The sequence below is a fragment of the Thermobia domestica genome, chromosome 9 (genome assembly GCF_964235325.1).
Source record: "Thermobia domestica chromosome 9, izTheDome1.hap1.1, whole genome shotgun sequence".
Taxonomy (NCBI): Eukaryota; Metazoa; Arthropoda; class Insecta; order Zygentoma; family Lepismatidae; genus Thermobia; species Thermobia domestica.
In genome coordinates, this window is record NC_137462.1 from 170475327 (window position 1) to 170596465 (window position 121139).

At 34.5% G+C, this 121139-nt stretch overlaps 3 protein-coding genes across 3 annotated transcripts; 2 read left to right on the top strand and 1 right to left on the bottom strand.

Moving 5' to 3' along the window:
- The first annotated feature begins 6125 nt into the window (after positions 1-6125).
- On the top strand, positions 6126-7571 carry LOC145661084 (uncharacterized). The gene has a single exon (XM_081726526.1). The coding sequence runs from the start codon at positions 6126-6128 to the stop codon at positions 7569-7571; it is 1446 nt and encodes a 481-aa protein (XP_081582652.1).
- Positions 7572-23605: 16034 nt separating this feature from the next.
- On the top strand, positions 23606-61176 carry LOC145661085 (sodium channel protein Nach-like). The gene is made up of 8 exons (XM_081726527.1): positions 23606-23778; positions 30396-30536; positions 34732-34810; positions 37473-37770; positions 48691-48759; positions 52343-52454; positions 56642-56736; positions 60574-61176. The coding sequence occupies exons 1-8, from the start codon at positions 23663-23665 to the stop codon at positions 60693-60695; spliced, it is 1032 nt and encodes a 343-aa protein (XP_081582653.1). The 5' UTR covers positions 23606-23662; the 3' UTR covers positions 60696-61176.
- A 13898-nt stretch (positions 61177-75074) lies between these two features.
- LOC145695202 (transmembrane protein 50A-like) lies at positions 75075-98980 on the bottom strand. Its single transcript, XM_081772187.1, has 4 exons — positions 98723-98980; positions 91884-91996; positions 86434-86594; positions 75075-80584 (listed from the first exon to the last, which is right to left on the bottom strand). Exons 1-4 carry the CDS (start codon positions 98819-98821, stop codon positions 80481-80483), a joined length of 477 nt encoding a protein of 158 aa, XP_081628313.1. The 5' UTR covers positions 98822-98980; the 3' UTR covers positions 75075-80480.
- Positions 98981-121139: the final 22159 nt, after the last annotated feature.

A 121139-nucleotide genomic window follows, 5' to 3' on the forward strand; every position in this document is an offset into this window, starting at 1 on the left:
GATGATCCACATATAATGTTTACATACTGTATTACATTTGGGTAATAACTCAAAAACCTATATATTTTAGAAACCAGTATTTTTCTGATATTTATATTTACTTTTCAGGATCCTATAAGGAATGTGTTTTGGAAGATATTAAATGTGTGACGGAAGCAAGTACGAATACATTTTTATTATACATTTTATTGATTACCAATCTGATTTTAGGTTTTGAAATCAGTGTTTCGAAGTCATAGTTGTTCCACAAATAAATAATTTAAAATATCCCATTTGGTTGAAAAAAATCTTATTTCGAAATGTAATTTCAAATACACTAATTGCTTTTCTACTGACAAAAAAAGTGTCTTTCGTTGAACTTATAACTAGAAAACGTTATGTATGGACGAGTTAAATAATTATTTTGTTTAGCATGATACAGAACATAGGCTTAATTACATCAGGTAATAACTTATTACTAGGTCCACATGTATATGAATGTGTCTTGTAGTATACTGTGGTTATTCTACAGTACATCTTCATTCTGGAATTCTTTTATGAGTAATTCTTACACTGTGGTGTTAAATGTGTATAAACACGTAAAACCTAATAAATATTATGTAATTAATTAAGTTTAGGAGTCCTGCAACGTATTACTTTGAATAGACAAGAACATTGTTTTGTTTTTTTTCAGTCAAGTTTCTAAATTCACAAAAAACGGAGTGTACATGCTATTCTACATGTGATGATGTTCTATATGTGGACAGAAATATTATTCATGAGGGGAAATTCGGCGGAGGGTAAGTATAATTTTCTTTTAAATGTGTGTAATTACGCGTATAATATTCATCCTATTTTTAATACTGATGAACAAAACGTAGTTACGTTTTGCTTCTTACTTTTTATTTTTGCTAATTTAATAAATGTGTCATCATCTTAAAAAAATAAAAAAGCATTTTTTTAATTTTAAAAATAAAAAGCATTTTTTAAAATTTTGATCACTTTGACAAAAAGACGAAGAAGTGAGTAATTTTAGTGTATAATGATCATAAAAGTACAGTACATGAAAGTAGTATTATTTCATTTATTTTACTTACAGCTCGTATACTTGTACTTTCACACTATACTATTTTTGCCGCAAATTTTACATCTTGTGTGTAGTGATTTAGCAAAAGCGTGCAATGTTTCATGTAGCTGCCAGACATATTCTATGTTTACTGCATACTCTACATTTTAGAACCAAAAGTTTAGAAATAAATGCGAATTATGTACGCATAAATGTAGCGCTTTTAGTATTGACAGTGAGAGCGAAAATGAAGTTCGAGTTAAAATTAGCAACTTAGAAAATTAATTTTCATCCTTAGCTAGGCTGGTAATGTTGGAAAAGGAATAAGATATTCGAGACGAATTAGACATATACTAAATCATTTGTCATTCAGCCGCTCTGCTCGATCGGTAAGGTAAGGATATGAACTTAAGTTTGCCGCATGAGATAATACTGGCCAATAAGGATCACCATCTCGAAATGTGAAGTTTTCTACTTGTGCGGAATAATTGGGAAAGTTTCTTGCATCGGATTGTCACTTTTGATGCTAAACACATACTTGAAAGTATATTCCTTACGACTAGTATGAACAGTCAGAACCAATGTTTCTTCCTGGATACTTCCGGTAGGCAGAGCTATCCAATAGTCTGTCATTTGCTCTCTCTCCCCGAAACGGAGCTATTAATAAATCATCACATTCGGCACCTTCCCAGATTGAATGTTACAGAAATGCACATGATTTCCTCCTAGGAGCAGCACTTCGAAATCGCCAGAAAATGCATTTCTTTACTTTAATGAAGAATTTATATGGCGAGTTTAATCTCTTGGGAGATACATAACCCTTAAGAAAAAAAACTTATATCTCTATTTATCTCCCTTAGAATACGCGTTTTATAAACCTCATTTTTACTTTTTGCCTCAGTGACAATAGGAATGTTGTGTCCACATTACACGTTTCTAGCACTAGTAGTATTGCCTGGGCAATGATAGGCAAGTCACTTCTACTCTTTATATAATACTATAGATAAAAAAGCTTATTTATCATGCATTCATAGCTTATCGCTTACTTCTAAAGATCTTTTATATTCAACGAGGAATTTGGAAGATATTCTTAATTAATTATCTATTACTTCTTCCTTTCCGTTCCTTTCAGTTCTGTTGTTCATATAACTGGGAGTACATTATTGTTTTCTTAAAAAAAGAACAACACAATATTGTCTCGTAATATAAATTATCATACGTCCTCACGATACCATAACAAACCAACCAACAAGTATATAACGAAATATTAAAATATACGCTAACTGTAAAGAGCATAATATGCGATATAATAATACCATATTGAACTCTCATGGAGAGCAATACAAAATTGAGTATACATTCAAAAATATTTTTACGACGTTTCATAATAAATGTGATGAAGGGGTGAAAGTAAAGTAAGACACTTATACAAGTTAGTAAATGCACAACTAAGGAAAGTAAAAATAAAAATAATGAAGAAAGAGTACAGAAGTGACTCTTAAATGAATATTGATTTATTTATTTATTTATTTATTTATTTATTTATTTATTTATTTATTTATTTATTTATTTATTTATTTATTCACTAAGTTTCATACAGCACAAGGCCAATTGACTGAAACTGATCAACATAAAAAAGATAACATCATTGAAAGAAAAAAACAAACAAAAAAGAGAATAATAAAATAACTAATAAATAAATACCAAAAAAGAAAGTTCACCTCTCAATATACAATATTCTCTTCACTTGAGTTCTGAAGTTTCGTTCAGAAGTAAAAATGTTAAGATCTGTTGAAACAGTATTGTAATCGTACGCTAGTCTGTAAAACAAGGAGCGCTTGACAATTGATAATCTAGGTGTCTCGTAAGCTAACAAATTAAGAGAGCGAGTTAGCAGCGGAGAAGCCCGAAAGTTAATCCGCGATAGTAAGAACTCAAGAGTCAATTTTACCATCAATAATTTTATGTCGATAAAGCAAATTAGCAGCGCGGCGTCGTTTGTCAGGGGTACAGTTTCATTAAAGACATTAATTCCTGTCTCGAGTGATCACGTAACTCAGGAATTCTAAATCTAACTATGGCAAGAAAGAAGTTTAGGACCGAGTCAATGCGAAATATTAGTAGGTACAGCCATATTTCATACAGGTAAACAATATTCAACGATCGGGGAGATGAAAGCCTTATAAAACATCGTAAGGGCAGGGAGACCTTGTATTTCAGGAAATCTAAAAAGTAGACCAAGTAGTTTCATAGCTCTGGATGAAGTTGATATGATGTGATTCGCAAAGGAGAGTTTTTCATCAAAGATAACACCTAGATCTTTTTAAGGCGAAACACGTTTCATGGGTACGTTGCTGACATTATATATGTAGCGAAGTACACTCTTTTTTTTAAGAGATAGAAAGGATAGAAGATTTGTTGGGGTTTAAAGACAGATTCCAGGTAGAGCACCAGTTACTTAAGGTATCTATGCTTGCAGTGAAGATACATCGCTTACAGAATTAATGACTTTAAAGAGTTTACAGTCATTAGCGAAGAGCAAAATATTTGTTGAAGAGCATGAAAAGATGCTAGGTAAGTCATCCATGTACAGTAAAAACAAGAGTGGACCCAACACACTTCCCTAAGGCACTCCGGATAAGACAGAAGTATACTGAGACAGGGATCCAGAAAGAGTAACGTTCTGTTCTCTTCCTTGAGAGATAACAATCTATGAATGAGAGGATCTTGCCATGAATAAGAGCTAATAAGAGCTTGTAAAGAAGTAACTTGGTGTTTATGATATCAAAGGCTTTAGATATATCAAAGTACACTACATCAAGTGATTGCTTGGGCCGCCTGAGTGACTAACACTGATAGATTAGTAAGACATGAACGTCCAGGTAGGAAACCACGCTGAGAGCTGCTTAAAAAAGGTTTGACAAAGTTAAATAATCTGTCTTTTACTATTTTTTCGCAAAGAATAGACACAGAAGAGAGAAGAGAAATTGGTCTATAGGATGAAACTTGTTTTCTATCTCTGCACTTGAAGATGGGAATAACATTGGCAGCCTTCCACAAACTGGGAAAGGTACCTTCTGAAAAACCCCTGTTGAACAATAACGACAGAGGGTGGGCGAGTGAGTGTGCTGTATTACAAAGGAAAATTGTGTTGGTATTATCAGGACCAGAAGAACGGCGAGAAGATAGTAAGGAAATAATTGATTTCACTTCATCAGGGGAGGTAGTAATTGTAGTCAACGAGTGTGAACACTCAGGTTGGATCTTAGGAAAGAGGAGGGAGTCCCAAGATTAGAAAAGCTCTTACAAAAATGCTCGTTGAAGGCAATAGCTCTGTAATTCCCCTCAAAACTATTTGAGTTGTAGTTTACTTCTTGCGGGATATGGGGTTGATGCCTCTGGAAATTTATGAGCGTCCAGAAACTGTTCGGCTCAGAAGTGAATTGATAAATAGGTTTTCCACATATTTCTTATACTTCATACGGAGGAGATATTTCGAATGCCGTCTAATATCACAAAAAGACCTATACGTTTGTTTGCTCGGAAACTTCTTCCACAACAACCAAGCACACTGTTTATTTCGAAGAACCAACTGAGCTTCTGTATCAATCTACGGAGGGAACTGACTCGATCGGAGCACTTGCTGAACTGAGTCCTGGATTTAACTGAATGTCACCACTTAGAAGAACTAAGATCAGAAGATGGATAAAGGGATGTATGGACTTCTTAGCTGTATTAAGAGAATATCTCACCAAATGTATAGTATAAAGTATTGTACAAGGTGGTGTAGGAACATTGAAAGTACAAGGGATTCATGTGAAACAACAAAAAAGAATGAAAAAATATTCAACGAGATACAAAAGGAATGGAGAAGTATTAACACAAATACTATGAGTAAGAAATAACATTAGGCATAATTCAAAATTAAGAAATGAAGCTGCTTTTGTTGCTTTTTTAGTTTTAATGACCTTTTTATGGCTAAAATTATGCTTTGATAAAATATTTTCCTTGATACGGAAAGAGTTATTCAGGTCTGTTATAAATGCGAGTCTAGATATACTCGTACAGCCTTAATTCGCAAAGAAACATCAAATATTAAGAGAATGTTTTAACAATACTAAATATTTTGAAACGAATATGACTCTTCAATTGATTTTAACCCTGAATGTAAATTCTCCAGCAGATATACATTACCCTTGTCTACTTGTTTTTCTCCAAGTAAATACGGAACGGTTTATGCATTTGTTGAACATTGACAGATTTTCTTTTACGTTTGCCGAAAATTATATCCAAATTGATTCACCAATTGAGGACCGTTTTAACAAAACTCAACAAGCGCCATTTACAAAACTTTGCAGGAGTTTTTTTTTTTTTTTTTTAAGTTGTACTCAACATCGTTGAAACAAAAGATTTAAGAACTTTAATATTGGTCATCCATGTAGATACGGATTGATGAAGGAATAATAGAAGATCACCAATAACAGAAGCTCACCCTTCAATAAGTCTTTATTGAGGAAAAAGGATTACAAATTACATTTTTTTACAGAGCTCAACATGTCCACTTTTTCATGCATGTTTCTTCTTTATTTTATTAAGCTAGAAGTTATAAATATACATTCTAAGCATTTAAATTCAATGAGCTCTTAAGTATATTACATTTTGTAAAGTCCATTCTAAACAAGAAGCAAATTGACAGCTCAAAAACACGTGCAAGTTTGTTTTGAAGAAAGGAGTCTACGTCACACAGTTATTGCGGTCACTCAGCGAGGGTCGAATCATAAACGCCCTTTTACCAACAGTGGGTGGAGGGTTTCCTTGGCAACAGACCTTAACATTCCAATGTTGCCGTAGTAAACACGTGTTTTCAGAAAGAAAGAAGATATTTTTAGTGTTTCGTTTCCTTGTGTGTGGGAGTGATTTCTAGATTATTCTTGTGCATTCGAATTTTATCTTTGTGTACAATTCTGTAAATATATTTGTATATGTGAGATATTTTGTTGTATATATCGTGTGGTGTTTTGTGTTTGTGTATATATATTTATATTTGTGTAAATAACGAATATATAGGCTATTTTAAATAATGTCCAGTGAAATGGAGGACATTCTTCCTGCAAAACGGCCGAGAACACATTCTTCTGAAAGAAAGAACGTCTTAGGGAAAGGTATTCCTATTAAAGGACAATCAAGGGAAATTATTTGCTCGGTTCGGGACTATTTCGAACAGGAAAGGGACAATGGAGGACCGATTATCCCTGTAAATAAGGTGCTTGATAGGACTGCCGCTGCTGTAAAAGTAAATAAATGTACCATCGTGAAAATTGGCAAGGAGAAGTTCGAAAATGAAGAAAATCAATCCGGGTCTTCAAAATTAGAAACTCCAGGCAAGAAGAGAAAAGTAAGTAAACGTGTGATGAATTTGGATACTTTCCAAAAAGACGCTATACGGCGACATATTTATTCTTATTATCAAAAGAAGGAGCACCCCACTCTCCTGAAATTACACGCGTCACTCCAAGAAGCCGAACTTTTTCAAGGAAGCAAAACATCCTTGTATAGTATTATTAAAAAGTTGGGGTTTTCGTATAAGAAAATAAATGGAAGGAGACTTTTAATGGAGAAGCCGGACGTTTCTGCGTGGCGATGTAGATTTCTTCGGGAAATATTAAAACATAATTTTGATAATATAGTGTGGCTTGATGAAACCTGGGTGAACGTGAACCACAGCGTTAGTAAAGGATGGACCGACGACACGCTTCAGGGCACAATGGGATTGCCGTTAGGTAGAGGGGGAAGGATTATACTTCTTCATGCCGGTACGTCTTCTGGGTTCCTCCCAAACTGTTCCCTTCTCTTCACATCGAAGAAAACAGGAGATTATCATGAGGAAATGAACCAAACGAAATTTCTTCAGTGGTTTCAGGAATCTCTTCTCCCCGAACTGCTCACGCCATCCATTATTGTTATGGATAACGCAAAATACCATTCAGTTATTGCTGACAAAGCTCCTACTATGGCCATTAGAAAAGAGGACATAGTTCGTTGGTTAATTCAACGCAACGTGGAGGTTCGAGATGATTTGAGAAAAGCAGAATTAATGCAACTCGTGCAAAGATACAAACCCCAATTCCCCACATTCGTCATTGACAAAATCGCTACTCAACATGGACATAAAGTAGTGAGACTTCCCCCTTACCATTGTCACTTCAATGTTATAGAACTTATTTGGGCACAAATTAAAGGGTACATTGACCGTAAAAATAAAAGTTTCACCATGTCGTATGTTGTAAAATTAACAGAAGAAGCCATAGCCTCAATTACGCCAGAAAACTGGAGAGATGCAGTTAACCATACGTATAAAGCTATTCAAGATGCATGGAAAAATGAAGGTGTGCTTGAAGAAAGTGTAGAACAATTAATAATAAGTGTTGGTGGTTCCAGTGATTCATCTGGTGAAGAGGAGCTTAGTAGCAGTGACATCAGTAGTAATGATGATGATGACTTGAGTGGAGTCTATCCACTGGAATAAATTACATTTCAGGTATGTCTGATTCTAAATTATGCTTGCATTTACCTTTCTAGGCCTATACTGAAATAAAATGAAAATAGTAGTTCTTACAGAAAATGTGTTCCGGGGGTAGGACACGTGTAGTATTCTGGGGGGCACTGCTGGTACTATTTTATTTATTATTATATGATAAGACGTATTATTTTGATCTCGTCCGGGGCACTCTCAGAGCTCCGGGGGGGGGGCAGTGCCACCCCAAAAACATGTCTGGAAGAAACCCTGAATGACAAAAGCAAACTTTTTTTTTTTTGGACAGCACAATATATATAATATGTTCCAGTGACAAAAAATTGAAAAAGCAAAATCGTCGCGGGAACCAAAAATTGTTTACTGATCTCATTGCAGAAATACTTGTTTCTTACGTTTAGTCAGTATAGTACCGTAGAACGGGGTGAAACAGATCACTAGCACACACCTACATTGAAAGAGTGCTGTCACCTATCGTTTCAAATTGAGTGTAGGAAATATATAATGAAAAGAAGGGTGATTAGACACGAGATCTGTGAGCATAGAAAGTTAGAGTATGATGCATGCAGATTGTGTGTATAGTGTAAATTTGCTTAATGGTAAAAACGTAATTATTGCAGAATCCTGTTTCCGTTATATTGGTGTGACTACAGTACGCAGTTATAGCTTTTAGCATCTGCTAGAGAAACAACATAGAAAACTAAAAAACTAAAGATCATTTATTTGTAAATATTTGTTGACAAATTTCTAACAAATGCATATTTCTACCAGCCCCAAATTTCAGATGAATCCGGACATTCAGAAGTGTTTTGTAAGTTCTTTTTATCCTCATGATTTGTTTATATTTTTCATTTATTTTTTCCTCATAAGCATTTAAAAGATGTTCTACTGTTAAAAAGAAACACATTTAAAAAGAATACTTTCTTTACAATCACAAGCAAGATTTCATTTCTCTCTCTCCCTCTCTGTCACATAAACACACACACACACAGCCCTCCCCCTTCCCAACATGCAGAAACTGGGACGACAAACATATCTTTTCATCCATCCAAACAAATCAATATTTAGAGATTTCCTTTTTCGTTGACTCATAAGACAGTTCTAGCCCGAGAACTAATCGGGATGTGCACGAAGTGGCAACAGCGTACCACGTGCTTCTCCAAACGTCAATTTGCTTCTAGTTTAGAATGGACTATAGATAATATCAGAATAAGAAGTTAACAATGTATTAGCAACTGGAAAAGTTGCTTTTAACACATGAATAGCTCTGCGTCTTTTAGGCAAGCTCATTCTCATGTATCATAGCAAGAAATTATCCTGTTCAACTTTTGTCTCAGTCACATACAGACTATCTCTAAAATGAATAAGACCATTGAAACATAAACATCCTGCTTTGCATGTTGTTTCAATATGATTAAAGTCTACATTCAGCTCTTCATTTGAGGGTGCAATGCACTTCCTACTCTTTTGACATTGACGAGTCCTGTTTTGTCTTCCACTTTTCGCCTCCTTCACTGTTTCAGAATCTTCTGAAACTTCCAACACCTTAATAATGGCGTTCCAACAAGAGCGTTGTACAACAGCTACTAATCTTATAATAAAACAGTGGCTGAACATGAAAGAGAATTACACAGGACAATGTCCATTGTTGTCCAACAATGCTTAGCAAGATGTGTGATTGCCCGACAATAAACACATGCGAGTGTAAAGGCTATTAAATTTCACTTTTAAAAAAATATGTTAGTTTCAACCATGCTGTATAAAAGATGGATTAGTTGAATTTTGTAGAATCTTGAAAAATGGAGATGTCGAGTTTTGTGAAAATTTGCTATATTCAGGTGCCTTTTACAACAGTAAATATTGTTTTGTCGTATTTTCTGTTAGCCATTGTGTGAGGCTCATATTAAAGTACGAGAATCCGTTAAAAAATGCATTTTGAAAAAAAAAATGGCATTTGTTGAGTTTTGCTAAAAGGGTCTTCAATTCATCAGTAATGACAAAGTAATACATTACTCAATGTAATCAGTGTAAATGTATATACAACGTTTAATGATTTTTGAATTGACATTGTTATTGAATTATATATTTTATAGTGATATGTATATATAGTGATATGTATATATATACATATCACTATAGAATATATAATTCAATAACAATGTCAATTCAAAAATCATTAAACGTTGTATATACATTTACACTGATTACATTGAATAATGTATTACTTTGTCATTACTGATGAATTGAAGACCCTTTTAGCAAAACTCAACAAATGCCATTTTTTTTCAAAATGCATTTTTTAACGGATTCTCGTACTTTAATATGAGCCTCACACAATGGCTAACAGAAAATACGACAAAACAATATTTACTGTTGTAAAAGGCACATGAATATAGCAAATTTTTACAAAACTCGACATCTCCATTTTTCAAGATTCTACAAAACTCAACTAATCCATCTTTTATACAGCATGGTTTGCTTACGGATGATTCATACACAGATTAAACAAAGTGTTATTATTATAATAGGGAATCGGTTTAATTGGCAAAACTATTTAATATTTATGTACCAGTATTAATTATTAAATTAAGAAAATATAAAATATTGAATATCTGTCGTATTTACACAATCAATTCAAGACGTCACTGGAAACTATAAATCAATATATTACTTCACATATTGATTTTAGTTTGTACGTTTTGATGATAAATATTAAAGTTAACAAGATATATATTTAAAACATGTCATTATTACAACGTATGTCTATTTTTAAATATAATTTATCATAAACCTTTGTATTTCTCTAGTTCATTGTCACTGATAGGATTCACAGCAAGTAGTTATTATCAGTTAATAATTCAACGCAGTGTTTCATTTGGACGGCTAGAACTAGTAGGTAAGTAGTTAATACTGTATGTACTGTTACCAGCATCTCATATCGCTACAGTACTATCATTTTCATATTATAAGATGATGTATTATGATGTAACATTAAATATTCACATTGAATAGATCTCTATTTTGCTCATGCTTCTTAAATAATACATACGAGGGTTGCTATATATATTTCTGGCCTAGGCAACACTAAGTGTTGCCAGGTGCAATCTGACATTTCCATTGGAAAGTTTGACATTTTGTAGCATAAATGTACTCAGAACTTTTTGACTTACGACAATTTTTTTTTCTTTTACAGGTACTTGAAGAAATCAACTTGGCAAAAAAATGGAATTAACTCGTGAACATTTTCGTGCGATCATTTTTCACAACTTTCGACGTGGATTATCACGACAAGAGTGCATCGATGAACTTAAATCTTTGTATGGCGACGAAGCACCATCCTATAGCACTGTGAAAAACTGGTACAACGAATTCAATCGTGGCCGACGCTCGCTCAAAGACGAATTCCGTGAAGGTCGTCCAAAAACAGCCGTTGTGCCAGAAAACATCGATGCCGTACGTGAACTGATAATGCAAGACCGTCATGTGACTTACCGTGAGATAGAGGCATGCCTAGGCATTTCTTCCACCAGCATACATTCGATATTGCATGAACACCTGGCCGTAAAAAAGGTTTGTTCTCGTTGGATCCCGCACAATTTGACAATCGCTCAAAAGAAAGCTCGTGTGGATTGGTGTAAAGAAATGCTGAAAAAATACGATCGCGGTGCTTCAAAAGACGTTTATAAGATCGTCACAGGTGACGAATCATGGATCTATGCGTATGAGCCCGAAACAAAACAGCAATCGACCGTGTGGGTCTTCCAAGACGAGCCAAATCCAACGAAAGTTGTTCGTGGAAGAAGCACTTCGAAGCAAATGGTCGCCTGTTTCTTCGGCATAACTGGTCATGTGGCGACTGTTCCGCTTGAGCAACGTAGGACGGTCAATTCTGAGTGGTACACCACCATTTGTTTGCCTGAAGTCTTCGGAGAAATTCGAAAAATGAACAAGAGAAGACGAATCATTGTGCACCATGACAATGCGAGCTCTCACACATCGGCTCAAACCAGCGCATTTTTGACCGGCCAAAACGTCGAAGTGATGGGTCATCCGCCGTACAGCCCTGACTTGGCACCCAATGACTTCTTTTTATTCCCACACATCAAGAAAAAAATGCGTGGTCAACGATTTTCGTCGCCAGAAAATGCTGTTGAAGCATTCAAAAACCATGTTTTGGAGGTGTCTCAATCGGAGTGGAAAAAGTGCTTCGAAAATTGGTTTGAGCGCATGCAAAAGTGTATAAATCTTGATGGAGAATATTTTGAAAAACAATAAAACCATTTTCGTTGATAAATATTCGTATTTTCATTATTAGGCCAGAAATATATATAGCAGCCCTCGTAACGCCTTAGAACGAAAAACTTTATTATGGACTACAATATGTCGTAGTGCTTGTTAAAATATCGAACACACATGGGAATATAAGTAAACTATATTATATTTTTGGCCTTTGATTAGTACTAGTCCGCACAAGGTTACTATCGTTACTCGCAACACCGGCAAAGTTGTAAGTAAAATCTGTAAAGCTATATTTTTCTGTAATTACTAGTATATACGATGAGACGCGTACTTATTAACAATCAAGGCAAATTCTTACAAGTTAGAACATCTAAAAGTACAAAATTTGCTAACGATTTCGGGGTCCATCTCTTATCTTCCTCGGCACATGTAAAGAAAATGTGCTGATTTGCTGTCTTAATTTGAAAACAAAATAAATAAATACATATAGTATGAATAAATATGCATGCTTATGGAGACACGAGGAAAAAAAAAACATAAAACGCAACTCCTCATATGAGATAATGAAATACGTATTGTAACAGTGTTGCATCAACAAAAGGACTGTGGCGTAATATTGATTAAGGTGATCCGTTCTGAAGAAAACATAATAGCTCGTATGAAGGAGGTCGATATTTTTCTACTAACTGTAAGTTATCATTTTATGTTAGATAGGACGGACAACCAGTAACTCCATACGTCGTATGTTTTATGTAGCAACAAGCTTTCTTTAGATGCGCTGAGGAAGAAGTGAGAAGTGGCTCGAAATAGTTCGCAGATTTTATACATTTGAATATTATAACATGTGATAATTTTAATTTTTATTTATTTATATATATATACAGCTCAACGTGAGATTCGATTGGGTCTCCAACGCCAAAGGCGCGTATGTGTAAATAAGTAGGAGAATTGAGGTAATCACATAACACAAAACTAAATAAAACAATTTCTATTATGGTAGTTGCATATATAGCGTTTTTTTTTTTTTTTTTTTTTTTTAAGTACAGGACTTATTACTTGCCGAACTCACACACTTATTGGTAATATCGTTTTTCAAACAGAAGAAAAATTAGAACCCAAAGAATTGATAACATATACTAATACAATATACGATTTCGGTTTGATAATTTGAACCTGGTCATTCACTCAACTATACAGTCATAAGCAGCCTCAGTATATATATCGAGACTGTAGCAAACACTGAGTTAGCTAAGTTCTGCAAATAAACTAACTAATTAAGTAACTCTATATCGTATGAAATCCGGAGGCTCAATGCGGCCTTCACTAAGCTCTCCATTGACTTCTGCACTTAGCCGACTGGATCCAGTTTCTACTTTAAATTCCTATTTACGCAGGATCTATCTTAATATTGTCCTCCCAGCTACACCTAGGTCATTCTAATGGTCTTTTGCGCATTGCTTTTTCAATTAAAAGTTTAAATGCGTTATTATTTTTTTCCATTTTGGCTCTATAACCTGTCCACCTGAACATCCTAAAGTTAATGACCCTAATAATGTTAGATAAACGGTATAAGTTATGGAATTTATCGTTCTGAAGTTTCTGTCCCATTCCCCATGCCCGTCCCTCTCCGGTCCGTACATTCACCTCAGAATTTTATTCTCAGGTATTTTCTGTTTGCATTCTTCTTTCAAATCAAGCAACCACGTTTTGCAACCATACAGAACAACAGGCATAATTATTGTTTTCTATATTTTAAGTAATCAATATTGCAAGTAACCTAGAATCAATATTATATTTTTTACTTTTAAAAAAATAAACTACGCTCTGAATATCAGTTTATATAGTGAACTAGCTAAAATGGTTATTTTTTTCGTGAAAAGAATAGGTTTACGGAAAATATTTGATAATATATTTGAACCCCGTTTCCCATAATTAGCATGTGTATTTCAATCAAAAAGAAATTGTGCAGTATGGGAATGGATTCAGGTAAGAACACTAAATTTGGGGATTTAAGCCAAACTCATCCAAGGATTTTGAACAACAAATATGTAGAACTGAGACATTGAAAACCAGGTCCTGGGTTGCTTTGGAAATAACATTCAACTCATTTTCAGAAAACAGATTGCGATGTAAGGAGGGTAAGAAAAGGTGGGAGAAAGGGCTTAAAGTGAGGAAAGGTAGCATCTACACAATACTTTAATATGTCGATGGCGACGATCCTCCGTTGATGGATCTCTGTGTAGTGATGTCGGTCACCTAGAGAAATGAGGTCTATGGTCTGCCGGAAATCTCACGACGGTGATGAATTGTTGGAGGCCAAAATAATCAGATAATAAATCTTGACGCTATACAGAATAAAATACATTCTTTCGAACGATGAACACATTATTGTCTCCTAAGATATGTTACTTGCAACGTCAAACGCGCTGCCTCTTGAAATTCTCACATGAAAAAATAATGAAATACAGAGACTTCTTTACATGTCGAAGAAATGAGACGTAATCCTTTATGTTTATACCTGTCTTTGACTTTTGTTCAGTCCACAGCGATCAATGAACTCCCAGCTTATTAATTTGATGATGTGCTAATGGAATCGTACTGTATGTAGATACGTCTTGACAGGTGATAATGGGAATACAGAAAGTGGGGTAAACAACCTGTTTTATTCTCATTATAAAATCCAAAAAGAAAAAAGTCACAAGAAGAGGGTATGTCGGGTTTGTCACTTCACCTAAAGCAATATACACATAATTTAAAACAAGTTAATAGAATAGGTTCAGGAAAAACAAACAACCAAATAAACAAAAACCGAGAGACTAAAACACCATTTTTTATTCATAAATATAGACCGGCTTTAAATCTAGATTCTGGCAACATTAATAAAATCTGGCTATCTACCTTTGACGTGTATTTTGGTTCTAACAACAGTGGTGTAACATAGATACCATCGTTCCTTCAAACCCAACTCTTACTTTCTTCCACTGAGCTCTGGCCGTTCTTTTTAGTATCCACTTTTCACGTTACGTTATCCCATACTATATTTGTTTTATCCGTTTTTATCCTTGTTACCTTGCCACTAAAGATGGAACTAGCTTGTTACTCCGATACGCCTGGAGTTTTTCCACGGGAGGATATATTGGAAAACAATCATTTTTTTGTTAACAGAAAGAAAAAGGTTGAATTAATGTAGCAAAGAAACTTTTCTATGTCTGGAAGTGAAAAGAAATATTCATTGTTCTAAACGAAATGAAAACTTTAGAGCAAACTGATTCTAATCGAATTATTGATATCTCAATGTGTATCACTTCAAACTGATAATGTTCATAATTTTCAAGTAAGTTTCACCAAGTATGTAACATGTATAAATGAGATTATTGTTAATGTTATTATTGCTTATTAATACACAATTTAGTCTTCTATGCATGTCCATCACGTGCTATTAAGAAAGTTATAAAAATCCAGCTCCATACAAGTGCTAATTATATTCAAAAAGTCATATTAAAAGGTGCAGCCATTATTAACTAACTAACTAACTCTCTATGGCCTATGGAACCCGGAGGTTCAATGTTGCGTTCACAAAAGCTCTCCACTGACTTCTATCCTTAGCTAACTGCATCCAGTTTCTACTTTGTATTCCAATCTCTGCGACATTCATCTTAATATTGTCCTCCCATCTGCGCCTAGGTCTTCCTAATGGTCGTTTTCCGATTGGTCTTCCAATCAAGACTTTGAAAGCGTTTCTACTTTCTTCCATTCTAGCTACATGACCCGCCCACCTAAGCCTCCTAGACTTGACGACCCTAACAATGTTGGGTAAACCATATAAATTATGTAGTTCCTCGTTATGAAGTTTCCGCCATTCCCCATTCCCGTTCCTCTTGGGTCCGAATATTCGTCTCAGGATCTTGTTCTCAAATACTTTCAGTCTATGTTCTTCCCTCAGAGTAAGTGACCATGTTTCGCAGCCATACAGAACAACAGGCATAACTATCGTTTTGTATATTTTAAGCTTCAAATTCCTCGACAGAATTCGCGACGACAAGAGATTTTGAACCCAATAGTAACACGAATTCCCTGCTTTTAGTCGACATTTAATTTCTCCGTGAATATGATTTTCCTCTGTTAATATTGATCCTAGATATTTGAAAGTATCCACTTTATCAAAAGTATTATTTAGTATTTTAACGCATCCATAATTTGCTGTATTCCGGTCCCGACGCACTTCCATGTATTTAGTTTTCTCTGCATTTACTTCTAAACCCATGTCTTTGCAAGCGTTTAATAAGATCTCTACATTTCCTTCTATTGTTCTCCTATCATCTCCTATTAAATTTAAATCATCAGCATATGCCATAACCTGGTGAATACCGTTCAACTGTAAGCCCTGGTTGCTATCTTTGATTTTCCTTATAGCGTATTCCAAAACGAAGTTAAATAATAATGGCGACAACGCATCTCCTTGTTTCAGGCCATTTTCAACGTGAAAGCTCGTGGGCAAAAATTTTCCTACCCGGACTTTACTTTGGGATTCATTTAAACATATCTTAATCTAATTAGCTTTCTTGGTATTCCAAGTTCTGTAAGAACGTTGTATAATGTTTCTCTCCTAACCGAGTCCTACGCCTTTCTAAAATCAATAAATAGTTGATGTATGGGGTATTGTATTCCCACTTTTTTTCAAGTATTTTGCGAATGGTAAATATTTGGTCGATAGTTGATCGATTTCGTCTAAATCCGCACTGATAATCTCCAATAATCTCATCTGCGTATGGGGTCAGTCTTGCTAATAGAATATTTGAAAGGATTTTATAGGATGTTGACAGAAGAGAGATGCCTCGATAATTATTACAGTCAGTTTTCTATTTTTTCTTGTGAATTGGAATAATGATTGATTCTTTCCACTCTTGTGGCAATTCTTCCTTGTTCCAGATAAGGAGAATGAGTTTGTGTATCTTGTTCCACAATTTTTCGCCTCCAGCTAAAATTAACTCAGCCGGAATTTCATCTACACCCGGAGATTTGGGTTTCTTTAATTTCTTTATAGCGGTTTCTACTTGTATTCGGTTGGGTTCTGGAATATACGGTTCGGCGGTGTGTATCTCCTTTTCTCCACACACACTAGTTTTTGGTTGCGTGTTAAGCAAATCGTCAAAGAAAGATTTCCATCTATTTAAGATGCTATCCGTGTCAGTGAGAACTGTACCGTCAGCTTTCTTTAATATATAAGCACGAGGTTGATAGTCTTTCTTAAATTCGTTGATTCCCTTATACATGTCCCGGATGTTTTTATTTTTACTATTATCTTCAAGTTCCTTAATTTTAGCTTTTAGAAAATCGCGATTCTTTGTTCTAAAAATTTTGGAAGTTTCCCACCTGATATCTGTGAAATTTTGTGTAGTTATTTCATTCGGAGGGGCTTCCACTCTTTGACATTTTATCAAAGCACAATTATAGAAATCCAGATGAATCCAACTGCTAACTATAATCAAACATCCATTTTAAACGGCTCAACAGTTCAAAATCGGAAATCAAAATGTCTCAGAAATTTCCCCGTTTAGAAACGGAATTTTCAAAATCACTGAGGCATATTTCGATTATTTTTAATGAGAAGTTTATATACCAAACTGGTCCCAAACTTGGGTAGCTAAATAAAGAATCTACTTTTGGTAAAAATCATGAACCCCCTCCTCCGTCTTCGAAGACACATTTTAATCAAAGTCACATGACATATTCCAGCGATGTTGGTAGTGTTACAAAATTCATTTGAAACAATTCAAAGGTGCTGGCCATGAACAACAGATACCAACAGGAACCCTTTTATTTGTTCGTAAATAAGGGATATCAAATATAGAAATGATACACAAATTTAGATTACTCACAGCTGATGTGGTAATTGTCTGTAATAAACCAGAATTACATGAGTTATAAATTTAAATTTAGGCTAATATTGAATTACTGTTCCCAGTATGCGAAATAATATGTGATGATGAAGATTTTGCTTCAAAGGAAAATCAAAAATGTAACTAGCGGAGGTGTTCATATAGGATGCAAATTGTACTGCATATGTTTAATTATATTCTTAAGTACATGTCATCCCCTCTTAAAAATCCCGTAATTTCCATACCGACTGCTCTAAAGTAAAAATACCGTTATAAGAGCAGGCAGCATTATTATTAAATACTGAGAAGTTATCGCTGATAGAGAAAATATGAATTTCAAGATCAATTAGCAACTGCTCTGTGTGGTGATTCAACAGATCATTTATGCCAGGTACTTTTTTTTTTTAAAGGAATATTTTCTCTGCTGTACTGCGTTACAAATCTCTTCTTAAATTGCTGAAAGTATTTTCTCTGTTAAATAAGGTATAAACATGAGAATTCCTGTTCGTTATTAAAAGGTTATTAAAACGTTAGAGTAAAAATAACATGGTTTGTGTCCTTGTCTGAAAATGCCCGTAAAAGAGAGGTTTCCTTCCTGAAATAACACGTATATATTTTCTAGGACAAAAGGTCTGCCTTGATTATAGAGATGTCCGTTAAGGGAGGCTTTACTCACTCTATTACGTAACGTTTTGTCATTACCTGAATCAGCCACCTTTGCCTACGCAATAGTTTAGTAATTTTAAATATTAAGTATTTATGATATTGTTATGTTATTATACTAAATATACTTAGCTTTTTAACGTTGTTAATGTTATTAATGTGAAAAATATGTTTAAAAATAATTCTGTACGTTAATGATATAAGATGTTATGAATGAGTTATAATAAACATTATTTAATAATTGCGTTTATTAATTCTTTCAGCTTCGTTTGGAGGTACAATGAACTTATTCACTGGGGGAAGTTTCTTATCATTGGTTGAAATTTTATATTTTGTCATGACAGATACAGTCCTTTCTTTGAACTGTAAAATGTACCTTAAGAAAAGTGGAAATCTTCTTACTCGAATGGGCCGAGTAATTGCGCACCTTCTTTGCACAATTATAAGCTTAATTCTCAAGAAACAGAGAATGACCAAAACGAAATTACCGGTAGTTTTTTCCAGGCCAATCCGTAAGAAAATAACTAAGAAATATTCAAACAAACGAACAGACAGGTAGGGTACATGATTTTTATTTAGTGAATTTGTAAAATTCTTAAGTTAGGCTATTCAAACTAATGGTAAAGGTGCTGTATATATTTTTAATTATTGTTCAACTTCTATCTCTATAATCATCATCATAATAGGTATTCTGCTATTATTAACAGGCCACTTGCTGTAACAGAGAAGCTTTAGTGCTTCACGGTCTTCTGCTAGTCACTTCATCTTCATGTATGATATTCTATTTAGATATCATCCATCAATTAATCTCCTTCGCCCTCTCCCTCTCTTTCCTGCCACTATACCCTCTTGCACTTCTTCATGATACAGTCGGACCTCAAAAAAATAACTTCTTTCAAATAGTTCTCAAAAATCCATTTATGTTGCAATCTATTTGTCCTACTACTACTATTATTACCTAGGTATTATTATAAAGTTCTATCCTTTAAATTTCAACTCGTGAAATTTTTGCTAAAGTGTTAGCTTTCCTTTTTTTCTTACTAAACTTATTTGCTCTACAAATTTTAAGGAAAAGAATTATTATCCCATCTTAAAACTGATAAATGTATATGTATGTTATATCTGAAATCACACATATCATGGTTACGGAATACAAGAGTTTACTTATATATTCCACTTACTTTTCACGGAGATGTTTATAACTCAATAAATAACGCTTATGGTCTTCTGTCCATTTTAGTTTGCTTTAACTGACGTTTTAAACGCACTGACTTTAACGCCAGATATTAAGCCATCCCAGATTTGGATTAATTCTGAAACCTGTTATACAAAATGCCTAAAATTCCACAAGAAGCACAATTCAGGCAGAATTTCGGAGGAAAAGCAAAAGTTAGCAATCATACCATTTATTCATAATACCTCGAATAAAGTTAGTCGTTTACTGAGAAAATATGGAATAAAAACAATCGAGAGCTCCTTCGTGGCTAAGCGGTTAGCGTATGCGCCTTTGGCGTGGGAGGTCCGGGTTCGATTCCCGGCGGGAGCTCATGTGGTTCGGATTCCACGTTAATCAGTAGGTCCACGTCTCATATAGCCTCGCTGCTGAACGGGACGTTAAACTCAAAATCAACTCAACTCAAAAACAATCGACATACCACCTTTATAAAGATAACACAAAAGCTGTGCTCAGTAAAAAAATCAAGAAAGATTAGACACCCCGGATATTTACTCATCCCATGCAAATATGGACTACTATACAGTAGACAAACGGAATGTACAATTAAGACTAAATATGGGGGAGCACATAAGATATATACGATTAAATCAACCAAAATTGTTTGTCTGTCTGTCTATCTATCATCTATCTATCTATCTATCTATCTATCTATCTATCTATCTATCTATCTATCTATCTATCTATCTATCTATCTATCTATCTATCTATCTATCTATATCTATATATATATCTATATCTATCTATCTATCTATCTATCTATCTATCTATCTATCTATCTATCTATATATATATATATATATATATATATATATATATATATATATATATATATATATATATATATAGTTACAACACTACAAATAATTACAAGTACCATTATAATTATGCGTCTAGCCCAGAAACATATCAGCGGAATTTAGAGTCCATCGAAGTAATTTTCTAAATAATACAATATACAATGCACGTAATTCAAGCTAAAACACGTATGAAACGAACAGTCCGTTACGCTCATTTTGCTTATGCTATATTATGATGAAGACATGTGTGTTCATTCAACTCCCTACATGTAACGTTTAACATGTTCGATAATACATGTACTATCCTTTTATTTGAATAATTCAGAATTTCTTGCTTTGTTCTCATTTTCGAAAAAATGCAGTTGCCATGACTTTTACAGTAACCCTCGTATATATACCACAATAATTGTATAATTGCGTTAGTACAACCCTGAAAATAAACGCAATCAGTGCGTTTGAAACGCCAAAAATGTTTAAATAAAATAAACATGGATGGAATATCAAACGCCTTATTTATTGAATTAGAAGGGTTTATTTGCTTTCTGCAATTTACTGCTGTAGGAAAACGTAAGCTAAAACACGTTTTATGATTGAGTCTAAAAGAATTAGCAGATGTAACTATGTAACATAACGATTTAGGGTTTCCATTATGGCTTTGAATAGATAGGTTGCTCTATATGACAATGGAAGTTTCGTAGGATTTCTACGTATTCCCATTGTATGAATAGTACCTTTAATATGTATGTTCTGGTCGACTTTCTTCAAACTTTAATCTAGCTTTGTTGGCAGTACTTTTCATTAGAAATAGTTGCTCATCTGTTTCTTGACGTTTGATTGATTGGTTCTTTTGTAGTTTAGCATCTCTGTCAGCTCCGAAGGTATATGAGATATAAACCTGCAGCTTAATGTGAAATTTCAACCACATGGCTCCGCACTGGGAATCGAACCCGGATCTTCTACCCTGGAGCCGTGCACGCTATCCATATGGTTACGAGAAATCTTTTTAACATTTGATACGAGCTCCCTGGTAGTAAGCAGTTAACATATACACCTTTGGCGTGAGAGATCCGGTTTCGATTCCTGGCGGGAACTCAAGAAGTTCGGATCTCACGTTAAGCTATAGGTTTATGTCTTATAAAGCCTCACTGATGAAAGGGACGCTAAATTCAAAATAAAATAAAATCATTTTTAACATTTGATGACGATAAGTGTATTACTGTTTCCTATTTCTTCCATACAAAAGTTTAGAGGATATATACTTATTTGTTATGAAGCTTTTAGTAACTGATAGAGAAAATTTTACACTTCTTTTGTAGGTGTGTGAAGTTTTTTTATGAACCTAATGGCGACTCACTTCTCCCTAAAATTATTGGAAAATATGTTATTGATTATTCTTTACTCGAAAATTGTTAGTTATATGATTCGATTAATTATAGTAGCAATTATTTGTTGTTGGATTAAATTCAACGAGATTAATTAATCCTTCCGCGCTTGAGTATCGAACTCTCTTATCTCACATGTTCCTATTTGTTGCAAGCTGGTAACCATCCTTATTGTGAAGATAATATTGTCAGATGAATATTTTGAACCTCAGATCTTCGTCATGTGGTTAACAGCTAGCAAATTTAATACTACCTAACAATACTTGGCAGGTCTTGAGAGAGAACCCTGTCTTTAGTGGGATATTCTTGTATTAATTCGTGAATTTGAGATATTTAACGTTTACTGAGATTTATTTCTAGATTTTTACTTGTTATTTTTCACTATAATTGTTATTTTTTTAGTTTTTGTCTTGTTATATTTTCTATTTTGATATTTTATTATTTTAACTTTTTCACGATCTCTGATCTCTTTCTGTATAGCCTTTTTCACATTAGTGTGAAAAGTTATTTTCGATTTGCATTTTTTTGCAACTCATATTGATTTATGCATTTTTTTACAAGTCTTATATTGATTTCCTTTTTAAATTTTATGAGGCATTATCATAACGTGCTCATTACACCCCAATTAATCAACTGGTTTAAATTGTGTGAATAATTATTTTATTTCAATATTGACAAAGGAACTATTTCCAAGCATATATTGTCTAAACTTTTCAATATTGAGTTATTTGAGTTTTACAACAAGAATGCATGTAATTATCTGATTCTACGAATGTTTAGAGAATGAAGGTTCTTTTACAATGACCAATTCAATCAATATTTTGCGAACCGTCAAACCTTTAAGTGCTGAAATTTCTCTTCTGTTCAAACAGTGAATCCGAAATTATGCATGTTTCGACACAGAAGAATCATACAAAGAAGAAAATATCGTCTAACATTTTAGTACGCACCATCAGGATATATTGTGAAAACGCCACAATTCATGGATTGAAATATATATCCAGCAGCAAGACTACTACGGTCTCCAAGTAGGTAGAAATTCGTATTTAATTCATCGTTTACTTTTGATGGTAAATAATATTAATAGTTTTATTTGTAGTCATATTAGGTAACAAAACGTTCTGCCTAAAATCGGAAGTTTGAAGTGCGGTTATGACGAAGAGTTCGATTTGAATAGATCAGAAGAACAATGAGGGAGTAGATATTTGTAAACAGTGATGTAGCAAAGAATAATTATAAAGAAATTAGAGAACTAGATAAACTTATTAGGGTATGGTTTGAAGAAGGAATTGTGGTGGCAAACATGATTAAAGATATAACATAAGGAAACCACAAAGGTAATAAAAGATTTGCATTTGACACATAGTATTAGACTAAGAATTAAGAATGTTTCTAAATTTGAAATAACTAACCTTTATATTCTGCTGGTTATAATAATATAGAACAAGGAAATGTAAAATGTAGAAAGTAGAAAATTTCTTGCAAATGTAATTCGATTCTTAAGAGCCAGTATAAGCCTTATCTGTCTGCGATTCGAATTGAGATAGTGTCTTGGTTGTCTTGCAAAAGTACATCACCTGCAAAATTTTCATATGGTTCACGGTAAAATTTCCGTTATATGTTTTGCTGTACGAAAGCGAAATACAACATTCAACATATAAGTTCTCATGAAATGAGGAACCTCTAATGTTTTTCTTAACTCTTGATAGTTCTTATATTTATGATTGATTTTATCATTAAGTACATTCTCTACAGTATTGAGTAGTTGACCTAAACAAATTTAGAGCTGACTGTTTCATCTAAAGCTTCCCTTGTTCAATTTTTATATATTTTCAGATTGTTTTGGCTGGTTTTGGTTATTTTCCATCTCGGTTTGGCTATTGCATCAATGTGGTGGTTATATTCCGCATATATAAAAGCATCTCTGAATTACAAAACCGAATGGAATTACCAAGATTGGAACTTAACCGCGCCGTCTATCCATATTTGTGATTGGGAGTATACGTAAGTGTTTTACAATTATTCGCAGCAATATTGTGTTTTGAAAGGAAATATCAAGTAGCACTATCACATGTACATAACGTGCATGATTTTGATTTGCATTTTGCATGTTTGATTCTCAATTAATTTTGAAACCGGAGGTGGTAGTAGATTTCTGCTACCTCCAATCTTAGTACAGAAATTAGAGTGGATATGGAATATATTCTTGAAACTTAGTGTATTGCAGAAAACCGCCTCTCGCTATCTATTACCGTTTTTAGTCTATAGTGATCAACATTAAAACCTGAAATGATTAATTTCTATCACTTCTGACTTGAATATCACATTTATCAACGAACTCGATTCGTAGCTTTTTACCCTTCTACATATCCTTGCCAGAATTGGTGGAGATTCATCAAATAGTTCTTCAGATTTTTGTATCCCGGACGGAAGGACACACTGACAGATTAATTATATAAATGAGTTTTAGTAAACCAAACTCCTTAAAAATACATGAATAGTTTTCTATTGTAATCGTGTGTGGGGTTTTTCTCGTGGCTCTCCCGTTTCCATCCACTTTATTCATTCCACCATTACATTCATTTCTCATTATCACCGACTCCTTTAGTCCAGTCGGTAAAAACGTGAGACGTAAAACTGAAAATTTCATTTCATTTTTTCTCTCTGTATTGTAATATGTCTGAGATATACATTAAAGTACTAAGTTTATTGTTATTTATTTATTTATTTATTTGATGTGAGAACCGTTTAAATAGGCAGAATTTCCGAGTACAAAATAGAGAAAATAATTATGCACTGACTTTTTAAAACAGATGTAATATTACAGAGAAAATACGTAAATGATGGTTTTACCTTACAATGGAATTACAAACTTTAATAGACTTGTAATAATATTAGTACATATTGCATTCGTACATCCAGCTTTGTGGTTTATTCTATTCGGATTCCCTTTAACATCTATAAGAATATTATACTGAATGAAACCTATTATGTAATGAAACGTAATTATGTGTGGCTATACCATTATACAAATGCGGCAGAGTAGCCAGAACCCTTGTTTAGCGATGGGGATCTGACAAGAATTTCTAACAATAATGTGATCCTTTTGGAATCTAAACATTAATGTACATTAATGTAATTAATTCCTTCTGAAAGGTGTTAAGATCATAAGTTTTCGGTCTTCGGTGCTGCCCATTCGTCACTACAAGTCAGAGTTGAAACTCAATGCATCGAAATAATAAAATATTAGTGCGGGGATTTAGTTGCTTGAGCTCAAAGTTTCCCAATCTTTCATGGCTGGTGATACACTTTATAGAACACTCACGACTCACAAAATAAGTGTCACGTATTGTGCGTGTGTGTGAATTATAGGCCGGTAATGTGATATATGCCACCCGGTTAACAAATTTATTGTATAAATTTTAAATTTCGCGACACATCCAATGATGCTGCGTGATACATTGATGTATGGTGATACTTTACGATTCAAGAGTCTTGTTCTAGCTTAAAGATTAATTTGCAATATTTCCATAAGTACCTTCACTTCAGTGCATGCAGAGATTGAGGCTTAATCTCGTGTTCTTATATGCATACCTACTATTTGAAGTAAGCTGTTATTACAACAAATTTGGAAGTAAGATGAATTCATTCAGGTACAATTCCTTACAGAGCAAGCGCTAAGGTTTATTTTATCGTTTGTTAATATTTTCTACTTACATATCAACTAGACATCTTTATATTTCATGGAGCATAAAGTATTAATTGTATTGCAGTGATAAGTTCGAACAGTCAAATTATTTTACAGAAATGTGATAACACATAGAGGATTAGATACATGTATCAGTTAGCTTTGCTTTCTGACAACTTAAGTTTCGGAAATTATTCTTTCGGAAAATTTCTAATGAGATTTTTTCCCCATACGTTAGTTATTTAGCTGTAAGAAATGTAATAACGACGGAACGAATATATTTTATCAAATAGCTGAAATACCCACAATGCACATTTGTTCCTATTTTTTTTCTTTTATGTAAGGCATAATATTTTACTACCCCATATTGTATAAAAGTAAATTGAAAAATTAAACTTTTATCACTGTCTATTTTCATATCGGGCCTCAACACGTTTTTAAATCGTCGCCACGAAACATGGACAATTCAGTAATGTGGGAATTTATAAAATCAAAATCTCACATTAGAATCATTAAGATTATGATTACTTTAAATAGAGGGTATTCCAGGAGAAAACCGACAAATTTGCATATATATTCCTCAATCACAAGAAGAGAAAAGTTTATTTTGAACTTTGCAAAAAAGTACCTAATTTCGGGGATGAAGGTAGTTTTAGGCAATTTAGTGATAATGATATCAGATTGGCTACACTGCGACCATCAACAAACAAACTCAGTCGACGTGTTCCTTACATCGAAACAGAAGAATAGTTTTATTTTGCACTTTGCTATGATAAATACACACATTTCTTTTAAATGTGTGTTTCTTCTTCAAAATTGTCGGGGAACGTCATGAATAGAAAATATTTGAGAACGAAAACCACGACGGGGAAACTCGACGATGAGGAAAAGCCATGGAACAGTAACATATATTGAATGCTTTTTTCATGTATCTAATTGCAAATTTAAATGCTAATGCGTTAAGTATGTTTGTTAGGATAAGAATATATACAATGAATTGTATTATATTACTAGGTAGAAATAATACTGATTAGATGTGCTTCATCTATCAAAATTATGTTTGATCAATAATACTTTAACTACAGTTTCAATGTTCTGCAAAGTAAAATACTTCACTGCCTTAAATAAAAGTAAAATTTGACCAAGGAAATCATTTCTAAAAATTAATAGTGCTGTAATTTTGGCAACGTATCATTGTCTCCATCAGACAAATTATGAAATAAAATCTAAATGCCACAGCTTATATATTTCAGTAAATGAGAGGAGGTCCTTTTGTAGGTGCCAATGAGATCCTTCCTTTCATTTTAAACAACTTTGAATTGCATACAGATCTTGACTTTTAATAATGAAATATTATTTTTAAAAAATTTAAACTTTTAATTGGAACCTACTCCACGTACATATTAACACACCTGTCTTATCTTTTCATTCTTTTCTGCTCTATCCAAAATCTTTTTCTACAAATCATGGATGTTCAGTGGACTATTCCAATTCATCAGTTTCTCTCTGTCTTCTCTTCGTATTCATTCCACCTCTTTCCAATTTGTTATAATGTCTTTTATTTCCCTTTCCAATCCTTCCACACCTTCCCAGTTCATTTCGTATCTTGTTTCTCTCATATGCTTATATATTGCGTTATTATCTCTAATTAATCTAACGTTGTCCCTGTGTTGTTTAATCCTTTCTTCTAACTTCTTCCCTGTTTCCGCTATGTAACTCCTTGCACCCAATTCTATATACAGTGAAACCTCTCTAAAGCGGACAGTCGTGGGGAATCAAAAATTGTCCGCTATAGAGAGGTGTCCGTCTTAGAGAGGTTTCGATATTTTCTTACGTAAATTAGTAAACAAGGTGATATGTAATTACAAACTATTGAAGGTAATTTATCGAATCGTTCTATGACTGTGGGCATGTCGACATCTGCGGATTCTCCACAAATCGCTTTGAAAGAAATTTTGTGTCTAATTCGAAATTTCTCTAACCACTCGTTCGAGACCTTGAAATCTGAAACATCCATTTCTGTTGCTACATCCAAATCCTTAGCTTTTAGCATCGACCCTAACACAGGAATTTTTTTCATTCCGCACTCTACAAAACCACTCACTTGCACACCAACTTTGTTCAAAGCACTGAGACACTATTTTCATTGTCATTTTCACATTAAAACTTTATTAACTTGTCTTGGTTTTATATTATCTCAGGTGCTTGTGTTTTACCAATACAAAAATTTTCAGTTATCCTTCGCACACCTCAGTATTCTTCGAAAATTCAATCAATTCGATTTTAACATTAGCGCTTCTCGTGGCATTTCGAAAGCTCACAACAACTTACACCTTATTGCTTATTCGATGCAGAATGACTTAAAAAGATTTCCTTCTGCAAATAGAAGCACTAAGACAATATGCGAATACGCGGACAAAAAATACCAGACATGTCTTCTGCTTGATTCCAGCGGAACAGTAGAATGACGTGTCATCCCAAATGGCAGGCAACTGTCAATCACTTTTGATCCTAAAACAGGTTGGGTGGGAGTGGAATGTAAGCAAAGAATATGAGGGTGTTGTTAAACAAAGACGCTTCATCTGAGTTTCTGAACAGCCAGTTGACGAGGAAAAATGCTATTACAATGCCTCCTTGGTGATACATGTATGCATTACTGAAAATGTACTTTTCAACTTGTTTCTAGAGAAAGTGTCCGTAATATGGAGGTAAATAATACCTATAAAAGACAGAAAAGACTGTCCGTGTCCGTACAAGAGAGTGTCCGCCTTAGAGAGGTTTGTCAACATGGTTTTTCCTATTACAGTGTTTGGGGATTACAAAATGTGTCCGTTATGAGAGGTGTCCGCTTTACAGAGGTGTCCGTTAGTAGAGGTTTCACTGTACTATCTTTTCCTCACTTTGTTAAATCTCCATTTCTCTTCTTCTTTTCCTTTTCAATAAATCCAATATTCTCCTACTTCCTTTGCTATATGTTGTTACTCGGGGCCGCGGTGGCTCAGTGGTAGAGCGTTCACCTCTGGTGCTTGGGGTCCCGGGTTCGATCCCAGCCCCCGCCAAGTGAACTTTGTGGTGGACAAACATCGTGTGCGTGGGTTTTCTCGGGGTTCTCCCGTTTCCTCCCACTTTCTTCATTCCACCATTTCATTCATTACTCATCATCACCGTCTCCTTTAGCCTAACCGGCATAACCGTGGGACGTAAAACTCAAAGATTTCATTTTTTATATGTTGTTACTCCTCGTTTCTTGAATAGCTTCTTCAGTACTTCTATTTTTTCTTCTGAGATATGTAAGCTGTAGCACATGTTATTTCATAATGTGTTTGATGAAGAGAATGACACCTTGCTGAAATTGTATCACTACTATTTATTAAAAGTGATTGGTTTTAGTTAGATTTTAGTTTTAATTAAGGCAAAGAAGTTCCAAAGCTAGAATGAACGGCATTTATAAAATACCTCTGCAGTATATTTTCCCTGTAATTGTTCAAAACTAAAAGAATGCCCAAAACGAATATATATATATATATATATATATATATATATATATATATATATATAACCCTGGGCATCTGTAAATTTTTCTATATTTTTAACACTGAATTCACGATATATGTAATAAGTAAGGCCCGGATTTTTATGTAGTACAAAGTACCGAAATATGTACATAAATATGTAACAAAAATCAATGAAATATGTAAGAAATATGAAAATATGAAATATAAAAATATGAAAATATGAAAATATGTAAAAATATTTTTCGTGTTTATTTTGTATCTGTGCTATGTTCTTAGCTAATAAATATACTGTAACATATTATGTAATAAAAGCTTAACAAGTGTAAATAACTTCCTACAAATATATACAAATTTTCAGGAGAAACAAGTGAAAATATGTATTAAGGAAGTAAAAAATCACATTATTGAACATATAAACATAAAAAAATATTTATTTAAACAAAAGGCATTTACTTTTGGGACGAACAATGAACCACTAAATAATTTTACGCAATGGAAAAACTTTGTCACTAACTTGTCACTGATACGTTCAAATTTTCACTAAGAACAAATAAAATTGTCTCGTGGAGGAATAAAAATCACATTATTGAATATCAAAAGAGAAAAAAATATTTAAGAGAAACAACGCTTACCTTTGGATCTTTCAAATTTATAACTGCGCGTTTGAAAACCACTAACTTTCGATAGATACGTTCAAGCTTTAACAAGGAACAAATAGACTTTGTAAACACATTATTAGAAATAGCACCACCCGTAGAGATTGCACATACAAAAAAAGGTGAGAAAGCTGGCCAACTGTGCGTTTTAGTTTGTTTTGTCGGCACACTTCGAGTGGCGTCTGCTTGCAAAGGCGATAAGCACAAAAATCCTTATATTGTTTTATTTCTTTATATATATATATATATATATATATAAACAAATCTTTCTTTTTTTTTTCAGGATTGGAAGCGATAACTGACGACGTTTCTTTGCATATTGTAGAGTGTACGATTTGTTTTAACGCAGCTTTCCCGCAATGCAAATCGGTTGAACAAAGTGAGAGAAAAAAATACAGATAATTAAATAAAGTACTTTTCGAGTTATTGTTCCATATATAGGCCTATCTTTATTTGCGTATTATTTAAAGAAAATTAGCGAAAAGGAGCAAGGAAACTGAATTTATGTAAAAATATGTGCAGTAAACAGAAAATATGTTACAGACTTCAAAATATGTAAAAATATATAATGTGATTTTGGTTTATATGGCTCCTTACTTAGTAATTTGCGAACATTTCATATTTTCACCAGCGTACATACAAAGGAAAAAATATGTAAAAACATAAAAATCCGGGCCTTAGTAATAAGCTGCTTTTTATTTTCTATCTTATTGTTTTAGTAGCTACCTTTGTCATGCTAATTTAGTGCTTTTTCTTTTAAAGATTCATTCTTACTGGACATTCATGCAGTGGTCTACTAAAAGATTGTGAATTAAATGGAAAAGCGTTTGATTGCGAAGAATACGCCACTTTCTACTATGCTGGACTTAAATTTTGCTGCGCATTCAATTTTGTACAAAACACGTAAGTAACATAGAAATTATATAACGAACGTGATTTCTATATATAAAGAAGAAGTACGAAGTAAGTGAATGACTGACTGATCAACGCCAAGGCCAAACTGCTTAAGCTAGAAACTAAAAATTTGAACAGTATATTGATTAACTGATTCATACTAGCTTTGCTATGTTAAATAACTTGAATTAGAAATAGAATTCACTGAACAAAGCAACGTTTATTTAAAATAATAAATGTGTAAGAGTTTCGTCAAATAACTTAACATATTGGCTTCATCAGACACTGCTGAAGTCTCTGATAAGGCCAACATATTCAGTTAGTTGGCGAAACTGTTACACATTTATTATTTTAAATAAAAGTTGCTTTGTTCAGTAAATTATGTTTCTAGTTCAAGAATATTGACGTTGAATTAATATCACTATGTTAATTATACTAGTAGCACACAAGTTTCTAGACTAGACAGAAAGACCAATAGTACTACTGATGGACTATGTGAATAAGTCAAACATTGCCATCGTAACAAAAGGTTGGCAACTTTGTGTTATCACCAAGAGGTTCAAGAAGACTAATATGCTCTTCACCTGAATATAACGTCACCTGTACATCCTGACCTTCAAGATAAAAAGTTGGTTTTGTTTGTTTGCTGATTATATCATTGGAATTACTATACTGATGATTTGCATTAAAGTTTTTCTCTCCAAAATTCAAATTTCCATGATTTACTATCGTAACTAACATTAATTCCTACACATTCATAAAAGCATACTCTTTGTTTAATGAGAATCACATTTCTTTTTAGTGAAAGTTATCTTTGAACATGACTTAAAGTTAGGGTGAATTTGTATCTTGTCCCTAACTGTTAACATCAGCAAGACATGAGAGGTACAAGTATACTCCAACAAAAACAATTGGTTTCATTTGGAAGCTTGAAATAAGGTGTAAGTAATGTGTCAAGAATATCGGATTTTTTTTTCTAGAAAAATTATGGTAAATCTCTTTCACAAGATATGGGGAAATCATATTCTCTCTGACTGATTTATACTCCAAAAATAGGAGCAAATTTCTAAAATTTCTCACTAAACATGCACATAATAATAGCATGAATTTTTACAAGACTCAAGCATTTTCATAAACAAGAAAGCCTAAATCCTCATTCTCGTTTTTTAGTTGGTTTCAACTTTAAGCAGTGGGAATATCTGACAAGTCTCAGAATATACGTACAGTATGTAGTATATATTAGGAAGATCCTTATATTTTAAGTCTCACCTAAATGGTTACGTATCAGACCAAATCAGTCATGAGAAAAATAAGCTCAATTTTTAATAATATTAATTGATGCGCCAAGTGATCTCAAGTTTTGAATGCATTTATAACATACTATATGAGGTAAAGGTAGCTTCTAAGTTTGGAAGGACAATTGTAAGTTAATACACACATATATTATGAAGACAATGCATATTAAATGATTACAGATAACTTGGAAATAACATGAACTATGTGTATGTAATGAAAAGCTACCCAAAAAACAATATGTCACATGACCCATTCCTGTTAAAAATTTCGGACCTGAATTCAAGATAGCGAATATTGAGGTGGCTGCCATGATGGTTATTTCCAGTAATGAATCTACCTCCATTGTCTTTGTACAAGATGTAGTGTCACCCCCTTTAGCCGTTCTAAACTTACAAAGTACCTTTGCCCCTTTGCCTCATATTGTACTTTATAAATGCATTCAAAACTTCAGCATTTAATACATGTATTACTGAATTGAGCAAATTTTTGTAATGGAATAATTTGGTAAGATATGAAATAATTTTAAGACTCAGAAAAACTCGGAAACCGAAAAATAAGGACCATATACAACTATATATATATATATATCAGGGATGCAAACAAGCAACAAAATTTTGTTCGCCCGAGAAGAAAAGCTACTAGCCCACATCCCATAATAGAAATCATTTACTTACTTTCGGTATGATATTAAATACTTACCCGCACCGATGAACCACTAGCCCCGGGCGAGTGGGGAGTGGTTATTTGCATATACTGTATATGCCGTACTACACCAAAATCGATTTCTTATGAAGGATATTACACAGAACATAATTTTCAAATTCTCGAGTAAATTTCCGTTTATCCTTAGCTGTTTTAAACACAAATCGCTGAGGATTATGGGAAAATCTCTAAAATAACACACATTACATAGTATCAAAGTCGAAATCATTGTATCAACTTCTACGAAAGTCATCGTGAAACATATTTTTAAATCGGGATGGATAATTCACTCATCACTATAGACTAATTTATTCCTGAAGCAGTTGGGATCGTACAAAAGAATAAATGAAAATATACATCATATACGAGTAGCATTAAAATCTAATAAATCTTACGAAAGTTAGCACGAAACGTTTATGAAACTAAAATCGAGAGTAAATAGAATCTTTTTTTAAAAAATACTGATTTTAACTTATTCTAATGTTGGAGAAACCTCAAAGAAAATTTTGACATATTGAAATGTAATAACTGTTATACAAAAATGTTTATAAAGCTACAATGAAGTTGTAAATTCTCTATTTCATACAAAACTTACAGTTTTTAACCCTAAGCAGTATAGATGATTGAAAAGACTCAAAGAAAATATCCATCTATGCAGCATTAAAATCGAAAATATTTGACAAAGGTTATCGGAGAAAATATTGTTATCATATCAGGTCGTCTGAAAAATGGAACAGGTGGTAATCTGATGACGGTAGTCCAATGAGTATGGTGGATGGCAGAGATCTCCCAGCGAAGTTGTGGTATGCCTGTTGCCTTGGCACAGTTTCGCATTGCAAAACACACTTTTGCAATTAACCAACACTGACTACTTCTGCTACAATACATGTTAAAACTGCTGCGAGTACAAGTCTACAGTAGTGTGTCCTGGTCATAGGAAATCGTAATGCGCACTTGGCGACTAGTCCACCAGACACAGAGTATGTTCTTGTGTGTGGATGCAGAGATGGCCTTAAGGTGTGAAGCATAGGGCCACGTAGTGACATTCAAGTCTGGTATGGTTGGGAATGTCACACTGAACCCACGTTTCGATTAAATACGAATGTTGTGGTGCCGAGACAAACAGGCTGTCACTCTTTGCTCCTTGTTGGTTGGTGACAATGTGTGAGTACTCAATGTTTCAACTTGTATAGCTTCTCTATGCAATGTGAGTAAAGTCTGCAACTTAGAAGCATTCAGCAAGTTCATCACACGTTTGACTCTATACTCCTCTATTGCTCCCTTCGTCATCCAATACTTGTGGTCGCCTACTGTGGGGTTAATCATAATTGCGAAGATTTCCCGACCTGAATTTCTGCAAAAGAGATGTCAGGCTATGCGGTCGTTCTGGGCATCATTCCAAAATGCGTGGCATATTCGACGACTTGATGCAGCTGCTGATAGGTCCACCTTAATGTTATACAACAAACAACTTCGAAATAGGTGCTTCAATACCTCAGTTTCTCTTCAACACTGAACTATGATTGCTGTCTGCGTGCAATGTGCCTATATTCGCGTAGATCAATATTCACACTATTCCCATCGATCTTTTAGAAAGTAAATATCCTTGTTTTTCTTTGTGAGCATACCATCAAATGAGATGTCAAACACAGTAAGTGCTTTTCTAGTTAGTTTGTAGAAGACGATCAACTCTATGAACCAATTTATGACCACCTATGTGATGTGGAAAACAATGATATATCGTTGAAAATGTTTTCGTTTTATATTCCGAGATTCTTTCCCAATAATTTATTGTAATTATTAGGTACAATTATTTAATGAAGAAATGAATCAACTATATAGGTCTACTTCTAATATTGAAACCACAAAGCTTTAACAAAATCAACGGATACATTTTGTAAACTTGAACATCACATGCTATGACGTAAAAGAGAGCCGAAAGCATAGTATTCAACATTCCAAACGAATAATTTAAAAATAATTCGTAACCATTATGAAGCAATTACTCAAACGTTTAGAGGAAACGGAAGCTTCCGCTTACTTATCCTGGAGTGCACATAAAAGGAAGGGTTCTGTTCTGTAATAACATGCATTTTTGTATGACAAAAAGAAAAGAAACTGTGTGCATTATATAGGTATTCGTTATTGAATGTGCCCACTATATTTACATTGAAATTTTGTATAACAGACAAATTTATAATTTCAGAATGAAGAAGAAGCTAATTTCTACAATAATACCAGGTCAATCTATGAAATTGAGATTACGTTTTGCAGGAAAGCCTATTGTAAGTAAACAATTTGATACTACTTCATCTTGTAGTAGTAGTAGTAGTAATAATAATAATAATAATAATAATAATAATAATAATAATAATAATAATAATAATAATAATAATAATAATAATAAGGCTCATAGATTTGAAAGGTAGATTATTGTTTTAGACTGCACAAAGATACGAAGCTCCTTTCTTTTCGAAATAAATATTGTTTTGACTCTTAGTCCAGGAAGAGTTCCATTTTTCGAAAGTTAACAGTAGAGGTGAAACCCTGCCTCAAAAATTTGTATAATTGAAAACTTGTTCTTTCTATAATCCGAACTAAAGTTTTAATTTATGTGTGAATTATGGTTTTCTAGTAATATTGAGTATTTATACACCATAGCTACTTTATGTTATTAATACGCAACGAGTATCAGATAACGAGTAATACGCAATGTATTGTAGCATGATCCGTGTATTCAATACCCCAGATGTGGTTGATTGACTGTTATAGTTAATGGGACGTCAGCAGCAAGGCAATTTTTTTCTCGTTAAGATAACACCAATGGTTGACGTATGCTGCAAATTAAAATGCCAAAATAAAACATCTAAAAAAGTAGTTCTCATATAATTTCTAAAAATTAAACAGAGAAAAGGTGTGGAAATAAAACAAAAATGCTAAACGAATAAATAATAAATGTGAAATACATATATAATTAGAAATAACTAATGAAAAAATAGCAGTGATAGAAAAATATTACATGAAAAATCTAAAAGCAGAAAAACATCTGAGAACATATAACTTGGTTACCTATTGTAAGAATATATATTTACTGTAACAAAACGTACTATCTCATTGTATAGAGTGTGTTTGTTCTTAACGGTCTTCACTGCAGTGAAATTAAACTACCGCTAATTTTAGAATTTTCTGTAATATCTTCAAAACAAATAAAACTATTCTAAAAGCAGAAACGTATGAACTAGATAATACGATTTTACATGTGATATCTTTACCACAATTTATCTATCTGCTTTTGGTATTCCGCTATTTACAGAACCTGCAAAAACTGCTAAATCTATCTACAGTTGCAAATCGAAATCAGATAGATGAGTTGTGATAATGGTATCACATGCTATGCAAAATAGTATTGTCTAGTTCACTACGTTTCTGTTTTTCGAATAGTTTTATTTGTTTTGAAGATATTACAGAAAAACTCTAAACTTAGCGGTAGTTTAATTTCGCTGTAGTGAAGACGCTTAACAACTAACATTGCAAGTCCCAATTTTGTGCAACTAAGTGTTAAAGTGTCTCTAAGTAACGAAATTAAATTACTGTTAATCTCACCGTTTTTCTTGAATACAATATTTCCGAAATAATTAATCGGAAAGTTAAAACTATGACTCCTTCACAACGTTATGTTACATCAACACTCTAAACATGAGATATAACTCAAAGGAAGACCTTCCCGTTGCAGTCATTCATAAGGCTGGTATTTATAAGCTGGCATATAAATGGCTGCAGAGCAAAAACATGTAGATGATTGGTGATAGACATTTCATTGGATGGCCTAAGGAGGTCACTTTTCACTTCTACATAAAAAAAAATATTAAAGAAAACCTGGAAACTTAGCGGTAATTGAATTTAGTCGAAGATAAGCGCCTTAAGCAGGTTATACCAGTATCTGATACTAAATATCTGACACTTATGCTCGGTCTTTCGAACATTTTATCCTTACTAATATATGAAAGAACGTGTATTTGTTATCAAATTTTCGTCTACAAAACAATCATGTAAAGACACCAAATTTTGTATACAGACAGGTCTTCACCAAATCTAAACGAGTATGAAGCCATTTTTATTTTTTGACTAGAGGAGAATGTAAGTGGACGTCACATGTTCTGAAGGTTCGTAGACAACCCAAACTACTCTATTGTTTTGCAAGTTGCATAGGGTTTAGTCCGTAAGGAGAACGAGCATTTCCCCTAGTTATAAAAGAAGTGTGCAAGAATATAATGTTTCATCTTGATTATATCTTGAAGGTTCAGGGTGTATAACAACACAGACAATATACTTTTTCATTATCAGAAAAGACATTTGTACAACACAGATGTCCATTTCTTTTTTCCAGAACATATCAATAATCGTCTCCCTGTTACTACTGAAAAGAAGCACAGAAGAAATATAGACTCAGTCGAGGATAATTCAACAACTGTTGTAAAATGTTTTTTTTTTTGTTTTTGTTTTTTTTGAAGAAAAAAGTCACAAGTTCTCTTTTCCCAGAAGCCGATTTATATGTTTTGGTAATCCAAGCAGGCCTTTAGTCAAAGGTGGCCAGTAGGTGAGCCCCGACTGCGACCATTTTCAATCCCCTTGAAACTTTTAGTTGTTCTTCGGTGGATTCAACTTAGCCCCCCCCCCCCCCCCTAAATCTCGTTTTCCCTGTCGTAGTGTTCTAGCTACTTGCCTGGTTCAGAGACAAAATGTAAGAATATGAAGTAACATCGTCAGTAGTGATAACAACTTTTTTTTTACATGTTTTGCTTTTTACATTAAAAGGATTCTTTAGCAAATGATAAATGACTTTTTTCAGTAGCAATTAATGAGTGGTCTTCTTAAACCATACAGGTGGTTATTTAAACTTTTTGGGATTAATTGTTGATTGATTTACGTATTTCGAATAATTCACAGTTCTCCTTTCTTTCGCCGTATGAAGTCTACTCAGAAGTGGGAAGTTTCATATCTGGTGAAGGAGTTGTCGGAAGAAAGGCGTTTATTGGTAACATAACGGGAAAAGTGGAGGAATTAACCTGTGAGGAGAACGTAAGAAACACGCCAGTAGATAGTCGGCGTTGTTTATTCCCTGATGAAAATAAAGGCCTTGTAACATTTCCATATCAAAGTTGGGGATCTTGTCAGGCTGATTGCTTTTATAAGTTTATGATGCGAACATGTAAATGTATGTTGAAGCCAATTGGACTCTCTGTAGGTAAGTGCTTACTTGTATGATTACACCATTCATTCAAAACATTCACGTAAATGTATATATTTAAATCATTGTTGTTCGTATTGGTTGCTGTATACTTTTCCTTTTCAACAGAATAAAGTAAGCCTGTAATTGATCTACATAAACATAATAAATCTATAGTTTCTCGTGTCATCATCGGGACTTTATAATTCCTTCTTCCTGCCAAATAGAATAGAGAGGATTTCGTATATGGATGGTAATGCCTCACCATCTTCTATTTATTTTTTTTTATCTTTGTAGATTTAATGTTGGAAATCTAACCTATCATGTATTAAAGTTTTAACAGTGACATGTGATTACATTAATGGTTGAGAAATTTCTAACAAAAGGATGGAAAAGGAAAATAGTATTTAATATTCTGTGGAAATGAGACACGATATAATTCTGACGGTTGACATGTCACAAGAAAGGGCACATAGCTATTTTTTTCATTATGAATTATACTGAGAACCACAGGCTGTCAGGTAACTCCGCGACAACATTTGGCTGGAAATTGATGCTGTGGTTCTTCATGTGTACGTGCTTACCGTCTGCAACTTGAAGAGGCATGTACAGATATGCCACTAGTGATGGCCACGTTCAACATTTGCTGCAATAGCACTATACTTTTTATATGCTACGATATGTCTGTAGCGACTTTCATTACATCGTGGCCGATAGTTTGATTTTAAAGCTTATAACTTATATTTAATTTACGTTATAATAAGAAAAATATAACCTTTTATATAAAGAAAGGTTATGACTTATATCTTTCCTCTGAAACAAATACTAAATTGGGTGAGACAGTTTAGGATTGTTTACAAGTATATCTAAACATAGCTTAAGGAAATCACAAGATTCTTCTGTCTCACCCAATTTAGTATTTGTTTCAGAGGAAAGATATAAGTCATAACCTTTCTTTATATAAAAGGTTATATTTTTCTTATTATAACGTAAATTAAATATAAGTTATAAGCTTTAAAATCAAACTATCGGCCACGATGTAATGAAAGTCGCTACAGACATATCGTAGCATATGAAAAGTATAGTGCTATTGCAGCAAATGTTGAACGTGGCCATCACTAGTGGCATATCTGTACATGCCTCTTCAAGTTACAGACGGTAAGCACGTACACATGAAGAACCACAGCATCAATTTCCAGCCAAATGTTGTCGCGGAGTTACCTGACAGTCTGTGGTTCTCAGTATAATTCATAATGTAACATAACTGGTTATGATATAGAACAGTGGCGTCCAATTGTAATGAGCCTGAGGGCCATAACCGTCTTTACTAGTAAGGTGGAGGGCCGCAGATAATAATAATAATAATAATAATAATAATAATAATAATAATAATAATAATAATAATAATAATAATAATAATAATAATAATAATAATAAAATAATAATAATAATAATAATAATAATAATTATTATTATTATTATTATTATTATTATTATTATTATTGTTAATTATTATTATTATTATTATTATTATTATTATTATTATTATTATTATTATTATTATTATTATTATTATTATTATTATTATTATACTACGAAAGAAAAGAATAAAAATGTATTTGAAATATTACATAGGCCTATCTATTCAGTGTGACAAATTAGGGTGACTAGCAGCGTTTACAAGGACTGGGATATCTACATCCATTTTTGTAGCGAGTCGAAGGAGATGTAAAGAAGAATAATCTACAAGACAGCTTCTGAAGCGATTCTTCACAATCTTGATGCTGGAAAATGCACTTTCACAGAAACAAATGCTACCAAACATTGACATTGTTTTCCGACCAAACTTACAAAAGTAAGAGAAACGTGTTGCCATGGATGCCTGCGCCTTTTTGTTGTACAGAAGCGCTAAATGAATGCCTTATTTTTGAAAGCAGAGTGGAAACATTAAAAGAATGAATATACGAAAATAGTATCAGTAATAACAATTGTAAATCGCGAGAACTCTGTGGGCCACAGAAAATGGTTTGGCGGGCCGCCATTTGGACAGCACTGATATAGAATATTAATCTATGACGGTAGTATAACAAAGTGTAATAATGCACTTCGCTGAACCGAATTCGAACCCGAGATATGTTCGAAGATTCTCTACTAGTGACTAAAGTCAGAAAGAAAATATGTTATTAGCAAATGTTTGAGATTATTTGGATTCGAATTTAGACGTTGAAGAGGTAACCCAGATATTATACTTCTAGCATTTCTAGTTCTAATTAAAACCACAGAAATTATTCTATATAAAAATATGTGCGTAGCTAAAGAAGGGAAGAGGGCCTGAAACGACATAGGAGCAATAGACGTTTCCTTCCAGGTGAATATTGTTACTGTATCTTGGTGATGATGCAGATCATTGTCGTCTCCATTCCTTAGATCAGTAGTTTCCATTAAAAAAAAAAAAAAAAAAGAGAGACACTTTACTGTACGCAAACGACATCGCAATATATTTGATTGATTTCTTATTAAAGCAATATATAAATATATGGTTAATGTTTGTTTTTGTTTTTCCATAGTATCTTACTCAAGATAGTTAAAACTCCTTAACCCTACTTCGGTGCGACACTGACAATAGTGTAAGTCTACGTTTCTATAAAGTATTGACTCTATGTAGTACTGGGTGTTACTGGTGCCGTTGTTGGCGTTGATTGGTACAGCCTGCCTCATAATTGATTGTAACTAATTGGTTCATTAAATTCTAAAATTTCGCGACACACACTATATGGGACTGCGTGACACATCGGTTGGGAACCACTCATTGCCTTAGAAGGTATTGACGTTGATTATCCCTATCCATTGTCTGATTGACCCCTATATGTTATCTCCTGGGCAGTTTTGACACTTCTACCATACTCGTATGGCCTTACTATTCTGGACGATACCTCCATATATGGATAAGTATTTGTTACTTCGTAACTTTCTTCCTGATTGATATGACGCTTCATGTGACGTCAGACTGTCGTTCTTTGACATATTGATTGCTTCCTTAATGATGCACAAGATGGCTCTATAATGACTTTTTCTCCTGGTTGAAGGAACCTTAGGAAGCTCTGAATCTTCGAGTTCCGCGTGTTGGTGAAATTTTCCTCAGGTTGACATAAAAAAATGAATGGTTGACAGAGGAAATAAACAAACTTTCCAGTTATTGTCCTCATGCACTAGTATGTATTTACTTGTGTTCAACTTAGTTGGGTAGTAATGACTTGCAGTGAACAAAGGAAAGACGCTATTAAAAAAAAAAAAAACTGGGATTCTGGTAGCAGACAGAAACGTCCACGAAAGGAGGCTGAGAAAGTGAGGGATGTTATTAAGCAGAAAATATTAATCATGTGGGGTCAAGATAGAATTTTAGGTATATCCCACTTACTTTAGTAGGAAGTAAACCAAGAGAGCCGTTTAAATGCTTTGATGTGAAAGTTTAGGCTACAGGATTATTTTAAAAAATAAAAGTTTTTGTGTCAAAGGTTGTTAGCTGTATTATCCTAGTTTGTAAGGTAGAAATACTCAGAAAGATTCATTAACAAACAAGGAAAACAAACAAAAGCAAAAAGAAAAAGTCAGTCCAATAGAATTAGGGACAGAATTATGTCTGAAAATAGAAGCAAGAAGTTCTCGAAAGAAATATTTGAAAAGTGGCTCGACGAAACAACTCCAGTAAACAGTGCTGAAAAGGATTTCATAATAGAAGAGAATATATTAATTTAGAAGATATAAACACAAGCGTAATGCATCTAATCAATTACGATTTGACATTTCCAAGAGGTTTTCATGCATAAATCGTCACCAAACACCCTGGAAATGTTTCAAAATTTATCCTGACTCTGCAGACAAGCAAAGAAAAAATAAGGAAAGAAATGGTTCCTGCACTTACGATGGTGCTATGGGGTGAAAAAAACTACAAGAAGCAGTGATTGAAGTGAGCCGGTATGAGCCGATTATGCATCCGAAAGTTCGAAAATCGGCCGGTATGGCATACCGGTAAAAATAACTTATTTGTCAACAGAAAAAGAAAAAAGATTTTACACATAGAAATAAGTGCAACGTTAGCATTGACTCAACAAATATGTTTGTACTATCAAAGATTTCGTTGCTGCTGTTTCGAATGTAAATATCAGTTCCATATCACCCTATTCAATGGCAGAATTTGTGCTCTTGATTTTTTCAACATTTGTGTGAGCAATTCTATCCCTCTCTCTCTCTCTCTCTCAAAAAAAAAAAAAAAAAAAATCTAAATACCGTACCATCCACACCTTAAAATGTTTAACTTGGATCCGGCGTTGACAGGACTTTTTTATTATATTCCAAATTATTCTTTTCGTATTGTCTTGACTTCTGCGTTTACAATTATAAGAAACTTAGTGTTGACTAGGAGACGAGACGAGACCTGGAGAAGTTTTTGAAAATGGAAATTAGATTGGAAAGAATCATTAAATACTAGTGGAATACAATACAATACAATGGAATTCAACGGAAAACAATATTCATTGAATACTAGGCTGATGATAGTGGGGAGTAAAACATCGACATATTAGTCCTCACTCTCTCTCTCTTTCTATAGATTTTCCTGTCAAAAATGGTGCAAAAATGACAGGAATAGAGATGCTCTTTAGGATTCTGTCAAAATTACTGCTCTAAGAGCTTATATTTGTTCTATACCGTCATCTCATCTAATGTTACTTTAAGCACTGACAAGAAGTAATTAAAGTCTTAAATAATTATACAAGGAACAAATATAAATATGGGCATCACCTATCAAAGGCTCTATAACTTGTGGTTAAAATAAGAGGCGGTACCTAAAAAATTGAAAGCAACTTAACCTAGTCATCATCAACAAGAATGATAAGATAAATGATGACCCTAAAGCGTATAGGTCAGTATGACTTTTTAAATACAATTTGCAAACTCTTCGAAAGAGTAATTTTACATAGATTAAACAAACATAGAAAATTTAAACTAATAGATTACAGCATGGTTTTCGGAAGAGAAGAAGTACAGAGACTGCAATAAGAAGGCTATTGGAGCTTATTAAAAACGAGAGTACAGAAAAATACCAGACAGCAATATACTTAGATATAAGCGGGACCATTTACAACTTATGATGGCCATATTTATTCAAACAATTTAATGAAATGGGTACCAAATTCCTTGTGTGAATTAACGATATATTACTGCTTCGATAGAAATAACATAACAAAGCACCAAATAAAAATATATTTACATATGGGCGTCTCTGGCATGTTAAAATTTGGGGGGGGGGGGGGGGCAAGAATGCTAGTAAACCCCAACTAAAGTTACGTCAAAATTATGAGTAAACTGGAGTCTACTTTACTAATGGCATCCGCTCTTTCTACCTTTAGCTACACAATTCATCATAATTTTCCTCAATCACTGATAGACTACTTCCCGGAAAAAAATAAGGCTATATATAATATGGTTCTTAGGTACTTTCTTCACCTTGACATTCCTACAGGTGAATTCCTGCTCAGTGTTCTTAAACGCATTTGCAACATTGTAGTTTTATAGTCCTCATATATTTCGATTTTTTAGCTAACAAAATCTTAACTCTCTGTAAGAAGTCTTACGATAACACTTGATTTGATTGGGAATTTCGAATTTTTGATTTTCATTCTTCTTCTGTATTCTTAATAAACTCAAAAGGTATATTATCTACCTTTTTGTTCTTCATTTCGCTGTATGTTTTTGAACTTGCCCAATGAACCATCCTCATTTACTTCGTTTTCCGTTTTGATGTCTAAAATGTAGAGTTGTAACGTTAATTCTTCCGTTACATTCCCTGGTTCCAAATATATTGAATATTTATAAAGTACACTAGATTACAATGAATCACACAACACAGTTATGCACTTTTGGATATATATATTTTTATCGTATTTGTCACATTAAAATAATATACATTCAATTCTAACAATATGGTTCTTCATTCTATCTTTTTCTAGTTACCTTAACAACAAGATAAACAAGTTGTCATAGCAACGAAAACAAGAAATATATCGATATAATTCAAAATATTTTAAATGATTTCTTTATATATTTTCTTCTTCTTCTTTTAACCACTTGTGCTCTTTTAAATAGCACTTTTGCCCGTAAATACAAACAATACTTAGAAGTACATACAAAATATACATTATCGTTGTATAATTAGTTTATTCTTGCTGTCATACGACTCCTCAATGTATTCTTTCTATCTTTCTCAAACTCAATTCGCTCATTAAACACTCATTTCTATCGTTAAGTTTCTATATTGTCATAGTATAGTTGTCCCTTGCCCGCCCTTCTACAGTATTCACATGAAATTTACTCTCATATATAATATTTAAATTTCTCTACCTTTTTAAATTCCTCTTGTCACCTTCGCTTCTATTGTGTGTTTCCCTTCTTAATTCGCAGATAAACTTTTTTTATATCCTTTCTTTCTCTTCTCCAGTCTCCCTTCGTTATGGAAATCAATTGTTGGTGGTTAAGCAATGAAAAAATAGTGTGCCTGCAGCCGAGACTACTTTAAATAACCAAGAAGCGTAACTTAAAAAAAAAAAAAAAAAAAAAAATCCTTCTTTGAAAGTGACACACGTCAGGCGGACATTCTAATCACATTAACCTAATGTTTAAGAACAGACATAACTTTAATTTGTTCTGCCTATGTGTTTACTTCTTCCATATAGATCTAAATACTTTCAGCATTGATCAATTTATTTCGTACTCGAAATATTTGGGGGAACGCGTCCCCCTGTCCCCCCGCCAGGGACGCCCGTGTATTTACATATAGTACAAAGATATGTCCAGAAGGATCCATATCTGGACCAACAATGTGGAATATTGTAATAGATCCATACTTGAAATCTTTCGACCAACTAGAAGAAGAGAACAAGTTGTGGGATACGCTGATGACATAGCAATAGTGTTGTCAGCATCGTCGAGAAAGAAATAGAAAGAAAAGGAACTTAATATTACTTAAGCTACAAAAATAGTTCTCAACAAATAAGTTAATTCTTTCGGAAACAAAAACGAAATATACAATCTTTGGTTAGAAAATTCAAAGAGGTCCCATCCTAAAGATATCCTATAAGAAGATAGGAAGAAAAATATTTCAGTTTAACATCCCATGATTATGGCCTTTAAGCTAAGGGAGACGGATGATTAACACAAGAGAATGATGATGGAATTAAGGAGGAAACAGGAGTACTCCGAGAAAACCCACGGACACGATATTGTTAACCACAAACTTACAAAAGCGCTCTACCACTAAGCTGCCGTGCTCCCAAGATAGAAAGGGACAAGGAGTTCAAGTACCTGAAATGTGGATAGATGAGAAAATATACTTCATAAAATACATGGAGGTGATCACGGATAAAAGTAAAGTAAAGTAAAGTAAAGTAAAAAATAATAATAATAATAATAATAATAATAATAATAATAATAATAATAATAATAATAATAATAATAATAATAATAATAATAATAATAATAATAATAATAATAAAGTGACTCTAAACTATTAACCATTGCAAGAAGGAACCATCAAATGCCCAATAAGACACTGCATACTTACAACAAACCGTAATCATATCAGTACTCAGCTATTATGCCAGCGTCTGGTAGCACATAGACCTTTTATGAACATATAATCAACACAAATAAAAATCGAGCACTTAAAGGTGTACTTATAAGGAACTTGGATGCAATTAAAATAATCTCAACGTAATATCTAGAAATACTGGCTCAAGAAGAGCCAATATATCTCCAGATACTAAGACAGGCTTTTAAAACGTGGTCAGAAAACAAAGAAATCGCTTTCAGAAATCCTGGAACAAATTTAAAAGAACGAGAAAGAGCTAGATACAATTATTGAAATGAAATGGCGAGAGGATTGGGAAATCACAACCAAAGGACAGAAGTTAAGAGAATAGGTACCAACTATAGAAATAAATGAAGAGTTGCCAAGTCTAGGTAAGAAGACAATGGAAATATTTTCTGGATATGGTCTCTTCAAGACACACTTAAACAGACTGAAAATAGAAGAAAATGAGACATGTAGCTGCGAACTAGCTCAGACATTTGAGCATGAACATGAACACGTGAGTACTTCATAACAAGGGAAGGCATAACCAGTGGCGAAGCGTATTATGAGGCTCTGAGGCCGGGCCTACCATGTTTTCTACCATTTCCTTTACCTTTGATTTCTTATAAAATAATGTCAATACTTCAGTATTTCGTTTTTTTCAGTAAAATATAGTAGGTTGGAACCACTTGGAGACCTTTGGTCTGAGCCTCACCAGCTCGCTAGAAAGGTTTACGGGCTATGCTGCTCAGGGAGCGAAGCTATTATCGCTGGTGTTTGCACGCATTCTTAGGAAGGAGCGGAGGCTCGCCTCTGGAAGTTTAATTTTAGCGTTGAAGGCATCTTTCAATACTAGTATGTTATTAAATTATTTCTTTAACATAGAATAAGAAGTTCCTGTGTAGAATTATGTATTTCTATTAGCGATAACTTGTTTAATTTAGGTATATACTCTCAGGAGTTATTCAGAATAGCTGCTCGTTTATTTCCTACATGGAGCCTATTCCATAATAGCTTGTAAAATATTAGTTTGATACATTATATATATATATATATATATATATATATATATATATATATATATATATTTACCAAACGCTACAGTAGAGATAAAATAATAATATTTGTAATTTTAATTAAGTTTTCCATTTCATAGAATCAGTGGGGTATTTACGATTTTGTTTCCAGGGATTTTGCTTGTTTCGGAAGGGCTTTGCTAACTTTATTCCTGGAAATGTGAAAATTCTGCAATGTATAAAAAACAATAAAAAAATGCGATAAAATTTCGGTTAGTGCTTAAACCCTAAAGCCACTCTCTTAAATATGACATTGCATAAAATACAATATTAAATATCTTGTGTTTATACAAATGAAAGTCTTCTGAGCATTAACATTTCTAGTGAAGTCATTATCACGTGATGCATTAATTAAATCTGTATAGTGCTTACTTAGGGAGATGAAAATAACAAACGCTTATACAAGAAATTTGACAGCTAACTGTAAGAATGTACTTTCTTTCGCTCTCCCTCCATTTTCAAATATGCAGGAAATGAAAACAGCAGGTGAGGAGGAAATTCCCTTCATCCCCTCCTGCAAATCCCAGACAGAAGAAAATATGAACTGCACTTCAAAATATTTGTAGTGGAGCTAAATGGGAATATTAGTTTATCGGGCCTACCCTACTTGTAGGGTTACGCTTCGCCACTGGGCATAACAAATATCAGAGATGAGCTTAAAATGACACGTGACATCAGACAGGAGAAAACTTTCAAAGTTCCAACAATTAACAAATCACATAGTGAGAACGATGTGGAATAGAAGAAAAGAAGAGAAGAGTAATACAACAAAACATAATTTAGACAAAATGACAAAAATACACAGAATTCTGTTAATAAACAAGAACATTTCCTAATATAATTCGGAATAGAAATTTCAACCCACTTTATGTGTGTTTGTTAATAGTTTTAAACTCGGTGTTAGTGTCGTGTTATTACTGTTTTGTTAATTGTGATCATTCAGTGCTACTACAATATATAGGAAATCAGTCGAGACGTTCAAGAAATATAACATTTAAAAACTAAAAATATAACTAAATATGGATAAGGGTGCACTTTGTGCAGAACATTCATAGGAACCGATACAATAAATAACAATACGAGCAATTACACTTTATTAATTTTAACAAAATGGGTCCAAACTTCCCTAATCCTAAGCTAACCTAACCCTACCCTACTTATTCCTACCTTGCATCATATCAACAACATGACAAAATCACTTGTTCTGCATAAAGTGCACTCTTGTCCAAAATATGTTTGCACTATATCTTTTATCCATACTTTCAATATTAGCCTTCTATTTAGATTTTCTCAGATGGTGATAGAGGAAGCAGCTTGAAAAGCACAAGAATGGAAAATTTTAAATAGATGATTTGTGTGAAAGAAAATCAATCTATCTTATGTATTAGTTGTTTCTGTTGTTTTACAATTTTTCTTCCGTTGTAATAAAACAAATAAATAAACAATAAAAAACATATTATCAAAAAAGTGTATGGTTAAAAATATTAAAATATGCTATAAAAGCTGCTTCATCTCCACCTGCTGAGGAATATACAGCCGAATACAGAGAGAGAGAGAGAGAGAGAGAGAGAGAGTAATGCATTAAAACTAAAAATGAGATAAGAAGAGCATAGGCAAAGTTTCGACTGTCCTATAATAAGTTCAAAAGTAATTTACCAAGGCAAGATAATGTGGAGGTATTATATAAAAAGGGACTCCTCTTTCCACTGATAACTCGAAAAAGATAGGGCCAATAATACCAACATTTTCATAAAGTACACATCATTCCAATATTTTCATCATTAAAAAGTATTTTGTGCACAGTGTGAGGATTCTCTGTAACCCAGGGCCGGAGAAGCACGCGTAATCAAGGATTCCCATATGTATATTGACAAACTTCTGGAACTAATAACGATAGTTGACTCTTTTAACCTTACAAGGGAAACTAAACATTACGAAGGTGCAATAGAATAATTAGAAAGGACCTTGAGAATTAGGATTAATGATACAACTTATATCTAGAACGGAATAGTCATTCTGTTAAGGAGATATTTACTTCCACTAATCAAATAATTACACCCTACAGGAATCATCTGATTTCCAATAGTAGCTGAGGCCAGATTTTCTTTAGGTATTATGGAACAAGAAAAGAGCTTAAATTACATTATTTTTTTTATTGTATGTCGTTCTCTTGTCAAACTTTTTTTTTTTTTAAGTTTCATAAATAATTCTAATCAACATACGTATTATTTACAGATCTAAGTAAACGTTGCAATGTCTGCTTCAACAAAGAAAGTATGCTAGAGGAACAGCTATTCTATAAGTGTAAGTCAGTTACTAAATTTGGGTGTATGTATGAGTGTGAATCAGTGTGAATCAGTGTGTATTGTATACCTCGGTGGAAGTATAAAGTACTATTTCCATAAATGATTTTGACAGCAAGTTTTTGTTAAGGAATCGAGGTTGTAGCAAAAGATCACAATTTTGTTTAGGGTAGTATTACTGACTAAGTGATGATTAGGTGTAGCAAATATTGTCCTTTGTATTTAACATTCAACGGAAGTCACAAAAGTAATAGGGGACTTGTTACCATATCAAAAATATTTTAGTGGTGAATATATTTTACTATTTACTGATTTGATTTGATGAAGATCAGCTACTAAATACTAATTCCGTAACTATCTTTCCGTGTCCTAAAGAGTAACGACTTAACAACTAATAATGTATTCTGCATCACTTTACCTTGGTGAGTCCTAAGAAATAAATTTTATTAAAGATATTAATTATTTATTTTATTTGGTAGCCTGAAAGTCTGTGGTACACTTGAATATCTTGATGCCCTTACGTAATAGACAGGAAAGTTTCCAGCACATAATAAATTATTACAGGGACAACGGAATCTTGTTCCTCTTGCCTGATTCATCAGGAGTATAGTGCATGTCCTATATGTAAAGCATACAACTGTTACTTCAAGTTGTAACATGTTATTTCACTAAAATTATTATAATAATCATTAAAATGTTTTGTAAATGCTATTTTCATAACGTGTAACTTGTATTCTAAACTTTTAATTTTGCGATGTACACAATTATTAAAAAATATTTTTGTCAGTTCTTTTCTAATAATTACAAGACGAGTATTTCCTCAAAAGTAAATGAAGAAAACACTGTAGATTATTATGAGGTGCTCTATCATACGTGCCATGTTCTTCAATTTTATGTCTGGTCTTATCAACCCATTTTGCTCGAACCTCTCCACGAACTTAGTGACTATCATCCACGTCTTTTGTACTTGCGATCCCGAGTTCGATTCCTGGTGCTAAAGAATTGAAATTTTATGACGGTAGTTCGGATTCCACATTAAACTGTACATCTATATTTCATGTACCCCTGGTTCTGACAAGGAATGCTAAACTTTAACAAACAAACGAACAGTTTTTGCTGAATTTTGTTGTTCCTAATTTTTTCTACACTGAGTAAATTACCTAAGTAAATTATAGTGGATATAACAATAATAATAATAATAATAATAATTTATTTATTATGAATGATTGCGACCACAGCCAAAGCCATAATGGTCATATATACAATTATATACAATAGATAATTACAAGAAAAATACAACAAAACAAAGAAATTAAAATACATGAAATCATGACAATCAAATAGAGAAAAAAGAAAAAAAATTAACACGAGTTGAGTTCAAACTAAATTACAGAATAAAATTACAAACATATCCTCAATTCAGTAAAGAATCAATTAAGTAGGATATATTACTAAGAATTTACATATATTGATCATAAAAATAAACAAATTAAAAAAAAATAGTAATAAAACACGTGAACAAATATAAACTATATGGGTAAAAGAAAGAAATGAAAATTCAATAGACAATATACAAACAAAGGTTGAATTTTGTATTTTAATTAAATATAACAATCCAAAAACTGTTTTCTAAGCACTGAAAAATTCGACTCAAAGAAATCAATTTTGAGTGACTTTTTGTTTATGTTGTCAACACAAATAAATAATGGCGAACCAACTAAATTACTATTACACAGTATAGGACGGTAAAGCCTAGATTTATACAAGGGAACTTTAATATACAAGTATTCAATTAAGTTCAGTTTCGCATGTATTATATCATGAATAAATTTAATTTGCCTTAAATTACGTCGAACTTCAAGAGCAAGTACATCCAATTTAGCGAGAATCTCCCTATTGGTCAGATCGTATAGTTTAAATTTATATTTTTAATAATAATAATAATAATAATAATAATAATAATAATAATAATAATAATAATAATAATAATAATAATAATAATAATAATAATATTTATAACTTGAAACGAATAAGGCGGTCATTACCAAGGTTCAATTAAGTGATTATTTAAAAAAAACATGTTCAACTTGTCTCTTGTTTACATATGAAGCATGCTCCATTTTAATTGCGTAGATGTACAAAGTTGTCCAAGACAAACCGAACAGAACATGGGAGATGAGAAATCGGAAAGCACTAGGTCAATATGCTTCGTTCACAACCCGTTACGTGGAAAACGAAATATTATTGCGTGCTGCTAGTCGAATATAGTAGCGCTTATCGGTTTTTCATCTCCCATAAACGATTTGGTTTATTCTTGGACCACCCTGTACTTTACTTTCTTATAAGTGTAAACACAAGGAGCAAGAAAGACATTAATGGACCTTTTAGTGACATTGCATTACATATATTGTCACACGAATAATATAAATATTAATCCGATGCATAAAGAACAAAAATCATACATTAAAAAAAAAATGTAATTCTTTTGAAATGCCTCGGCTACATAGGACCGTCACTTTAGTGCTAAGAAGAACAAAGCGTGCCTATAAATGTTCACTATTGAAGGATAAGTAAGATGAAAAACTCTTTTTACGTCATTTACTAAATTTAAGACTTCCTAACCATGTTATGCATAAGTGTGGAAAGTTGACACAGCGACTGTGTCTGTCTGTCCACCCGTCTATGCGTCTGGCTGTCTATGTGTATACACAGGTATCAGAGCAAAAACGGCAAGATAATGCGACAAACGGTATTTTTATACGAATTCAGTGCCTAAAGAACATGTTCCATCTTCTTCTTTAAGCCTCTATTTAAACCGGAAGAGGTAGAATTAGACTTTTTCCAGTTTTAATGTTAATCACCATAGAACCAAAGAATAAAACCATTGATATATAGCGAGAAATGGTTTATTTATACGGATTCAGTACCCAAAAAATAGGCCCCATCTCTCCAATAACCATCTATTCAAACTAGAAGTAGCAGAAATCAACCATTAGTGATTTCAAAATTGATAATCTTAAAACAAAAGCGGAAATATTTTGTGAGAAGCGTTTTGTTGAAATGAATCAATTTTCCCAGAAATATGTTCGATTTCCATTATTATCTCTTTACTAAAACCAGTAATGTTTCAGTAGAAATCTATTACTACTTCTCGTTTTAACATTTATCTTCATAGAGCAAAGTGGTAAGAGATAATGAGAAACTGTTTTCGTATATGGATTCACACACTCCCAAGAATAAGTTTATTTCAACTGTTTACTCCTATTCAAATCGGAAGTAGTAGGAATCTAAAACGTCCATATTCAACACTGAATGCTATAGAGCAAAAGCGGCACCGGTAGTGTATAGCTAAAAGTGGAAATTTGATACGAATTCAGGCCCAAAAAATATATACCAATTCGGCCCTAATTTCTGCTTTGCAACCGGATCTGATAGGTCTCCTACTTCTTTTGGTATTAATACTGAAACCCCATAACTCAGAAGCTAACCGCAGTTTCAGAATGTGAAACGAAATTCACTTTTTTTTTCTTCTGTGAGAAAACAAAATACAATTTATTTACTATTTCTAATGCTTTATTTTGCAGGGAAATTACCTGAAGTAAGAGAATCTTGTAAATGCTACCCGAACTGTAACACCGCTGTGGTGAAAGTGTCCCATGTTTTTGTTTCAAAGTACACAAGTGTTGGAGATTCAAGGTAATTTGGTTAATTTAACTTGTAGGCTAGAAGAAAAATAAAAAATATTTAAATTTCCTAACCAACCTTTTCATCACAGTTAGTAAGATACAGCCTTTATATGTATCCATCTAGCTATATATAAATTCAAACACTTCAAAGTTATATATGTAATCAATGCGAAACTTCGGAGACAGAGCGAATGCTATTCACACTATCCACATATATCACTAATGCTGTAACTCAGTGGTTTCCAACCCTTTCTGACTGAAGATACACTTTACTGAACACCCCACGACATCGCAAAACACTTATTTTAATATTTTTATTAATGATAGTGTAATATATAAAAAAGAAAGTGATAATAAGATGAAGTAGGGGTTATATAAATTGTATATGCGAAAAATATAATATCTCAAGATCCTGTCAACTTAGGAAGATGACAGACACGTCATATATAAATACCTAATTAAAAATAAATGGAAATGTGTCTCAGCTTTTTTTTGAAAATTCCCTTTTTAAGGGGGAAAGGGGGCATTTTCTCCTTTTCTGGATTTTATTTCTTCACATTGAAATCGTTGTTGTCTGTTATCAATTCATGGGAAAACGCTTGAACAATTTGAAAGTATTTTCGAATATAATTAATTGGTACCTACCTCGGGCTAAGTTTTTATCATGTTACTTTGAGTAAAAAAGGTATCGTAAGGGAAGAGGGGGAGAAGGATCAAAGTTTATGCCAAACTTCAGTATCTCACGAGCCCGTCAAGTTAGGAAGATGCAACTTGACATATAAACGCTTCATTAAAAATAAGAAAAAAGTATTTTAACGTGTTCTAAACTTTCCGTTTTCAGCGGAAGAAAGAGGTATTTACTGTGTTTTTTCTTTACATTAAAATTGGGGTTGCCTGTTGTTTATCATCGCATCACGGGGAAACGGTTGAACAGTTTGAAATGAATTTTGGATCATAGTACTTACGTCACTATGATCTTTTATCATATTATCTGCAAAGAACGAATATTTCAGTTAGTATAAATTACAATAGTGTAAGAGTATAACTTTCTAATAATTCTATGCAGTACTGAACATTATTGCTGCTGTTGGAGGAGTTGACTGCTACAATCTGTCTCAAAATTGATTTAAGCCTAACTAATTATTAAATGTTTCTAGATTTTTAACTTCTAAATAACACACCCTATATTATTGAAGGACACACCAGTTAGAAATTTCTGTAAGTAATGCCGTTACTAGCAAAATAGAAAATTTATTATCTTTTTAAATGCTTGTACATATTAATACAATATAATTTTCCATGCTTATGACGTTTCAATAATATTTTTGTTTATATGATAAGACGGAAGGTAAAAGATGTAATTGCAGCTGACTAAACTTGATTTCTTTATTTATACGTGGAAGTCTACCACCTAATTGTATCACCACGTCAAGCTTACCAAAACGTTTATCTTCTATCTTTCTCATTTTGTAGGGTTTTTTTTTTTTTTTTTTTTTTACATGGTAACTTTCTTCAATTCATTACATATTCCTAATAGTGGGATACTTTCCTCGAATAAATCTGTTAGCTTCGAATAATTAATTACAATGTTATTGAAAAATAATTTGACATTGTGGAATCTGAGTAACGTTATATATTTCCATAAATAAGATTACAATAAGCTTTTTGAAACGGAACTTTTAGTATTAAAATTAAGTTTTCCACAGTAGTTTCCTTCGTACCTCACATCACCAACGACATTCACCCAAAGAGGGCACAAACTGGAAACTAGAGATGGAATAGAATATTCAATGCCATCTCACCTAACGTATTACCAGCCGTTAATATTTTCTGCCATTTTAGACGTAATGAGACATGGCGGCAAGATGCAAAAAGGGGATTTCTGTTCTAGATTATTAACCATCAGATCTATGAAATTGTAAAATCATATTGACATTTGAAGAAAACATATTTACAGTATTTATAAATTTCTATCAGGTTTGTTGTGTGTTATTATTTCTAAACTGATTCTTGGTTTTAACATATTGAGCTAACTTGAATAGCTAATAACTGAATGTCAAGTCTATAGATTGTGGAGATAGATAGAAAGAAGCTTCCTTCTCCGAAGGGGTTATAGAGTGATAATGCAAATTAACTAAAATATAATTTCCTTAAAACTAACTAACGAAGTTTATTACAACACAAATGTCAAAATGATTTCATATAATAATCTTGCATCTTAAAATCTGAAATTGAAAACGATTTCTGGTATATTTGAAATCATATGGTGAATCAAAAGTACTCCTGCCGCGGAATGATGCCTCATCGCACTAGTTCGGGTGATCTAAATTTTATCCCAAAACCTACTTAGAAAAGAATACGGTAAATGAAATTGTTCAGGTAGAAGAATGCAAGTTACTTACACAAATGTTACATTGCAGAAGGCTGTCACAAACCAACAAAGAAACTCAATCTCAGAACTATTATCTCAATGTATCTATGGAGACTTTCGAAATCAGCCCCACTAAAGCGACATTTAGAACTGAATATAGAAACAGTAGTTGAGTGTAAACTCAAATGCTATTTGTGAAATTTACCTTCGCTTTTATAGTACTCTTGTATCATTTTCAGCAGATCTAAACCTTGCTTTTGTTTTTAATAATATAATGAACTAAACTCAAAATCAACCAACTCAAATCATTATTTTTTCTAGATTGTTTTTTTTTTTCCACTTTTATACATTTTTGGTATGACGTCCTTAGTCATGTTTTGTTGCTGGAGCAGGCCTTGAAGAGAAAGGTTTATCTATCTGTGTTTTTCGGCCTATATAGTACAGCTAAATAATAATTCGAAAACCAAAATATTATCTTATTTCCCTCTGCTAAATTTGGCTGTGAGAACAAGCTTCATATCAGTGATACCAATTTTAAATGTCATAAAATCCCAATTCAACAGGCAAAAAATCTCATTTTCATCTTAATTTCCACGTTGTATTATTATTATTATTATTAAAATATGAAAATGAAACTTTTGTATGTCATGTCTCACGTCTTTCAATTTCTGGGTGAATTATCAATAACCTTCGATCTTCCACATAAAAGTAGTTTTTAAATAACTATTTTCCTTAATCGACAACAAGTATATTTTGTTATGTTGTCAAAAATGCAGTCCACACCTTTGTACGACCATCACTTTATACTGAGCTGAATGATACTAGAAAAATTTTGTTCTCTACACATTTCGTGTGGAACGTTTTGAAATTGTATCTCGTTTGATGTTTTACTTGCATTGTTTTATTTTCTTCTTTCTTCAGATACTTGAGCACAACTTTCATTTCTTGGTACTTGATTTTTAAGAATTACATATGATCAAGTCTTTCCTCACTAGCGTGGACTAGGCCGATAACAAATAATAGACTTCAGACTAAAAGTTGACAACATTGACACGTTTATTGATGACCGATATGTCTAATTCCCGCTCGTAAAGAATTTTGTTGGTATGGATTACACATATAATAAAAAAAAAACATAGTTCTATGTTTCCAATTTCGACGACAATTTCCTTTATCCCATTCCAAATAATTAATATTTAAAAAATCCCACAAAATGTAATTTTTTTATATGGGTTGTTATCACTGATTCGTATTACAATGGTGCCATTTTCACTTGTATTGTTTCCATAATTAAAAAAAAAAAAAAAATCCTTTCTAAATTGTTTTATCACCTCAGTTGGTTAGATTGGAGTTTAGCCGCTGTTTAAGCACCGAGGCAATATGAGACGTTTACCTACAGTTTAACATAGAATCAGAACCATTGTAATGCGTTAAAATTGTTCAAAACTCTCCTACTGGACTCTGTGCACCAAAGATGCGCGCTGTAGCCTTTAGACCACCGAGTAGGGCATTCTATTTTCGTGATCGCGTATGTGAAAATCATAAGCACAGCTTCAATATTAACAGTCTCTCTCAACTGTACTATGAATATACAGTAGCCCCATAAAACCAGAAGGGTCTATTTCCTATTATTAAAATTAAATCATTTGAAAGTTAATTACCTCGAAAATATAGTCAATATGGAATTGTTGTTCTTACAACAAAATATTGGAATCAGATAAATTTCTATTATTAAATTTAGATATGAATAAACTCGTTATACTTATATATTCATCAATTTTAATTTAATTCTTTTCTAAAATCATTCAATCTTTAATTCTTTTAAGGAGTAAAGAATTTCTGTCGGATGTTACAATAACACTTCATGCATCCAAATACAGAATGAAGCTGATATCAAAAATGGAACAAAGCGATGTAATTGGTAAATATAATATTACCTAAGTTATCCATATAGTATTTCCATATACCTTGCATGAAAACGGGAAAACTAAGCATTACAAGAAGTTAGAATATGTAATACTCGTAGAAATATGGTATATTGAAAATAGGAAAGAGATATTAGAGAAAAGCCAAAGGCTTGCACTAAAGAAAATATTATATTATTTTATGCTTAGTCACAAATAAGAAATAAACTTACAAAGAAATATAACGATGCATGGTTAATTACTGTAATTACAGGATCGAAGAAATGGCAATAGGTACTTTATCGACCAATCTAAGACTAATTCTATAGCGTTATAACAATAGCTGAATTAACCACATCTTTATTTTAACTGTAAATTATTTCCACATCATCAGTAACAACTAATTATTCTTCAACATTTCACTTTTTGAATGAACAACAAGAGATAGCGGTATCATTTGGGCTCCATTTTTTTTTGGAAGGGAGGAGCGGGGGGGGGGGGGGGAGGATTACCTCCGTTCTGAGTTTGAGATTTATATACATTTATATTTATAGGATAATAGTATACCAAAGAAAAACGTAAAAGTGTATTTACAGCAGGGTGTTCTGTTTCACATCCCCACAAACAAAATCTGAAATAACGGTGCTGATCCCACCTGACCTGCACACAACCACGAAACAGTATTAAACTACAATAGGTACCACGAGCATTTCCTACTCAATTTTCAAGGTTACAATAAAATCTGCTTAACCTGTTCCAACGTACCAACTATAGCATGTATCTCTAAATTTCAAACCCGTAATTTTGTCATTTACCATCACTTATAATGCCATTATCACAATAACTTCGCTTTCAAACAAAATAAAGAATATCTTCTATACTCCTGCGCGAAAATTTCATGTTTTCGGCAGAAGACCTTCCTAATGTACCATTTCTTTACTTCGTATGGTTAGTAGTGTTTTCAGAAATTACTTTTGCAGAGGTCTGCGACTTCAGCTCTGAAAATGATCATTCTAGACCTACTGTATGTATAGAAATGTTTAATAACTAGGCATTAGCATTAGTAATATAAAATTGTCACCAGCCATCTGCTGGCAATATGTAGAGGTCATCGAAAAGAGTAATATTATAGTTGAGGCAGATTTGATCTAATGAAGGTTGGCTTTTCTGTCATTGAAGATGTCTTTAAATTTATTTTTCTAATACTGAGACGTAGCTAAATCCCAATCCCAGCAAAGCGAAATCTACGAATATAGGGAAACATGGTCATATTAAACGAAAAATAAACAAACTTTATAATAAAATAATACAATATTTTTTCTTGGTCTTTTACTTTGGTCAACTATACGATTACAAAATTAAATAATGCGTTTCTCGTCGTGAATGAGTAGTGACAGTACTAACTCTGATGCATAAAATATGATTCGAACTTCATTTAATCCTAAACTATTTTCTTCCATGTATGATAAATTGCATCTCACGTAGCCAAATAGGATAAATGAAATATCGATTTTATATTGTTCTACTCTATGGTGAGATGGCGCCTTTAAAGACTTACATATGGGTCGTTCAAAGCACAAGGAAATTAACTCCAATTATAATTGCCCTGTTCCATATAGTTCCTAATCTCTATCTGTACAGCTAATTTACATCTGAGAACTTTCACTTGATAAAAAAAAATGTTTTCACGCATCATTTTTCTCAGTTCTTGTTTGGAGTGTAATTATTGCCAAGACTTCCTATCGTCTTATTTTTCGATCATTTGTGAAAATAACTTGCTCAAATGTGGAGGCACTGGGAACCAAATTCTGAGACAGATTGGAGTTATGGGGAAGCAACTATTCTGATGCCACTTTAAATAAGTTTAATATATGTTATCTTCGATAAATAGTCTTTTCAACAGCGTCAAGAAACAAGTATTGCAAGGAAAATCATACCAAAGTTGTGAGAAAATGAAACAAAGTTTATAGGGCATGCTTAAGTACATGGAAAAATTGATATGGTTCACATAGAAATTTTAAGGATGCCCAAACTGACCAAAGAGTGGACTCCAATCCATTGTGCACTAAACGCGCGACGATTTTACTGGTTAATTGTTTTTTTTTTATTTAAAAAATCCGCTTAAACCTACACTAATTACAAAATAAGTACTTAAATAAATAAATAAATAAATAAATAACTGGAGGAAGGAATATAAACAATTATTAATTCTTCACAGTGCCTGTAACAGTTCACCGAAAAAAAAAATAGTTATAGCATTCGTTTGATAATTTGAAGTTTCGGGTTCAATCTACATTGAAAAAAGTTTCTTTTAATTATAAATAAAGTATAACAGGATTAACATTCCATTAAAAGTCACCATAATTACCAACTTTTAAAAGTTATCACCTTCAATATTGGGAGAACCGGGTTAAATTCCTAATTAGAGTTAGTATATTTACGATTCCACGTCAAGCTTTATGGTTAAAAAGGACTGTTAATTTCAAAATGATCAATATCTAACCAAATTATTGTTCTTTCTGAATGAAATAGTTAAAATCTAAAACTTGCCGGCAATAGTTTGCATAATGTAACAGCACGGACAATACCAATTTCAAGGTTGCAAGAATCTGTTCCACTAGAGTAAATATTTCGGAATTTGGTAGTGTAGAAAGCTGGAAAGCAATATTATGGACGGCTCGTGAAATGTGACGGAATATCGAGTTTGAATACCTCGTTAAGTGTTTCAAACACTAAACTACCGAAAATACTTATTTCGTCCTGTTTCTTCATGCAGTAGGAAATGTTATAGGAATAGAACGGTAAGTTTATGTGGGAAGCGACAGGAAGAAAAAGAACTCATAAATCTTTCTAACCTCAACCCTTTGCAAGACAGAGTTACGGACGTCGTTTCTAATAACAGAGTCATTGTGTGATTCAAAGTGGGAATACATATTAGGCGGATTATTTTGAATCTCTTCTACCCAATAGAAAACATAGATTAATTGCGTGCGTTTCGTTTGACTCGATATATTTTGGTCACTACCATCTGGGCAGAAAAAGTATTCATTAAACATTTTGACGAAGTTCACACATCAAATGATTTATATATATATATATATATATAAACTTTTAGATTACTTAGCTTTAAAACTAAGAATAACTTTTATGATCACAACATATTACTCAGGTACATACAATTACTAGTGACAATTCTTAAGGGAAGTCTCATCAGTAAAAATTAGAATTTTATTATTACAAGCTAAGGGAAGAGAAATTACTTGATGTTATAATTATTGCATACAAAAATCGAAACACTGGGAAGCTTTCTTTCCTTAGTTTGAAGTTATAAAATTTTCATTTTTAACGATGTTACGTCCTTCAAGAGCCGCCACAAACTTTTCTGTATTAGTGCTTAGTACGATATTTTTCAGAAAACTGTTGACAACAGTAATTCCGCACTCGAGAAACACAGATGAAAAGAGTGCAAATTATCCAAGTATTTGCGTGTACAAGCTTCCACACGTAAGGGAAATATCTCTTTTCTCGTCTGTGTCGAAAAGCGTATCAAGTTTGTCGTCAGTTTCCGTTTTCCCAATAATCAGGGTCGTATACACCTCTGATGTATACGGTTTCATTAAATTTTTCCTACTCGTATTAAAATGATAAACTCAATTTGATATTCCACACAGAATATTGTGTTTCCAGAGATACTTTCATAATAAAATTAATAGATTAATATAATTATTGTAATTATGGATTTTGTGGAAATGTTAAAATATATAGCTACATTATCCACTATAAGTATGAAATGTATTCATTAGCACAGCATCGCATGTGCATTTTAACTGGTGTATTTTTTTTTCTTTTTTCAGTTACAGTAGGTGGGATTCTTAGCCTCTTCCTTGGATTCAGCATGATGTCCCTTGTGGATATATTCTTTTACTTCATTCTTACTTGTTTTGTTCCTAAGAAGGGAGGTAGAACAAGTAAATAATTGAATTGATCTTATTTGTTAAAAGAATAATAGAAGTTGAATTTACTTTTTAGTTGTAACCAAGTTACCAAAGGGTCAATCCATTTCAAATCACTCAGACAATGTTGCCAACATTTTTTTTTATTTTCCTGATTTTTTTTATCGTGAGTTCCCTATAGTCAAAAAACGCTGTTCGAAAAAAAATTATATGCCATAGTTTTTTCTTGTGGTCATTTTTAAAATGGCGGTTGGGCAAATTTTAATAAAAAAAAAAACGTGGTTTCCAGAAACTTTAATTGCCAAGCTATTTTTAAAAAAATATCAGAATAATTCAAAAACCAGTGTGTTCAGCATGAAATGAACTTCAGGTATACATTATTTTAATTTTTCTATCATGGGTCAATCCATACGAAGTGGTCCAGACGTGGTTGCTCGACCATCTCCGAAAACTATAAAAATTTCAGTGTGATGAACCTTGTGTATGAGAAGGTCAATAATATCATTCACGTTGTCCTATGTGCAAGTCTTCCTGAATGGCGGCCATCTTTGTAGTCGGTGGAGTGCCAATTTTTGCATTTGCAAGCATTTACGAAAACTGCAGTTGCTCAGAACGTACAAATCAGACGAACACCAAACAAAACGAATGTTTAGAGGAGAGACTGAGGTGCACGGAGAATATATACTCCTGACTCTAAATAAATATGCAGGGTTGCAAACCAATACATGAAATCACTAGAAAAAGTACAGAAAATTACACTTTTAAAGAGCTGTATTTTGGAATGGCATAAAGTGGGGGGTTTAAAAGTTTTGTGCTGAATATTATTGCATGTAAAGAGTCTGCAGAAATATCAACACCTATGATACTACTGGCACCATCGATTTATGGGGGTCCGAAAATTGAAGTTTGTGATTTTGATGCCATGTTTGGAGCGTAATATCTCAGGACGGCAAAGTGTTAAAAATTGCTGCTTAGGCCACAAAGTAATTCTGAATGTGATTAAACTATTGCAAAAAAAAAAAATCATGACTGATATTACATGAAGAAAAAAAGTGAGGACATGGTAAAAACGCGAAGAAAGCACGCGCGTGACGATGGTCACAGCCTGGAAAAGTTTAAATGTTTTGATATGTTTCATGCTGGATCTCAAAAACTACGCATGGTTCAACAATTGGGTCCGTTTCTGTTTGCATTCAGTTGTGCAAAAGCTTGCAAGTGGGGTTTGTTCCATCTTTCTAACTCCATGATCATTGCCAATTTATCTTGACCATTCGCTATAACAGACAAACCAAAAGAGGGAGAAAGGCAAAACTTTGCACAAAGCAAGTATAAGGAGGGGGACATCTATGTATGTATTAAACAGAAAGACCTAACAAACAGTGTTGCCAACCGAATATAAAGTTATATTTTTTCAAATAGTACTACGTCAGATTATTACATATTTCAAATCAACGTGTCAAACGTAAACTGAAAATATCACTTTTATTATTCAGTGTTGCAAACTAAGAATGTTATAGTATCACATGCATCCAAAGTTCGGATGCCTCTAACGCAAATGCAGCAGAACGGAGGCGCACAGGATAATGCTCATTGAAAGTACTTTAACGCTGGATACCATGGTCATGGTATGACTTGTTTTGAATGAATAGGAACGAAGTTACCAGGGCTTGAAAATATGATTAAAAAAACTTTATTTCGAAAAAAAATGCTGAGATAAGGATCATATCTAGTTACTTGTATGGTTTGTAATGAATGTGTAAATTATTTTGCCGTTTACTGCACTTCGATATCTCAAACCGTTCCGGAGATATGATAAACATTACTGAAGTTTGCAACACTGCTTAAATCGTGTAATTGCGAGAACTTGTTGTAATTACAGCTACTAAAAGCTATTGCTGTAATACTATAGAAGAGAAGGGAAACAACAATCATTTTAAATGTTTTCACAAATACGCCATTTTCAGCAGGATAGGGTAGATAGGTATAACGAAACCTTTTGAACACATTCACTTCCGTAACTGGGATTGGATTTCAATGATACTTTGCTGATACATTAAGTGCCTTAATACCGCGGTCCAGTTAGACGATGGGTGTCGTGGGTGCAAGAAGGAGCTAACCCCCTTACCATATAGGAGTGGCAATGATCATGGAGCTAGAAAGACGGTACAAAGGCCACCCGCAAGTTTTTCAACAACTGAACACAAACAAAGCGGACGTAATTGCTGAACCGTTCGTAGTTTTTGAGATCCAGCATGAAACACATCAAAACATTTAAACTTTTCCAGGCTGTGACCATCGTCACGCGCGTGCTTTCTTCGCGTTTTTATCATGTTCTCACTTTTTTCTTCATGTAATATCAGTCATGATTTTTTTTGCAATAGTTTAATCACATTCAGAATTACTTTGTGGCCTAAGCAGCAATTTTTAACACTTTGCCGTCCTGAGATATTACGCCCCAAACATGGCATCAAAATCACAAACTTCAATTTTCGGACCCCCATAAATCTATGGTGCCAGTAGTATCATAGGTGTTGATATTTCTGCAGACTCTTTACATGCAATAATATTCAGCACAAAACTTTTAAACCCCCCACTTTATGCCATTCCAAAATACAGCTCTTTAAAAGTGTAATTTTCTGTACTTTTTCTAGTGATTTCATGTATTGGTTTGCAACCCTGCATATTTATTTAGAGTCAGGAGTATATATTCTCCGTGCACCTCAGTCTCTCCTCTAAACATTCGTTTTGTTTGGTGTTCGTCTGATTTGTACGTTCTGAGCAACTGCAGTTTTCGTAAATGCTTGCAAATGCAAAAATTGGCACTCCACCGACTACAAAGATGGCCGCCATTCAGGAACACTTGTACATACGACAACGTGAATGATGTTATTGACCTTGTCATGCACAAGGTTCATCACCCTGAAATTTTTATAATTTTCGGAGATGGTCGAGCAACCATTTTCGCCATCTTTGGACCACTTCAGATGGATTGACCCTCATGCAAGAGAGTCAGTAAAACTCTTTCCTGTAAAAACTAGGAAAAAATGTAATCGTTAATTTTGAAGACCATTAGTTTTATGAAGGAAAGGAGACTCACTAATGATATGTTATTTCTATGTTGAATACTTATATAAGTACTTGCAGTATAAGTTTTAGTCCCGAAAATGCACTCCTTTTTTCCCCTAGAACTTTTCCAAAATGGCCGAAAGCCTTTTAACGTCAATTTTCTAAGGTCAAGAAGATCTAAAAAGGGACTGAATCAAAATAACTGAAAATTTTACAGAATGTTCTTCTCACAAAAAACTTACAACTCACTTCTTCTCACAAATAGAAATATCTCACAAAAAACTTATGACTGAGATTGAACCACATTTAGAGTAATATATTCTAAAATTTCAGTAAAAACGCTACCCTTCTACACCTCGTGCAGTGCCAAGGTAGGACATTAGGGCTTGTTTAAATCGTTACTTGAAGAAATAGTTTTCTCCAAAACAAATAACTTATATTTTGTTATATAGGCCCACTTTATATTTATAATTAAAACTGATTTAAAACTTGAAATAATATACAGGGTGGTCCAAAAGTGTGGAAACACCCAAATAAAATCCAAATCGTTCAGAATTGATGATAACAGACAAGGGGAATATTTTTTTGAGAGATATGGCACCATCGGCCGCCATCTTGAAATGGCGGGAACTTTTTTAAATGGGTATCCTAGCGTGTGATACATCAAATAGGACTGAGATCCCGCTTCAGGAAAATCAAGAAAATAATAAAAAAAAATGTTAAGCAACACTTTTGTTTAAAATTGGGTGATTTGAAATGGATTGACCTCAAAACATCAATGGAAACTGCTCAACATCAAGCATATGTAAAAATAACGCTATTAAATTTATGGATAACGATAACAATTATCTATTTCCTCTTGGACCATGTGCCTTCGAGTACATTTTATCTACTGATCTTCAATGAAATGAAAGTACTGGTACTACTTTCATTAATTTGAAGAGAAAACTATAACTTATCGTAGTTAAGTAAATCATCTTTTGACGCTAAATTAACGAACATCGTTTCCCAAAAAACTACGTACATAGCAGAATATAAATAGCATTTCAAATTTATTGATATCTATAGCAATGCACATAAAGAGGATTATTTATTATAATCAATGAACATATTATATGTTTGTCTATTTGTTTAGCTCGTTAAATCGCTTATTTAAATGCTACCATTAAACTATATTTATGATTATTGAGTCACCATTAAGCTATATCTTATAGTGCATGCTACTGAAATTTATGTGTAATATTCTCAGTTTATATGTAGATTTTCTTGCAAAAACTCCAGTATATCAAAGTATCAAACTATAGACTGCATATTTATATTGTGGATTCAATAAAATGTTTTACTTTGCGTTTTAATATGGCGCGACTTTCGGTTATTTTGGGCATAATTCATCTTAAATATATCTATCTAAAGCTCCTTTCTGAGCTTAAAAGGTTCATGTAAATTGAAAAAGATAACTTCAATACAGTAATGTGTATAATAATAATAATAGTAATATTCCATATACTTTAGCATTTTGTAACAACTTTATGTTTGTTTTTCTGAAAACTTTGCTAATTGTATTTGATTCATTTGTGATCTGATTGCTTTGTAATTGAATATATATTAACATTAATTGTATGGTAAATATGTTAGTAACGCTTTTTTCGAGAATATTCAGAATGTTGATCACTTTAGTCCAATACATTTACTTCTGATTTAGTGATATTGCAAGTTAAAGCACTGTCAAATATTTGTATTTAAAATGTAGGAACACAAATTAATGGGTTTGCCCTTATTTTATAAAACGGTAGTTGATCCCAAGTCTTCGGCCTGCTGAATGACTTTTTATTTCCCATCTTCGATTAATATAGTTGGTGAAACTTAAACACTTGCATCAGAGTTGAAATAAACTTAGCGTAAAGAACAAGAGTGTGTGAATAATTAAGTATTAACAAGTGTTGCTCTGTAACAATAAATTTTGTTAATGTCTGAAGTATATTAGTTATTATATTGTCAATTACAATATAAGAGTCAGAGCTGTACTTAAGAATATGCTTGAACACTTTCGGAGAGACCTATTTTCAATGAACTATCAAATTCAATATATACTTTCACTTAATGTTGTATTGTAATAAATATTTGAAATGTTCTCATTCTCATGTATATTACGTATAATAATCTATTAATTGTAATAAGAGTTTGTTACAACGTAATAAAATAAGCTGTACCAATGTATAAACATTTATGATTTTAATGTTAGTAATTATGCAATGATGCTTGAATGTGGATTATCCAGGGAACAATAAATCCCTTATCTGGTATGAATTGAATACTATAACCAGTAGAGGCTATCTAATAGAGTTTACAAATGAAAATTACACGTATTATGTTTATAATTCTGTGAACTGTGTATTACAGTTTTAATATGGCTTTATATGAATATCATTATATGCGTTTTATTTAATTACTTCAATTTACTACGACTTTCATGATGTTCCCTGTTACTTCAAAAACCTTGGCGGATACTCGAGCTATGTTGAGGCTATTTTGTAATATCTTAACTGGCTGACAGGTAATGGACACGAAATCAAAACTATTTTAGCTACTACTATAAGTGATACAACTCATATTCTGTAGTTCCTCTTGGTTTTATTTGACCTTTCTTCTATTATATATATATATATATATATATATATATATATATATATATATATATATATATTCCTTTTACTAGTGAGCTAATATTTCATCTAAAATATCTAAGATTTTGCATTTTATTAAATTCTGTTCTATACGCCATACATTCTTCTTATGTTGAAAAACTCTCTTGTTTATTGCAGTTCTATCTTAACCTGTATCCAGCTCGGCATATGCCTACTTTCGTAACACACTCTGCCCATTTTGCCATTAACTCAAACAGTTAACTTTACAATCCAGCATCTTCTTGCGGCCCTCTAAAAGCTTAACATTTCGCTATTTCAACTCAATATCCTCCTGATCTAGTGCCAAGAAAACGCGCCTTGGCTTCGATTTCCGGTAGGAGGTCTTTGAAATTTGAACTCATTACGGTGGTTCGGATTACACCTTAAACTGTACGTGCACGTCTCTTATGCCCCCGCTGCTGAGAAGGGACGCTAACTTCAATCAAGTAATTTACCGTTTTAATGTGTTATTATAAAGCCATTCTCAATAGTACGAAAGATGATGAAATATTACTAAATTTATATGCAATTTTATTCGTTTTTAATTAAACAATTTGCAGTATCTACAGTAAAAATCTCTTAGTATTGCTGTAGCTTATCTAACAACAAACTACCAGTTTACAATATTAGTTCTGATATGAAACTGGTATAATTCTTCATAGTATACAGAAAGAATACCAATTGACTGTTGATAAGAATAATCACACACTTTTATTTTACATTGTTTGCTGTAGGATATATATATTTAGCAACTACTGCGAATTCACTGCTAAACGAAATATCGTTCATTCTTTTCCACAAACATATCTTGGGCTACCCTTTTCCTTGTTAACCCACAGTGATTAATAATTTCGTCACAATATTAGGATGATTTGCGTCTTGGTTTCCAGTCAAGAATTTCTTGATTACCAAGAACCATCTCTGATCGTCATATGTCTTTTCCTCTGTTACTTTATTGTCTGTGATGTCATGATGATTTCCATCGCTTCTGACATCTTTCTGATCGATCTGATTCTTATCTTTGCTAATGATTCCTAGCATACATCCGGGGTCGCGAGGACTCAGTGGTAGAGAGCTCACCTCTGGTGCATGGGGTCACTAGTTCAATCTCATCACGTGAAACACCCTGTAATAGGTAAACATCATCTCCTGTTTCCTCTCATTTCTTTATTCCATCATTTTAAATATTTTCATAATCACCATTTCCCTTAGCCTCGGTACATAATCGTGGGATGTTAAATTAGAAACTCAATTTCCTAGTATACATCTTTCCTTTATTGCGTACTCTGTAGTCACCAATTGTCTGATTTACTTAATCTCCGTCTTCGATCGGTATGTGAAAACAGTTAACATAGATTCATTGAAGATTTTACATTTTAGGTATTTCAGCATCTTATTATTAAATGACGAATCCGTTCCTTTGAGTGTGCTTCGGCTTAACTTTTATTTTTTCCTTCTATAATATTACCATCAATCAATATATTCAATCTAAGAAACAGTACACACCCAGTTAATGTAATTCGCACTTTGTAATTTCAAAACTTGATACTTTTTGCGAAGTTGTTGAACTTCACTAAACTTTTTCTATATTCACCTCCATCCCAAATTCCTTGCTTTTTATACTAAACACTTTCATAATTATAGTAATTTAAGGTATCGAGTTCAAAAACATCGAATAATAAGTACTTCATCCGACAGAACAAAATACTATACTCCCTATGGTTATTATGTTTGCTTGAATGAATGTTATATTTTCTATGGTTATTAAAATTGAATGCATATATTCTCTATGATTATACTTACTTGAATGAATATTCTCTATGGTTATTACGCTTATTTATATATATTCTCTTTATATAAGTTGTATATACAGTATTATATTGTCTTTATAGAGTATTATGTTCTCTTTCGTCACCGACTGGTATGTTCGCCTTGTGGCTTACATTTCAGACTTTGATGACTACGAATACACTATATTTATTTGTTCTTTATAAAATTGACTTCTTAGCAAAATTGACTGATAAATAAATGTATTCAGTACTGTGCACATTATTATCATTGTGTTATATTCAGTTTATATATATATTGTTCCAAATATATGTACTTTGTTGTTCTCTGTGGTACTTGTCATAACTTCTGCTGTTAATACAACTTAAATATAATAAACTAATCTTGATAAATTTCTTAACGCGTCCTGGGCTTTCTTTATGCACATGTATGTATGTATGATTAGTAAAATTAAATAGGTGCAAAATAATCCATTTTTAAGTTTGAGCTACAAATTTTTTAAATGCACTATTTTTGGAGCACAATCTCGCTACTTTTTTAATATTCAGATCTGGCAACATTCGACAGTATCTACTGAAAGTCGATCGGCAAGGGAGCAATGAAGCAACGTGCCAATATTACATTCTGTTTGAAATTGGGTAAAAGTGCAACAGAAACGTTTCAAATAATTCACACTGTTTACGGTAGTACGGCATTGGGTCGTAAGAATGTGGTTAAGTGATATGCGAGATTGGGTCTTGGTCGAGAAAGCCCAAACTCCCCCCCCCCCTCCCAAATGCTGGGTACATTCCTGGCTGTGGGTGAAAGAAAATGCATGGTTCTTATACAGGAGAACAAAGTTTTCTTTCTCTCACACACCTCTATCATCATTAAGAGCACAATACATGGTGCGCTTCTACTTCAGTAGTCTTGGTTCTAGCTTGAATCGCAGCAGGCATAATCATATTCTTGTCTCCGACAATGGATTTGATTCAGTTGTAAAGAAGTTAAAATATTCTGTATTTCACTATTAATGCTATGTGGATTTTATCAGCAACTCCAATGAAATACAACAATAATAAGCAGCAGCAGATTTATAGCTTCTAAAAGCCTGCAGCATATTATGTATTATTTTTACTGTTTGCATAAGATCACGTACAGAAAACAATCTCTTTATCATATTGAATTTCCAATGAGAACTAAAGATCCTTTAAAAGGCAGAGTCTCTGCGAGGGTTTGCATCATAGTAAATAAACTACTCGCTCACTTATTACTACTGTGAGGGCTCCCTCGTGGACAAGCGGTTAGCGTACACACTTTTGGCGTGGGAGACCTGGGTTCGATTTTCGGCGGGAGCTCATGTGGTTCGGATTCCACGTTAAGCTCTAAGTTCACGCCTCATATAGCCTGGCTGTTGAAAGAAACGCTAAACTACAAATCAAATCAAATCGAATTATTACTGAGAGTTTTATTTTATAACAATAGGCTTGAAATCTGATCTGCCACATATTCATTGAATCTGATTAGTTCCTTGTAGGTCCTTGATTTCAATTATCTCCTCACGGAAAAGTTGGGTGAAATACTTATTTTATTTTACTACTACTAGCTGAATATACCAATTCTTTGCATGGGTCAGATAGGGGAGACCGGGGCACATTTGCCAACTTTTTTAAATTTCATGTGTGGTATTTTATCTGAAACCTATTTAGAGGTAAACAGGGTATCATTTTCTTCCTTATACCTTTATGAAGGAAGTGGAACAGATATTTTTCCACAAAATGAATATTGAGTTTCACTACCAATGGTTAAGTGTGATCATGTGACGTTGGAAAATGTGCCCCGTATGCGGGGCAAGTTAGCCACCTACTAAAACTTTACAGAGGCAACTGTTCCAACTACTTCACATGCTAAAACACAGGTAATAAATCGTTGCTTTTACTGAAAATGTACCTTTTGTTTATTGCTTGGACAGTATAGAGAAGTGAGATTATGGTAGAACTAATCAACAAGTAAACAAAAGTCATCATTGTCTGAATCACAATGAACGCGAACAAAAAATACATCTCCCTTTGTACAGTTTTCGTGTGCCCAGTTGTTGCATTTTGTGTACCTGACCCACTTCTCCTTTGCCTGCGAGTTGGAGAAAGGTTCAAAGCAATAAATACACAAACAATCTTTCATCACTCGAGTTCAAGTTTTTTACACAATAGATTATATAGTCAATGGCAAGCACGTATTCAGTATTGTTTTTGGGGGAGGGATAGGGCCATAGTCGCTTCGATAATAGAAGGGGGTTGTTCGGACGTCATTTTTGAAAAAAAAAAAAAAAATCAGCATAGAATATCATTAGCTTTCTTTTACGTTCCCCCTGGCTGTGTGCCTGGTCACGGGCTACGTATTGTGTACCATATATTGTTATTTCGGAGATTTCTTTACACAGTAGGCCCTACATGCATTTGTTATAGTCCTACTAAAATTAGAGAAACTGACTGAGACCGGAAAAATATTGGAAAACCTGCCCCATTGCCATTTTTGAACTTCAACATAACCTTGACGAGTAATGCTGTATATTATTTGAAAAAGAAACACATCATTACGTAAAGGAAGAACACCATCTTTAGTACATGCAATGTCAAAGCAGTAGGTTTAACACTAGTACATTTATTTCAAGTTTTAATGCAGACCTGCTACTTTACTCATTTTCGAAAAAATGATTTCACAAGATCTCTTGCCTATGTCAACACAGCTACTCGACTGAAACTTCGGTAGATGGCGTGCCAAGTATTGCTGCTTCAGCCAGTCCACCCGCAGGAGCGACCTACCAGATCCTTTCAGAACTAAAGCCAGTTGGAAAACGTGCCCCGGTCTCCCGTAAAATATCTATGTAAACAAAGTGAACAACGAAAAAAAAAAATCGGTCATTTTCTACTACTTATACATATCCCTTTAAACGCCCCCTGGTTCGAATTGTTAAAAAACGCTTCTGGCCCACAGTCGATGGGGGTTGTACTTGCAAGTCAACGCCTATGCGAGTATCACCAGTCATTTCACCGACCGCGAAAACTATGGATTTGACACGAATATCGTTTGTTTTGGGATTATTTTTACAGGTCTCGATGACCCCTCTATTATGACCCCCGTTCCTAAGCTGATTGAGGCTAAATTTCAAACGCGATCTTAAGTTTCATCATTGAGCTCAGCGACAACGAAAGCTATGGATTTGACACTAATATCGGTCATTTTAGATTATTTTTACATCTTGGTAAACCCCATACACACATGTGACCCTCGGTCTGCATCGAATGGTAGCTGAATTTGCAAGTCATCGCTAATGAATGTGTCACCATTGATCTCAGTGACCATGAAAACTATGGATTTGACACTAATATCGGTCATTTTGGGCTATTTTTACGTTTCGGTATCCCCCCCCCCCGCTCACCCACATACAATGGTAGCTGAATTTGCAAGTCATCGCTAATGGAAGTGTCACCACTGATCTCAGCGACCGCAAAAACTATGGATTTGACACTAATATCGGTCACTTCGAATTACTTTTACATGTCTCATTAAACGCCCCCCTGGTTCGAATTTTGACAAAAACGCATCACCTTGGTCTGGGGCTGAACCAAGGTATCCGCGACCAAAATTTGGTAACTCTCGGTCAACTTGTATGGTCCCCAGGCCAGTCCCGGTAAACCCCCTCCCTGTTTCGAAATTAAAAAAAAAATACGCTTAGTCTTGATCTGGGGCCTGGACCAAGGTACCCCTGACCAAAATTTGGAAACTCTCGGTCCACTCGTCTGGTCCCCAGGCCGCACACAGACAGACAAACAAACTCTTTATTTTATTTATATTAGATTTAGAATTGCATGGTAAGATTCTGCTAATTCGATATTTTGTGAATTACTGGATCATTATACAATCGACCTATCAGACAAGACTATATAAATGCCACAAAACAATATCAAAGAAATCTATTAATTTTTTTAACGCTTTCATTCCTATCAAAGATAATAGTCTTCGTACCCAGTAAGATATCATTTGGAAATGATAGACGGATCGTTGATGAGTACCAGCATATAAACCCCAATATCTGTAAAGGTTGACTTATTTAACAATTGCATAAGTCTTCTGTAGAACGTTACGCAACTCCATTCTGAGAATTAAGTAATTCAGGAGTAATACATTCGCTCAGAAAGAAACTAGAAATTGGTTCAAATTTTTTGCTTATAACTTTGGATTAATAGAATACAATTTTGCTATATACATAGCGAACATTCAGGTAACACTCGACTTTCATAATAGTTCTTTGTATACGAAAACTTCTAACTGTATTTCATAACTGTTGTGTGAGGTTTCTAAAATATCTTTATTCAAATAGATTTAAAAAACATTTTTCTCTTCCTAAATGCATTTTCTCTTACTATTCTTATCCTTTATTTTGTTTCATATACGCACTTCACATATTCACTAATAATATCTAAGTAACACCAATTGTCACTTGTCCTACTTTCTCCCCTCCTCCTTCTATACTTGATACAAACTGTTTTGAATGCGTATTTGTATCCCGCATTCTTCACATTAGCTGAAGACAGTGGTGTATGTAAGCTTCTCAGTTGCGGCAAGTGACCTGCCAATAAGGCCAGAATAACTATGATGATGATGATGATATTCTTCGCAGATTTTTCTGTCCAAATCCGGCAATAAGAGCCAGATTACCTGCGAACTATATGTAATTAATCTTGCTACCTACTACTGAAGTAACTGGGTAGACCTTTCTGCACTCTTTGTTCTAGTTTAACCTTTTAAAATAATTAAAAAAAGGAAAGGAAATTTTATTCTTTTACTCAGGAAGCTGCTGACCCTACCCTACTTATAGAAGTTTGGAATAAATCAGGATTTCGAATATCACATACATGCCTCTCCGATGCAAAATTCGGGCACTTGACGGGTATATCATTTCGATAACTTGTTTGGTGCCCCCATTGGAGCCCAGGATGCAAATACCTCAAAAATAACACATACCCTTTCCTCAATTTATTTTTCACATTATTGAATGCGGATAATAAATATGTCGATAAAAGTATTTTCGAACCAAAACTATAATGCGAAATTGATGAGAAAACAAATCAACTAGAGTAACAGTTATGAGAAAGTACTGCATTATCATTGGACTTACAAAAGTTTCGAGTTCTGGTTGGTATGGAAATGTGTGAAACGTAAGTTGCAAGATTGTATTCTGACAGACAGAAAACTAAATGAAAGCATTGTGAAAGACAACAAACAGAAAACTTGAGGAAGTCTTCTTCGTACTCTAATAACCTTGCATTTGTGGTTCGTACGTCATTGTCTTCAAAATGAAGCAGGCTCTCGAATGATTTCGCATGCGTGTCATGATCCACAAATTTCCCAAGATTTCTGTGGAAAATATACATATTTCAATTATCCCCCCTCCCTCTATTGAATATCCACGACCAAAGTATCTGCACTAAAGTTACCCGAAATATCTACATGTCCTAGGTCATGTACTTGCTAAGTTTCGTTGACATCATTGAAGAATCCGAGATAAAACTGAAGAATCCTTAACACTGATTTCCACTACTCGAGTCAAATTAATTCTAATTCTCCAGTACATCTGTTAACTAGTAGTAGTTCAAATCTTATATTTGATAAATTGACATATTAGTGTCTTAATTTGTAATAGACCTTACAAAAATAAGAAAAATGAATAACTGAAGGTATTTTTGAAACATATTGTCCACTGGCAACACTATCATTATGATGCATCCACCGAAACGTTAATGGCTAAAATGACAAAAAGACTCTACTGCTTAGAGTCAGAGCATAGTATAGCTCCGGTCTTGGAACACTAATTCTATATAAGTTGACATAGAGATATTCTTGAAAATGATATTGATATGAATCCTCAGATTGTATCACTTTTTGAGTATGCCTCGTTAACAGCTACAGGTGTAGAAAGATTATTTTCAGTATATATATATATATATATATATATATATATATATATATATATATATATATATATATATATATATATATATATATATATATATATAGATAGATAATATTTGATTCAAAATAAGAAACGAATTGACAGTTACATTATTTCCAGTTCAGACAAGAAAATAAGAACAAGATCACTTCATGTATAGACAGATTCCTTGCACTTCTGAACACGTGTTACAAGGCGGCAACATTGGAATGTTGTTGTCCCTTCCTGAAGAATCCTTTTACTTGCAACTCTTGCAACTACCACTATCACATTTAAGGTTGGCCTTTCTCGTTACCTTAAAAAACCCTAAACCTCCCGTGACGAACATTCTCTTCACAACACAACTTTGCACTTGTTTTTGAACTGACAATTCGTTTCTAATTTTGATCGAAGTATACTTGATTGAAGACAGAACATAATATAGAAAATATGAAAAAGACCTTGCTATCCTATTGTCAGTGACTATTTTGTAATGTTCTGTCAAAGAATATTGTGTGTTGGCAGTGATGATCAAGATGTCAAACATGCATTATTCTATCGGATTCTCTGCATTATATGATGTGTAAATTCACATTTCGTACTCAAGTAGGTAATATCTTATATATTGAATGATTTAAAGATTTATTTCATTTGGCAGCAAGTTGATTACAAAACTGTTCATATTCTATTGTGTCCTTGGTATATGGTCGTAAATGTAATAACTAGCTTAAGATTTTTTAATTGCCTAACGTCTGGACTATAGTTACAGAACATAACTAAATCCTAAAGAAATGCAGCCAATAACAGGTGAAGGTTTTAACATGTTTTACTGCGTTTCAAGGCTTAGAAGAAAAGTAACAGCACGGAACTGACGTAATTTAATGAAAACAGAATACAATTTAGTATTTTTAATAAATAAAAAAGTTATTCAAGTACAAATAGCACAATGTACAATATTTTCTTCTACACAAAACCACTTACGTATTCCACTTTTAGAAGTCTTTTTCACTTCAGTATACAATTACATTTAATTTACAGAAAAAAAAATATTACTGTAACATTGCTGAAAAGCTAACATTTTTCGCAATTAGAACAGAATTTTGAAAAACCTCACCTCAAGTATTAAACACACTTAGAAGAAAATTGTATACAGTGGAACCTCTATTGGCCGACTATCGCTTGTTCAATTGAAAACTGGTCGTTAAAAGGGGTGGAACCTTAATATATATATATATATATTGCTAAGCATACGAGTTGAGTTGATTTTAGTTTAGCGTCCCTTTCAGCAGCGAGGCTATATGAGACGTAGACCTACTGATTAACGTGGAATCCGAACCACATGAGCTCCCGCCGGGAATCGAACCCGGGTCTCCCACGCCAAAGGCGCGTACGCTAACCGCTTAGCCACGAGGGAGCTCTGCTAAGCATACGAAACACACACAATGGAGTGCTAGGAAAGTGGGTGTTCTACTTTCTTTCGATTCTCTCGCTACATGTCAATGATCCTACTGGAAGGGAACAGAAATATAGAGAGGAAAAAATAATGAAATTTTTCAGTTTTACGTCGTCTCACGATTATTATACGGATGGATGATTCATGAAAGCAAATAAATATGAAAGAATTGACAGAATGAGGATATAAAAGGAAATGCGTGAATATTTACGAATACGATGTCGTCCACTACAAACTCACTTGACCTAAAATCGAACCCGGGACTTTCGCACCAGAGATGAGTGCTCTACCACTGAGTTCCCGAAAAAATAAGAATATTTCGTCAATATTGTAAATGTCTTCTGCTGAATGGCCTTCGACAATTGACAAACTCCTCCCTTCCCACCTTCATCAATATCTCATTGAACATAATATTGTATTGTTGGCGGAATCTGACACCATCCATTGTTAGTCTGAAAGTTATCTTTTTCAAGCCGAGTAGCAATTTTTCTGTTAATAATGGACCACTAACGGAAATATTTTTGCACGTACACTTTTAACCTCTCAAAGAAAGTGGAATTCATTTCAGCAAACCTTCACCTCTGGGGACTCAGGTTCGATTTCCAGTGGGAGGTCATGTAGTTTGTATCCTACATTAAGTTGTTGGTTTACACCTTAGCCTTGCTGCTGAAATGGGTGCTATACTCCAAATCAACCATATAACTTCAGCAAGCGTTTCAAGACAATGCATTTTGTGTCTTTACTTTGGTTCTCTTGCCATTGTTGTATAAGTGAGTATAGTTTTTCTGCAGTTGAAAATTTCTAATTTTCTCTGTAAAACACATTTCGCATTTTCATTAATTACGCACACTCTGTTTTCGACACTTTTCTCTTGATCTTACTGCAAGACACTTTAAAGAAAAAAAAATCTCTTATGCATAGAGATGTGTGTGGATACAGATATCCGCACAATATAATTTCGGGAGTTATGTTTTCACTTCCTTTGCTGATGGCGGATAAAATTGAGGATTCTCGTGAAAAGAAAAGAATTTGTATGTCATTTCTCGAATAACATTAATTACTAACTTTTTGTACTAAAGTGTGTGTACCTAGGTACAGTATCACCATTTCGTGTTAACAAAATTATGTTTCGTTTGATCTCCTTTCTCCTGTTTTGTTTTAATGTAAGTTTGTATTGCGTTCGCTCACTCTTTTCTCTCAATGATCCTTCATCCTCTTTCCATCTTTGCTTACTGAACAAAAACGTTTACGCCTTATAAGTAACGAGATAAAAAAATAAATAAATAAATAAATAAATTAATTAATTAATTAAAAAAAACAGAGTAATGTGATCTGAAACTATTCAAATGTGTTATCAACTCGGCAGTTTTCTTGTTAGAGATATTGAGAAGATTTTAAGCAACTACATATTTTGTTTCCTTAATTTCATGATTTGTGTCTGCAAAAAGTTTATTGCATTTTAGTAAGCGTTTTAATTTACAATCCTACTGGATTGTCTTTAATACTAACTTGAATTTGATCGATTTCATATCGCATATATTAAAAAACAACAAGGTACGTAATTACAATTATGTTAAAAATTACTTTTAAAATCACAATTGCTGTATAGAACAAATACGATGCATATATCTATTATCTCATCTGCGGATGATGATGTTGCAGATGCGGGTGCGATTACAAATATTGCGGTTCGGATGATGCTAAATTTTGTATCCACGCAGGCCTCTACCTATACACTTTACAGCTACAAAAGACACAAATGGGAAAAAGACATCCTAAATTGGAGAAAGTGTTCCTAACACCCATGCTGTTTTTTCTTCAAACAAGAGGTGACCCTCAGTTGACAGGGAAAAAATGAAATTTTTAAGTTTTAGGTGCCACGGTCATGCCGGCTAGGCTAAAGGAGACTGTGATGATGAGAAATGAATGAATTGATGGAATGAAGAAAGTGGGAGAAAACGGGAGAACACAGAGGAAACCCACGCACACGGTGTTCGTCCACCACAAAGTTCATTTGACGCGAGCTGGGATCGAACCAGGTTCTCCATGCACCAGAGGTGAACGCCATCTCTACTATTGAGCCACCACGGCCCCTCTTGACAGGGGAAAAGTATATTGTCGAAAGTCCTCCTCTCCCCAGAAGTAGGTGCAACCCTCGTATAACAAGGGTTGGGCTGCCATTTTGGCAGTAGTGTGAGACAAGAACACAGCTTTCGTGCTTTCAAACAACCACAGCCCGTTGGATTTTCTTCAGAGGGAGTGGGGTGGAGGAATCTGACAGCTTAATGTTTTGATCTTTGTGGAATTGCTGTCCTGTTTTTAAGTGGTTGAGTTATATATGAAAACAAGTAATCAGTTAAGAGCGGATGCATGTACTTCCTTCTACTGCCTGTTGATTAGGTTGAGGAAGGGTCACTGAATGAGTTCGGAATACATTAACCTTACAAGATTTCAAATCAGCTCCTGGGAATATATATATATATATATATATATATATATATATATATATATATATACTCATTAAGTAAGGTGGCCATTAAAAGTAGTTCCACTGTACATTATTAATTTACCAATCTTCCATATATGCATTACATTCTTTTAAAACAGACGAAATTTAGCCATTTTATTTGTGTGTATGCTTAAGGTAATATGCATATTTGCTTACAAAAACTCAAGTTGTTATGCAAAACAACCCAAATACATTACTATCCCTTAGGAGTATATATGTCGAACATATCTAATAATGGTTAAGTTAAGAAGAAAAGTCCAATTTTATTGCAATATATCTATACATTACTTTGGATATTTACTATTTTTATTTTATGTCTTAAATGTGGTTTCATTCCTCTTCTTGCTTAACGCACAGCCAATTTACAACTAGAAGATAATTACAATACGGAAAGTTGAACCGTGTTTGCAGTTCTCTATTTTATCGATATTGTTTAATTTGTTTCAAAATTTTAACTTAATATTAAATAAAATGTAAGGAAAAACAGTTTAACACTTGCAAAAATTTCATCAAGAAACATTTTCTTCTCACTTCTGAAAAATATACACTTATCCTTTCACAAGAATCTTAAGAGAAAAAAATAATTAGACATCTACTGATGAATAAAATAATTTAGTATGTTGAAAGCAACGTCTTGACTGACATTACAACCACTAGGGGATTTAATTTAATTAAAATTAAATAATACATTTTCCTTAAGCTGGCAGAAATGACAGACTGATTTGAAAATCAAGGAAATCTACCAACATTGTATACTCAATACATAACCCTCACTCTTTATCGTGGCTGTATGTTCACTATGTGTAGGATGATAATACAAACAGCATTTAATTCTTATGAGGTACGCAGAAGATCAATATGATCACAATGTGAATAACGTACGTGATGTTAAACACAGATTTTTGCCTATTCTTTTGCAGACGTCTTCGGCAGTAATAAGTCAGTTTAGGTTGAAAATGACAGGAAGTATCACAAAAACTGATAAATACGGAAAAGCTCACTTAAGAAAGCATATACGAACTTCTTTCTGCACTATAAATCATATCTACCTGTCACAGTAGAATGAATAAGATGTTAACACATACAGAGCACAAATAGGTTTATAATTACTCGTACTTTTTTTTCTGTTCCCTTTTTCATTTATCAACTCCCACGTTACTCACTTCTTTTTTGTCATATTTAACCTAAACTGTTTACTACCGAGGACTTAAGTATTGCATGCTGCTGTATTAAAAAAAAATCAATGTAAATAACTGCACCTCTGTACGATAAAAAAAAAAAAAAAAATTAACACATAATATATACAGAAGCAAACAATATACTTATCAAGTATTCACAGTACCAGCTCAAAGGTTATTTCCTAAGCTAGTTTAGAGAGAACATAGATTCAACGAATATTAACAGTATTTCCACATAGGTTTCATACTTTATGTAACCACACTCCAACAAATTCACACAGGATCTATCAAATATTAATTTTAAAGTTGTTTTAGATGTTATTGTAAACAGGCGATGAAATTTGTCAGTAAGGAAAAAATAGGTAGTATTTAAGTACTTCTATAGTTCTGATTTACCATTATGAAGTTACTCAAACTTTCCCATTTTTCTTTTTTTCTTTACTTCTAAGTATATCAATATTCTTGTTTGCTTTCCATGCATAATTATCACAAAATGATCAGCCAATATTTGATTTCGCGGTTAACAGAGGAGATAATTAACTTCACACGAATGACTTCCAACGTATAAGCCTTAATATCTCTCTTTACATCTTTAGATTAGGTTTTTACCTTTTAGGTATACTTCTTTTCAATTGTAAATAATATTGGTGTATAAAATATACACAAACCAAGAGTAAAAATATAATTTTAAACAACATAAACAAGTGTGTTCTATTATTTTTGAAGTTCCGCCAGCATATTCGCAATTCAGTATGACCAATAAAATGTAGGAACATAAATGAAATTGAATATTTCATCATATAGCTCATTAAGCATTACAATTACACTTCTATTCGGGCTAATAACCACTTAAATTACGATGTTAACAACAGTATTAAAGAATGATATACTGCCATAAAGCGTATTTACAGATTATACAAACTGAGTTCTTATGCTATATAAATATTGCATACAGAATACTTATATTACACCAAGCTAACAGAATTAGAGACTTCATCCAAGTTTTGATATTACCTGTCGAGGAACGATTGCTCAAATATTCCGTGCACACTACTTACTTTCTTCGAAATACTGCACAATGTAACGAAATATATATAGAAACCGTCAATCATGGTTATATTGATTTATAGATACAGTCCATCGCTTCACATTTTGTTGTTTAGCCCCATAGCTCTTCTGAGCGTCCAAACTTATAAACAAGGGAACCGATAAAAATAAACGCATTTTGAAGAAACAACGCAACACCAGGCCAATGCTTCTTAGCTGCAAAAGAAAAACGAATACCACTGTACAATTACATATTTAAACATGGAAAAGCAACATGTAAAACAAATACTTACTAATGGGAACTACAGGATACATAACACATACAGTACTGACGTTGTTTCCGATTTAGGGTGACGATTTCAAATAGCACATGCCTTAAGAGAAGCCAGGTAATCACCATCGATGGTTATCTACTGGGCGGCCCTAGATCTTGGCAATCGCCCGACAACACAGTTTCCACTATCTGAGACTGGCACGAATGACAGATATATCTATTCGTGATCATTCTTCCTGACAGGCTTTCCAGAGTCTTTCAATGGTGCGGAGTCTCTTGTGAGACAATGCTCGCTTCAATAGGCCGAGGGCGCAATACTCTATCGGTGACTTCGCTGGAATGTCTGTGAACGGAATAACACGAATGCCAGTTTTTCCTGCCATGTGGTAGAGGAAGACGTGAGTTGAGAGAAAACTGTGACTTAATGCCTTGTCTTGATGCACCCACACACAATTCTAATCCCTCCCGTAGAAAAGGGGAATGTCGTGGCGATAAACGAGTGTAAGGACGTTAACCTAACCTTCGTATGTTTGGTAACACTACATATGATAAGCTTATCACTGTATCAGTATTCACCAATCATCAGTATTCACCTGATCATGAAAAACTTCGTACTTACCAATGATCATAATCATGACGTGCCAAAACTTTCCTTACATCGGTGAACCATCTTCGAAAGTCCCTCGAACTTTATGGTTGATAACAAATTGCATGTGGCTTGTGACAGTCATCTATTTGGTCTAGGAATTAATTCGTGCGGGTGGACAAGAGATGGCGCAACGAACGGAGCGTCCCACAGTTCCGTGTATCCACACATGTGTTGCAAACTCCTGTCATCGCGTATCGTTCGTAGTATAGGGCAGTGGATTAAAGCGTCAACAACACCAGTTTGTAGTTAAGTGAACATGGCGCAATTTGTGCCTGATAAAGTGTTTTTGCGGGGTGTCCTGCTGCATTACTTTAACATGCAGAAAAGTGCGACTGAAAGTCATCCTATTTTGGTGGAAGTGTATGGTGACCATGCTCTAGCTGAGCGAACGTGTCAGAAGTGGTTTGCACGGTTTAGAAGTGGTGATTTCGGCTTGGCAGACCAAGAGCGAGCTGGACAGCCAAAAAAATTTCAAGACGAAGAATTGACAGCATTGCTCGAGCAGGATTCGTGTCAAACGCAGGAACAACTTGCAGCAGCATTAGGCGTTGATCAAACAACAGTCTCCAAACGCTTGAAAGCCATGGGAATGATTCAAAAGATGTCACATTGGGTTCCACATGAATTGAAAGACAGAGACGCTGAAAGACGAAAAACCATTTGCGAATTGCTGCTTCAACGACAGAGCAGAAAGGGGTTTCTGCATCGAATTATTACGGGCGATGAGAAGTGGATCCATTACGAGAACCCTAAACGAAAAAAGGCCTGGGTGAAACCAGGTGAACCAGGTCCATCACAACCAAAACGAGATATTCACTGTGCAAAGGTTATGCTGTGCATATGGTGGGATATGAAAGGTGTGGTGTACTATGAGCTGCTGCAACCGGGTGAAACTATGAATGGAGAACGTTATCGACGACAATTAATGCGTTTGAAGCAAGCTCTGACCAGAACACGACCAGAATGGGAGAACAGACATGATAAACTTATTGTTCAACATGATAACGCTCGCCCACATGTCGCAAAACCGGTCAAAACCTATTTAGAAAATGTCGGATGGGAAGTTTTACCCCACCCGCCGTATTCACCAGACGTTGCTCCTTCGGACTACTACTTGTTCGATTGCATGAACAACGATTTGATTGGACAGCGGTTTACTTCTTCAGAAGATATCGAAACATGGGTCTCTGACTGGATCGCTTCCAAAGATGAGGACTTCTTTCGCCACGGAATCCGTACATTGCCTGACAGATGGGCGAAAGTGGTGGCTAGCGATGGACAATATTTTTCTTAAGGTATTTATGTATTTTGTGTTTGTACTATAGCTTCAATGTGTGCGTACCAACCACACGAATTAATTCCTAGACCAAATAGATAAATATATTCTTCGTCCATTGTAAAGCAAACTTCCAGTTTTCACGCGACATGTGCCGCTCAAATTTTCGACAGTACGCGCGATGTTCCTCAATATGTTTTGGCAAGAGCTTACAAAGACGTTCCTTGTGACGATTTTTCAAACCCAAATCGCGGTGAATTATGGTGTTCACTGTTTTTAGTGATGTTTGTAGCTGGTTTACGATACTCCTCCGTGTGGCTGGATTTTCGCAGGCACAAGAGCCCTGACCGAATCGTAGCTGATGTGCGGCTCGAGGTTGGCCTGTTTCTACCATAGATGTTCATTTTACTCCGACATCACTCACCCTCGCAGTGGCAGTTAGCCCTCGCTCTCGTTCACCCTTGCCCTAGCGAAGGGAATTGTCCATCAGCCTCGCGCACCCTCGCCCTCGTGGTGGAAACTTGTCCTCGCCCTCGCGAAGGGAGCTGTTCATCACCCTAGCAGTAAAAGGTGTCCCTCGCCCTCACGAAGGACGTTGTCCATCACCCTCGCCCTCGCGAAGGGAGTTGTTCATCACCCTCGCGCACCCTCGTCCTCGCAGTGAAAGTTGGCCCTCGCACTCGTTCATCCTCGTCTCGCGATGATGGTTGACCATCGCCCTCGCTCTTGTACTGGAAACTTCTCGCTTTCGCGCACCCTTGCCCTGCCAGTGGCAGTTAATCCTCGCCATCGCGATGATCAGATTCTCAATTTTCCAGCCTATCTGCTGAATTATTTCCTTAACATACGTCCTAAACAAAGAAAACTAAACATACCATCGTATAACTTATTTCGGATCACCTAAAATGGAACAAATCATTGACTACTCCACGCTTAATATTACCATGAATATGTTCAGACAAAATTTGAATAGTTACCTTTACATCTTTCGATGCAAACTAGTGTCGCCCATGAAACGAGACGAGACGAGAAATTAGGTTTACCATCTCGTCTCGTCTCAAATCTCGGAAACTTCTTTATTGTCTCGATTCTCGACGACTCACTTCTCGTCTCGTTCTGCAAATTTACACAACGATTCTCGTACAAAATGTATTCCCTTATCTAGAAGTTCTCAGAATCCTTCTGAGTCACGAGAGGTGTAAGAAGCGTATAATCTAGCAACATTTAAACCATATTTATTATTGGAATATATTGTGTAATGAATTGAGTATCTTTAAACGTTCATAAATGCTCTTCTTTGTGATCGTAGAATCACTTTTATCAATTTATAGGTTTTACGTACGGATCATTTAGCACTAAAATAGTGTTTGAGACCTAAGACTTGAAAGAAATAGTGTTACTCACAAGTCTCGAAAAATTATCGTCTTGTCTTGCAAATTATAAGAGTGATATAGGTCATGAGGTTTAAAAAGTGTTATTTTCAATATGTTGTTTCTTATAATTATAAATACATTGTTTCTTATAACATATAAGGAGATACATAAGATTTACTAAAAGATTGAGTTTGTTATTTGCACGAAATTAGTTTGATGAATTTCGTTCACAATTCCAGCAATAGCATCCTTTGTAATATGTGTTATATATTTCTTATGCCCAAAAATCATTGACCCAATTTTTAATGTTACTTTTGTGTGTAGAAGTTAGTTTCTATTTTTACTAAGGTGATGAGGAAGACACCTCTACTAAATTCAAAGAAATATCTGCGTCAGCACAGGACGAAATGTCGTTTGTCCCTCCCCATAGCGACACCATATTACAGCGCCTTCAGATCATCGGAGAAACATTTCACTGCCCCATCCCCTCCCATGAGCCCGTCATGAATCCAGTCCTGAATTCCAGTCCTAGATTACCTGTAGGCGTTATAACTGCAGATAAAAACTTTTCTTCGGGTACCGTAAATTGAAGGTTTGTTCTGACGACTTTTCCAAGAAATGCGTATTGGTTGGTGAGTAGGTAATATTGTATATTGTCTAATAATAATAATAATAATAATAATAATAATAATAATAATAATAATAATAATAATAATAATAATAATAATAATAATAATAATAAAGATAAGAACATGTGTCCGATCGAACTTTATTACTATTGCATAAGAACTAATTAAGAAATTATCATATTTAATGTATTTTAGCAGGACAATATGTTTTCAAACACACAATTAAAAGTAGAGGCTGTTCCTGAGGGAAGTCATATAGTTAAAAATTTAAAGCTTTCTTGCTTCAAAGTAAGGGGAAAAAAGGTAATCTAATGGACTTAGAAGATGCAGGGCTCGACTGGGAACACTATTGCGGGACCCCAGGTTCTCAACCACCTTGCATATATAATGCATATACTACCTTGCTCAAGACACACATATATATATATATATGCTGCTTGTGTGTCTTTTAGCATATAAAACTTGGTTTTGGGTGGGAGAAGAGAAGAAAAAAACTGAGGCTATACTATCTGGGTGTTCATGGACGTATCATACCACTTAATAATCTATTTTTACAACAGAAGTTGGAAACGTAAAGAAATAAACTACTGCTCAATCAACTTCAGAACAACTGCTTGTTTCCAGAAACTTAATAAAAACTATTCATTTAATAATTAAGCGCGAGCCCGAACGTGAGCCCAGCTGAAAGAAATAAGCCCGAGCCCAGTTGAGAGAAGTGAGCGCGAGGCCCGAGCTTGCCCAGTGCAAAATGGCCATTTATGAACAAAAGTCATTCCATCAAGCCTTTTTCCATCTGATCTACTGTATTCTGTTGGTTCTCTCACTGATTGTGTTTGTTCAGATATCAGCGCTCTTAAGATTATGTCATTTACTGTTGAATGACGTGAGAGACTGTCTGTCTATCAGTACTCTTTAAACATGACAGTGTAGACACTTATCTAAAAAGTCTCTAGCACAGGCAGGGTGCGAGGGGGCTCATAAAGAGTAAAAGAAAGATTTAAAGAGGGGGCCCAAGAATTAGAAAAAGAACTTTTTCTAGGAAGTCCAAATACGCGTATTAATGCTTGTCCCCTCCCCCCTCCCAGAACAAAATCTAAGTTACGGCGCTGGTTGAAATATAGGATATAAAACAAATAAAACGGAAGGAAAAGGTAAATAAATATTTAATTATATTAATATTTTAAACTACGATTGCGTACTAATTATAATGAATAAATGAAAAAAATAACAATATGAACTCACCTTAATTGTGTATATTTCACATAACTAAGACAAGTTCATATTGTCATAAAATGTATCCTTTGCATATGTCACTTATAACAGCAGATTCAGTTAATTTATTCCAATGTTTTAGTGAAATGAAATGATATTATCTAGTTTACGAACTTCTGCAGTCGACTAGAACATATTTTTCAATTCGATTGGGGTAGAAGTGATACATAATCAGCCAGGACACGGGGTCTCGAAACACTCCTATCAAAATTCTCGATTACCTGGTTTTCCCTACTCCTAACATTCACACGAGGAATCTGAGAAAGTTGTCTCGGTTTGTGTTACTACAGTCGCCAGAAATTTCCGCAAATGGGGGTCATGAGAAAGTTGTTTGTATTTGTCTATAATTTATGTTGTAAGTTGTCATCTGTTTTGAGAATTAAATGAAATAAACTCCAGATTGCACGAGGATTAAAATACTGTACAGCTCTGGTCAAAATTCAACATAAAATTAACAACAAGCGACATCCACAATAAACAGAATTAACTATTCGACGTCCTTGGCTGTTACCATGCAGATGTAGCATAAACCCTAACTTCAATGCAAGGACCAAATGATACTTGCTAAAAACAAAGAAAAATAAAAACTTACAGTTTGCTACGAAATCCGCAAATAGTATCCAACAGGCAGCTATAACAGCTCCAAATCCCAGAACAAAGCCAATGAAGAGCCAAGCTCTGGCACCACGCGCTCCAATGCATCCATTGGAATATGAGTCGCCTCTCACCTGTGCATTCGATACAGAGTTAATCCTGAAACAAAAATCAACAATGTAAGAGACTAAACGCATTTTGTTCCCTAAAACAACGCTCAAACGGACGTGTTACTTTTCATTCTTATTACAGGTACTTAAGGAGTGCAATTTTGTTTCGTTGCATGCGCTGAGAATGCAAAAACAATAAAACTTCCATGTATCATCTTATGTGAGTGGATGAAGTCTGTCCAACCACCTACTTCAACAAAAAGTGCTCACCTGTCGCACAAGGTTAAATAAATAAATGTAGTTTTAAAATTTTCATTGCACACATATATTTCCAAAAATGCCAAACTAACCTCATCTTAACTAAATTCAAATTTTAACTCCCGAATAAAAAATATTGTAAATAAGGTTTCGGCTTTTTCCTATGTCTTTGTTCACGAAAATAATAAAGCAAGCACTTCTTGAAATTTGCTACCTGAGCCATATCACAATCAACCCTTCACATACATATACTCATGTGTTATAATGGAGCTTCTATTAAACAACTATTGTGGCTCCACTGAAAACCCGTAAAGAGGGTTTCTCGTCAATTAATAGGAGGTTTCTTTTTTTTTTTTTTTTTTTTTTTTTTAAATACAGTATTGCTGCTAAGAATACGAAACACGTAAACTACAGTACTGTGTATGTGGGTAGAGATTTCCTTCTTTAAAAAAAGTTTGAAATAAAACTTAATATTTTATTCATTTGTATTCATTACTTGGAACTAAGCTGACGGTTTACAATCAGCTGAACTCGAGCAATTACCTTCTTATATAAGTTTATAAACATTTTAAATAAGTCACGAATACTCACGAGGCTTATCATTGGAGTTCATAACTAAAATTACACTCTTTCGCAACTGCTTAATAATAGTGCTATTTAAATCGGTTTTCCGCTTTCAAAACCAGTTTTCGGTTTTTAAGATCGCGATTTGGGTTAGAATACTGCTATTCAAATAGGATTTGTGGAAAAGGAAGAGCAAATAAAGGAAAATAAGTTCTGGTTCATACTCAACGAAAGAAATACAACGATATAAAATGAAACTTTTTAACGCCAAGTGACAATTCGCTAGGATGCTGGAAACATAACGAAAACAGGTATTCTGCACGTAATACTTTGGCTAAAGAGTACCTGTCTATACCCACAACAATAGTATATTCAAAAAGATTTTAATCCATTCGGAAACATAGTTACAGTAAAACGAAGTTGTCTCAAGTTCTTATGTCCAGGTACATTTTTACACTTGAATTTGAATTTTTCATATTTATATATAAATCAATATTATAAAAGATATTAGCAATTTATGCAACTTGAGTCATTATATTTAAACATAATATAATGTTGAAACTATTTTGCTTTCGAAGTAGCTTAAGTTACATACTATATTTGTTATATTAAAAAAGAATTTCATATTACTAGTAGTAGTATTTCGCAGGTAGTTGTTCTTTGTATTCTTCAGTTCTATTTGAATTGGATTCTATTGTACTGTACTTTATTGTAGATTATTTCAATTAAGTTACATAACATCTTTTTCTTTTTCTTTCAATTTTTGACAGTATAAAATTTATGTCTTACGTACTATACATCAAATTTAATGTGAGTTTTTAAATATCTCTCTCTATGCTTCACTGTGTAGTCTGCCGACAGTGACCTGCCTAATTTTGTCACAATGCACGTATTCGATCTATATGTCGAAACAGGAACAATGCCCTCATTATGCCTGAAAATTTTAAGCTTAAGGTACTTGAAATTTTATTTTTTTAATATGAAGTTTCTTCCGAATGAGCTTCAGCCTAGCTCAATAAGTCTGTTAATTTCTTCATTAATGTTGCCATCAATAGATATACTGTCCCACATAGACGAAGGTATTCACGTATAACTCCGTATTTTCATCTTCAATCTTTGATTTGCTGACGAAGTTGTTTCTATATGTATTTTCAACCCAATTTCCTTGCTCTTCTATTATATACTGCACTTTTGTGTTGTAGCCTGTAATGGGTCAGATGTTGCTAGTTTTCCCCTTGTTCTTCCAGTTCAGAAATCGAAACATATTCAAATACATATGTAAATACTTTGGGAGAAATAGTGTACATATAACTACTGCAACAACAGCTTTTACCGTAATTAGCAGCATCTACTAAGCTCAGTTCTCTTTTTCAAAACCACACTACAAAACAGCATGGACAGATTCATAATGTATTCATAATGTTTTTAGCCATTAAGCAAGAAATTTGAATTAGAGTTATAGTTCCTTCAAATGTATAAACCTTTCCTCTTCAACTTCATCGTCTTATATTTTAGTTGATAAAGTTGCCAACAGATCACGACACCATTATCATAACAATGTGGAACGGTAGGAGTTACGAATTTCAATAATGTGTTGTACTTTTATGGTTAGAACCACGCAATATTTAGTCACAGGCGCAAAGTACGATTCTCCGCTTATTAAATTCCAATTCGAGACAGGATAGTTTTTGGAACTATAATATATATACTAGAGTACTCTATAGGTTACTTTTGCTCACAAAGGTCTGCGGTCTGCCACGCAGATTCTGGTTGGGCGACGTCGTAGATCATATTGCCGATACTTTTGGTTTTCTAGACGAAACTGACGTAACACACCAAAAATTTTGGCTTTTCACCAGGAATCGACTAGGCTTGATACACTGAACTGAAGTCAAGTCCGGAGATCAGCAGCGTTTGTGTAATTGGGAGATACAAATATAACATTGAAGACTATTTCATTTTATTTATTTACTAGTTGTTGCAACACGCCTTCGGTTCACTGTACACTATAGATTAAAATCCTGTTTAATACGAAGTTCTAATTGTTTAAATTTAACTTCTTTTTTACTTTGATTTTCCCAAATATTTTGTGGTTACATAAATTTAAATATGTTTATGACCCGCTAAAGGTAGTATGACTTATGTGGGTTGGCAGTAAATATTGAACTATCCTCAAAATAAACGGGAACAACCGTACATAGTTTATACAGTGTTCATATTGCTCAAGTTACTAAATTCTATTATACTTAGCATGGGATAAATACTTCTGCTTTTTACATCGGTAATTAGAACCTTATTTACATTTAATACCTTGTTTTAAACAACAAAATAGCATAATCAGTATCCATTTTCAAATGAAAGTAGGCAGATAGCGAACGCAGTGGAGTAGCCATTGTTACCGTAACTGTTAAGAATTAGCGTTACACAGAGGTGATTTTGTATTACAAATTAAGATTTATTACGTGTTATTACCACTCTTACTTTCAAATTAAAGTTACTATTATTATTGAAACTAACATTACTACCGAACAAAAGAATATTATCTTTCTACTAAAGTTTACAGGCCATTTTCAAGTTCCCCTGAACACAAGTTTCTGCCATCACAAATTCTATTTCCATCACCTGACCATAAAGCTTTCATTACACTAAGCAGACGTTGACTATGTGTACATATACACTGTATTGGGTTGAACAAATTTGCTGGTTTCTCGAAAAATTCCGTAATTTACAACCATTATTACTATCCTTTTCACGGGTTGTATTATAGATATCACAACAGAGAACTTAATTGGCAGTTCACTTCTACATAAATTAATTTTAATTTTCGTTCGTATCTCTTGTTAAATCATTAAATGAAAACAGTGTTAGGTCGCACAATAAGACAAACCCAACAATGAAAACAATTTAAACTTGGACTTACGTTACAATAAACATACACCGTGTTTATAAATGAATAGTGCGGTTTTAAAAATTAATAATAAATTTATTTTATTGCCTTACATGGGTAAAACCTACACCGTAAGGAGTAGCAACAATTCATTTATAAACACGCTGTATAATTCTTATATATAACTAACAGAGTTGGCTGGTTTAAACCAGCTGTTTTTCTTTTTTCTTTTCTTTTCTTTTTTTCTTTTTTTTTTTTTTTGTTAAATTTAAACCAAAAAAGAAAAAATGCTTTAAATCGTATGAACTTAATTGTGACGTTTTCACATATCAAACCATCTGCATTAGTTTGCTCCTTTTCACCTTTCAATCAAGGCGTCCCATGTTCCGTTCTCAATCGAACCACAACCCATCTTTCAAGTGTAAACCAAGTAGCGGTTTGGATGTCATTTTAAGCGAAAGTCTTCTTCTTACCTCGGTATTACATAAGGATGTTAATCTTAAATACACGAAACGAAAAAAAAAAAAAAAAAAAAAAACTATATGCCTGGATGCCTGTTGTTTTATAAAGAAACGAAGATTGCTTAAATATATTGATAGAAATTGGCAAAATTTATCGACTGCCTATGTAGCTTCCACCATTTGTTTGGATTGCATTTTCAGTTTTAATTTAATTGAATGATATCTACATATTAAATTTGTAATTTAATACATCAGTTTTAACGTACTGATTATGATACGTTGACCATAAAATTTTACATGCCAAGCAATAACGGGATTTTTTCATTATTGCTTTACATTTAAATCAATAACAGGATTTTCCCAATGGCTAAGGCGGGAGTTTCACGATTTATATATAATTCTCTATAATAGTTTCACTTGTGCAACTGTTTATCTTTTTGTCCTTCTGAAATGACTCTTGACAATTATATTAACAAATATGTAAAGATCAGTACAAACGTATTTTTATCAGGAGTCCTTCGTGAGTGAGTCGGCAGACTCATCGCATTTATGGCCAATTAGTCCTGGTTTCGAGTCCAAATGGAGAACAATTTCTCTCGGATGTAAGCCGAGAAGCGGTTTGAATTCCACTTTAAGCTTATGTGACCCCTTCCAGCATAACCCGGTTGTTGCATAATAACATCACGGCGAAACAAACTTATTTATGTCCATATGTAATATAAATACATAGAGCAAATTATTTAACCAAAAAACTGGTTTAAACAACAACAACAACAAAAAAAAAGGGGTTTAAACAAACAAACAAACGGATTTTTCGTTTTTTTTTTTCAATAAAATCCATGGTTTTTGCCAACCCTGATAACTAAAACTATTAAGTATAACATTTACTGTACTATAAGGATAAATGACATAGATAATTAACTAAGGTCATTTAAATTAAAGACTGTAGATCTAGTTCATAGGCCCGTAGAATGTATTCCACGCCCGAAGTTTCCTGGTGCCACCTGGAGGTCTAGCAATGTAAAACGAATTTGAAGCAATACATAAAAAACACGATAATTTGTGAACACCATTAAGAAACTGCATAAGTTAAAACGCCAAACCAACCCTTACTGTCATAGTTGTAAGTATATCAAAATTAAAGCTGTACGGGAGAAAGAAAACTTACATAAAGAGAGATATGGTTCCCACTACTCCACATACATGATAAGCATGATGAAAATCTGCCATTGATGGATAACATGCTGCAACATCAATTATGAACCACCAACCTGTGAAAAACTGAAGAAAAAAAACTACTGTAATTTCGCATTCGATGCATACATATTAACATTCAAACCACTCGAATCGGATTATATAAAAACAATAATTTTATATATATAATTAATTGTTGTTTTTACAACAATATATATTTATAAAATGAGAAACATCACACTACAGACAAGAACTTTAAAAAAAACTTCCCAAAGTACTGTTTTCAAAAAGTAGTTCTCAACTTATGTATAAGCGTAGATTTTCTCAAAATTAAAAAAGCCATTGCCTACCACTCTCCTAAAAAGTAATTCGCCAGCTACGTTCCTCAAAGAAAAGGGAGAAATATATATATATATATATTAAAAAAGCATCTATCGAAGTATCAAAGGAAGAAGTAGTTGGTAACAAAGAATTAAATTATACTGGTTTACAAAATTAACTTTTTTTTTTTTTGTATGTGTGTTACACAAACGTTAGTGTCTCATCCCATGTTATAACTTTTTACGCTAAATTCAAATATGTACGTTCTGCCCCATCTGCCTTAGTTTTCACATGACACATCTAGAAAATCCCGGATTATTCAATTTATATCAATTGTTGGTATTAAAAAAAAAAAAAAAAAAAAAAAAAGTACTTCTACTCTAATTATTGTAGATGAGCGAATGGAAATCAATATACTAGCAATCATTCAACCTAAAAATGTAGATATAATTTGCTACTTCATGACCCTGGCGTAGGGCCGAAAAATTTTAAAAAAACTGCACTTTTAGTAAAATTCAAGTTTGTATCTGCGTTACCGCCACAAACTAAGTAGGTGGTGGTTTCGAATTATTTATAAGAAACACACCACATACATAAAACAAAATGAATAGCGGAACATTGCTCACCCAGGTTCTTGAGAATAAGACGATAAACTTCCTATTATTTTTCTAAGTAGATTTGTGTGCAAGGGGAAATGTTAATTCCAAATACAAAAGGAAAAAAAATCTCATTACACGAAGGGATAAAAGAGAAGTAAATACAAATTAAAGAAATCGGACAGCATTGGAGCAATCTATTTGTGTTGATACTACCTTTCCATTTGCGAAATTTCTTGATGAACACGTCCGCCATGCTCGTTTCAAACAGCACCAAGTTAAACCCGGAAGAAAGGTGATGGTTTACGAAATGCAATTTCAGTAACATGTTACATCCAATACGGATATGATCTCGAGAGTGAAGTTCATATGCAATACCGCGAAAGCTCTCTGCTTTGTGGTTGCCAAAAAGTTCTTGCAGACACTCTTAAAAGACAGTCATGTCAGTTCTCCAATATTCCATAACAGTTCAATCGAACTGCCATCATCCATTAATTCTTTAGCTTAAAATTTTAGAAATAGTCCCTCCCTAATTTTTGTGTTGCTGATCTTCAGGAATTTCTGTTGCAAGTATATGAATTCATGCAATGTTTTGTGCCATGGCTTTCACAAAATCTTAGTTGAGGCAAAATTTTGTGAGCTGTAGAGGTAGGTATAATTACTAGGGTCAAGAAGAGGAGTGTGCACCACATTCTTCTGTCGAAACAGTAGCGCATTGCGACACTCGCTTATATGTTGATTTCTACAAAATAGTAAACAATTTTGTAAGAGTAACGAAGAGGTGAGGAACAGAAAAAACTGTGAATTATTACTCCGATAAACTATTTGAGAAGTTGATAAATTTCAGCGTCACACAATGCGTAGCTTCCTGCTTAAGCCTTTGGGTAAAATACTTCGTGGATGAAGAACATTTTTTTTTTCTTTAAATCCTGTGACCATAATCTAAATGGTTAACTCGGTTCTAACATTAAAAAAAAATATAATACATGAGATGTTACTCCCTGTTTTAAATTCATCAATCTTCAACGTCTTATTCGATGAAATTTCACTTATTTTAAGTTTGCATTCAATTCAACTTCAATATCAACTGCCAGATACACATTAAGACTTTTTCACTACAAAAACGATTAGGTGTTTATTTTTTTTTTCTTTCTTTCAAAAAGCAAGTACAAACAAAAAGCAGAAACAAAAAGTGCTCAATTTGAAAATTTAAAAAAGTTTAAAAGTAAGTGTGCAATATTATCGAATGTAAATATTCGTTAACTCTCTATCAATGACAATACAAGATCACAGAAAACGTGTAAGATTAAATTAATAAAAACGAATGCTTAAGTGCAATTCAAGGTCAATATTCCATTATTAAATATGCATTTTCTCAGTCCATCTAGTAATATTAGCTCCGTTTACCAACACTAGACGTCAAGTGATTAGCTCATGTAATTTTCAAGTGGCAGTTAAGGGTTCGAAACATACCTTCCTTTCTTCTTTCAACTCGTTCGGAAAGACATAAGGGATTAAAAGAAGAAATGTAGTGTGTTGAATTCACGTTGTTTCACTGTTGATTTTTGGAAACTTTACTGTTAGAGAATAAAGGAATTTTTTTGTTTTTTCTACAATAAGTAGAGAAAAAAAAATCCATAACGAGCTTCGTAAATATAAACAAACAGTGAAAGAATTGAAATTATATCTGAGTTTAACGTTCTATGACTATGTTCTTTAGGCTAAGAGAAATGGATGATTAATGAGAGCGAATGATTGTGAAAGTCAAGCTTTAGTGCTTTGTCAACGCGAATCGAAGCTGGGACCACATAGACCGAAGACGCACGCACTAACCACTAAACCAGCGGGGAGACTTCTACAACGTATGCGAAGAAGGAAATTGAAATACTCTCATGCCAGCAAGTTTTAAGTTACCAAAAATCTATTGAAATTGCTACTCAAGAATTTTACCTTTGAAAATATTAATAAAATGAAATGAAATCTTTGAGTTTTACGTCCTACTATTATGCCGGTTAGGCTAAAGAAGGCGGTGATGATGAGTAATGAATGAAATGGCGGAATGAAGAAAGTGTGAGGAAACGGGAGAACCCTAAGGAAATCCACGCACACGCTGTTTGTCCACCTCAAAGTTCGCTCGGCGGGGGCTGGGATCGAACCCGGGACCCCAAGCACCAGAGGTGAACGCTCTACCACTGAGCCACCGGAGCTCCACTAAAAATTCCTCATGACTGTGTCTAATCTAATACAGGTAAAGACATTAATAATAATAATAATAATAATAATAATAATAATAATAATAATAATAATAATAAACTCATATTTAGTTATTTAAAAGCGTGCTGGTATACCTTACGGCGGTTACCAGAAACAAGACTACAAATGAAAAAAGGAAAAAAAGAAACTACGAGAGTAAGAAATTTCTTCGGTGGTTTAAATAAAATTAAAAGTATGAGGAACGTACTACTTTTAATGCAATACCCACAACTGATACTACGCCAGCTCCTATGGACGCATTGTATGCGGATTCACAACGTTCGCCTTGCTTATCCATACTACGCAAATCTAGCACCTGGTAACCGCTCAATGTTGCAAGTACATAATATACAAATGACAACCACGCCCGCTGCAATAAATTAAGATTTCACTAGAGGAAATTTCCCCCTCCCCGACAGGCACACATAACTGATGTTAACTTACGCTTCACTTAATAAGTGATAGCTTCTGTTGGTTAAGTTTCGCATAGCTTAAAGTCCGTAAGCGTGCCGCAGCTTAACTTCGGTTAGTTAGGTTAAGCTTACCTTCCCTAAGTGTAGCTTAGGTTAGATTTCCACATACCACAGACACATCTCATAGACGTCTAAGGGAAATCAAGAATAAGAACATCGTCTGAGTTTGTCATGACGTATAGCGCAAGCACGTGTTCTTGTATGTCACGTATAGTAGAGCGCGGTGTGTGTGTGATACGTGATGTTGTTTTGGTAGTTAAATACGTGTGTTCTTGTAAGTTTGTATTATGACTGCAATGTGTAATGCTTGTGATGTTAACTTACGTGAATTTTCTGCCTTGAAAATTTATTGCCGTAAATGTGGGGCAAGTTTAAAGTTGTAAAAGGATAGAGGACATTATTTTTTTCAGTGTAATCGACGGGTTAATGGAGTAAAGTACTTTTGGCGTGTCTCTGCCCTTCGTGGAACATTTCTTGGAAAAATCAAAGTTACATGTGCATCAGATTGTTCATTTTGTTTTCCATTGGTGGCATGTTACGGAAAGTCGCCAAAGTAATTGAACATGAATTTGATAGTACAGTCATGTCCAAAATGATTGTTGCATATCTGTAACTGTCTTCTTGTAAGAATATAATTTGATAATGATTTTGCAGGGTACTTTTAATACTGATACTAGCCGATGTGTGTAATCGGGAAATATATATTTGTGGTAAATTTCATAGAAAAAGAATTATAATTACGAAAATTAGAGTGAGTAAAACAAAATGTTGCTAAATGGGCAAGAAAGCTTTACATTCGTTTTATTGTTCTTATTTACTGCTCTTTTGACAAGAAAGTTGCCACACACATGTCTTTGCCGATTATACACATACTAACATTATAAGAAACATCGGGCGAATTCGATATCAAATTATATTCCTACAAAAACATTTATAGACATGCGACAATAATTTTGGACATGAGTGTACATATTTTTTCTTGCTTGAATTTTTATGCATGATGCGGATTTTTTGATTGCTGATTTCATTCTTAATTTTGATATTGTGGTAAGTAGTCTTGTTTACTTTCGTGTATTACAACTTTGGGGGAATGGAGGTGTTGTATTACGTAAATGTGAATAGCGTTTTCTCGTAAATTATGTGGGGGATTTGAGGACATGCCACCCCCTCCCCCCATTTGTTAATTGGGCTACAGCTGGAGCGTGCTTTGTAAACTTTAGCCCCGGGGACAAACTTTATAATACACGTTCCATTGGAAAGGATGTTATGTAGAACTTTGGGTTCGAGCTGGAGCGGGTTTGGTATACTTAAACCCCGGGGAATAAACTTAATAATACACGCTCCAGTTTCCCTTTGTAGATATCAGAAAGCATGTATAGTTTACTTTTTTTTTTTTAATATTCTAATGTCTTGGTGACCATGTTCTTGTTTTAAATATGGCGGTGTGTGTCTTCGATCGAAAATAGTCCCAATCCGCAAGGGTACTACTTACGCCATTGTGTTATAACTGGAGCGGGCTTTGTAAAGTTCACCCATTACTCTTTGCTCCGATAATTGGAAGTAGTGACATTGTTCCTATCGTCGTATCTGAAGCCGATTTTGTAAAGGTAACTGGGAAATGAAGCCGGAACAAAATACGAGGAAACATGAAAATGTTTACCGGTTATATAAACGAGACTCAAAATCGGGTCCGGGGCAGTAGGTCCAAAAATGAGATAAAATTAAATTCATGCTAACGAAGTGTAATGTGGTATTTTCAAGTGTCAGAAGCTGCGTCTTGTTGGTACTTTTTCCGAGTGGAGGCATGTTGACATCATGCATTATGGTGTAATAAAGAAATTCATTCCCAGCATTCAAGATTACAGTTGCATGTGACATTGAGTTGTCAGTTTGGTAATAGTATACATGAGAACCCCCTGATCTGAGTTTCTTCTGTGTTCTATTACCACTTCTACATGAAATACCATAAATTTTCTACGTAGTGCAATAGTAAGAAGTATCCATGTGCACAAGACATGCGATATGCGTTAAATTCCCCCCCTTCTACACACACATATAGTCATAGATAAAGTACAAGGGCACTACACATGCAGATATAAAGTACAGGTACGTTCTTTTTTATTTTCGTATCAGTCGATAAGTAATTAAAAGTCGCTTTGTTACCCCCTTTGTAAGTTCGTACATACTCAATGAATAATCCCTAAAAATATGAGCGTCCTGCTCCTTCGGGAACTGATGCAGCTTCATGTATACTATATCCGTCAGTTTTATATCACCTATGTTGATGAAAAAGAGTTATTACGTTATGTGGAGCGGCACGGATTATACTGAAATTGAGCAGAAAGTTTGGCAATCGTATGAAGGAATTGAAGAGCATGAAATGTTACTGGCAAAAGTCGGCACTCAAAGGTTTCGAGGACGCAAAGTTGTCGATGGACTCCGTGAGATAGCTTTCGTGCTTTTAAGCGACTATTTACTACAGGTTAGTTTCTGCTTTTTACACTCTACTGTTATGGAATATTTTCAACTATTTACACGTAAAACGGTAAAGTTCCCTTGAACTGAATGTGCACCGAGGTATTCTTAAACACATTCTAAGATAATGATAATGAAATTCTTCATAAATGATAAAAACGTCGCTTTTGAGACAAAATACTGGACCCACTCTGCGACACAAAGGCCCTCAAACCTCGGTTAGAATACTGAAACATTAACAACCACAATGCAATTAGACGAGCCTTTTCAAGTGCAAGGGACAAAGTTCACCAGCTAAATTTATCGTAAACGTGTAATTACTTTTTCTTGAAAATACTAGATTAGTAAATGGAACACAATTTACACTAGTAAACAAGTGATTACCTCAAGTTTACCTATGATAACAAAGCGTACGTAGTTATATTTAACCTATCACTTTCCAATATGAAGCACATTAGGGTAAACTTTAGAAAGGTATAGTAGAGCAGGATAGAGTAAGAGTAGGGATAAGTAGGCTAGGAGTAGTAACGGGTTAGCTTAAGTTTGGGGAAGTTTTGATCCATTTTAATAAAATAGTGTAATTTTCACTTCTGAGTGAGTATAGCGAGCATTGTAAAGTTAACCCGCACATTACTTTACAACTAGACAAATAAGTAATAAATATATTTTGTTTCCAGAAAAAAAAGTATACATACCAGAATACCTGCAGCTATTGAAGCAATGGCATTTCGTTTGTCATCTCCGTTAAACCACTCACACGTTGGTATATGTATATTCTCAAAGCATCCGGCCATTTTAAATATTCAAATATCCGTATAATTGCACAAGTTACGACCTTATAGTTAACTAAACTAACTACATGTCCAATATATATTGTAATATTTATATATAAATAGTTCCTGTCAAGTATCAGCTGCTGAAACTAATCGTGGAAGTCTTAAGATTTACAATCAGTGTGACCAGACTACCCAGTGAAAATATTTCGTACTAACCTATACAGAAAAAAGTACTAGCTCTGGGGAGAAAAGTACTAAAATTTCATCTGCTCCTGTTTCATCCTATTTATGACATTTTACGATATTAATATCTTATTAGAAGGTTTCTGGCAGCTCCCCCTCCCTTGTGAGTGGGGGAGTGACCTCCCATATTCTTGAAAGAACCCCAAACGTTAAATCTTTTATAGTCAAAATACGATACAAACCGAGCAAACTACTTACACTCTTCCAATTTTGACTTTACACTCTCCAAACTAAGAATCCTGGCGGAATCCCTGCTTAATTGTCTACTATACAATCAGTAAAGTAACACAAGTATGACAAATATAGAGGATGTCGGGAGAAAATAAGAAATATCATACAATGGGCTTAATATCATAGAACACTAAAATACTATAAAATGTACTAGATCTAGTACGAAAGTACTAGCGGTGGTCACATTGTTTACAACTAGTGCTCTCAAACGGGTAGGGTCGGGTTAACTCGGATCGGGTTGTCGGGTCAGGCTACTCGGGTCGGGTCAGTCGGGTCGGGTTGTCGGGTCGGGTCAGTTCACTTTGGTCAACTGAGTTTAGGTTGAGCTTAAACTCGGCTGGAGTTGAAAGCTGCTGTTTTTCACTAGCTGCCTAATTAAAAATAGCAATTTTCAATTGATTTTATAGAAACCATAAATCTATTTTGAACACTTGCAGCTAGTGTTTTTATGGTAAATGCTTATTTTTGTAGTTGTGTGTACTTCAATTTTTAAATGTGGAATTTTTTTTTTTTTTGCTCAGATCGCGCCTTTCAGTTTCGGCACCTGAAAGTTTAACCGAAACAGGGCTATCATCATTGCAATCTTCTTTGCTTTATTATTTTTCATCATTCATTTGATTTTCAATTTGGACAAGGGAGGACAGGGACGAGGGATAGGAAAAATGGACGAAACTACAACACTAAAGAACAACAAAATAAAATTTAGACAAAATCAACAAAGAAAAAAAAAGAAAGAAAAAAAAATTTTAAATAGAAACTCCTAACTACCTAATATTTGTTCATCTTCTAATTTTCCTATTCTATTCTATTCTCGACTCAAGTTTAGCTTACTCTAGTCTTCTATTGTTTCATCCTCGTTCCTTTTATCATACTTAGCCCTTCTCGTATGTTTATCATCATCTTCATAGGTCTAGGTTTCACCTGCATGATAGGCTTTCCACCTAGTTTTTATGATCATCTTCCTCATTGAGTCAGGTTTCTCCTGTATGATTAGCTTTCCACCTATATAATATCCTTTCCACCTATTTTTGTACTATCACCATCTTCATTAGATTTAGATTTCACCTGTGATGGCCTTCCACCTGTATGATAGGCTTTCCACCTATATAATAACCTGCCACCTATTTTTTGTATCATATTCATTGGATTTAGGTTTCACCTGTATGATAGGCTTTCCACCTATTTTATTTTGTTCTTTTTATTTTTGACATTTTTTAAATTTAGGTTTCCTCCTGTGTGATTTTTTTAAATAAATTTTTACTACATTCTTCTAATAGAGGATGATAATATTTGCACCACTGAACTCAGCATCATTATTGTACACTTACATTTAAATATTGCACGCTTAAATAAGCACTACACACTCCTGTATGTAAAAACACAACTTTTCCGTAATAAAAACAACATACCACTATCACCACACTGCACACTACAACACCCATTCACTTTTCTGCGATCACGCAAACTTTGATTTCCTTATTGATCCTAAGCCGTGTTAGTAATTTCAGTTTTCCACAATTGACTTCTATGGTTCTGGTCCTCAGTGCAACGGTTTGAGGTCCAGGACCCACTCGGAGCACTTAGTGCAGGCCCTGGTCAGTTGTGTCCTGCCGCCGTGAGCGCTGGGACCGGTGTTGACACCTATACGAACAAGGTTCGAGGTGGACACTGTATGACATTTACCGAGTAATTGGCTTTTGTTGTGCATAGGATCTTTAGTGTATGTTATGTATATGCTATTTTTACTTTGTTTTGAAGTTTACGCTATTTCCCACCACCTATTTCCTTGCACACCCGCTCAACACATCCGGAGTTCCAATCCGGCTGGATGCCGGGGATGCGTCGAGCGCACATTCACACTATTCTTCCGGGGCACGCGGAAATCCAGCGTTCCTGGAGCAAAAACTCCGGTCCTGGAAGATACTCATTTGCACTCTGACACATTCATTTTCGTTCCTTATTGTTGTTTTCTTTTACATTTTGTTTATTCCTGTATCACATTTCCAAAAAGTCTTTCTCTTATTCTTGTTGCCTTTTATATAATTGTTTTCTTAGATCAGAATATTCCTTTGCTATTCTACTTAATTTTTTGTAGTCCTCTTCCTTAGCTAAGACTTCCCCTGTTTCTTTTGTTCTGATGTCATCTCTTCCCTGTAATTGATCTTCCAAAAGGGGACACCATAGAATATGGTGTTCCGGCGTGCCTAGTTCTTGGCATTGGCATCTGGGGTGTTCTTTCAAACCCATTCTGTACAGGTATTGTTCATATGGCCCGTGTCCTGAGAGATAATGTATCAGTCCTGGGTTGGGGTCAAAGTGCTGCCATTTGAGACGAATATCAATTTTTGGTATTATATTATACAATCTACGTGAGACATTGGTTTCTTGCCAATTTTTGTTCCAAATTTTTATTAGTTCGTTTTCTATATCTTCGATCGTTTTACTTTGAGTGCTTAGTAATTCTTGTACTTTCCCCATGTTTGATTTTTTTAACCAATAAATTGCAGCTCTTTTCCTGATAATTAAACTTAATGGTTTGACTCCTAACAAAACATTTAACGTAATAAGCGGTGTCGTACTGAATGCTCCACTTAATCTTATTAATAAATTCCTTTGAGGTCTATCGACATTTTGTTTTAAGGTATTATTTTCCAACAATCTGTGGGCCCACACGCTTGAAGCATATGCCATTGTTGCACTTAATAATGTTTCTTGATATAATTTAATTATTTTCCTTGGTAGTTTGTACGTGGTATTTGCTATCGATATTAACTTGTTTGCAACTTTGTGACCCCTGTCTACTATATATCTTATATGTGGCCCAAAATTTAATTTTTCGTCAATGTGTATACCCAAGTATTTGAATTCTGCTTCCCTTTTTATCGTATTAGTTCCTAATTTGATTGTTGGATTCCTACGCAGTTGTGTACCGAACAACATATACTTTGTTTTCTTCGCAGATAGCCTTAGCTTACTTTTGTTACTCCAATTTTGTAAGATATTAATGACTAATTCTGCTTTAATTTCTAATTCTCTTCGTGAATTAGCTGAGATGATAATTGCAATGTCGTCAGCGAAAGCCACTACTCGGTCTATTTCTTCTTTACTATTTAGAATTTCCAGACAGGGCTGCAATTCTATGTCCCACAACAACGGTCCCAAGATCGATCCTTGGGGGCATCCTTTCTCTGTCTTAACTACAATATTCCCTTTTTCACCTTTAATTAATATTTTTCTATCTGTAAAGTAATTCTTAATAATGTTTAATAAGTACTCCGGTAGATTTATTTTGATGAGATTTTGAATTAATGAAGGAATCCAAAGATTGTCAAACGCGCCTTCGATATCCACAAATAATGCCAACGCGTATTTATTTACTGAACAGCTTCTTCTAATTTGTTCTACAAAGGTGTTGAGAGCATCTTCTGTCGATTTGCCGGGCCTAAAGCCAAATTGCAGTTTATCATTTTCAATGTTCCTAACATTATTAATTCTACTAGCTATTACTTTTTCAAAAATTTTCGCGATGTTTCTGAGTAGACAGATAGGACGGTACGAACTTACATCGGTTGGGTCTTTATCTTGTCCTTTTAACAATATTATTAATTTAGCTTCTTTCCAAATGGTTGGGAATTCCTGTTTTCTGAGTAAAAAATTAAACAGTCTTGTAAAATAGGGAATCCAAATACTTTTCTTATTTTTATAAATTTCATTTTTTATGCCATCCAAGCCTGGAGCTTTTCCTGTTTTTAGTTTTCTTATAATTTCTTCTACTTCAGTATTTGTTATCTCCTGAATATCGTGTAAGACTTCTACGGGTTGAATGTTCTCAAATTCTCTTCTTATTTTGCGTTGATTTTCATTTTCATTTTCTTGTAAGTCCCTTGGAAAAAATTTGCTAGATAGTTTCTGTATGGTTTCTTCCCAAGTTTGGGTGTAAGAGCCGTCATTATTTTTTATAGTTGATAATGTCGTTGGGTTTATTTTTTGCATTATTAGTTTATATGGTAGGCCCCATGGATCAAGTTCTATGTTTTTTCTTAGAAATCTCTCCCAGCTTCTTTTCTTAGATTCAAGCAATTCTTCAGTATATTCTTGTTTCGCAGTTCTATATATGATTAATCTTCTCTGTTTGATTATTGGTGATAAAGCTGATTGATAACTTTTTCTTTTAGCTTTTAGGATTTTCTTTAGGCGCTCTAATTTAGGAGTCCAGAATTCGCTGTGTTCAGGTTTTGGATTACATTTTGGTGTCGATTCCTGTAAAGCTAGCTTAGTGGCCTTTTCAATTTGTAAAGCAAGTCCATTCACATTTTCTGAATCTTCTATCTGAGGTAAGATAAGCTTTTTCTCGAACAATTCCCAGTCTGTTTTCTGAATGTTTGTTGTCTCATTATGGGTTTCTATTTCGCCTATTTTCAAATCAAAAGATATTACTTCATGGTCACTTATAGTTATTCTGTCGTGGACTGTCCAATTACTTATCGTATTTTCTAAGCCCAGAGTACATAACGTAACATCTATGAACGATTCCCCTCTGGGGCCCACAAATGTTGGTTTATTTCCCCTGTTTAGTAGTAATAATCCATTTTGCTGTATAAAATCTTCAACGGCCTCACCTCTTATATCTGTGGTAGGTGAACCCCAGGCAGTGGATTTAGCGTTTACATCTGCCGATAAAATAAACTTTTTGTTAGGATGTTTCCAGATTAAGTCTTGTAGTTTTTGTAAAAATACTTGAGTTTGTATGCTATATTGAAAATAAGAATTTATGAGCCAGAAGCTAACATGTCCATATGAAATTTCTATACAAACGTTCCAATCGTCACAGTGTTGTGATATTTTTAGGATTTCGAGATCTCTATTAAATGTGGAATATTGATTTTACCAAACGACTGTAATAATATATACGCCAATATGGAGTCTGGAATTAGAACAAAACTAGAAGTTGCTTAAGCAAGGCCAAGAGAAAGATTGGATATGGACGACCAAGCCCAAGTAGGGCCCCGGTACCTCAGTAGTAGAGAATTAAAGTAGTAGGCCCCCCGTTATGGCCAGCCGAGTCAGCAAAAATTTTTGTGACGTCATAGGTCAAAGGTCAATGACCTTGGCCCGGGGTCAATGACCTAGGGGTACATAGGACCACCCCCTCTAAATTTTGGCAGGGGTACCATGGCCCACCCCTTAAATTTTGGCAGGGGTACAGAGGACCACCCCCCTTAAATTTTGGAAATTGCCAAATCTAAAAACTGGGTGTGGTAGCCTAGGACCATAGTACGTACCTCTATCAGTATTGGGGGTCAATGTCGTTCCCTTTCATGGGTAAAAAATTGCCAAAAATTGAAATTTCGGGGGTTTTTGACCTAATTTATCCCCTTTGATGAGGTGTTATTACCTTATATAGTTATATGGGCGTATACAGGGGTTCATTACCTTTCATAAGACATGGGTATATTAATGCACCCATTGAGAAATTTGGGAGGGGTACCTTGGCCCACCCCTTAAATTTTGGAAATTGCCCAATTTAAACATTTGGTATTATAGTACAGGACCCTAATATGTATTATGATAAATTTGGATGGTACACCTCGTTTCCTTTTAGGGGTACCAAATTGCCAAAATATAAACGTAAGCAATACGTTATACCACGTGTTTGGTTTTTGGCTCAATTTATCCCCTTTGATGAGGTGTTATTACCTTATATGGTTATATGGTCATGTATAGGGGTCCATTACCTTTCATAAGACATGGGTATATTAATGCACCCCTTGAAAAATTTGGGAAGGGTACCATGGCCCACGCCTTAAATTTTGGAAATTGACCAATTTCAACATTGGGTATTATAGTATTGGACCCTAACATGTATTATGATAAATTTGGGTGGTCCACCTCATTCCCTTTTAGGGGTACAAAATTGCCAAAATATAAACGTAAGCAATACGTTGTACCACGTGTTTGGTTTTCGACCTAATTTATCTCCTTGGATGTGGTCCTATTACCTTATATGATTATATGGTCATGTATAGGGGTCCATTCCTTTCATAAGACATAGGTACATTTGTGCACCCCTTTAAATTTTTGGATGGTCCACCCCTAAATTTTGGCAGGGGTACATAGGACCACCCCCCTTAAATTTTGGAAATTGCCAAATCTAAAAATTTGGTATGGTAGCCTAGGACCATAGTATGTACCTCTATCAGTATTGGGTGTCTATGTCGTTCCCTTTCATGGGCAAAAAATTGCCAAAAATTCAAATTTCGGGGTTTTTTGACCTAATTTATCCCCTTGGATGAGGTGTTATTACCTTATATAGTTATATGGGCGTATACAGGGTCCATTACCTTTCATAAGATATGGGTATATTTGTGCACTCCTTTAAAAATTTGGGAGGGGTACCTTGGCCCACCCCTTAAATTTTGGAAATTGACCAATTTAAACATTGGGTATTATAGCACAGGACCCTAATATGTATCTTGATAAATTTGGGCGGTCCACCTCATTCCCTTCTAGGGGTACAAAATTGCCAAAACTATAAACGTAAGCAATACGTTATACCACGTGTTTGGTTTTGGTCGATTTTATTCCCTTTGATGATGTGTTATTATCCTATATAGTTATATGGTCATGTATAGGGGTCCATTACCTTTCATAAGATATGGGTATATTTGTGCACTCCTTTAAAAATTTGGGAGGGGTACTTTGGCCCACCCTTAAAGTGCACTCCTTTAAAAATTTGGGAGGGGTACTTTGGCCCACCCCTTAAATTTTAGAAATTGCTCATTTTATATATTTGGTATTATAGTACTGGACCCTAACATGTATTATGATAAATTTGGGTGGTCCAACTCGTTCCCTTTTAGGGGTACAAATTGCCAAATTTTAGTACAACCACGTGTTTGGTTTGACCTAAGTTATCCCCTTGGATGAGGTTCTATTATCTTATATGGTTATATGGTTATGTATAGGGGTCTATTCCCTATCATAAGACATAGGTACATTTGTGCACTCCTTTAAAAATTTGGGAGGGGTACTTTGGCCCACCCCTTTAATTTTGGAAATTGACCCTTTTTACATATTTGGTATTATAGTATAGAACCCTAATATATATTACTATAAATTTGGGTGGTTCACCACGTTTCCTTTGATTTGTACGAAATTGCCAAATTTTAGTACAACCACGTGTTTGGTATTTTGGTTCAATTTATCCCCTTGGATGAGGTCCTATTACCTTATATGATTATATGGTTATGTATATTGGTCCATTCCATATCCCCTTAAATTTTGGAAATTTTCCAATTTAAGCATTCGGTATCATAGTACATGACCTCAACATGTATCATGATAAATTTGGGTGGTCCATCTTGTTCCCTTTCATGGGTAAAAATTACTAAAATATAAACATAAGCAATATGTTGTACCATGCGTTTGGTTTTTGGCCCAATTTCTTCCCTTTGATGGGGTTCTATTACCTTATATGGTTATATGGTCATGTATATGGGTTCATTTCCTATCATAAGACATGGGTACATTGACGCACCCCTTGAAAAATTTGGGAGGGGTATCTTGGCTCATCCACTCGGTTTTAGAAATTGTTTTAATATAAGCATTTGGTATCATAGTACAGGACTTCAATATGTACCACTATAAATTTGGATGGTCCACATCGTTCCCTTTCATGGGTAAAGAACTACCAAAAATCAAATTTCGGAGGTTATTGACACCTATTTAGCACGTTATATGGTTTATTACCTTTATATGTTTATGTTCCCTTTTAAATTTGGGAATTATCAAATAACAAAATTCGGTAAACGTTTTCTAGGACCCATTGGTGTTCCTCTTATGACCAAATATTCAAAATTAACAGTTTGAAGACACATGTTTTGACAAGGTACTATAAATTCTACCATAAAACAATGGTACTAAACTAAATTGTAAGTACATTATATTATTTTTATGCTGTAATTAGTGTTTTAAGAAAACATTTTTTTATCAGATAGAAAATTTGGTGAGAAACGTTTTTATTCAGTTTTTTAGTTTGGATTCCATTCGCTTTTTTAAATGCTATTTCGTTTAAAACAGGAAGTGAGATATGGCTGTTAATAAAATAATCATGTCTTTTTTAGTCACGAATATTAAATAAACATTTTTGTCAGAAAATCTTAAATAAATTAAGTGTAATTTCAAAGCAAATCAGTCTTATGTATAAAAGTAACAAAGAAAGTTCTGTCGCTTTTTGTGGAGATCTGCGATAATTGGCCCTCACACCGTGAGTTGAATATGAACGGAGATAAGACGAGAGTCAGTTCTTGGTGTTTATATATCCAACATACTACCTGGTTGTGGCAGTTCAGTTACACCGTTAACTTGCGTGAGGTCAGAGTAAACATGGATCCATCACACAGCGTCATATGGCGTGTATACTGTACGAGTTCAAAGTGGGGTCAAACGCCGCAGCAGTGTGGCGGAAGATATGCTAGGTCTTTGGTGAGGGTGTCGTGATTGAGCGGACAGTGCAGCGGTGGTTAACAAGTTTAAGGACGGTGACGAGACACTCGAAGACACACCATGTGCCGGAAGACCAAGACATATACAAAATGTAGATCTTCAGACAGAAATTGAGCCGAACAGTTGCCAGACATGTGACGAACTGCACTACCCTCATGCCATAAACGTCGCCAACACCTAGTGGCCCACATGCGGTAAATGTCGATCGTCGCTATAGCGACGCGTCTAAGTATTGCCGCTAGTGTCCCCCTGGCGGCAGGGTTTCGTCGAGTCGAAACATATATCTCTAGTCGGGGTGTTGAAGTTACCACCGCGTAGCAGCGAGACCTTAGTTTTGGTCCGCGCTCCTTAGATTCTTCGCGGAGAATCGCGAAGGGACCAACACGTACTATCGGCAGTCATGTGTATGCGGCTATTATTATGTATTATTTTTTCCTGAGGAATTGTTCCTAAAGTGAGCTCCGAGGGTCAAGAATTACCTCTGCCTCAACATCATGAAGTGAAAAATCTTGAGTGTGATAATTGTATGAATTTAGATGGCAACTGTCGTCGATCATTAGAAAGTGAGTATGCGAGAACTATGAAATAAAGTAAATAGACACGCGTCATTTTGTTATAAAATTACATGGCGAACACATTTTATCTAATCCCAAACAGTTATCGTCGAATATACACGGTTAAAGGAGCACACTGATTGACCAAATTAAAAAGATCTTAACGATTTATCCCTTTACAAGCGACGTTTCCTTCATCGCCTTCGTACCGAAGTAGGAAGAACACTCGCCTAGTAATCATAAGGTTCGTGGTTCGAGTAACTTTTTTAACACTTGTTTTTAGTGGTGTTTTTTTCTCACCTTAATGTAAAGAAATCACACATATAGCCGATTTAACATGTTTTGAGGGAGTAATTTTGTGATTCATTGGCGTTTTGTCGCGTCTCTGCCGCTGGTGGTATAATTTTCAAAACGGAAGAGGGGCCACCGGGGATCGTCGCTGCGGCGTCGCCAATGTTTGGCGAGATGTCGCTAATTGCCCATTTGTGGTCCACCAATGCTTACGGCATGGGGACAAGTCAGTGTGAGTGGCGAAACCATTCGGCAGCATCTTCTGAATAAACATTAGAAGTTGGGTCGATGGATCCCACATAACTTGACTCCGGGTCAAAAGGCAACGCAAGCAGACACCTGGGTTTCTCGCTGTCTCGTCTGAGGAAGGAGCCATTTCTGGAGAGGGTGTTGGCATGTGATCAGAAGTGGGTCCTGTACGAAGTTCCAAGCCACCGTCATAATTGGTTAGCATCCCATGAACGGTACCAACACAGCCGAAACCAGCACTACACCAAAAGAAAGTCCTCCTGTGCGTTGATGAACTGCGCGCGGCATCGTGAATCGGGAACTGCTACCAGCTGGTCATAGCATCAATGCAACTGTGTACTGTCAGCAGTTGAGCCGTGTTCAAGAAACACTCAAAACTCTGGAGCCAGCACTTCTAGATCCCAAAGGGGTCCTTATGTTACAGAACAGCGCTAAGCCCCACATGGCTAGGATGACCCGGGACAACATTTTACACCTTGGATAGGAAACACCCACGCATCCGCCATACTCCGTGGACATTGCACCGTCCGATTATTATCTATTTCCTTCCTTGGACAATCACCTTAAAGGATGCCAGCTCAAATCCCTAGTAGAGGTGCAAAATGCACTTGATACCTTCTTCGCTTCACGGCCCACCAACCTCTACCGCGATGGAATCCATGGCCTTCGAAAACATTTGCAGAAGGTTATCGATCTATTCTTGATCTTCCAGGTACATGTTATGTGACATATAAATGTTCGAAGATGGGGGGTGAGAAAGCGATAGAACTTTCTTTGTTACCTTTATAGATAGGTTCTGTGTATTGAAATAGTTATGCACAAAGGTACAATGTTTGGTCCGGGGGCAGTAGTTCTTGGTTAAACATAATAAAAACTACCTGTAATATAATTTATGAAAAAACTAATAATAATAATAATAATAATAATAATAATAATAATAATAATAATAATAATAATAATAATAATAATAATAATAATAATAATAAATAATAATAATAATAATAATAATAATAATAATAATAATAATAATAATAATAATAAAGCTAAAAACAGTGTTTTTAGTTTTCCGGAAGGAAACCAAAATCTTCCAGTTTTTTCAAGCTTCAAAAACAATAGCTGCAACACATTTTCTTTTGTAGATTGTATCTGGCCCCCCTTCAAAAACGACGGGCCCCTCCTACAGAAACCTGCTGGCTACACCCCTGCACATATTGCTCTTTTTTCATTCAACACTTTCCATTTTCTGTTTCCACCAAAATTCAAGAAGTTCTTTTTTTTTTTTTTTCATTTCTTTCTCACTTAGTTCCTTTTGTAGCAGGGGCATTGGTAGGATGTGCCGAGCGTCCGGCCTCTGCTACGGGTAACTCTTCGAAGAAGGGATTCGAGTAATTTTTTATGAAATGACTGAAGACTCAATTGTCCTCTGCTACTACTAGTTTATTGGAGTCTAAACATAATACAGTTCTCACTACTACAGTCCCAAATACTAAGAATAAGATAAGGTGGGTAAAATATTCAACAGTTACAAATCTTAGAAAAATCCCAAAGCGGGCTGCGAACACATCTTGAACACGGAGTATGTATGTGGCAATGGAGAAGACGATACTTGCAAAGTTCAGAAAGAATTAGAAAGTAAACAATACAACCTGAGCGATACTGGTAGCTCCTATTGTTAATGATGACTGGCAGTGGAGGCGACGGCGGCAGCGGCCCCAATACGCAGAATACTTAGCGGATGTCTACGAATGCTAGAGACTGACCCAATATAAGGGCGTAGTGCGTTTATAATAGGGGGATAGTATTGCCAAGATGTGACGTAGGCCGCTTTGAGTGCACATCCATGACTTGACACAAGTTTTTTGTAATTGTTCTAGTTCCTTCTCTGCTTTGCAATTACTGGAGTTATCATGAACTTTGGAGCTGTCATGCGATTTGAGTTGGATGTTAACGTGGTTTCCTTTGATGGAAAATTACATGCTCCCTTTACGATAACTTATAGTCACATTGAATGATAGTTTAAGTGGATAAGCAATTCAGCACATGACAGACATGTGATTGGCAAGTGTATGAGTATTGCTAAAATGATGAAATGCATTAAAAGAAAGAACAAAGGAGGATGAGGGCCCTTAAGGGGACCAAACAAGAGAAAAAGAGGGTAAGACCCTGGTGTCTACAACATTCCTTTCTATTTACATTAAAGCCTAATCTCCAATCTAATTTAACCAAATTCCCTTCCTTTTTCATGTCATCGTTCCATTTCCATGTTCTCCTTATTTTTGAGGTCTCTTCATATTTTAACAATAAGTGTTCTAGTGTTCCATCTTCTTTAAAACATAGTTGACATTTTTCGTTCACTTCTTTAAATTTTTTCAATCTTACCCCTATTTCAAGGCTCCCTGACCTGGCTTTGAAAAGTAAAATGCTCCGTAAATCATTGTCCATATAATTTATTTTCTCATAACGCTTTTTATATGTGTGTATTCCTTTCAAACTGCTCTTCTTGACTGCTTCTTCATACTACTTTTCCTGCGCTTTCTCTTTAATTGTTTTTCGGTGATTTTTTCCCAATTTTTATAATTCTCTTTTCTGTGCCAGCGGGTAGTTTGATCATATTTTCTTTCTAATTTCCTAACTCTCCTAAACCATTTTGTGTTCTCCCCTTTTCTCATATGTTTAGTAGCCTCATGCACCCCATCTCTCCTGTTATTGCTACATTTGCACTTAATTTATTTGCTCCTAGGGCAAACCTTCCTATTTGATTTTGTTCTTGTTGTAAAATATTCCTGGTTTTATCCATTAAAGTTATTACTTCATTTGAATATGTTAGCGCCGGTACTGCTACTTGTTTCCATAGTATTCTTGACACCTCATATCTGTTGTATGACTACATTGATTTATTTTTTATAATTGCTGTATATTTTTGTAGTTTATTTTTCAGTTTTTTTCGTGTTCAAGTAAGTATTGTTCTCCTTCTTCAAGTGTAATTTCTAAAAATTCTATTTTTTCAGTTCTGTTTATTACTATGTTTCCTGCTTTTATATTTTGACCTTCTATGTCTCCACTAAAAACCATGAACTTGGTTTTTTCTTCATTTATTTTTAAACCACTTTCTTCTCCTTTCCTAACTACTGTTTCTAACATTTCCTCAATGTCTTCAATATTATTACTCATCAATGCTACCTCGTCTGCAAATAGAGTGCCAGGGATTCTTCTGACTTTTTCTTTTCCTTGCAATCTTAATTCTATCCCTCTGTTCGTTTTGGTCAATGCTTCTTCCACTTCGTGTATGTATATCATGAATAGAACTGGTGATAGAGGACATCCTTGTTTCAAACCTTTGTTACTGTCTATCCATTTTGATTTTATGTTTCCCATTTCATATCTGTATTTGTTATCCTTATATATTTCCTTAAGGAGCATAATAAATTTCTTTGATATTCCTAAGTTTTCCATTACTTCCCATAATATCTTTCTCTTGACTGTATCATACGCCTTTTCAATATCAATAAATGCTACTATGAAATCTTCTTTTCTTTTTTTGCATATTTCTATCAGTTGTGTTCAGTGATGAAAATTTTCTGATTCATAAATACATGCTCCACTTATTCTTACATCGTTGTTTAACGATGATGTGAGGTGGAAAATTTTCTTCTATATTTTTCCGGAAAATTTTCCGTTCTAAACAAATTGTTAAAAAGTGAAAGATCGTTTAAAGAATCTGAAAATTTCCATGGCTTAGACAATTTTCAGTACTGTGTAGCAACAAGTGAAACATTTTTTCATGAATCGAAACATTTTCCGTCTTCTATGGAAAAATTGAAAAACTTTTTATGAGTCGAAAAACTTTCATCATTTTGAAGCAAAAAGTGAAACAACTTTTTGTGAATCGGAAAGTTTTATTGCTCTGTAGAAACAAGTGAAAGTAATTTTCATGAATTGGAAAATTTTCATTACGATGTAGAAACAAGTGGAAAAACTTTCATAAGCCGGACAGTTTTGGATATTATGTATATTGATCTTAGGTGGAAAATTTTCCACTATATTTAACTGCACATTGAGATATAAAATTAAATTCCTGTAGAGGAAAATTAGACAGCAACAAATTATAATTTTCCAATTAGCTTTCGAGAACTAGGAAATTTTCTAATACGAGGAGGAGTCAAATGAAAACCATATATATATATTTTTTAATATTATTTATTGGTCACACAGGGTACAGAAGTAAATCACTTTTCAACATAGTCCCCTCCTCGTTCAATGCAAGTCCGCCAGCGCTTCGGAAGAGCCTGAATACCTGCAGAAAAAAAGTCTTTTGGGTGACGGCGCAACCACTCGTGCACCGCGTTGCGTACCTCTTCATCGGAGTGGAACTTCCTGCCACCCATTGCTTCTTTGAGCGGACCAAACAGATGGAAATAGTTCGGTGCGAGGTCTGGCGAGTAAGGGGGATGTGGGAGGCATTCAAATTTCAGGTCTGTGATGGTCCCAACCGTTGCACGCGCCGTATGGGGCCGTGCATTGTCGTGTTGCAGCAGCACACCGGCTGACAGCAATCCACGTCGTTTCGTTTTGATGGCAGGCCGGAGATGATTTTTTAGGAGGTCCGAGTACGTAGCACTCGTCACAGAGGTTCCTCGTGGCGTGTAGTGTTCCAAGATGATGCCCTTTTCGTCCCAAAAGAGGGTCAGCATAACCTTCCCTGCAGACGGCTGTGTCCGAAACTTTTTGGGTTTCGGTAATGAGGAGTGGAGCCACTCCTTGCTCGCTCGCTTTGTTTCAGGCTGATGGTAATGCACTCATGTTTCGTCACCAGTGACGTTTCGTGACAGGAAGGCATTATCGTCACGTTCAGCACGCCACAAAAGATCTTTGCACGCATCAACACGTCGCTGTTTCAGTTCAGGCGTCAGTTGTCGGGGCACCCATCTTGCAGACACCTTATGAAACTGGAGAACATCATTCACAATATGATGTGCCGATCCATGACTCATGTGTACACATGCTGCAATTTCGTCTATTGTCACACGGCGGTTTTCCAAAACGATGGCTTCAACGGCTGCAATGGTCTCTGGAGTCACTACGCGCCGAGCCTGGCCGGGGCGTGGAGCATCGGCCACAGACGTAACACCATTTGCAAATTTCCGGCACCATTCATAGATTTGTGGCTGTGACAAATACGCATCTCCATACTGAACCTTCATTCGCCTAAAAATGTCAATCGGTTTCACACCTTCACTTCGCAAAAACCGAATCAAAGAACGCTGCTCCTCGCTGGTGCATGTGGCTAGTGTGGCTGCCATTTTGGAACTGTTGTTGCGCCGGTGTTTGTGCATCTGCCGGCTGCTGCCACCTAGGAGGCATCCGGTATACTATCGCAAATAGGCATGCCAACTTACAGCTCACTGGCGCCATATGCGGATTTTTATTTCTACTTTTATGGTTTTCAGTTGACTTACCCTCGTATTTCAAGTTGGGAAGTAAAAATTTAGACAGTGCTTTCCTCTCCCTTACGGTTAAGGATATGCATAGAACAGAACGGTGAACTTGCTGAACATGTCATGTGATTGTAATTGTCTTATGTGTGTTAGCTCTCTCTTTTCCTAGTATTAATGAATACGTCATGTGAGATGTTACAAAGTTTGTTTTTTACTTTATCTTTATTCTTCAATTCCAAACTTGGCACAGCACATTTCACAGCTTTCACACATAACATATCCTAAATCTATTGACAACTTCAAAAACGTTGCAGGGCTTGGAAAAATAACCTTACCGCTGGGTCTGTCTTCGAACGAGGGTGTTATTTAATATGTCACACGACCATGTTTCTATTTAAAATAAACAAGTTGATTCCAAGATGGCGGCCATCAAGATGGAGGACGACAACCTTAAACAAGTCATAATGTTTCACCCCTCCAAACAATGTTGATCTCAATTGATTCCGGATCGACTGCATTTAAAGTTTCTCAAATATTTAGCCCGGTCCAGATTTTGTATTTCACTTAACAAAATATCATCTTTCAATTACTTGGGACATTTGGACATTCTCCAATATGGCGAACGAAGAAGTTGAGGGATTTTTATTATGTCATTTAAATAATCTTTGCCAACATCTATGTCAAATTTTAACTTGGTAATAATTACCACCTAAGTTCAATAACATTTTAAATTAGTTTGACGGTAGTTTTCGGAATTTTAGAATTTAGAACTAAATATTTCTAAAAGTATGCGTTTTATGAAAAGTTGTTACACTATACAAATATTGTTATCTATGTTCTATAAAACGACACTAAGTTTATCTTTTTATGTTTATCCATAGCGAAGATAAGTTATTGCTATTTTTTATCTGGGTATTGTTAATTTGACACTTCCGGCGGCCATTTTCCAATATGGCGGCGAAGGTCACGTGGGATTTCAGGAAACTTTTAGTATGTTGTTTAGAACATCATTCCCAACATCAGTACCAATTTTCAGCTTGTTACTAATTTGTTCTTTTCTTCATTAAAATTTGAGCTCCATTTACTGCACTATATACAATTTTAGATGTAGTAATTGAAAAGAAAAATGAGAAACTGCTTAGGACAATGACTTAAGAAGGATTATAGAACGAGGAACGTGCTAGAAAGTACGGTAACAGGGAAAACAGGGTGATGGCGATACAGGCTAGGCTACAGTTAGTTGATAATATTTAAAGTAAAAGTCGTACGTGAACCAAAGAGATTAGTGGAAGACGGTTATGCATGGATGTTTCTCAGTTGCGACAAGTAACCTACCAATAATGGCAGAATACCTATGATGATGATGATGATGGTGATGCTTACGCATAGCATAATTTGGAAGTTTAAATCTGTGGTACAAGTGACCAATTTAAATACGGCATTGTGTCATATAAAGATAATTACAGTACAACCCCTCAAATCCGAACTAATTGGGGCTGAAGCCTGTTCGGATTTCGAGGGGTTCGGATTACCCGGGAAATAATATTACGTACTTATTTCGTCACTGAATTTGCGGTAAAACAACGACTGAGGTTAGACAGGGTGGTCCAGTGGTCGAAAGGGCAGTGACCTTGACTGGCGGGTGTACACTCATGTCCAAAATGATTGTCACATATCTATAACTGTATTCTTGTAAGAATATAATTAGATAATGATTTTGAATAAGCATTAAGTCTAAAAATGTTAAAACCTTTAAAAAAACTAAATTTGTGTGATTAAATCTATTTTGTTTTCATTTTCCAGTTGTAGATATTTTTTTTTTCTCCTGAGAACGTGTTCGGATTTGCCGGGTTTTCGGATTTCCGGGGTTCGGATTTGAGGGGTTGTACTGTATTTTATCTTTAGTCAAAGAAAACCACTCTATTTCAACAATTTGTTCGAAGGTTATTCAAAGACAACTTTATTATTGATATATTCTTTTGCAACTGATTGTACCATAGATATCAACATTTTGTGCGGTAAGTAGGCTAATTGCGCCTTCATTCTCTCCATCAATAACTAAGATCAAAAGGCAAATAAATAAATAAATAAATAAAAAGTTAAAAAAAACTACAATATATATGAAGACTTTGGGGCAAAAACCCGTCAAGTCCAAAAAGTCAAGAGTAAAGCTTCACAAGGTTTTCTCTTCATCCGATTTTCTTCAAACTTGGCACATATATACTAGATCTAAAATAAATCGACTCTTATTTTTTGTTGCTTTCGCAAAATAAGTTAAGGGGATCAAAGGGGCCCTTTTCAAAAAAGGGTCCCCTTGATTTAAAGGGCCACATTAAAGAAACTAAACTCGGCCGACGCAAAAATAACTTCAAAGTAGGAAATACGGGTTTTGTCGTTTTTGCGAGAAAAGGGTTGTAGACGTCAATGGCCCCCTTCGAAACGACAAAGGACTCCGCACACTCCTTACGGAAATTGGATTTCGGTGGAATTGCTTAAAACCATGATATGTTGTAGATATTGTGTCCCTGAGAAAAATTCTTAATGGGCACAACCACATATCGCTGACCGTTTGGCCACTGCAGGGCCACTTTTTTGAAAAAAGCCGAAGATAACGACACTCTGAATTTCGGTATAAATGACTAAAACCGTGATATGTTGTATATATTGTGATCCTGTGAAAAAGTCTTAATAGGCATAACCACTAATCACTGATCGTTTGGCCACTACGAGGCCACTTTTCTGTAAAGCAGCCGAAGATAGTGATATTCTGGATTTTGATGAAAATGACTGAAACTGTGATATGTATTGTAGATGTTGTGATCCTGAGAAAAAGTCTCAATAAGCACAACCACCAATCAGTGACCATTTGACCATTACAGGACCACCTTTTTACAAAGAGCTGAAGGTAACGGTATTCTGGATTTCGGTAGATTTGCTTGAAACAGTAATATGTTGTAGATATTGTGACTCTGAGGAAAAGTCTTAATGGATACAATTATCACTCATTGTCCGTTTGGTCACTACGAGGCCACTTTATTGAAAGCAACCGAAGATAGTGGTGTTCTGGATTTCTGTGAAAGTGAATGAAACTGTGATATGTTATAGATGCCGTGATCCTGAGAAAAAATGTTTAGGCCTTTCCAGGGTTTTCCTTTGTTCCGGAAGATGAACACCTGAATGTTGCCTATGCTTAAATGATGTTTGCCGCTACTCTCTCCATCTCTTTTCCGGATTGTGGGCTACGACTTTTCAGAATTTTATACAATTCTACCAAAATTTCAGAGTACACTTACCTTCTGCTGTTCTAAAAAATGTGGCCCCGTAGTTGCCAAACGCTCAGTGATGGGTGGTTGTGCCTCTTGATTCTTTTTCTCAGGATCACAATATCTACAACATATTACTGTTTCAAGCAAATCTACCGAAATCCAGAATACCGTTACCTTCAGCTCTTTGTAAAAAGGTAGTCCTGTACTGGCCAAATGGTCACTGATTGGTGGTTGTGCTTATTGAGACTTTTTCTCAGGATCACAATATCTACAATATATATCACAGTTTCAGTCATTTTCATCGAAATCCAGAATATCACTATCTTCGGCTGCTTTACAGAAAAGTGGCCTCGTAGTGGCCAAACGATCAGTGATTAGTGGTTATGCCTATTAAGACTTTTTTACAGGATCACAATATATACAACATATCACGGTTTTAGTCATTTTTTACCGAAATCCAGAATGTCGTTACCTTAGGCTCTTTTCAAAAAAGTGGTCCTGTAGTGGCCAAACGGTCAGTGATATGTGATTGTGCCCATTGAGACTTTTTCTCAGGAACACAATATCTACAACATATCACGGTTTCAAGCAATTCCATTTAATGTAAGTTCCTAATTCCATTTAATTGCATATTACGTACAAGGGCAAATTGAAGTACTCTAACATGTGTCGACTGAAATGCCTAATACAAACTAGTCTGCATATTTTAATATCTTTTGGATGAAACTACATAGAAATTGTAGACAGCAGATACTTTTCATGATGCGTATGTAAAATTAAATTATTATTTGATGAATCTTTTTTCTAAACTGAAAATATGAAATTAAAATAACTTAAAAACCGACACTAGTACAGTGTGTCCGTAAAGTTGTGCAATCCAGAGTTTGATTGCGTATATCTTTTGATCTAAGAATGATAAAGACCTGAGACTTGAGACAAATGTAAGCATGTTCTGTGTAGATGTTTTCAAGATCATGACCAATGCTGGAACTTGTAACGTTTTTGTGTAGTAACGAAAGAAATTACTGTAAGTGTAAAGTAAAAAAAAAAAAGTGCAAAATGAAGAAAATCAATATTCAGGCAAGGGCGCCCATGTTGTGGTTTCCAAGGGAGGGTCAAGTATAAACGACGTTTCAAATATAGTTTCAAATTTTGCTGTTACTAATGTAAAAATGCTATTGGGTTTTCGATATTCCCAAGTACAATTTCCTCTTTGGGGGGGGCAAGCGCCCCATCTTGTCCCCACTGATGGGCGCCCTTGTATTCAGCTGCTGAAAACTGATTTCCTGCGGGTACAGAAAACTGATTTCCTGCGGACTCCTATGTACATGTACAGTATGCATCAACATTTATCCACCGGTGCAAAATGTGACAAGGTTGATGCAGTATTGCCATATGAAAAGGCTTTTTAACGCTAGTCCTTAAAATGGGTGCTTTTTTGACAGAAATGCGGCCCTTGGAACACTGTTGCTGTAAAATTACTGTAACAGGTGTTTTTAGGTTAATTAATGGTAAGCAATGAGAATTTGCACATAATTGATATGATTTTTTTTTTTTTTTTTTGCAAAAATTTGCGGTATCCTATTACAAGCCCAACTGGAAAACGTACACATTCATAACAAACTAGTACATAATACAAAACACCATTGTTGTATGTGCGTTTTATTATATTTGCTTTTTATATGATTTTGATATTACATTATGGCCAATTTTTTCTTTAACTTTTTTGTCCCCTATCCCAAGGGTGTGAGGCCCTCAGCTATAGCTTGTTTAGCTTATACGTAAATCCTACACTGTCAATCAGTAATAAATGTATTTGAAACTAAGTGTGGAATATGTTTGGCTTTAGATAGTTCGTTTAGGCCTAGTTAAGAGTAAAGGAATGAATTTTGGTGATTCAATATTGGATATTGGATGCATAGATTGAGAATACATGGACCATGGATACAGTCATATTTAATCACTTACTCACTCAACATTGTAATTTAAATAGTATAAATTAATATATTATTTTAATTATTATATTACTACAGGGTGAGTCAAAAGTCCTTGGACACCTGCATAAGTTTGAAAATCGACGGGAAAAGTAAAAAGTGATGATGGGAACAGAGGTTTGATGAGGGGCCGCAACTTTTGGAGTGTATGTCATTCATGGCCGCCATCTTGAAATCCGCTATTTGGATTCAAGTCATTTTTTTAATGTGAAGGGGGATGTATGACACATCAAATAACACTAGTTTGAGCTCAGAAATTTAGTGGTGTAATTTTTTTTATCTTGTACAGTTTAGAAGTTCAAAGGTGGGAAATTACCTTGATACTGAATTCTGCAACACATGTTCTACGTGTTGTCCATCCCGTGCAATGCACAACTGTAGTCGCCGCAACCATTCTGACTGCACACGGAGGAGAATGTCTCCTGAAATTTGGTCACAGGCTTGTTGGATGCGTTCCTCCACGTGTCTCAAATCACGGATTGTCTCAGCATACACTATTTCCTTAAGATGTCCCCATATGTGAAAATCAAGGGGCGTTAAGTCAGGGGATCTGGGCGGCCACTCCACGGGACCACGGCGACCAATCCACTTCCCTGGCAGTTGTTCATCCAACCATTCACGGACACCAAGTCTATAGTGTGGAGGGGCTCCATCGTGCTGAAAATAAGATGGGAAAATGCCGTCAGCGTTCTGTGTGGCAGGGACACAAGGTCCTGCAGCAGCACCAGATACTGTGGTGCAGTTATTGTGTTGTAAATGAAAAATGGCCTAATGATGCGGGTGTCCCATATGCCACACCACACCATCACCTTCGCTGGACTATGTTCTCGACTCGGGTCAACCCAGTTCGGATTTGCGTTACACCAGTATCGACAATTATGTCGATTAACCTCCCCCTTCCAAGTGAAATACGCCTCGCCGCTGAACAGTATGCCCTTGGCAAATGCAGGATCTAGTTCGTGTTATTCAGTAGCCCACATGCAGAACTCCAACCGGCGATCAGGGTAATCCTCGTTCAGTTTATGTTGCATGTGCAGCTTGTAAAGATGCCACTGATTCGCGTGCAATATCCGAACAACGAAGGATTGGCTTATTGGACATGCTAGAGACACACGACGGGTACTTCGTTTAGGACTTTTCACAAACGACGCAACAATCGCCGTTGCAGTTTCCTCATTGGTGGCAGTCTTTGGTCGCCCACTACGTGCCCTATCTTGAACAGAGCCCGTCTCCCGGAATTTGGTGATCACGTGAACCACCGTGCTGTGCGATAGCGGTTCTCTGTATGGGTGCCGTCTGTTGTAGTCAGCTGCTATTGTTCGGTAGCTGTGTTCCCCTGATATAAGGATGATTTCGATCTTCTGTTCACGTGTCAGACCCATTTTAGATCACCTGGAACAAAGAGAGAACTGGGTCAGTATCAAGGTAATTTCCCACCTTTGAACATTAATAACTTCTAAACTGCACAAGATAGAAAAAAAAAAAAAAAATTACACCACTAAATTTCTGAGCTCAAACTAGTGTTATTTGATGTTTCATACACCCCGTTTCCATTTAAAAAATTGACT

What these genes read in the sequence shown, in the direction of transcription:
- LOC145695202 (XM_081772187.1), bottom strand. Translation starts at nt 98,821, where the DNA reads ATGGCCGGATGCTTTGAGAATATACATATACCAACGTGTGAGTGGTTT. An exon ending in GGAACCATATCTCTCTTTAT is followed by an intron (nt 86,595 to 91,883) that starts GTAAGTTTTCTT and finishes TTTTTGTTTCAG; the next exon opens with GATTAACTCTGTATCGAATG. An exon ending in TGCGGATTTCGTAGCAAACT is followed by an intron (nt 80,585 to 86,433) that starts GTAAGTTTTTAT and finishes TTTCTTTTGCAG; the next exon opens with CTAAGAAGCATTGGCCTGGT.
- LOC145661085 (XM_081726527.1), top strand. Translation starts at nt 23,663, where the DNA reads ATGTGGTGGTTATATTCCGCATATATAAAAGCATCTCTGAATTACAAA. An exon ending in GCCAATTGGACTCTCTGTAG is followed by an intron (nt 37,771 to 48,690) that starts GTAAGTGCTTAC and finishes TATTATTTACAG; the next exon opens with ATCTAAGTAAACGTTGCAAT. An exon ending in GGAACAGCTATTCTATAAGT is followed by an intron (nt 48,760 to 52,342) that starts GTAAGTCAGTTA and finishes TTTATTTTGCAG; the next exon opens with GGAAATTACCTGAAGTAAGA.
- LOC145661084 (XM_081726526.1), top strand. Translation starts at nt 6,126, where the DNA reads ATGTCCAGTGAAATGGAGGACATTCTTCCTGCAAAACGGCCGAGAACA.